Source organism: Phymastichus coffea, unplaced genomic scaffold (genome assembly GCF_024137745.1).
Source record: "Phymastichus coffea isolate CEN01 unplaced genomic scaffold, Cenicafe_Pcof_1.1 PCOF00040, whole genome shotgun sequence".
Lineage (NCBI taxonomy): Eukaryota > Metazoa > Arthropoda > Insecta > Hymenoptera > Eulophidae > Phymastichus > Phymastichus coffea.
Genome location: NW_026706851.1, coordinates 1,828,025 through 1,972,203, shown reverse-complemented (window position 1 = coordinate 1,972,203; position 144,179 = coordinate 1,828,025). Strand labels below are relative to the sequence as shown.

The following is a 144,179-nucleotide window of genomic DNA, read 5'->3' as shown; positions in this document are numbered from 1 at the left end:
ACTGTCGCAACGCACACCTATGGTAATTACAACTGTTGAAAGTAGCCACGCAACATCGCATTTTTTAACCCTTTTATATAATCTTCTTACCTTGAAGATTTTCCCGCGTTCATACGGTGTCCCTACTTATATGTAAATATTTATATATTTTTTCTCTCTCTCTCTCTCTCTCTCTGTCTCTCTCTCTCTCTCTCTCTCTCTCTCTCTCTCTCTCTCTCTCTCTCTCTCTCTAATAGGGTGGAGCGTTTTGAGTCGATGTCCGAAAATCGCTTTGGCATAGCAATAAAAGTTTAGTATTGCACATAACTTCTATGTACGTGAAATCTAGGTGCTCAATTCGAAGATCTATTGCCACAAACGAAAAAAACCTTTTTTTTTAACTTTTTCATGATATTTACATGATTTTTCCAGAAATTTGCATCCCCAACCTAGAATATCAATTTCTGATAGTCTCCCACGTATATCTTTATCAAGTTCTAGTATAATAAATCTTTTTTTATGCCCACCGAAGCCGAAGGAGTTGTTAAACGTGTTATTTAAATGCTTAAAAAGTCGTTTTTTTTAGCTAATTTTGACTGTTTTTTGTGTATTGTCAAAGAGTTCTCAAAATTTGAATTCTGAATCAATTTCATTCCACGAAGAAGATTTTGTTTCCTAATTACTAATAGAATCGTAAAAAAAACTCACCCTAAGGTTTCATACCGTTAAAAAAATTTGGCTGGCCCGCGAATGAAGAGCATTTTACAGTTTATCCGATTCATTCACCAACATGAAAAACAAGTCGACACACGCGATGCAACTAATATTATGTATATAGCTTTACATATATATATATTCATAAAAAATAACAAGTTTTAGCTACTTGACCCTCAAATTGAAAAGTTATTGTGCATACATTAGCGAATTGTCGAACATTTCAAGCTACAAAGTTACTTACGCTATATAATTTGAATCCGTAAATATCTATAGAGAATATAAGAAGTAGTTACCTAAATTATTTTTTAATACAGCACAATAAATCGGTTTTCAAATTCTGTTATCTATTATTATATATTTTCATTTATTACTTGGTTTTTTTTTTATAGTAGTTTTTATTGTCAGGAACTTTATACAGTATAGGGCCACTATGCTAGTACAGTAGCGCCAATTCGTGGCGTGAAAAAATGAATGTACAAAGGTAGAGTTACAAAAATGGTTGTTTAAAATTAGCTTAAAATTATGTACAATGATATATTAGATAGTTATTATTAAAATTAGGGAGCATTATATATTGATTTTAATTTCTATAATAAAATCAGATAGTATATGAATTACATCTGGTTCCATGCATGAGAGAAAAGAAACCATAGAAAAAGGTTCAACACTGACAATTTTACGTAATTTTTTTAACATTTTATTTCTTGCTTCAAGGAAGAGGTTGCATTGCCAAAAAATGTGTTCGATAGTATCTTGTTCTTCTCCGCATTTACATCACTCTTAACAATGTTAAATCTATATAAATAATAATTCAAACTCATATGTCCGCTTCTAATCCTATTAATTGTAGTAATTGTTTTTCTAGGTAAGTCAGGGAATTTAGAAAACCATGATTTGGAATCCTCTCTATAATAATACTTAAAATAAAATATACTTTTGGTATCGCTAAGTTTTAATAGGTCAATGTTAGATTCTGAGGTACAATCATATTTAAATTTGCCGTACAGATCGGAGTGAGGTAATTCGATATTCAACCAAGTGCCATCTTGGGCCGCTTGTCTAGCGCTTACATCTGCCTCTTCGTTTCCATGAATGCCTCTATGTAAGGGAATCCAAATTAATTTAATTTTTTTGTCTAGTTTCCTGCATTGAAGTAATTTAGATTTTAATTTAAGTACGAGTGGTGAAGTAACGCCTGTGTTGTGTGTATTTTTTAAAGCTTTCAAAATACTTTGGGAGTCGGAGAAAATTCGGAAGTTTTTATTTTCATTAGTAACAATGTTTTTAACGGAATAATTCAATGCTAAGGCCTCAGCGGTAAATATAGATGATAGATTTGGGATTTTGAATGAAAAATTAAAGGCGTCTTCATGAGACCAAGAAGCAAATCCAACTGAGCAACTGTCGTCTGTGGAAATTTTAGACCCATCGGTAAAAATATCAATTCGGTTTTGTTCTATAGGAAAAGTAGAATCAAACATTGAAGACGGATTTTCTGACTTTGAAATTTTGGAACCGGAGTCAAGGTCAACGTCCACTATTTCAAGAAAGCTATCGTATGGTTGGGTGAATTTGAAGAATAAGTTAGAATTGATAATTAAATCAGAGTAGAATTTTACATCCTCGTATATTTTAATTAATAGAGATTTATTGTAATTGAAATCAAGTTGGAAGTCTTCAGTTAGTTTAAGGATTCTCTCTGCGTTAATAATTGTACGATTATTGTTGATAGACAAGCATTTAATTAGATATTTATAACCCAGGAATTTAAATCTCGATGAGAGGTAGGGTAATTTTGATTCGGCTGTGACTATATTAAGAGGATTGCTCCGTTGGTAGCCAAGGGCAATTCTTAAGGCATAGTTTTGTAATTTTTGAAGTTTAACAAATGAAGATTCAGCACATGGAGATATCAAATAGCCACAATATTCAATTCTAGATCTTACCAGAGTCTGATACAATAGGGTTAATGTACATGGGTCAGCACCCCACCAAGTTCTTCGTAAGCAACTAATGATGCGTGTAGAAAAGATACTTTTTTTAGTTAAATAAGAAATATGTTTCTGCTAATTTAACCTTTGGTCTAAAATCATGCCAAGAAATTTGACTTCCGTTAACGGGCGTATCGATCCACCGTCTAGTTGTAGTTGGATATTTTTTAAATTTATGTTATTTTTGTTAAATATAACTAGTTCGCACTTATGAAGAGCCAGTTGAAGGCCTCTATTTTTAAGAAAGTCTAGGACAGATTTGAGATTAAGTTTTATTTTATTAATATCTAAAGTTACATTAGTGTAATGTTTAAAAAGAGCAATATCGTCGGCAAATTCAAGAATTCCAATATCTATATCTAAAATAGATTTAATTAACCTAGTATAAATGGTATATAAAACTGGGCTTAATACGCTACCTTGAGGTAAGCTTTTGTTTACATGGTAGTGTTTATCATCTCCCGAGTTAAAGGGTATAAGAGTGCGTTCGAAAATTAAATTTTTTATGAAAATAACGAATCTTTTAGGGAGGCCAATTGTAATGAGGTCGTTGATGAGGATGTCGGGAACGACATTGTTAAATGCCCCTTTAATGTCAAGGAATAGAGCCGCAAGGCTGTCTTTTTTATAAAAAGCTTCATGGACTTCGGTGACCAAAATTGACAAATTGTCAGCACATGATTTTCCCTTACGAAAACCATATTGAGATTCAGAATATAAGTTATTATTTTCTAGCCAGAAGGTTAAACGTGTGTTGATCATTCTTTCGAACGTCTTCAGGATACACGAGGCCATTGAAACAGGTCGAACTTCATCACTATTGTTTTTAGGTATAAAGGTGATTAAATATTGAGTCCATTCGTCTGGGAAAGTGCCTTGGCAATAGATGTCATTGTATAAGTCAAGTAATAATCTTTTATAAAATTCTGGGAGGTTTTTTAGGAGTTCATAGCTGATTGTATCCGAACCTGGAGCGGATTTAATATTGATTGAATTAAGGGCTGAATCCAACTCTTCAAAGGAGAAAAGTTGGTCCATGAAATGGTCAGTGTTGTCATTAAGGTATTTTGATTCGATAAATTCGGAAATATTATTAGCGGGGCAAAGATTAATGTCCTTTGGTACACATAATTCGACTAAGCATTCTGAGGCATTGAGAAGTGTTGAAAGATTTCCGTTTAAAGATATAGGTCTATCCATACCGTTTTTGAAAGCTTTGACTTTTTTCCATATATCGGAAATCTTAGTATTACGGTTAATTGATGAACAGAAATTTTGAAAAGAGTTTTTTTTTTCTTCTCTAAGAGTTTTAATGGTTAACGCTTCCAACTGTTTGTGTTTAATAAAAGAGTCTAGGTTACAACGGTATTGAATTGATCTAAAAGATGCATTTCTTCTTCTATCTATTCTATCACAGTTTTCATTCCACCAAATGGCGTTTCTCTTTTTCTTTTTATTATTTTTAAAATTTTTGCTATTCATATTTATCATTTTCTTTTTTCTTGTATCAGAATCATTTAAGGCAGTGTAAATAAATTCCCAAAGCGTTTTGTACCTTTCCGTAACCGGAGAGTTAATAAAAGGGATATTATTGAATATAGATTTCTCTTGGTTAAGTATTTTGAAGAAAGTTTTAAAATTGATTTTTTTAAGGTTAATGCGATAATCATTTCTTTGAGTTTCTTTAATGCTTAAATTCAAGGTAGTAACGATGGGGAAGTGGTCACTACCCCATGTATCTGGTAAAACCGACCAATTTGTTGAAAAGGCCAAATTAATTGAAACAAATGTTAAGTCTATATTAGAGTAGGAATGCCCTGAATCTGAAATTTTAATGTGAGTTGGTTTTTTGTCATTTAAGAGAAAAAAATCGTCAAAGTTGGTAAAGTCAAAAATAGTATTCCCACTTGAGCAGTATGAATCACTTCCCCATAATGGGTGATGTGAATTAAAGTCGCCTACTACAATAAAGTAGTTGTAATTATTTATTTCGTTCGTAAATAACAACCATTCATCTTTTTTAATGATATTGTTTCCCGAGGGGGATCTATAACTAGAGACAATCAGTAAATCGCCCAAATGACAGTTGACAACAATAGCGCCTGTTTCTAGGCTATTTGAGTTAAAGTTAAGAGCAACTTTTTGATATGTAATACCTTTTCTAATAAAAAAGATTATACCACCTCCTATATCTGTTATTCTATCAAAACGCAACGTGTTAAAATTATTAATAGTAAATTTTTTTTCCGGTTTCAACCAAGATTCACAAATTGTTATGATATCATAATCTGCTGCATATTTGTATAAAGCTAGCTTATTATTAATGCTTCTACTATTCCATTGTAGAATTTTAAAATTTTGAGAATCCATTATTAAGAATTAAAATTATTGAAACAATAGATATTAAAGATAGTTTTAGTAAATATCTATATAAAAGCAGATTTACTATTTTTTACGGTTAGTATACGACTTACGTGTAGAGTTACTTTGATTAGAAATAGACGATCTAGACGTTAATTTATTAATTGTAGATTGAAGTGACGAATTTGATGACTTCATCTTGGACGAGTTCTGTTGTAGCTTCTGCGGCTGTGGGGATGACGACGAAGGTGTCTTTGGTGATAGCGATGTGCACGGCGTTAGCTCTTTCTTATTTGACTCGGTAGATTCTGAAATGACATTGTAGAATGAATTGAATGAATTTGAAGTATTTGGAGAGTTTCTTCCACCAAAATGTTTTGAATTGGTTATTTGAGATGTAGTGTTATTACAAGAGTCTTGAAAATCAAGCGAGCAGATATGTGATTGAGTGTCTTCAATGTGCAACGTGTGATCTAATACTACTTCTGTTATATTTTTACTATTAACTGGACTTTGTTCTTTAACAATATTGTTGAGCGTATCTTGATGTCTGCTTCTAATATTTGGGTAATGCTCTTTGGATCTAGGAGGGATTTGAATAAGAGGTGTAATAATCTTGCTTGCTTCTGAAAATGAAATATTATCATGTGTCATTAGAACATTGATTCTTAAATATTTCTGATAGACAGGGCAGGTAGAATCTATGCTTTTGTGAGGCCCGCTACAATTGGAGCACGACGGAATGTCTTTGGGGCATCTGCCATTATCAGTGTCAGTTTCGTGTTCTTCAAGACCACACATTATACAGCGTTTCTTACCTTTGCAAGTATTTGCAACATGTCCGAATTTCAAACAGTTATAGCATTGTCTTAGTTTTTGTACGTAAGGCTCAACAGAAGCTTTTACGTAGTATAGAACTATATCTTTTGGCAAGATTTGACCAGAGAAGGTCACCACAATAGTTTGGGTTTTTATCCACTTATCATCAGAGCCACTGGCGTTTCTATTCCTCCTAGATTGTCTTTTCACTTCTGTAATACCGACTGGCGATACAATAGCTTCTTTGATATCTTCTTCCTGTAAATCAAGAGGCACATTTCTAATTACGCCTTTTCTAAATTTTCTATAGCCTGGTATAAATGTTTCCATATTGTGAGCTTCAAGAGATTTATCCGTGAGTATTTTATTAGCCTCTTCCCTTTTTGAAAAGAGGATTTCAACTTTAAATCTACCTCTGTTTTTAATGTCAATAATATTTTTATATTTTTTAAAAATAACGCTGCCAACTTTGAAAGCACTTAGACCTTCTTTGCTTTCGATTTTCCTCTTTATCCATACTCCAAAAGGGCCTTGATTGTCTGGTTTGAAGAATTCAGATGCTTTGTCTGATTTTGTAGTGATGTCATCTTGGTTAGCTGTATATGATCTCGTGGCGGGAATCTTATTCTTCATGGTTGGGTCGTCAGTGTAATCTGATCCTCCCCTGGACCTTTTTCTGTTCTTTGAGTCTTCAAATTCCATGGGTTCAGATAAATTTTTTCTATCTTCATTCATTTCTTAAAACTCAAGCCGCCCGAAGTCGGGGGCTGATAAATGAATTTCGCTCAGAAGAGGTTATGAAACGGCCGGGAGGACCCGGCGTTTATATCAAGTTGAAAAAAAAAGAGAAAAAACGTAGAAACTTAGGTTGTATGAGTTAATAAAATCAAACTACTTCTCAGGGAATACACAGCAATAACTTACGCCTATGCATTAGTTAAAAATGAAAGTTTAATGGGGTACTCGATCCACACCGCCACAAACTTTTTTTCATCCTTATTGCTTGGTTCAGTACTATGAATAGAGGCGCCATCTAATGTCTTACCTACAAGTCATGGAATGACGTTGACGTGATGCACGATTTATCTGTATTATTTCAGACGATTTCTGAATGTATAAAGAAAAAAACAATGTGACAAATACATGATTACACTTTTCGCGCTTCTTTATTAGGCACTCTGGTTATTACAAAAAGTGTATCCACAATTCCAGAAGCAGAGAACGGAACATGCATGTACATCACTTACGCCTAACCTATACGTCACACGCAGATGTGCTGCTTCAACATACTCAGTAGAAACAACTTGCAGACTTTATTTTTTAACTTTGTATTGTTGATACTAAATATATCGGTTGATGTATTTGTATATGTATGGAGAATTCCGTATTTTTAATCATTACTATAAGCATGCATTCGAAAAATAGAGAAAATTTTTTGAATAGTTTCCGTTCAGGGGCAACGAATTTACAAGAGAAAGATAAGCTTGAAAGCGTTAAAGGCTTTATTAAGATATACGAGTTACGATAAAAACATATAATCAAATTTCATTAACATTCCGCGACTGAAAATCATTTCGTAGCTGATAATTTAGTAGGTTTCAATACACGAAGTCTTTTAAATATTAAATACTCATAATTGCTTGTAAATTTTTGTTATCCGAACCAAATTATTATGTCTGCATCAAAATTTACTAGAACAGAATGTACCTGCCGTTTGTCGGGAAGATCCCAAGACCTTAATGATACTTTTTTGTCCACTCATAAGAATGCACTTCTCTACTACAACTTTGAACGATTACGTATAGGCAAAATATTGAAATCGAATAGAGAATCTAAATTTTCAGCAATTTCTGAAATAGTAGCAAAAAAAGTAACCAATTTGTAGAGTAAAGCTTCAATTTTTCAAGTAACTTACAAGCGAGTGTTAGTGTTAATCCAAGATATCCATGAAAAAAAAAGAAAAGCTGCAAATAAAAGAGACTTAGATAAACCGCAAGTTGATAGTTTTGTGTCTAGTTTAAATAAACTTTTTAATTTATCTTCATGTAAGTGCTTGAATTTTGGGCATTGTAATTGCTTGGAAGAGAAGTAAATTCCCGAAAATGTTTGTGAGCTCATCCTTGATCAATGAGATGATCGGAAAAAGCTAATTCCTTCTTAATTTTATAATATAAATGCAGGAGAAAATGAAAATGTGCAAACGTAAAATTCAAATCAGTCAAGCCAAAGTACTTTTAATGCAAACATTTTAAACAGTTTAGAAATAAACAAGTCAGTCGACCCATAATTCTACAAATTCGCCGGAATTTTCAATTTCTCAACCACGCAAAAAAAGTCATAGCATTCATTATCTGAAATAGTCATCGTAGGATAGAAATATGGATTCAGTGAAAAAGCATTGCAGCTTTTTCTTCAGCTACTTTAGATGATCACGGCTTAGTAGAGACGAATAACAATTCTTTGATAATTGATAAAAGTAAAATTCGACGAAGCGAAAAAAAGGTTAACGAAGAAACTAAGAATTTTTAAAATAAAACTGTTATTCGCGCATCATATTTTGATGGTAGAAAAGATAACACTATTTCACAAGTTAAACAAGGAGCTGAAATATTGTAGAATATCAGTCAAAGAAGAGCATATTTCTGTCTTGTCAGGACCAGAGTCATTTTGTGTTGGTCATGTAGTTCCACAAACATCAAGTGCACAGCATATTAGCAGCGGAATCTTAAATCTTGTTTCAGGAGGCTATCGAGAATCAATTTTAGTCAGATGTGATGGTACTGTTGTTAACACTGAATATAAAGGTAATATTTTTAGGAATATTGACAAAGAAATTGGAAGACCAGTTCAGTAGAACATTTGTCTTCTGCATTTCAACAAATTGCCTATTCAGGCACTTTTCCAACACATAAATAGACGAAGAGACGATCCAAATTCATTTACCGATATTATTGGAAAACTATTAAAGTTACATGAAACTTTGCCAGTTGTTATTTTAAAAAAATTGACTTTGCTTTATCCGTTGTCAACACCAATGTTTGGAGTACAGATCAGAAATATTTATTGAAAATTTCAAAAGCCATTCAAGCAGAGAAGTGTTCGAACGAGTTAAGCTTAGATCAATCAGGCTGCTTGAATTACGCACATTGGCTTACGTGTGCCAATCGCATATTACGTTTGTACATTTCTACAATCAATCCAAGCAATGAGCTCATAATTATAGTTACTTATTTATTGACAGTATCAATTTCATAGTGGTTTTTATTTAATAAGAAAACGAAAATCTATTGCACAAGAAATTTTATTTGTTTGAAACGATTCGTCTGACAAAATATCTTCCGCCAGAGTTTTTGAAAGTTGTAAATAGCGCTATTTTTAGAAACGCTTTTTTTGCCAAACCTGAAAATATTTTAGCATCAAGAAAATTATTCGATCGTTTTGATACCAAAAAACAATTTTCAACAAGATCAAATTAAATATTAGAATAAAATTTAAAATGTATTTCTAATTGTTTGAATAGATTTATTAAATATTGAATAGATTTGAATGTATATATCTGTATTTTTTTCATTGATAATCTACTTCACTATTTGATATATATTTTTCGTGTATTTCAATTAAAAAGTCGTTAATAATCTTGAAAAAAAAATTTTTAAATTTGTACTTCACGGCTAGTGAGTACTATAAGTCACGGCTAGTAAGCACAAGTAGCTTCTTTTAAAATAAATGTTCAAAACTACGCATTATCCCGATTGTCTATTATTTAAAATATTTTCGTACTACGGAATACTCAACATTAGGTTAATGCAAGTAATGAATACGCATAATAGCTTTTCAATGTGAGGGTCAAGTAGCTAAAACTTGTTATTTTTTATGAATACGAGGTGTGTTCAAAAAGTAAGGTGACTTTATATTTTTAAGAAAAAATATTTATTTATTTATCAATATTTATGTTGTCCCCTTCAAAGTAATCCCCCTCAGATACAATACACTTATGCCAACAGTTTTTCCAATCCTCAAAGCACTTCTCATAAGCACTTTTCGGTATAGCCTTGAGCTCTTCCAGCGATGCAGTCTTTATCTCTTCAATCGTTGCAAATCTCCGTCCTTTCATAGGTCTCTTTAGTTTTGGGAACAAGAAAAAGTCACACGGGGCCAAATCCGGTGAATATGGTGGCTGAGGCATGATTGTGGTGTTGTTTTTGGCCAAAAAATCTCTCACAAGCAAAGATGAGTAAGCAGGGGCATATCGTGATGCAAAAGCCATGAATTGTTTTTCCACAATTCTGGGCGTTTTCTTCGTATTGCTTCTCGCAAACGGCGCATAACTTCAAGATAATACTGTTTATTGACCGTACGTCCATATGGTAAGAACTCCTGATGCACCACACCATGGTAATCGAAGAAAACAGTGAGCAAAACTTTGACATTTGATCGAACTTGGCGTGCTTTTTTCGGTCTTGGCTCATCTGGGCTCTTCCATTGAGACGATTGGACTTTGGTTTCGATATCATAACCATTTACCCATGATTCGTCACCAGTTAAGACCCTTTTGAGTAAATCTGGGTCGTCGTTGACGTCATTCAATAGTTCTTGAGCGATACTCATGCGACGGTTCTTTTGGTCAAAATTTAGCAATTTCGGAACAAACTTCGCTGACACACGTCTCATGCCGTCAATTTGAGGGTCAAGTAGCTAAAACTTGTTATTTTTTATGAATATATATATATGTAAAGCTATATACATAATATTAGTTGCATCGCGTGTGTCGACTTGTTTTTCATGTTGGTGAATGAATCGGATAAACTGTAAAATGCTCTTCATTCGCGGGCCAGCCAAATTTTTTTAACGGTATGAAACCTTAGGGTGAGTTTTTTTACGATTCTATTAGTAATTAGGAAACAAAATCTTCTTCGTGGAATGAAATTGATTCAGAATTCAAATTTTGAGAACTCTTTGAAAATACACAAAAAACAGTCAAAATTAGCTAAAAAAACGACTTTTTAAGCATTTAAATAACACGTTTAACAACTCCTTCGGCTTCGGTGGGCATAAAAAAAGGTTTATTATACTAGAACTTGATAAAGATATACGTGGGAGACTATCAGAAATTGATATTCTAGGTTGGGGATGCAAATTTCTGGAAAAATCATGTAAATATCATGAAAAAGTTAAAAAAAAAAGGTTTTTTTCGTTTGTGGCAGTAGATCTTCGAATTGAGCACCTAGATTTCACGTACATAGAAGTTATGTGCAATACTAAACTTTTATTGCTATGCCAAAGCGATTTTCGGACATCGACTCAAAACGCTCCACCCTACGGTCTACCCCGCTCTTTCTGTTTGTCTCTGTCTCTCTCTTTTTTTCTCTTTGTCTACTCCTCTCTCTGGCTTTCTCTTTATCTCTCTCTTTCTCTTTCTCTGTATCTCGTGCACTCTAGATCTACGATAACTTCGATAACTCAGAATTTATTATCGTCTAAACGAGAAGGAATGAAAATACTTGTAGCTATCATCTATTGCAAGCGTGCGGTGTTGTCTTGTTATTCTTTTATTTCGATTGGTTGTCACTATATCTACTTTTACATGCTCTTAAAGTTTTTTCACTTATTTTCAGTTAAGGATGTACAATGGTCTGAAGTAGAAGAGTGTCTGTTTTTCGACTCCCGGATTATCTATTTTTGATTCCCGAATTGTGTGAGATATTTGATTTGTGCATCAAATTGTTAAATTGAAAAAATTCGTGACAGTTTCATAAAATTTATAATGACGATCTCAGTAAAATTACGAATAGCCTTAGAAAATTTCGTCTATTTTTAATAATATTTAAGATACGAAGTATAATTTTTAATATTTTGGTCATAATGTCTCAGCTTTACCGTACCGTACTGTAATTTTTATAGTGAAAATCTTTAGAATTGTTATAAAATATTTCTTTCGGTGTAGTTGTCACGAAAACATATGGGACTATGGCTTTATGTACTGCATATCTGTGATTGCGCTGTTACCATTTTCCATTTTTAATTCCAGGTTAACATTGAATTGCGATGGAATAACGGATATTTTCTTTCCAAATGCACGGTGACGTATAATAAACAATACATGAACAGATTCTTTGGAATATTTTCTATAAGATCGTATAAAATATGTGAAAATATCTCACTATTTTCTTACTTTTTTTTTTAATGAAAATTGTATAACATTCCTTTGCCATAAGAAAGCGTATTAAAAATAGCTAATTTCCATTATAAATATCTCATAAAAATGACAGTCAAAAATTGTTAAAAGATTTATGATGCTTTCTCATTCACTTATTTTTGTTTAAACTACTCAACCATCTTAAGGAAAAATTGAAATAATCGAACCAAATAAAAAAAAATTATAATATATTTTTAACGTGAAGTGGGTATAACGATCAATACATCTGGGTAATAGCAGCTCTTAAAAATTATTTAAATTAATACAAGAAGTTGATGAAAAAATTAATGAAATTTAGAGCGCTTGACAAATCGCCGGACAAGACAAACACCCTCCAATTAGATGAAAATAAATAAATTCTTTGTCATTGTTAGAGCAAAACAAGCATAAAACTAAATTAATAAGACGTAATTTTTGTTTTCTCAAATTTTTTTAAAGTCGTTTTTATATTTTCTTTAGATCATTATCTACAGGTCAATTTTCTCATATAATTGTAGACTATTTTAATTAATTAACGCTGAAAATCTCTTTTAATGTTATAAATAATGTGAAAAGAGAAATAATCACAACTTGAGATGACGGATGTGTTAAAAATAAGTAATTACTGTAACTTTATATTATTTTTACAGTATTTCAACTATTAGACCGAATATATAATACGCTTTCATACATAACAAAACTCTTAATTCAGACGTCAAAAGTAAACAATATCGTTTAGATTTGATGTTATCGTCGCGAGCACCGCGCATGTACTAAAATTCTTTTATCCAGATCTCCCTTATTTATTATTAAGCAAGGTATGATTTGCGTTGTTTTCGCAAATTATCATGTCTTTTTTGCTTGCTATGACGTGATCTAAAAGTAATGATATTCATAAGCGATTTTACATTTGAAAACTTAAGAATCTTGATATGGTCGCTTTAAATCAGCTTATTTTTTTTACCGTTTAAAAACTTAACAGAACTTTCAGAATGGATCAAAAATGCTATAACCGCTTAAAAATTCTATATTAATGCTAATGAACAATCAGTCTTAATAGATTTTTCAATCGCCTTTAATACCACAGCACCAATACACGAGATAACTATATACTTATGCCTTCGAAGAAAAAGCTCTGGGTCACCATTCACTTTCGCCTATTATCAGTTAAAAGAGTTAAAAGCTGCAAAGAGGCTGGACAATACATCGGCGAAACATGAAGTTGGTTTAAGTAAACTTTATGTTTTTCCTTTTTTTTTTTTAGTTGTCTCCAACATTTTAAAGTTCATTTTAAACAATCATAAAAAGTATATCTAAGAATAAAACAAAGTTATGTACTTCACTTCAAAAGTCTATGTGATCTTTACGGGAATGGGACTTTCATAGCGTTAAAATTCCTTGTCTATCGATTATTTGGTCAACGTTGATCTAGATGTCAAGACCAATTAGCAAAGTTAAAAATAATTAGGAAGAAGAAAATTCCGAATTTTCAAACTATTTCAGAAATGGTCAACTTTGCATAGCAGCTATTTCATGAGAAAAGCTTGAAACGCCGAGAAGAACTGAACTAATTTATTTGTAAGTTGCAATCTTATAAAAAATATTATGTCGTCAATGACTTATCGATTACTGTCAAATTTGATGCAAAAGGTTTTAATCTGTTCAATTTTTTATAAATTTTTGAACATGCTATTTAAACATTTGAATGCCTGTTTCTTAAAGTTGTCTAATTGTAAGAGCAGTATCTTAAGCTTCGACGCTATATAAGTTCCATTTTTATAGAATTTTCTTTTGTAAAAATATAAGCTACAACCCTGAGGTACTTATCGCTTTTTATCCGATAGTAGTTATGAGTATGTACGTTGTAAAAGCACGTATGTTCATGCAATTAAGTGCCGAATAAGTTCATCAACTCTAAAAACATTTACGTAGCGGATGAAATCAAATCCTCGAAAGACACGAACAAATCATGTCGAAAAAATGTCGCTCATACCGTCTTTGAAAAAGTTATTTGTTAACATAATAGTTTTTTTCTACTTTAATTATGCATCTCTAATATTTATAGATCTAGCCAAATCCGGGTGGTAAAGTTTCGGGTTGTACAAAATACGTGCGTTAGATTTCTCTCCAGTTTCATATCATTTTACCGATCAGCAATATCATTCCATATGTTACTTTTCGTAGGCTAAAATTAAACTGGTTGTCTCCTAAATCCATGTGCAACATTCTCCTTGTATACACGTTCTACAAAGCTAATCAGGAAAAAAAGACGAGCCCTAAGTTTTTTTGCATTATTATATTTAACTTGTTTCTCACGTACTAACATTTCGTATGTCTTCTGTTAATTTTTGTTTTCAAGTATGTATTTCAAATCTACCATGCGCTATTTTTCTGTTTTTTCTAATTTTGATGTGCTATTATGCTTTCTACTTTTGTCAACTCTTACTTCAGTATTTATAAAAGTGGTATCTGTGTTGTTATATGCTTATGCGGTGGTGTTCTTTAAAGGATCTAATAAACATCTTTATTAACAGAAAAATTAATTTTTTTAATCTTATTCTAGAGACTGTTTTATATTTCAAATAAAAGTATAAAGAAACTCAGCTTCAATTTGAGAAATTACGAGTTGTTAAGTCTCAATATTCTTAATCAATCAAATGTTTATCACTATTATTAAAATTCCAATTTTTTTCATTAATAACTAAATAAAAAATGTTAATATAAAGATTAAAAACCAGGAAAAATGTAATGAGTTCTAATAGATTTTTGTTCGTTCAAAAGGAGAATGACCATTTACGAAAATCGGAATACTATATGCATCGCCATTTTTTAATAAGATAAAAAAAATGTGAAAACTTTTAATGTTCAGTGATTGACATTGGTTACTCTTTTAAAAACAACTTACAAGAAATGAGTGAGTTGAGTTGATGGTGCATCTTTATCACTCTGTAAGTAAGATGAATAGTAGATTGGCGAGATGTCGAGTGTTTGACTACTGTCGGGAGCACGTGTCCATTATAGGTGTTTGCGTGAGTAGGAGTATACATGTAGCTATAACACATCGTAGTCTCGAAACAGCCTGATAAAACGAATGCAAATTAAAGCATTTTATTTGAATGATAATGTAACACTTGTTGATAAAAGCTTTTCTGGCTTACCTTCTAGCTTTATAAGCCTATTTGTGTTGACTATCCATGCTATTTCTTAGATCGCATTGATATTCGCACAATCATGAGACGTTAAGAAACCCCTCGGCTGTTTCTCATTTTAAACGTTTTCGTACTCAAATGTGGAAGCGATCATTCATATGGTAAGGAATGAATTTACTATTACTGTTTCCAGTTTAAGTCAGTTGTTTTTTTCGATGCTCTTACTTCAGCTTCAATGATTCGAGCGTCGTTTCGTACATGAACATGTAACTAATAGCGTAGCTCTTTTACCTCTACTAACTATAGGCTATCCTTGCAATTTTTCAGTCTGTAAAAACGATATATTCAAGGTCGTTCAGATAGGGAAGTATCTTAAGTGCAACTTTATAAGCTCTGATGAGATGGTTCAGAGCAACAAGTATGAGCGAAGTTTTCATAGTTCTTAGTATTATTGCTCTTATTTCTATTTGTTTTTATGTATGCCGAATGTAAGCTTCAGTCAATCTTCAGCTGATCTACCCTCCCCTACTACTTTTCTGTTTGCAAGCGCTGGGATGCTCATCACTGGTAGGGTGCTTTGTCGTATCTACCTATTTATCTACGGTATTATTCCTACTAGATTTTATTTAAACGGCAGTTCTTAAGTGGTTTTAGTTTAATTTACTAGTATTAATTATACCATTAGTTTTATTAAATTGGTTTTGAGTTTTAATTATTATTATGTTGTTTGTTTCTGATTCAAGATTGAGTGAGATAAATGTATAAGTTCTATCATTATTTGTGTCTGTTTTGCCCCTAAGTATGCTGCTTATATGCAGCATTTTATTTTATCTTCAACCTAATCTAATCATAAAAGCGTAAATTCCATGTTTTTTTAATGCAAGAAAATCTAAAATCTTAATCGCTAGCTTACTTGCTTTCTGCTTGTGCCTGTATGTTAATCGAGATATAGGTAATTCTAGGCTATTTCGATTGACTTGTAACCCTTAGATTACGGATTTTTTTTTAATTTGGCACAATTGTTGTACACATAAAACTGAGATTTTTCCCAAATTTTGGAGACGATACATTAATTATATCAAAAGTTATTAACAATTAAAGAAAAATGATAAAAAATTTTCAAACAGCTATATTTTAAAAACTAATAAAGATATCGAAGTCGGATTTTTTTCAAAATACTTATAATGCCTTAAAATTTCGAAATAATTACAACAATAAACAATAAAAATTTTTTTTCGAAAGTTATTAACTTTTTGTTTAAACAATTGCTAATATCTCAAAAAGTATATTTTTTTTTTGAAAAATTCTTGCTCCTACGTATTCCTGAGGATTTTTGCTATCGAAATCAATCATAAAATTCAAGGGCCCGACATATCGGAAAGCGTAGCCCTAATCAAAAGAAGACGCCTCGGCGTAAGGCTGCGGTAGCGCTCCAGCGGACTCACGGTCGAAAGGTACTTTAGCTTTAATCTAAAAAACTAATAAAGATACCGAATCGGAGTTTTCCCAAATTACTTATAATACCTTGAACTTTCGAAATAATTACAACAATAAACAATAAAAATTTTTTTCCGAAAGTTATTAACTTTTTGTTTAAACAATTGCTAATATCTCAAAAAGTATATTTTTTTTTTGAAAAATTCTTGCTCCTACGTATTCCTGAGGATTTTTGCTATCGAAATCAATCATAAAATTCAAGGGCCCGACATATCGGAAAGCGTAGCCCTAATCAAAAGAAGACGCCTCGGCGTAAGGCTGCGGTAGCGCTCCAGCGGACTCACGGTCGAAAGGTACTTTAGCTTTAATCTAAAAAACTAATAAAGATACCGAATCGGAGTTTTCCCAAATTACTTATAATACCTTGAACTTTCGAAATAATTACAACAATAAACAATAAAAATTTTTTTTCGAAAGTTATTAACTTTTTGTTTAAACAATTGCTAATATCTCAAAAAGTATATTTTTTTTTTGAAAAATTCTTGCTCCTACGTATTCCTGAGGATTTTTGCTATGGAAATCAATCATAAAATTCAAGGGCCCGACATATCGGAAAGCGTAGCCCTAATCAAAAGAAGACGCCTCAGCGTAAGACCACGAAGACGTCCTGCTGTCGTTGCGACGTACACTGAGGCATCTTCTTTTGATTAGGGCTACGCTTTCCGATATGTCGGGCCCTTGAATTTTATGATTGATTTCGATAGCAAAAATCCTCAGGAATACGTAGGAGCAAGAATTTTTCAAAAAAAAAATATACTTTTTGAGATATTAGCAATTGTTTAAACAAAAAGTTAATAACTTTCGAAAAAAAATTTTTATTGTTTATTGTTGTAATTATTTCGAAATTTTAAGGCATTATAAGTATTTTGAAAAAAATCCGACTTCGATATTTTTATTAGTTTTTAAAATATAGCTGTTTGAAAATTTTTTATCATTTTTCTTTAATTGTTAATAACTTTTGATATAATTAATGTATCGTCTCCAAAATTTGGGAAAAATCTCAGTTTTATGTGTACAACAATTGTGCCAAATTAAAAAAAAATCCGTAACCTAAGGGTTACAAGTCAATCGAAATAGCCTAGAATTACCCATATACCAAACCATCTATAATGTATATGTATGCACCGACCTGTCTTGAAATTATAGATTTCACTCTCTCCTCCCTCCAACCCCTGTCGCTCTCTTTCTTTTTCTCCTCGCACTATTTTTAACGGAACTACCATTCTCTATTCTATAACCGTTCTCAACCTCGGTGTCACTCTTTCGAATATTTTTAAATGGAACTTCGTATTCATGCGATCGTTGGCAATGTTTATGCGTCGCTGTATTTACTAAAATTTTATAAAAAATTATTCTTTCACATTTTTCTGTTATTTATTACATTATTTGAATATTTTACGTGCCAACTTGGAGTTTTTAATGATTACGAATAAATCATGTTCTTTAAAATACTCTACATACATCAATATTCATTGATGAATAAAAATAGAATTTGCAGCCATTTTTTCACGAAAACCGATGAACTTTTTTCAAGACGTATTATCCAAGAGATGAACTCGACCTACGATCCAATAAATATACTATTATATAACATTAAACTTATATACTCAAGAGTAGTGATCACGGCTCCAATTAGCGTGAGTAATATATTTAACATCGTGTGCTTTTGGTTGCCTCTATAAAAACACCCATGAATATTCTTTAAATTTAACAAGTTTAATATTCTGATAATTAATTTCCATTACTCGCATACGTCTTAATTTACAATATAAGAAAGATAAAAAAAGATTTTTGTCTATTTTATTCTATTAATTTTCTTCCTATTTCTACCAAGTTTAAATAAGACAATATTGATTTCAGTACACAGATGGTTATAAAATTAACGATCTCTACTAATAATTTCAAAAAATAACAATTTACGTCTACAAAATGATTTATTAATGGCATATTTCCATCCTTGCAGATTATTATTCATGTTAATTATTTATAAACTGAAATTACTGCTGAAATATAAATCATACCCACCTAGATATATAATAAAAATTTTTTTTTAAGTATAAGAGAGATAATCTATCCATCAAATTATATGTGTAATGCAAAGTTGGTATAAAAACCAACATGTCTATATAGTTATAACTCTAAAAAATTATTTTAACTAGTCTAATAGATTGATCAAAAATGTCGTAAAATTTTGAGTGCTCTAAAAATCGTCGGGCAAGACGGACACCCTACGGAAAAATGTTCCAAATGCCAATAAAAAAATTCTACTTCATTTCTAATGCGAAGTAAACATATAAATTATTAAATAGGATGTAATTATTACATTAAAACTTATTTGATCAAATAAAAAAAAGTTTTGTAAAATGAAATTCTGAAATTTTTTAAAAATTACTGAAAAAAATTGATATCTTGCGTTTGTATTTGTATACCATTTTGAACAATAAAGTTGAAAAACAAATTGTATTTTGAAATTGTACATAAAACTATTGGAGATTAAAGAAAAATTAACATTAAAAAAAATTGATTTTAGAGGGTGTTTGCCTTGCCCAGATCCATCTTGCACGGTATGTAGAAAAATCACTTTTTAACGCAACAAGTGTTCAAAAAATTAACGACTAAGTTAGACAATAGATTAGTTAACTATTAATTAATACAGTAGCTCTATACTATTTTCAAAATATTTCAAATATTAGACCGGGAAATCGATACATTTCCTTACATGTAGAAAGTCGTAAGCCAGCCGTCAATAACAAACAAAGGTGACTTACACTCGCTGTTATCGCTGTGAGTGCCGCGCTCAAACTGATTTCGTATACTTATATCATTAAGAATGTACTACTATATTTTCATAATATTCGCTACGACTCAGCTCTAGAAACATCGGGGTGTCCGTCTGGCTCGCGGTGTCTATCTTGTCTCTCCTACAAAAATTTAAAATTTCGCGCTCTTTTTTAGAGTCAACCAATCATAACGCTGAATGTCGACGACTCATCATTTTAAAAAAATAAGATTACCTTATAGTTTATCAAGTCCACAATTCATAGCAGTGTTTCAAACGCATTTCTCCTAGTTCCGTCTCATATCCAGCTCCTCGCAGTGCGACCTAGAATTGGTCTATCACTATAACTGGAATCAAACTGATAAACTCTCTCTCTCTCTCAGTAACTAATTTCGATCTCGATCGCTTTGATGAATTTAAATCGTGGTTGAAACTTATACTTCTTGCTTTTGAAACAAGTATAGAAGTCATGGGTGATTTTCAAATTATAACTGCGCTAAATGATCTCTTTTTTTCTATACTTTCTATCCATATATCTTAGTTTTTATTCATAAACAACCATATTTCAGTACCTGGTGATTATCTTAATATAACCTATTACACCCTACCCTCCTTTCACCCCATCCAACAACTAAATTGTAAAGCCATAACATGTAGAACTATCTATTGAATTTATTCAGCAAAATAAACTCAATCGATTAGCAAAGTATAAACTATTATAATATAATTATAAAGTATTTATTGAATAAACATGAAATAAAAGTTACATATAATTTGAATACAAAATAGCGGAGCTCAAGAGTAAAGGCTGTTACTCCTCTGAGCGCTTCGGCTGAACTAAACTACGTTCGCAGATGCAGCTAACGTATCCTCTCGCACAGGAAAATCGCCAAAAACATTTATTGCTCCATCTGGAGACCATCGGTCATCGACGTGGCGACGCGTCGCGGGCGCGCAGCGAGCAAAAGGTTTTATGGCTCTGCCTAGGCTTTCTCTTAAGCAAACGATCCTAAGGACAGATCTCGAAAATACTATTTGTGCCTTGTGCTCGCATATACATTTTTAACACTATCAAATGACTAGCCGCTCACATAAGCCTCAACGTACGAAAAGTTTAATAAAAATGACGATAAAAAGTGAGGAGTTTATATTTCTTGTATGAAAATTTACTCGAATGAAAATTATCGGAGTAAAGATACTTATTTTTCATTCAAGTTTCCATTTCTTCAACGAAATAAAAATTTTTTTTATTCGTTTATACAAATTTAACGTATATTAATATAAATAATCATCAAAATATTTCCGTTTATAATACAGTATTGTATATAATACTATGATGCTTCTTGTAATTTTGGTATTGTAATATTAACTGTACAGTTTAAAACTCAATGAAAATACGGCAATTTGAAAGAAATTCATGTTCTTCACTAAAAGTGCAAGTATAAAATTAAAGAAAACAATAAACTTTGTACTTAAAGTACTTAAATACTAATGGACGTAAAAAAGATCATTCTCAATAGTTGTTCCGCTTTAACGTAATTACGTATGATGGTGTATGTGTTGAATGTTCCGAGAGGGCGCTGCTCTGCCGTTGCCACTTTTTGACTTCCGGTCAATTTGGGTGAACTTTTTACTAGCGAGCGCTGCTATCCGGGATTAAACAAAGAAAATCCATGTGATATCTAATAAAGTAGTGAAGTTAAAGAGGTAGTTAATCCAAGCAGATTACTATTTGGGAGAAGTCGATCAGCGATCGACTTCAATAAGGCCCCTTTTGTGCAACAATGTCGTTAGGCTGAGCGTAAAGGACCAAATTAATTTAATCCATGTGAAAGGGGTCGATCAGCGATCGATTTCAACAAGGCCCCTTTTGTGCAACAACGTCGTTAGGCTAAGTATAAAAGGACCGAATTGATTTAATCCACGTGAAAGATCTGTGGATTACGTAGAGTGTATGTAGATGTATGATTGATGGCGCGATTTGTATCGCGTAGCAAGCGATGTGCGCGAGTAGCGTAATTCTTTCTCGGAAACATGTCCGCGACGGTCATACGCTTTCGCTGTCACTTGGCGTTTTTCTTTCTGTGCGGGCTTAGCTTCTTTCGTCTTTTTAACTTTTTTTCTCAATCGTCTAACCTACTGTACAATAACCTCACTTTGCTGATTTGTTTACTATCATTAATAAACTGGATTTTTTGTGCCATTATAGGCTTTTTCCTATAATCTGTGCATTTGTGTTATTTGAATTAACCTATACCTTTGAATAAAACTAATATACGAATATTACCAAGAGTATTCGTAAATAAAAATCATTAGTACAAAAAAATAGTAAAGAAATAAAACATTTCTTTTTCGGAAAAACAGTTAGATAATTAGATAATCTTAAAAGTACAAGAGGTTTTCTATCAAAACAAATGAAAAACGTTACAAATTTCATACGTTACACAGCTGTAGTGCTATCGATATAAATGTATCCGGTTGCGCAGAGGCTCTATACTGCAACTGCGCAATGTGCAGTTGCTACTGCGCAACCGGACTTACGCATCTTGATAAGACCGCTGGCAAACAAGATGAGCCTAAAAATTACCGTAAGCATATGACTAAAATGCTGCATTTTCAATTATATATACAAATCTTGTAGTTTTAAATCTTCTTATAATTCTTTATTCTAAAAGTTAATATAAAACAATAAAGAACTCTTATATGGATATACACAGAAGAAATAATAGACTTTATATTAAGTTGACGTCATATTATCTGATATTACGTTGTAAAAATATTGGCTGATGTCGGGCAAAATTTTTTCAAAGTGTGCATGTCTATAATACTAGAACATTTCATAAAAGACAATAAAAATTGCACTGCTTCAAAATAATAATCAAGCTTTTGGTTCTACTAGAAAAGATAAAAAGCTAGACAAGAATTGCCACAGTGTTGTCACGTGTCCTAAATCGGTGTATGATTCCTGAATTACATGTACATCAAAAATATGTACATAATATATTCTGTAATGGATTAGTACCTTTATTAGGATGTGAAAAAGCTCTTATTTGACCCTTACTTATTACGTTCAATTTTTTGGATCAAATAAGAGTTTACTTTTTGTCGTCATTTTTGTTGAACTTTTCAGTCGTTGAGGCTCTATATGTGTTGCTCAATTATAGTATTTTCTTTATTCTTCACGTCTGTTGTTATTACTCATAGTTTATTACTTGTTCAATTGTTAGTTATTTATGACATCTATTATTATTCCAAGTTTTAATTATATGTAATTGTTATGTATATTATAAATGCTATATACAGATAAATCTTAAGCGATGTAAAATAATGTACAACTACAGTATAAGGTTGTTGAATCTCTATCTTATTAAGCGGAGTCCTACCCCATGGTGAAATAAAGCAAACTCAAATCAACTCAACTATTTTCAGGCCAAACTATATTCGCCTTTTACGGTAATCTTCTTCTTTCTTTAATTTCTTCGTACAGTTGTGAGATATTCATTCATTGAAGGAACACTTAGACCACGTTGCGATGATGCGCCATCACACGAAAATCCTGACCTACAGGGCTCGCACGAAATCCTGTCCCGACAAGACGATGCGAACGGTAAAGCGGAGCGGCGGCCATATTAGATCGCGATCGATAGAAGAGTGATCGAGCGCCAGAGGAAATGGGGTAGGGCACGCGTGTGAGCGAGATAGGTACTACCAATACTCTTGTAGGAGAGATCGGTAGGACTAAGGAGCGCGCGCAAGAAAGAGATAGGTGATAACGACGCGAAACTGACCAACGCGCGCGACTTGACTGACCAATCACAAATAGGATAGGGGTATGCTAACGAATAGGGTAAAACCGACGCTATTTAACGGACCAATAATAAAATTACGCGGACTAAACAACCTAAATAGACGACGCTGATGATCGGGTAGACGACACTTGCAACCAATCAAAAATCCGCGACGAAAAGAGGAGAGGTAACGGACGAGGTGTGAAATGATGCCACGCGAGCCGCGGCCTGTTCTGCCGGAGCCTTCAACGGAGACGAACGTGATTGTGCACGAGTGCCAGGAACAAAGGAACGCTTCTTCAGAGTTGGATAGGCGTCGAAAAAAATTGTTTCTCTCTCTCTCTCTCGGAAGTCTGACCGACGGTGAATCCTTATGAAGTTTCCTTTCTTTTGTTGCGCGACCGGGAATGAGCCGTATAACTGCTCCAGCCCACGAGCTTCCCAACGCCGACCGAATTGATCCGCGGGAGTTTAGGAGTGCGTAAAACCTTTGTCGTTACATATCGCCTTATCTAGTCGACCGACTGGACCTTTCACGGAGATGACTGAAATCGTGTCGTGGTGCGCCGAAAACGTGGATAATTCGTGTTCCGTAAACGGCAGGATAGCCTCGTGAATCTAACTAGTAGAACGCGAGTAAATTGCACGAATAGTTAATAGAAGTGATTTAGGTCAATAGCAGATTAAATTTTGGGTTGCAAAGAATAGGCTTATGTAAACAGAGATAGAACCGACGGACAAAGTAATGACCGACCTTGGGCTGACCCAGGAAAACAGACCACGACATGCCGAATAAACAGTAATTTCCGTGATAATTCCGTGTTGTCATTGATTTGACCTGTGCCTCGAGACTCCGCATTCCCAGCTAGTGCGTCGATGCTTTGACGCCATTTTGTGTGCGCGTGAAATTGAATTTCATACTACTCATCTCTGCCCCTGAGATACCGCTCGGAGGACCTTTTGCTGAGAGGAGCCCTTGCCCCGACAATTTAGCTAGCCGTGCATCTCACATCTCTTTCGCTTCACACGTTGAATAAGCTTTCACGCTCCTTCTTTTACATTTATAGGTGTCCAGCGAGGCCAGTGCGAGGTAAAAGAGGCTTGATCCAGAACCTTCAGTGACCAGAGCCAGCCAACTCGCAGCGCTACTCGTCCTCCTAATGCGAGGACAGTATCTGGCGCCCAATATACTACAAGCTGCAACGATTGGCTGACTGCGCTGCTGGTGGCGGTTGGGGCCGGAACAAACTAAATTATTTTTCTATCTCCCTCTCCCCGTCACAATTGGCGCCCAACGTGGAGCCCACGCGATCAGAGAATTAGCAATCTGTGATAGTGAAGATTAGTGATTACCGACCGACCATGTGGCGCACCGCGACCGCGAATCCAGCGATATTTATGCGAAGCGATTAAATTTGAAAAAGCGAAATTGGCGAATAATTACAAAAAAGAAATTTTATTATATGTTACATACACATTTAATAATTTAACCATACTAATAATAATTATGTGCATAAATTTAAATATATATATATACATAATTGTGGACTGACTAGAGGGCTAAGTAGACCTGAATAAAGGTCGACAGCGGGAAGACCGGGGAAAGAACTTATTTCTCAGTTACTCCTTGTTCGGGGAAGAAAATCCCTGCTGTTTGGTTTGACCTGGAAAATTTTTCCTGATTAATAGACCTGGGAAAATCATATTGTGGGCTAGACCTTTTACCTTTCGTTGAGGGGGAGTGAAACCAGCTTGATAGCCAGCCTTGAGCTAACCATAAAAAAAAACTTGATCACGGGTAATCGTACGACCTCGCACACCATTGTCCCGGATAGCAAGACCCGATTGGACTCAGGTCTCATAGTGGATGAAAACCCAGATTATTAACTAGTCGAACTGGCTAGTAGAGACACGCTTAACTATCGGGAACCGAATGATCTTGCGATCGTAGAGCCCAGTGATAAGACTGAGTATTAGCCCAAGAGATGACAGTGCTTAGTGCTCTGACCGCTTAGCATAGGATGGCAACTAGCAGTGGCAAGGATACTCAGGCTGTAAGAGCTGACAGTTGTCTCTCTCCCCGGATCGGATAAAATGCCTTTAGATAATGTCCGAATGTGGGATATTTTGAAGAAATCCCTCATGGGATGTGAGATAGCTGTAACTATGCCAGATGACCATGGACGAGATACATGGAGAGATGCATCGCCTCAAACTTCCGATAATTTACTTGCCCGATGTTGGTCGCCTCGAATACCTATAATATAGGCTGCAGGAGGAGCGAATACAACCGGACTTGAAAATGAAAGGATCTCAGCATCTTAGTACGTTCCCGACCTATTGCTCCACATAATGGCGACCAGTGAAGACTAGCAGTGATGCCTAGAAACATCAATCAGAGTCCATGGCCGCGGAAGGACGAAGTCATCCTAAACTCAAGTCTACAAAGACTACGGAGGAGAGCGACCGAGACCGAGGCAATCAACCAAATACAAAGACACCTAGGGTCTACCAGCCCGCTAAACCACCCCGTCAAGTCAATCCACCCGACCTTGCTGACGCCAGCGCTTCGGAGGATGATGCCACTAACCTAACAAAAAGACTACGACGCTCGAAACGCATCCACCAGGCTACAGATAATACGGGAGTACCCAACAGCAGAAAGACCGACGCTGTCGTGGAACAGCCGGTTAAGAAGGACAAAGGTATTCGGAGGCCGCCGCCACCTGATACGACCCCCAAATCCGATACAGACCTAGGACCTTCAGAACGAACAGGAGCTATCCGCCGAACTACCCATCGTTACAACCACGATTCGCCGAAGCCTGAAATGCGCCGCGCCTATGAGAGTCATGACCAGTGCCTTAGGCGTGAATCAGGAAGGTATAGAGAAGCCCATAAGTATACGTACCATTCTTATCAGAATAAAGATTCACTCGGACAGTAGCTGTGAGCGGGACGACTCAGTACGCCGCCGTAAATCAACGAAAGCTCACTCAAGCCACCAACGCAGATACGATCGCGACCATCGGCGAGAGCCAGAGCACTACGCATCCAAGACGAGCGAATCCGAATACTCGAATGACCTCCGGAGCACCCCTGATCGACATCGCTCGCATCGGCATAAGCATAGGGATGAATATGACTTAGCTAGGCGAGACCTCAGGAACATAAGGATACTAGAAAGCCGGAAAATTAGGTATAATGGAACAGACGGACCGGAAGAGTTTATTAGTCAGATAAAAGAGGTCAAAGTCCGGACTGGGATAACTGGCGACGATCTGCTGCATATCCTCTGTATTTACTAAAGAAGTCGCCTCATGGTACCGTAATTTGACCAGGGAAGTACACTGCTGGAGAGACCTGAAGTGATCCCTGCGAGATGGATTTTCATTTTAATGGATTTTCGAATTTAAAGAAATTTATAAATATAAATATTTGAAAATGCAATATCTTGGCAAAAATAAAAGATATTTTAGCAAACTCAAGGGCATTTGAAAGGGGAATATTTGTATTTTGAAATGCTTTAAATAATTTTCTGGGAAAAAAGTTTACTTGCGATGCTACATAGCCTCAAATATGCCAAAAAGCGGCACTGTTTGCACTTTTAGGATAGAATATCTCAAAATCCTAACATGATGGAACAATTCTGAGGTCTGTTTTGGATTCAACGTACTGATTGTGATATAAAATCTTGTATACCTGTGTAATTATTATCATCTCTATTACAATTATTTATATAAGAATAATTTTTATGTCTAATTATCACAGAACCACAAAAACTTTTGCGGATTCTACTCGGGCTTCGGTGTATGTACTGTATGTTTTTCGAACCACTGATTGCGAATATTTTTTCAGAATTGCTTTTAGTATGGCAAGATTCCATTATTATTATTGTTTTACACAAAGTCATGGTTCAAAAGAGCAATTGATCTCCAACTATGAAGGAACAAATCATCATGATTATAGTTACATTTTCCAAAATAACGATAACATGATAAAATTATGAATATTTAAATTTCAATTGAATTATTACAAATTAAAATATTAATATTTACTTATAGTAAATTAACGCTAAAAGTCATATTTACAAATTTTATTTTGTTTATAGATTGTTGAAGAAATCTATCTCATTGATACCCTAGTATTTGAAGCAGATAGGCTAATCATATTAATGGCTTGCAGACAAGAATTTCTCGCACAGCGTGCGCAAAGTTCGATTTTGCGCACGCTTTTTCGTGCGCAAAGCCCTTTATTCCCGCACGCTTATCGTAATACGGAACTGCGAATGCGCAGACCCATTCCCGCACGGGGAAATACTTAACACACGCTAACTGCGTGGGGGAAATACTTTGCGCACGGAAAGAATGCGTCAATGCCTGCATAGTTTAACGTGGGAATACTGGAGAAGATACATTTTCCAGAGAAAAAATTTCTTTTGCGAACGAAACTGTATTTTTTATCGGCGCCACTTTTTAAATTCATTGTAAACTTGCGTATATTTTCTTCGTGACGCATCTGGTAATAAATTTAGCACTACATTTTGAGCAGCTTCTGCAATTTCTGCCGGCACTGATCCACTCATATCACTTACGGTACTCACGTCACTCTCCGAGCTAGACATTTTTGTTAAATAGAAAGGAACGACGAAAGGACAAATGCGAAAGGACGACTGCCAAATTTGTACTAGCAGAATGTTTTCCGTTAGACCTCAAGAACATAGTTTTTAAATTTTCATTTTTAAAAATGAGTTGCGTGGAGTGGGAAAGGACTTTGTTTTCTCCATTTTTTTCGCCTTCTACATTTTCAATGGGAAATAGAAATGTTTTGCGTGTTTTTTCCACATTTATTCCTTAATTATAAAACCTTCTTTTTCCACCCATCTCACAAATTCAAAGTATAATCGAACTTTTCGCATCTCGTACGAGAAAATAGTATACGATACGCGTGCGAAAAGTAGGCGATCATGCACGCGCGTTACCGACCTCGCTTTGCTCGATCAGCAACACTCGCGCGTGCGGGAATCGCCTACTTTGCGCACTTGTATCGTAATGTACTATTATTTTAGGTTCAAAGATGAAGATAAATCCTTTAAATGTAGGGAATTTATTATTAGCGTATTTCCAAACCTTATAAATACCAAATAGCGAAACGAATTATAAAGAAATGGAGTTGTTAGAAAAATTGTAACAAATATTAATCGATGCAATAAATAACTTTAATGAAGTTGATATAATTGTTAAAGAGATCTTGAATTTTCATGAAAAATATAAAGATGGTGATGTTAAAATAATTGAGAATGAAGTTTAACATCATTTTCTTGATCCTGTTGTTGTACCAACTAATTAATGTACCAAAATTACTGAAGAAATTAGTTTTAATTACAAACAGAAAGCCGTAGAATATTGAAGAAGCAGAAAGACGAAAAATTTTAATATTGAAATGGTATAAAAAAATTCAGAGAAGTATCATAGATCAGTCAGCTAAAATGTTAGGTGTTCAAGATTAATAAAGGTGGTATGTATAGAGAAAAAATTGTACGGATCTGTCAATGTACACTAGATAATTTCAAAACCGCTGTTGAAATTGTTAGCGAGCGTTGAAGTTTGTAAGTTTACTAATTCACTTTTGAAAATTTAAAGTTTTTAAAAATTGGTTATTATAGTTTAAAAAAGTACACAAAATAGTGAGTAGAAACATAAATAAATTTATTACTAGAAAAACATTGGAAAGTGGCTTAGATCTTCAAACGAAAGGTGATATGTTTGTAGATGATATAAAATCTTGTATATCATCAATTGAAATTGAAAATTTATATAATTTAGATTAAAGTGGGTTTCTATTAGAAATGCATTCTGGAAAAACATTAGCAGTTGAAGGAGAGAAACAAATTGAATGTCTGGTACAGTCATTTTAATCAACAACACATACTTACACTATACAACCACTTATATCAGCTACTGGACTCTCACCGCTATTTGTTGTTTTAAAACAATCAACTGGTTAAGTCGGCCCTGTTGTAGAGAAATATTAATTTAGACTAGAAACGTGTATATAGAAGCATCCAAATCTAGAAAAGTAATTAAAGATGAGTAATTTTTTATGTATTACAAATAAAAAATAAAGAGAATGAGTTGAATACTACATTTTTTGATTATAGATCTCTTTAAAATTTGGTTAGAACAAGTACTTTATCCACGTGTAGGACTTCAGTCTGTATTATTACTCGATTCCTGGAGCGGACACTGCAAAAAAGTTGTAGAGGAAACGATGCCAAAAAATTAAATTGTTAATGTAAAAAAAATTACTAATATAAACAACAGGAAAGATTCAACCACTTGATGCATATAGCTTTCGCATATAGAACTTCGTACATGATTTTTCAGATCAAGTGACTTTAATAGATTATGATTTTAATTTTAATTTAAGAAACAACATCATAAAAATGCAATCTAATGTTCATAATTAGTTCTCTTCATCGAGATATAAAAATATGTTTAAATAAAAACCAGATAAATTTGAAAATCCTGCTGAGTTTAATTTTAGAGAGTTTTGCATTATAAAATATGGAATAGAAAAATGTAACAATTTTGCTATTATACGATGTGACTGATGTAAAAAACCATTATGTTTTAAATATTTTTTTGAATATTATTAACACTTTGTGGAATAAGATATTGTAACTTAACTATGAAAAGAAAATAATAATATAAATCTTATCAGAAATAATTTTTAATCAGTTTCATTAAAAAATATTTATTAAATATCGAATAATATTCAATTCACTGTTAAATGTGGCCGTTTAATACGACTACTGGAAAAAATGTATAATGTGTTTAATTTTGGTATAAATTATATTCTGTTCCGAAGAAGTCTTAAGAGAAAAATTAACGTTTAATCACCAAATATAATCTACCACTTTAAGGGATGGTAAACAGTGCTTGGAAGTGTTTATTTAAAAAATCATCAAACAGGTTAACTCAAATAGTCCATATAGTAAATAGAAATGCTTTTAATAATTTTGTTGAGTTCATACGAGTACTTTGGTTTTCATGAAAATAGTGAATAAAATTCTAGTTTTAAAAAATATATAAAATAAGGGTTGCAACCCCCTGTGTCATAAATACGCCTAATATCTTAGACTTCTTACAGCAAATATTCTCCACTTAGGTGCTGAGATATAATAAGAAAACGATTTTAAAGGTAAGAGTTAGGGATAGCTTTCTACCCTTAAAAGTGAATATCTGCACAAAAAGAAAAAAAACATGCCTCTTATTTGATCAAGTACTACAACATAACAAAAAGTTATTGAAATCGGTGAGGTCGGGTTGGAGGGTTTCGTTGTTAGTGTTTATATGAGTTGCCAGCAAATTAATATAGGGCTTTGCAAATGAATCAACACTAAGGCAGAAGGCAAAGTCACATAAGGAAAACTCGGTGTCCAGTTCTGAACAGCGCAATTCGGCATTAGCCTCAGTTTTTTCTGATAAACTAACGTAAGATGCAAAAACCTTGAATGGTTTCGCGACGGTCTACATTTCAATTTTCGCTGCCGACTAGAAAATCGGAAAGGGATAATACTGCAAGAAGTCTTCAATCACGTAATAAAGGTAGAGAAACAGTTTCAGAGAGACAGGTAAAAAAAACATGGCACAAACGAGTCACGAAACCCGTTATCGACAAGCGATAGGCCACCTCAAGTAGGACAACCAACTGCAGCCCATCTACCAACGGAATAGCCAGCCCAACGACCACAAATTCAATCAACGTCTACATCGGCGGATTCCAGTACAAAGGAGGTCTAGAAATTCAAACTTACCTTCACCACCTAAATTAGAGAAAAAAAACCATACGATGCAGAAGCTAATTGCACGCACTGCAAAAGAAACGGACACCATGTAAATGACTGCCTAAGTCTCAAGTACAAATCATGGTGCGAAGAACAAGAAAAGAAACTAGCGGGAAACGTACAGGTAGCCCCGCAAACCTAGATCGCGCCAGGGCTTACCATGAATCAGCGCGTGGTGAATGAAATTCTTACAGCCATAGAAAAAAACAATCTGCCATGTAAATCTAGGATGTTCAGAGGTAATACCAGTTGTTGAACTTATATTGGACGATTTTTATACAAATAAGTCGACGCTATGTTGAACTCAAAAGCAGATTCAAATATAATAAAATTCTCTGCTTTATCCTGCGGTCACTATATAAACTTACAAAACGCACCTTTGATTCATGGAGTAACGGGTGGAAATCTCTGCTTTAGATACCTCGCTAGTCTGCCTGGCAAATTTTTAAACTGACTTTGTCGTTGTAACCGATGATTTTCCCATAGCTACAACCGCTTTTTTTAGAAGCCCATTTTTTTAAAAGTAATAGAGCATACGTTGATTTCGCGTTAGAAACAATGTTCATTTCCGCAAAAGAGTATCGCTTCCTAAATAAATTGATACATGAAATTCCAGCACATATAACTTTAGTCTTCAGACTGCCCATTGTAACTCCTTTTTCTTTTTACAGAGGCTACATACTTAAGTTAGAGTTCGGTGACACAAATATAAAAGCAGGAAATATACTAGTCAGCAACTTAGATAGTTTAGTGGATCTGTCAGTCACCAATAATAATTCGTTTCGAATCAAATTGCAATTTCTAAAACTCAATCTTTATCCAGAAGCAATGTATTACCAAATGAACGTAATATCAGGCTTCTTGAAAGATCCAGAAGGTCACAAAGCAGGTTATGATCACGAACACAAATCAGTTTCCTCTTTTCCAACACATATATTCACTGACAATATAAGCGACGCAGAAGACGTAGGTGAAAACAAGAACAGCTCAATAAAAACCTCTCATAAAATTAACTATTTTACGAGAATTTTAAACGAACTTATTGATCTTGCACTAAAACCTACCAAAAATTATAACGTAGACAGAAACAGATTTCCTATAAAGGAGGTACTACAGGCCGAAAACGCACAGAACAGATCTCATTTACTGGTTTAGAGTTACGTCAAAGAAAATGTCTCTATCACAGTAAATAATGTGATATAGAATTTTGACTGTTCAGTTCAAGAATATGTTGAAACCACGAAAGAAATATTAAATAGGAACAACGAAACAGAAATTAATCAGATCCATGTGCTTACTACATTTAAGTTTGACTTAAAAGGCAACGCATACAATATGTTTGATGAAACCTTCGGCTACCTAGTTACAGAAAGATTTTCATCAGCCTTCAGACTTTCGAAACCCCAAAATAATTCGAGTTCGGATCGCAGTCGAGTCGATCAGATTATGGATTTGATTAACTTCGATGAGTTACCCGACGATAAAATACAAAGATTTCGGATCTTAGTCGAAAAAACGCACAAAGCTTTTTATTTACCTATTAAAAACTTAACGTCCACCAGCGCGGCAAGACATAAAATAGCGATGCAGATGACGTCCCTGTACATATACGCCAATATCCGATTCCTCAAAAGATGCAAGAAATAATTGAAAATGAAATTGTTAAACTTTTAGTGTCAGGAATTATAAAACTGTCGGATAACGATTATAACGTCTCTCTAATTGTCGTACCTAAATAAGAAAACGAATGGAGAGTTGTAGTCGATTTCCGAGAATTAAACAAAAAAACGAAATCTAATCCTTACCCGAACCAGAACTTAATCAACAACCTAACACTATTGAATGGTTCTAACATATTCTCGATTCTTGACATGCAAAGTGAATTTCATCAAATCGAATTAAACCACCGTAACCGCCATAAAACGGCATTTTCCACTGCCTTTGTCCGCTTTTAATTCGTCAGAATGCCCTTTGGATTGAAAAATGCGTCCATAATACATTCTAACCCAAATATATTCCAACGCTTGATAAATAATGTACTAATAGATATCCAAAGAAAAATTGCATTTGCATATATCGACGATCTTAACACCTTTGTCAAAAACATTAATGAGCATGATCAGAAATTTCTTTTAGCAGCTGAAATATTCATAAAGGCAAACTTAAAATTCAACCCCAAAAAGTGCAGGCCCTATCGCGAGGAAGCAAACTATCTTGGGCATGTGCTGACCCCCGAAAGAATAAAACCGGATTCTAAGAAAACAGAAGCATTAAAGAAGTTTCCATTACCAAAAAATCCAACTGCTGTGAAATCGTTTCACGGATAAGCCGGATACTACCGTCAATTTATTCCAAATTTTTCCAAAATTGTAAAATCTTTAACAGATCTACTTAAGAAGAACGTCCTATTTACCTGGGGTGAGCACGAACAAAATTCCTTCAATTATCTAAAACATTGTTTGACGTCTGCACCAATCTTCATATACCAAAATTTTGAAGAACGATTTTCCGTAACCACTGACGCTTCAAAATACGCTATAGAAGGATTTCTGAATTAGAAACGGGAACATTTTAGTTATCAGTTTTTTTTGCCTCTAGAATACTCACCAAAGCTAAAATAAATTACAGCACAATAGAAAAAGAGTTACTCGCGATAGTATGTTGCATAGAGCAATTCAGATACTACATTTTTGCTTGGGAATTCACCGTAATCACAGACCACCAGTCACTATTTGGCCACGAAATCTCAAAAATCCAAACTCTCGTTTAAAAAGGTAGGAGTATAAGTTATCAGAATACGACTATTATCTATAGTCCTGATAAGGACAATAGCATCGCCGATTCATTATCTAGATATCTCAATCAGAAAACAGGATGAAATGGAATCAACAGCAATAAGAGCACAGTTACTAGCAAAGCGTCCGAAAAATGATAAACAAAGACGTGAATTAATATATGAAAAAGGCGAATTCATTGCCGTAAGGACGAATGATGATACGTTTTACTTATGCAAAGCCATGCAAGACATATATGAAGAATCACACCGAATCAAAATCCGATGGCTGACTCAGGACCAAAATGACAAGACGCTCTTCAATACAGACTATGATGATAAAATCGATTTTTACTGTATTTGACAGACGTGTATCAAACAGTTTCAGCAACGATGTACGACTTTCAAATCAAGAATGAAAGAAAATGGAACAAATCCTGACAGACTCCATTAACATAGAAATACACAAGAAATTTAACGATATTAATTCTGTACAAAATCTGACTGAAAACACTCAATCGGTAGATCAAGTGCCCACAAGAAACAGAACAGCAACGGACATAGTAGACCCCGCTATAAACCCTCCTATCGAGCCAGAACTATATCAAGACGACATACACTTGACCAACTATATGAATTTCTCCATAAACAAAGAAACACTCATTAACTCTCAGAATTTAACAAATACAGAAGACTATGATACTATGATAGGAAATGAGCTCCAGAATCAAACTAAATCTTCAACGAGTAATTCAAGCTCCAGAACAGAAAGCAGTCAAAGCCAAAATAAAACGGAAAATCGCTCTGAAGATGGATCTGATGATGACAATCTATCCGAAGTAGAATTTGAATTTGGCCGTCGTGAAATAAAGAGACCGAGACCAGCACCTAATATTATAGAAATCAGGGATAATTTCTTACTCGCGAAAGATAATCTTACTTACTTTATAACACTCAAAACTCTTTAACACTTGATAAGGCAAAAATCCATCAAAATAAAAAAAATATCTAATAGCACTGCCGGCAAAAGAAAACTTTAGAATCACAATAGATCCAGAAATTTTGAAAAGCGCGATAGAATCCCTTCTAGACATATGCCTTTCATTTAGTTTGACTTCCGTTAGAATATCGAAAACAAGCGGAATTCACAATACATACAGAGTAGAACGAGATCGTCGATCTTCTCAAAATTTATTTCAACTAAAATCTTGATCTGTAAAAATTTAATACAGCTACCAGACAGTGCCATCAGAGAAAAAATAATTATTGACATTTATGAGTCCCCGATAAATGGACACAAGGGTATCACAAAAACTTACAGACATATTCGGCAAGAATATTACTGGCCAAATATAAAAAAAACAAATACAAGAGCTTATTAATCTTTGCAAAACTTGCGAAATCAATAAGCTCCGCAGATAAAAAATAAAGCAACCAATGATTTTGACAGATATGCTCGGTACTTGCTCCGAAAAAGTAGCATTGGATGTGGTCAGACCGTTAGAAAAAACCAAAAAAAAATAGCGGATATATCTTAACAATTCAATATCTGTTAACAAAACACATTACGTTGGCACCGTTTTTTGAAAACGAACTCAAAAGCAATAGCAAATGCGTTTCTAAAAAAAATTTATTTTCATTCACTGTTGTCCGAGAATAATTCTAACAGACTATGGAACAAATTTTACTAGCTCATTAATAAAGAATATGGCAATGCTTTATCGCATAAAAACCTGTAACACAATAAGATACTGACCACAATTCAATGGAATTATCGAACATATGTACCATTCACTGACCGAATGGTTAATTAACTATACTAACAATATAAGAGAATAGGATACATGACGCGAATGCGCTACTTTCTTTTATAATACGAGCGTTCATAAAGGCACGAAACTAACACTGTTGATACGTATTGCGATTACATAGCTAAACTTAAAGAGCGGCTGAACAATGTACAAGAATTGGCTCGGATAAATTTAATAAATACTAAAATACTTTCCAAAATATTCTATGATAGAAGATGTAACCTTTGTACCTTTAAAGTAGGAGATTATGTTATGTTATTATTAGAACCAAAATCTGATAAACATGTGTCCTATATCAAGGCCCTTTTCAAGTTCTAGAAATAGAAAATGAAACTGATAATATCAAAATCGCTTATAAAAATAGCACCCGCTTAGTCCACCCAAATATATTGCGCTTAACTTGCTTAAGATGTAGCGAGATCAGCACTACAGTACCGAATAGTTCTTGTACATTGTCCAGCTATGAAGAAAATTCAAACACACTTTCCACTGAAAATTATAATAGTGAGAAGAGTTCTAATACAAATAATGGCACTACGATGATAAACGAAGAGACAAAGAGCGACTTGTAAATGTGAGCATTTTTATTAGTAACGTCTAGAAATAACATTATAAAGTTGGCATTCTATTAAAAAAAAAATTTTACGATAATACAAAGCATAAGCGAGACGAATCGAAAAAAAAACCTGAAGTGGAAATTTAATACGCCACATAATATAAAAAGTGTTTATTTTTCTCATCTTTTTCTTCTTTCTTTAGCGTTTCTTTTCCATCTAGATTTCAAACAGAATACGAGGAAACGATCGAAACTCCCTCTAATTAAAAAAGACAAAGGCGCCTGGTGCATTCATAAAAAAAATTGGGGCCTTTGGCTTTAAAACAAATTGAATTAATTCAATTTTAATTGATTCCCAATTCGAAAGGGAGAAAGATATGCTACTGTAGAAAAGCAATGACTCATAGGCATCTGTCTAAACTTGACCGAAATTGGCGCTCGGACTTTCGGGAAAGATGGAATTAGCGGTCATGTAGCGTGCAGACTAACGAGCGTAGTAACAGATGAGAACGAACACTTTCTATGTACTTTATATACATTATAAATTACTTTACTACTCTGCTACTGGTCTAGGAGCCAAAGAGAGTTTCGCGCTCGATGGTGATAACGGGCTGCACCCGAGGGCATTTTATGTATTTTGAAGTACTGAACATAATTTTCGACGGTGGTATTTTCAAAAACCAATAGATATAAGGTTATTGCCAATTTAATAATTTTAATGACATAATTAGTATAATAATCAATTCACCAAACGAGCATACATTCATCTGATAATGAATTCGTGAACTTTTACAGATCCTGAAATTGTTAAATAAAATTCAAGATATTTCAACTTTAGTTCAACGGTTTCATCGCCTGTCTGTCTTACTTTGAACCTTAATATCTTGAGTTTTACTCAATATTCATCAATTCGGAAAGAACTGGTATATTTGCTATCAGATAGTGCATATATGGCATATTTTTTAATTTCACTAATATGATTAATTATTTATGATAACTTAAATCTTTAATTTGTTTATTAGTAATTACCCATGTACTTCTGGATAAGCCATACACTTACAATATCTCAAATTCTACTCCTCATTTGTTAGATCTGAAAAATATATGCATTTCTTATAAGATGAGGAATGCATAACCGTTTTCAAAATATTAATGAATTGATTAACAAGCTGATTATGTCTACTGTTAAATTATTAATATCTATTCATCTGTTGATTTTTAACAAAGCCACCATCGGAATTCAGCTTTAGTACCTCAAAATACAGAAGATGTACTTTGTTGGAGCAAAAATCATCTACGAAAACCTCCTTGACTCCTGTTAATAGACTATGCTTTACAACACGCATGCTTTACTTATTGTTTTTGTTTATTATATGTTGTAAGGGAAGACGCTGGTCCCATTTGTTGTTTTAGCGTATTTCATCGTGTACATTCGATCCCCACCGATCTTTCCTGCTCTATATACATTCTCAAAAAGTCCTACTTTCAAAGCCCCGCGTGCATCTCTCTCTCTCTCTCTCTCTCTCTCTCTCTCTCTCTCTCTCTCTCTCTCTCTCTCTCTCTCTCTCTCTAGGTAGGCGACTTGGATCTGGGTCTCAATGCGGGCAAGACCAAGATAATTATTTATGAAAAAAGATATAAATGAGATATATGCTGTAGAATTGCCTGGTATCGAGGTGCAGAGTGGGATCTTTGTCCCATTCAATAAGGTCATAACCAGTCTTGGAGTTGTGTTAGACTCCAAGCCGTGGAGACAGCATGTGAATTGGATCTCAGGAACGGTCAGGAGTATCATCTTCATATGATGCTGTCAAGATATTAATAGACTTTTGTAAGTCCAAGGTATATAACAGATTTAGTGTTGGACCTAAACCACTCCCCTGCGGTACTCCTGGTTTCATTAACTGATGTTTTGATAGGTGTTTGCTTATTTTAACTTAATAGGCTCTATATTGTGTAGATAAGACTGTAACAATTCGTAGTGGAACTGAAGAAGAAATTTCTTGAGCTTTTGGAGTAGCCCTATATACCAAAACTTGTCGAAAGCCTGAGTAACATTCAGGAATATGCCAGTGTAGTATTGTTTATCTTCGATGGCTTTCCTCGCAACAGATACTATTCTATTTATTTACTCAATCGTGGAGTGATTATACCTGAAACCAAATTGATGATCAGGAATAAGTTTTCTCTTTAGTATTATTGGGTTTATTTTAATTAGAACTAGTTTTTCTAAGATTTTAGAAAGTGCTGATAAAAGGCTAATCGGTCTATGCGACGTTACCAGTTTTGGTTTTTTACCGGGTTTAGGTATTAAAATAATCTCTGCTACTTTCCACTGGGAAGGAAAATAGCAGAGTCGCAAGCATGCTTTAAAAACAATTGTTAGATATCTTATTGCAATTAAGGGTAACATTTTGATCATTTTTCCTGTGATATTATTAGAACCGGGAGCTTTTCTATTCTTAATATTAATAATAATTTGTAATACTTCCTTTATTTTAATTGATTTAATTGATGTAATGTCTTGGACGTTAGATTCTTCTGGTAAGATTTCTTCTTCGGTAATTATTCTTTAGTGAGACTTGAATACTGTACTGAGATGATTATTCAGCTTTTTCTTCGTTCGATCTTGCCTAGATACCATCAGGTTTTCTGATAGGCGGTATAAATGTAGTTGGTCTTTTAAGTCGTTTAGTAGCTTTCTATAATGAGTAATCTGTTGTTTCTGTAGAACTTAGTGATCTGAAATAATTCTACGTTTGTGTGTTTTTTTCTTCATATAATATTTTCTTTAAATCTTTAGATGCTTTATTTACTTTAGTTTTGTTTTGACTCGATCTAGTTATTTGATACATTTTTCTTAATAATCTCTTTTCTTTGCTTTTTTGGATTATTTTAGTGGACGTGATTTGCTGTATTTTATTTCTATTTATTGTAGTAGAGCATTTGTGTGAGCTGAGGGTGTGTGCGTGTGACACGCACACTCATGCTTGGATTTTTGTTTTCGAGGTGCTGTTTACGGGCTGAGCTGACGGCTGGAGCGATCGAGATGGCGCAGAAGAAGAGAGAGAGCGCTCTAGTTGCGAATTATCGAGGAAAATTTGGGAGAGTCTCTGCTAGGCTTTGGGCAAAGAAAGTCGCGCGCGCGGAATAAACTGAAGTCAACGGTTTTTCGAAGTTGGCCCCGCGACCTCGTCAACGTTCCTGTTTTCGGAGACACGCCCGGTGCGTGGACGAGTATTGGAGTGTGTGGCTGGGTCACGCCCAGCCGTGTCCCGAAGGATATCCAACACCGATGCGTGTGGGTAACCGGCGAGGTGCGCGGGTGCGCGCGTGACTAGTTTTCGACGTTGCTGCAGTACCGAGCAACAGAAGGACAGTGGAAGCAACAACAACAGCAATCAACGAGCGGAACAACAGAGTAAGGCAGTAAGATTGATAGAGCGCACGAGAGGACGAACAATAGGACAAAAAGTGACGACAATAAACACCATCGAGGCGGTCAGTGAGAAGGAGTGCGCCAGTGACGTCAGACTGCAGAGCGTTCTAGCCGTCAGAGAGACTAAAGGTCGAGGTCGATGCCGCGTTTCCTCTTGTTTCTCTCTCTTGCATGTTTGGGCGCCAGCTAATGCGTGTTAGCGCGGCAGACCTGCTAGCTACCCCGTTGATGAATTAACAGCGGAAAGTGTTTTGTCAGGCATTTGTTGTAATATTTAGTTTTAGACAGGGAATCGGCAGGTTGACCAGCCACCGATTCACCTTCGCGTTCGCGTTTGTTATTGTGCCGCTTGTCGCACATAGGCGTGAGATCGCCGTCTTGTAGTCGATTGTTGACGATTAAAGGATTAGTGTGTTAATCCGCTGTTGTGTTTATTCGCCGCTTTCTCACTCCTCATCCCAACTTTAAATCTGTGCGTTTAACGTGGTTGTGCTCAACGCGTTATTCAGTCATGGGAACTTCTTTTGCATCCCGAATCCCCAAATAAATAATTTGTGCGGACGGCCGCGAGCTACCCAGACGGGAACGGTCGCAGATTCTCCGTTACATTACTAAATCCTTGGTAGTGTAGAGTAATTAGTGTAAGTGAATGATCTGATGATAAATCTAAGCATGATGACACTTAAAAATAATTTTTGTTTATACCTTTTACTATAGCAAAGTCAATGAAATCTCTCTCTGCTCTGCTGCTGGAAGCTTGTTAATATCTGTAAGCCAGTATACGAGGTCTGTTCAAAAAGTATCGCGAATTTCGAATTTCCGCGGGCTACGTAAATTTGATTTTTGATTTTTTTGTAGCATTATGTTGGTATTCATACTCCTTACTTATGCTGATAAGGTCGGCCATTTTGAATGTTTAGTTAATTTTTGACAGCTGTTTTACTTGGATGTGTTTTAGCTCATCTTTGATTTTTGTTTATTCTAAAAAATGGATCAAAGAATCTGTATCAAATTATGTGTGAAAAACAAAATAAAGTGCGCGGACGCATTCCGAATGTTGACTGTGGGATATGGAGAAGCTACCTTGGACCAAAGCAACGTTTATCGGTGGTACAAAATGTTCTTATAGGGCCAAAAAGATGTGAACGACGAACAACGTGCCGGACGCCCGAGCACGTTAACAATAGACGAAAGCATTGATAAAGTGGAAAAAAATAGTATTGGTAATCGTCGAATCTCAGTTAGAGAAGTTTCTGAGGATCTAAACATATCGATTGGGTCATGCCATTCAAATTTAACCAATGATTTGGGCATGAGTCGGGTCGCCGTGAAATTCGTGCCAAAACTGCTCAATTTCAACCAAAAACAGCATCGCGTTAATATTGCTCAGGAGATGTTGGACTCGGTCCGTGATGACCCAAATATGCTCCAGAGGACCATAACTGGTGATGAATCATGGGTTTATGGTTATGATGTGGAAATCAAAGCTCATTCATCCCAATGAAAGTTGCCGCATGAACCAAGACCGAAAAAAGCGCGCCAAGTTCGGTCGAACGTGAAGGTTTTGCTCATAGTTTTCTTCGATTACAGGGGCGTGGTATATAATGAGTTCTTGCCACAGGGTAGTATGGTCAATAAGGAATATTACTTACAAGTTATGCGTAATTTGCGCGAAGCAATTCGCCAGAAACGTCCGGATTTGTAAAAGAACAAAAACTGGCTTTTGCACCATGATAACGCCCCTGCTCATACATCGCTGCTTGTGCGCGAATATTTGTCCAAAAACAATACATTAATGGTGCCGCAGCCATCGTATTCCCCAGACCTGGTCCTCTGATTTTTTCCTATTACCAAAACTGAAGAGGCCCATGAAAGGACGACGGTCGAAAGGTCGACACCACGATTGAGGAAATAAAGATGGCATCGAAGGTCCATCGAAGATGCCATCTGATTGGTCGAGAAAACTCAGCCCTACCTTCTGACTGACAGAGATTTTATTGACTTAGCGGCTAATGCCCAAATTTGTGTAGAAGGGAACGTCGCGTCTTTTCCACATTTTCGGGAAAACCTAGTTAGTGCACACAGTATTTTACAAAGTGTTGATCACAGTGAAGCTAAAATGAATAATTCGTTTTCATCCGATGGTTCTTCAGTTGAAGACGAAATTTACTGATCGGAGCGGCCAATAAATCTAATAATCTAAATTAAAATTTACATAAGTATATTTATTTATATTTACTATTGTTTACATATATTTTAATTGATATTTATTTTGTACATTTATTCGCATAGTGAGTAATATTTAATATTTAATAATTTTATTTAATAAATAAATATCAATTAAAATATATGTAAACAATAGTAAATATAAATAAATATACTTATGTAAATTTTAATTTAGATTATTAGATTTATTGGCCGCCCCGATCAGTAAAACCTCTGTTTTAGAAAAATCGGGCGGCCGTTCAGACAAACACCTTAGCAAAACCGGCCAAAAAAATGAGAGAGCGACAGAAAAATGGAAATAAGTGGGGTGCATGCCAAACGCCTATCACTCTAGTAAGATAGAGGTAAATAATGAAAATAGCCGACAGGGTGCGCTGACGCAGGTCGCAAAAGATTAGAGTTAGAGAGTTGACGTTGACAGGTTAGGTATAGAGTGACGCCAGTGAGACGATCAAGCGTGCGCATCGCAAACATAATTAATATGAAAAAGTATGCGTACTTTCGGCCAGGGATCAAGAAAAATAGTATACGACACTTTGTCCGAAAGTTATATTAACTGGCCTGGTTGTGATGACGGCCGAGGCGAAGCCGATCCATGTATCGGGCCATGTATCGGGCCATGTATCGTAATGTACTATTTTTAAATGCTTCGAGAATTGGAAAAAACGTTGGCACAAGTGCACTATATCCGAGGGGAATTACTTTGAAGGAGATAAAATATATATTCATGAATAAATAAATAATTTTTGAAAACTTACAAAATTCGCGATACTTTTTGAACAGACCTCGTATTGATTCTCCAGTGAATATCGGAATGTATTTATTATTTTGTAGTATTTCATAGAGTACTCTGCCTCTATATTAGAGTTGATGATCTTGATCTCCACCACGGATGGTTCGCGTTATAATCGCCTTCTACTATAAAGCGATTTCCAAGTGTATTGAAAAAGTCAGTCCAGTTTTCTTATGTAATTGTTTTGTTTGGAGGACAGTAAAAATCTTATGTTATTATCGGTCCATCTTTATCCTTGATTTCACTAGTGTAAATATGGATGTAGTGGTTTATTTTTGTTTCGTTTATAATCGCAGTACCTCCGTGTTCTATTAAGCGGGTGATTGATTTTATGTACAGTATAGTTTGGTATATTAAGATAGTTTTCACTTGTAAAGTGTGTTTCTGATATCAACATGATGTCTATATTTTCATAGATTAAAAATGCTTTTAATTCAATGTACTTCGGCATATGACTGCGTTCCAGATAGCAAGTTTTAGACTACTCATTATTCCATTTTATTTACTAGTTCAGTTAAAAGATTTAACATATTTTCCATTCTTTATATCAGCTGCTCCATCATATGTTCGAGTTTATTATTTGTGTTTACTTCGTTAGTACGTCTACTTAGCTCTGATTGAACAACTGTTTATTTTAATATTTCTATCTCACTCTGATCGTTTTGTTTTGATATTACCTATGCATATTTGATGTTTATTCTAACTCTATTGACGTTGACATTTCAATTTGAATTTGGATTTTGATAACTTTGAATACTGTTTGGATTTAATATTTTTTCTCGTAGTTTAGGACATAGGTTTTGCTGTATTACCTACAAACTAGGCATCCTTTATAAATTTCGGTGTGATTTCCTTTGCAATTTGCACATGTTACGACTTTTATTTTCTGTTTAATTGAAAATTCTTTAATTTAGTGTTGTTTAGCACATTTCACACACACAGCACTTTTATAACAATAATTTTTTATATGCCCGTATTCTTGGCAGTTTTGACATTGATGAATTTCTCTTTTAATGTTCGATGGCTCAAATATGATTACCGTGTTTAATAGTCTGTTTTCTTTATAAATTATCTGGCTTTTATAATCATGTTCAACTTCAACTGTGAAAAGTGACAATGGTAGTTTTGTAATGCGATGCATTTTGTTATAAATACTTATTCCTTTATATCCATGTTCTTCTATGGCTGTTTTTAATTCGTCATCAACTGACGGGTGAATACTTCTTAATATAACTTTTAAACCTTTTTTTTTCTTTACGCTGATAAATGTAAAATTGCATATTTCTTTCTTTCAGCAGTAATAATTGGCAAATATTTTTCGGAAGTTGTTGGTTGAATTTTAATTTTGTTTAGCCCTATCACTTTTAAGGTGTAATTTTCTTTGGCTATTGTGTTCAATAGATTTTCTAACGGTTTAAGACTCTCTACATTATTAACAAAGATCAGAGGGGTTTGCTTTTCAACTTATTTGCTTCGTCGTTTTCTTCTACGCTATGATGTTCTTTATTCTCTCGAAGTATTTCGTACCTATTGCTTGTATTACTCAGCCAGTAATCTGATAATTGCGCTTGTCATTGTTGATATATTGGGTTTGATTTTCTGGGCTGTTTTTTTTTGTCGTTCGCAGCTTACGATTTTTCAGTTTCGTTTGTCTTATTTTTTGTTATATCCTGACTAAGTAACCATTTCGGTCGTTGTTTTATTTTTTTGGAGTTTATTAAATTCAATTTTAAATTTAACTGTCACTTAACTGATTAAGTAATACTTTAGCTTTTTGGGTAGAGCGCAGTTTTGGCACGTTTGCACACCTCAGTGATCAAACGTTAACTAATAAATTGTATAATAACCATATTATTACTCTCAATGATATTAAATCTTGCGAAATTATAGAACATAGAAATAAAAGAGTGACACCTAAATACTATAATAAAAATTAGTTCCACTTTATTTATTTTTGACAACGTTTCGTTGGTTTGTTTTCCAGCCTCATCAGGTCTAATGAAACTGAAAAAATTTTTAAGATTACGTTATCAATTGCTATGAGGCGACAAAAAAAATTTATTATAAATTTTGTTAAATAAAATAAATAATATAGTCAAGTTACTATTCATAATATAATACATAGCAATTCGAAACGCAATACAAAATAAAAGTGAAAATTTATATGTCACAAGACAAACCAGCAAAACATTATCAAAAATGAATTGAGTGGAGATAAACCTAGCAAAGAAATAATACAGGAAATAAAAATGTTCTATGAATATGTATAACGCCTATCTATCATTTATGCAAAACTGAACTACTCGTATTTTAATTCATAAATAGAGAAACCGTAAGTACGTCTTGAGATCGTCAATACTATAAAAGGTTGTACGATACTCGTGACTCAAGAATCCCATTATTGCACGGCGTGATATTAGCATTCGAGCGCAAGCGAACTACCTAATGGGCTAATTAAGTCGCTTATATTGTAATATACCAGTTTAGCACTGTGTGACCTGAATCCGCCCTTAAGTTACGCTTGCGTATGACTCAAATTTATTTTACACAGTATTTATTACGTCACAGTCACTTCAATAACACAAAAATAGCGGATAAATCACTATAATATATTTTTATAAATCCTCTTGTAAAGAAAAGGTAGGTCTGAGAATGAAGACAGTTTATTTATGGTCTAATTAGCGGAATGATGGTCACATGGCAAATATTTCTTTATGAATGGAAATGAAACAACCTCAAAACAAATATATTTCGTCTTGGCCTTGCTAAAAGAGAACCTGCAAAGTGAAACCAGTTTATTCGTGATCTGATTGGCTGAAAGATAGTCACGTGAACAGCTGTTATGTGATAGTATATATATACCGGGTGTTCCAGACCATCCGTACAGCCATTTTAAAATCGAAAATTCGTGTTTTTGTGAAAAATGTTTCAGATGGAAGTTGTTTACGACAAAAGGGGCCATCTATCTATATAATTAGTTTTGACCTTGAACATCGTTTTCAAGGTCATTTGAAGGTCGAATTGTTTTTTTTAAATGGGAACCCCTATTTTTGACACCGGATTCGGAAAGAGCGGGAAATTTTACGTCCAAAACGGTATTTTAAAATTTTTTTTCATGGCCTTGAGAAGGTCGAATTAAGGTCAAATGCTTGAAAAACTGCTTGAAAACGATGTTCAAGGTCAAAACTAATTATACAGATAGATGGCCTCCTTTGTCGTAAACAACTTTCATCTGAAACATTTTTCACAAAATACGAATTTTCGATTTTAAAATGGCTGTACGGATGGTCTGGAACACCCGGTATATATACAGGGTGAACCATTTTAATCAAGGTGGCCAATTATTTCGTTCCGGAAGCATGATAGCAAAAAATAATTCGGATAAAAGATTTAGGGTTTGGAGGGAGACAGCCGATGGTGACCTCCAACTTGACCTTAAACTTCAGTTTCAAAGTTATTGGAAGGTCAAATTTGTTTTTTTTAAATGGAAATCCCTATTTCTTATCCCGGATTGATAGAGAGGGAAGTCTTACGTTCAAATCGTATATATGGGACCAAATGCTCCCCACCACAGCCACAAAGTCATTTCGAGGTCAATCTTACTTTTTAAATGGGACCTCTCATTTTTCGTCGTAGGTTTGAATTCATGATTTTGGGGGTGGAGTAAGAAGGGGGGGGGTGTCATTCGGAACCCATATATACAGGGTGTCCCATTTTAATTTACCACCCCCTAATACAGGTTAATAATTTGCTCTGAGAAAAAAATGTTTCAAATAAAATTTGTTGGGTTCGAAGGGGGGCATCTTTTGGCTATTTCAGCTGCGACCTTGAACATCACCTTCAAGGTCATTTGAAAGTCAAGACCAAATTTTCATATGAAATGTGCATATTTTATGGCGGATTCGGATTCTACTAAAAAAGAGAAACACTTTTTGTCTGAATCAATTTTTGATCATCAATAGGTAGATAGCTCTCCCTTTAACTGAAAAGAGAATTTGTTCTAGAAATAAGATGTTTTAGATGAATGTTACTAGCTTCAAACAAAGACAGAGGTATCCTTTGGATCACTTAAGGCAAGACCTTCACGTCCAACCACTTAAGGCAAGACCCCTTCGTTCAGCTAGTCACAGAAATTTCAATGTCTCAAGTGCTCTATCAATTGCCCATTTTGTTGAATGCACATTTGTATTCTCTGCTGAAAACTTCTTTGGACATCTATTAATGTTTGTGGGGTTAACGCCTGGAATGCTGCAACAATTCTCTCCATCATATTTTGTGCCGTCGTCGGGGCTTCCGCGTAAACTCTCTGCTTCACGGCCCCCCACAGAAAGAAGTCCAATGGGATCAAATCTGGCGATCGCGCAGGGAATTCACAGATTGGACTACCAATTCCAATCCAACTATTTGGGTATGTCGCGTTCAGAAATCTCCTGACAAGTAGTCGACGATGAGCGGGAGCACCATCTTGCTGGAATCACATGTCTCACCTTATTTCTAGCGGAATGTTTTCTAGAAGAGGTGGAATTTGGTTCTCGAGAATATCTAAATAAAGTTCGCCGTTTAAATTACGGTCATAAAAAATTGGACCCACAACGTATTCCCCAACTATGCCCACCCAAACATTAATTGACCACCGTCTTTGTGTACGGGGATCTCGCTGCCAATGTTGATTTTCTTCTGCATAATAATGCGCGTTATAAAGATTAACTCCTCCCATATTGTCGAACTTTGCCTCGTCTGTAAAGAGAGTCCGATCAAAGAAAAATGGATCTATGCACATTCGTGTTTCCGCCCATTGACAGAATCTAAGTCGCCTGGCAGGATCACCAGGCTCAATGGCATGTGTAAGGTGCAAGTGATATGGATGAAATCTAAAATGACGCAATACACGGGAAACTGTTGATCTGAGTACTCCATGCATTTGCTGAATTTGTCGCGTCGAAATATGAGGATCCTCAGCAATTACAGCACGAACCCCAAGCGCAATATGCTCTCTTGGGCCCGTCCGTCGCCTCTTCCTTCTTAAGTTACCTCCTTGAGCTCTTATCGTTTGAAGTTTAATATTCCTCCTAGTAGGATGACGAGCGTCCGGATACCTTTCAGCGTACAGCCTCGCTGCAGCCTTGTAATCGTGACATTCTCCCAGAATCTTGATCATGTTGACTATCTCTACTGGCGTGTAGTCAGCCATTATCTGTTGTAGGTAGATTTTTTAGGGAATATTTAATCTTAAATTAATAATTTAATTTTTATTTAATCTGAAATTCAGAAAGTCAATGAAAACCCAATGATGAGAAGCTTTGAGGAGCTGTAAGAATTTACAAGCCTTACCAATAGAACGATAACGAAGCTAAAAAATGTCTTTTAGCGAGAAATAAAGCATTTACGAGAAAAATATTCTAATTCTAATATTCTAATTCCTCGGATAAAATGTAATGGTTACCTGTAAATAAACATTTGACCTTCAAAAAATCTTGATGACCTTCAACTGACATTGATGGCTCTTAAGCAAGTTCGTGGTGAAGGTCACTACAGTATGTCCCTCATTGAATCTAGTAACATTCATCAAAATCATTCTTAACTGTGGGAAAAATTCTAACCTCAGTTTGAGGTAGAGATATCTAGTGATTTTTTCTACTTTTTTAAAGCCGTTTACAACAAAAATTTGGGATTTTTTCAAAAAATGATTCATACAAAAAGTGTTTTTCTTTTTTAGTAGAATCCGAATCCGCCATAAAATATGCACATTTCATATGAAAATTTGGTCTTGACTTTCAAATGACCTTGAAGGTCATGTTCAAGGTCGCAGCTGAAATAGCCAAAAGATGCCCCCCTTCGAACCCAACAAATTTTATTTGAAACATTTTTTTCTCAGAGCAAATTATTAACCTGTATTAGGGGGTGGTAAATTAAAATGGGACACCCTGTATATATCCCATCATCTAAACGTACAATTTCAGGTAAAATTCAAACCCACGACGAAAAATGAGGTGTCCCATTTAAAAAGTAAGAATGACCTCGAAATGACTTTGGGGGTGGGGTGGGTATCATTTGGACCCCATATATATCACATTATTTGAACGTAAAGATATCTCCTCTATCCGAATCCGAGAGATAAAAAATAGGGGTTTCTATTTAAAAAAACAAAGTTGGCCTTCAAATAACCTTGAAACTCAAGCTGAAGGTCAAGTTATAGGTCACCATCGACTGTCCCCTCCAAACCCTAAAACTTTTGTTCGAACTATTTTTCGCTATCATGCTTCCGGAACGAAATAATTGGCCACCTCAATTAAAAGGTTTCACCCTGTATACAGGGTGTCCCATTTTAAAGGAACCACCTCGAAATTTTCGACGGTTGGCGTTGTACAAAAAAAATGTTCAGACTACAGTTGTTTGGGACAATGGGGGCAACCTTTCTGTGAAATCTGATTTGACCTTGAGATTTATTTTCAAGGTCATTTGGAGGTCAAATTCATTTTTTGAATAGGAACCCATATTTTTGATCCCGGATTCGGAAAGAGCGGAAAATTCTACGTTTAGATAATGTATTATATGTGGGGTGCGGTTGACCCTCCCCCTCGCTTAAGGTCATGTAGGGATCAAATTTATGATTTTCTTCATCTATGCACAGGGATGATCGGGCAAGAGTAAGGTTAATTGTAATAACCCAATAACTCGATAACCCAAATAACCCAATAATCCAATAACCCGATAACCCCAATAATTCAATAACCCCAATATCCCAAAAAAATTGTAGAGTCAAATAACAGTGACCTTGAGCTTAAACTTCAGGTTGATTTTCAAAGTCGACTTCATGTATTCAAAGCCTAATATTAAGCCTGTATTAACCTCACCCTTGCCCCGGTGGGATAGGAGGATGAACCGCTCCCCCAACATAATACTTTATCTAAACGTAGAATTTCCCGCTCTTTTCGAATCCGGGATAAAAAATGGGGGTCCTTATTTAAAATATCTCTTAGTTATTAGGTTATTTGGGTTATCGAGTTATTGGGTATTGGAGTTATTGGGTTATTACAATTAACCTTACCCTTGCCCGATCATCCCTGTGCATAGATGAAGAAAATCATAAATTTGATCCCTACATAACCTTAGGCGGGGGGGGGGGGGGTTAACCGCACCCCACACATAATACATTATCTAAACGTAGAATTTTCCGCTTTTTCCGAATCCGGGATCAAAAATATAAGTTCCTATTCAAAAAATGACTTTGACCTTCAAATGACCTTGAAAATAAATCTGAAGGTCAAATCGGATTTCACAGAAAGGTTGCCCCCATTGTCCCAAACAACTGTTATCTGAACAATTTTTTTGTACAACGCCAACCGTCGAAAATTTCGGGGTGGTTCCTTGAAAATGGGACACCCTGTATACAGGTGTTTCATTTTAATCCGACCATGCGCATAACCTAGTAAAAACATATGTCATCAAAAAATGACCTCTGCAAAAGTTGTAGGGGACTGAGTGGGCTACCAAATGCTATCATCAACTTTGAACCTTAATTCGATTTTCAAGATCATCTGGAGATCAAAGTGCTTTTTTTAGATTAATGGATAGTTAATGGATGCCTTATAGGCCCGTACTTTTTCGATGGAAATACAAATATGCATAATTTCTTACAGTTTCTGAGAGACCATCTTCCAGTACTTCTCGAAGAAGTAGATTTGTACACAAGATTAAGAATGTGGATTCAATTAGATGGAGCTCCTGCACACTACGCTCGAATAATTAGATAATATCTCAATCAATAGTATCGTGACAGGTGGATTGGACGCACCGAGCGTGGAGATTTTGGTGTTCGATGGTCACTAAGATCTCCAAATTTAACATCATCTGATTTTTATTTGTGGAGATATTTAAAAGATATTTGTTTATGAACACGAACCAACAACAAGAGAAGACATGATGCAAAGAATTTGAACCGCTTGTGAAAACATCCCAAGGGCCGTATTACTCAGACAGTAGAACAATTTCAGCAGCGAATACAATTATGTATTCAAGAAAATGGTGGTATCTTTGAAAACCTACGTTGAATTCTGAAGAAAAGTGAGTGGGAAGGGGACTTTTTCTAATCAAGCACCCCAAAGGGAACATAATCCTATTACGTTTACGTCGTTGTTTCTGGGTGATGCTAATGGCAGGATAAAAATTTGACCTACAAATGACCTTGAATATCGATAATAGGGTCCAGAACGTTGTCATATTCAAATTGTATAATTTTCCATTTTCGGATCCTTGATAAAAAAAATTTTCTGTTACAACAACTAATTATTCAAGCGTAGTATCTAGAAGCTCCATTTAATTGAATCCACATTCTTAATCTTGTGTACAAATCTACTTCTTCGAGAAGTACTAGAAGATGGTCTCTCAGAAACTATAAAAAATTATGCATATTTGTATTTTCATCGAAAAAGTACGGGCCTAAAAGGTCCATTAACAATTCCACACCATACGTTAAGACTCCATCAATTTTGATTATCTATCTGCTTGTGTCAATGCGGATTAACATCAAACCAATAATGACAATTATGTCGATTAAGCTGAAAAAATTACGTATCGAAAAAAGTTTGAATCATTGGCAATCATTTGTCGTGCCCATTGGCTAAACTGTAGACGTAATCTTATATCAGCAAGTGTGATGGCTTGAGTCAAAGTGATATGATATGGATGATAACGATGATTTCTCAGTATTCTCCAAACAGTAACCACTGATATATCAATTTGCCTTTGAATGTCACGGGTACTGATATTACGATTTAAATGAACCATTGCCAGAACTACTATTACACGAATATCTTCTTCATTGTAATTACGACATTCTCTAACCCGTGCTGGTTGCCCTTGTTGAGCTCTATGATAAAGCTCACGAATCGTTGTATGACTCGGATGTCTCTTGTCGGGACATCGATTTCGATAAAGAGCAGCATCTTGTCGGTAATTACGTCTACATTCACCAAAAACCAATAGAATATCAAACCTTTCAGCCTCTGAGTAATCAGCCATAGTGAAAATTTTGATTATAACAAAGTAAACAACAAAACGAGATAATTTTTCTGTAACTATTAAATTTAAGAAGAAAACAATGTTAAACAAAATAAATTTAATTAGTTCAACTATACAATAAGTAGTGCTATATTAAATATAATCTGTATATAACAATAAGCAGGGGTCAAAGTCAATATGAAAAATTATTTTTAACTGAAAAAATTATCCACTTTAATAATAAATTGGGGACAAATTCATAATGAAGAATCAGAGAATTAATTAATTTAATTAATAAATTGTACAGAGACATCGGTATGACAAAAATACAGTTTTTTGAGCATTTGACCTTTAATTGGCCTTCTCAGGTGGCAAATACAAACTTGAAATATCATTTTGGATGTAATTTTTCCCGCTCTACACGATTCCGGTGTCAAAAATAAGGGTTCCCACTAAAAAAAGCACTTTGATCTTCAGATGATCTTGAAAATCGAATATGAATGATGAATCTCTGGTACCCTTATTTTTATATTTTCTAGCATACCAGAGATTCATAATTCATTTATGAAATATCATCTGAATGTAGAATTTTTTGCAGAATTTGAATCTTCAGTCAAAGATACGGGTTTCAATTGCAAAAGCAACATTGATCTTGAAATGACCTGTTAGGGAGGGGTGGGGCGTTATTGAGGAGATTATTCGTACCCCACACATGTAGTTTTTGGCAACTCTGAACGTAGATTTTGGCAAGGAACCAAAATCCGTGATAAAAAATAGGGGTTTCCATTGAACAAACAACATTGACCTGGAAATTGGGGGTTGGGAGGCCCCGGGACCCCACATATATTACATAATCTGAATGTAAAATTTCACGAGGAATCCAAATCCGAGGTCAAAAATAGAGGTTCCTATTCAAAAACAACATTGAACTCGAAATGACCTTGACGGGTCGCATTCAAGGTCAAATCCAAGTTCATCAACACATGGCCCCCTCGATCCTGAACAACTTTCATATGAATCATTTTTTAGCTTTCCGGGCTTGTTGCCAAGATATACAGCTGTGAAAGTTAAAATGGGACTGGACTAATATACAAATATTATTAAAAATAAACATTTCTCAATGATCACTCACTTATACTAAAATAGGTAAAAAATACGATATTGTTCAAGAAGAGCTGTTAAATCCCAAATTTAAAGTATAAGAAATTTACAACACCGTGACAACAGATTAACTGGAAGAAAATTACTTTATAAAATTGAATATACATGATTTCTGTTGTTATAACAACAACAATAAAGAAACGATATTAATTTAAGAGACTGAAATTATCAATAATCTTTTAAAAATACTTTAAGGAATTACAGGCAAATCTCAAGCACATAATGGAAAGACAGTGACCAAGATGTCTAAGAAGATATAAATGGAGAGCAATAATAATGATTTTATACTTCTAGATGAAAAAGAACGGAAAAATTTAGAAAATATATTAATAAGCTTGTTTTTATAAATAAATTTATTCTACTCCGCATTAATATTACAAGCCTGAATGAAAACATTAATAATAATAAAGAAATTGGTATTACAAAATTAATACATAAACCACTTTAATTATTTGCTGTCATAGAGGTTAACATAAAATATGTAAATTAGTCAATTACAATATACAGTACAATCATGATGATAAAAACAAAACCGATGGCGTAGTCTTATTTATTCATAAGGATACTAATTATAAGGTCAAAATTGAGAAAATCAACATTTTGAAGGTAGCAACTTATGATATAATTTTAGGCTCAAATAGAATTAAATATATAGGAGTATAGAATAGTATGTCAAAAAGAAAACGTTTTTCAAAATATTTAAAAAAATATTCTTTGACTAAGAATCATTTGATAGTAGGCAACTTTCAAATTGATCTATTGGCATAAGACAATGATACAAAGAACCTACTAATAAACATCACGGAATATAAATCATCGGAAGAAAATTCCAGGTCTTTGGCCTCCTTACTCATCTAACACTTATAACAAATCACTTAATCAGAATTGTTTATCCCCAAAGTCATTTACGAAAAAATTTATTCAACAATTTCAATGGGAAATTCAGTTCAGGTGCAGCAGGTGACAGATTGTAGGTTACGTGACAAGCGCTGCGAGCTTCTCGATCGGGGTTGGTGAACAAGTCACAAAAAAAAATCGTAACCATTTCAAAGTCAAGCCACTAAAAACGTACTTCCTAGAGCCAAATTGACCCAGATAGTGCGTATTTTCTATGAAAATTTCTATGAAAATCTATCAAAATTTTCTCAATTCAAAAATCCTTCAATTTTTTGCTCAGAAATTCAATCCTTAAAAAAGTGAGCGGCCCCTCAGGGAATGCTTTCATTTTTTTTATTGATTTAAGTATTATTTATGCATGCGTGTGTACACGTATTCTTATCTGTCACATAATATTGTTAATTATAATATTTTTGTTTCAGGGAAATATAATCCTTACTCCAAAAAGGAAGATAAAATTATTAAATTTATGCAATAATAAATACTATAAAGTTTTTTTAAGTAAAATATGAATTGCAAATAAATAATCTTCGTTTGTTGAAATTTAATTAAAATGACTATCAATCCAGTGATTATATTAGCATTACTATCCGTAACGTTCAATCCTTGCAACGATAAAGTTAAAGAATCAGAGGCTAATACAGAGAAATTAGCGTTATAGGGTTTTAGAAAATATAATACAGGATAGCGTCAATTATAACGTGCATACAGAAGAATATACTTTACGCTTTGAAGAAAACTATAGTGATACACTTCCATAAGATGTTGATGAAACAGACGAATTATATAATGATTGTGCAGAAGTTCCAACTTGTTTACGGAATGAAGAAGGCGTAGATATTGAATACAAAAAACAAGCAGTGAACTATTGTCAAAGTGGAAAAAGAAAGCCATTACTATCCTTGACAAATGTATAGTCGAAGTATAGAAAAGTTACGTCTGAACGTATTTGCGAGAGTGGAGATTGCAAGTTGAAGCAGGAGGAGATAGAAAAACTAAACTATATGCAATAACAACTTATGTACTTGAAAAAGTTAAAAAAGCCATTGAAGGAAAGATGATTTTGCATGATATTGATATAAAAAGATGGGCTCTTGTAAAGAAAGCAGAAGTCAAAATTCCATAGTTTAAAAGCTTTACATAGATGGATACAACTATTCAAAAAAACATCACATTATGTCACGTTAAATAATAAAATTTATTACTACTTCATCTATACAAAAGGTAAAATATCAAGAACAAAACAAAGAAAATTTTGTTAACGAAGTTAACAATCTTATATGAGTTCATGATGCTCAAAACGTTTATAATTTCGACCAGAGTAGGTTTAATTTAAAAATACATAGTGGCTGCACGCTTTGTTATAAAGGGGTGAAGAAAGTTAAAAACATTGTTCACTCGGTACATTCATCAACACATAGTTATACCATACAGCCAACTACATCAGCAGAGGAAAAGCTCATGTCTCCTTTATACATAGTTTTAAAAGAGAATAAAGGAGAATTTGGACCTAGAGTAGTACAAACTTTATTTAAACTACGAAATATATACCTAGAAGCATCTGCCTCTGGAAAATTATCCAAGGAACTATTTCAAAATTGGATTGAAAATGTATTTTTAGTTCACAGTAACAATGTACCTATATTGTTATTAGATTTATAGAACGAACAATATGAAAAAACCGTTAACGAAGCTATACCAAATGACAGTAGTGTCATATTGAAAACAATACTAGAAGGCACAACTGGTCAGATACAGCCGCTTGATGTATATTGATTTAGATTATGGAAGAACTTTATAAGAAAATTATCTAACGTAATACTTCTTATGAATTACGATGTCAACTTACATGAAAGAAATAATACAATCAAGATTCAGTCGTTAACACATAACCAATTTACTTCACCAAGATTCCAAAATGTTTTAAAATACACATGGTACAAAAGTAGATACCTAACCGAAAAATCTGCAAGAATAGAAACTCCAGTAGATTTTAGTTTACATTTCAAAGAGGAACCAATTTACAGTTTACTTATGTAGAGATTGCAATCGTGCGGTGTGGATGGTATGAAAAGCTGTTATGCTTTCAACATTTTTTTCATAGATTACCATTATTGTGAAATATATATTTAATAAAATTAGCAAAAAAAAATTTTTAATTACCAATATTAATTTTGATAAAGATATCAATCGCTATTAAATATACTGCAATTAGAAAACTTTCTTATTTACTTCACTTATAATATGACTATAGACTCAAATAAGCAATTCAATATTATATTTTAGAAAGACTGTTGTATTAAATTTTTTTAAATTACTGTTTTTTATTAATATCTAAAAAGGTGAACAATAATTTGTTATAATGTATCTAACAGGCCATTATCCAATAAATTTGACCGATAAAAATATTTTTACGTCAAAAACAAAAGTTAAAAAAATTAAGTTCTGCAACACCTTACCTCCAGAATTGAAAATGTGCCTAAATACTCATCTTTTCATAAGAAATAAACAGGCGTTAATTTTATCAAGAAACTCCGATGCAATCTCGAAATAACAAAAAAATTAGTTTTCGAGAGTGTGTATTAAGGGTGGTTCTCATCCCCTGGACATATTTGGGTCCATAAACTATTCCTGAATACTTACTATTTTATAAGAAATAAACATGTGTTGATTTTATCAAGAAATTCCGATCCATTTTCGAAATATTAAAAAAATTAGTTTTTGGGGGTATTAAGGGTGGTTCTCACCCCCTGAATATATTTGGATCACTAATTTCTGCTTGAATACTCATTTTTTATAAGAAAAAAACAGGCATAGATTTTATCCTAAAGAATCCGATCAAATCTCGAGATATTAAAAAAATCTGTTTCGTGGATGAGTTTTAAGGGTGATTTCCCCTAGACATACTTACACATGAACGTTCGGGCTCCTAAACATTACCCAAATACTTGTCTTTTTAGAAGAAATAAGTAGGCGTTGAATTTCGTAAAAAATGTTGATTCAACCTTGAGACATTGAATAAAAACGGGTTTAGGGGGTGAACTTTAAGGGTGGTTTTCATATTTTAAATAGGAATTCTCGCAGATTAAAAAAATACGTGTCAAATATTTTTCAAAACTCTACTCTTTTACCAAGTTTTAAAAAAATCGAAGGGGGAGGGCAAGTATTTCTCCTTTGTCAGCAATATCGTGAGAACGTGGAAGCACTGCAGAGACCATAGAGGAGTCTACATATATCATATTGCTTTCGAGTTTTTAAATAGTTTTATGGATAGATCGACTGAAGTTAATGTTATTGTAATATATGTTATTTAATTATTTTGGAAGAAATTATCATAAAATTATGATAGAACGTCACGTACAGGTAAGTACAGCATAAAATACAGGTAACGTGCAGATAAAAAAAATTGGTGTCAAATATTTTTCAAAACTCTACCCCTCTGTCAAGTTTCAGAAAAATCGGAAGGGGAGGGCAAGTATCTCTCCCTTGTCAATGGCGTTTGCTCTTATTAGTTTGAAGTTTCGTCTTTAACGTTAACTAATAAACATTGGAATCTTGATTTTAAAAATAAAGTTTGAGACTTTGATCATTTCAGAAGAGGCGCTCAAGCAATTATGATAGACTTCATTTACAAGTAAGTTCGTTTAATTATACAATTGTATTATGTGCCTCTTTCTCATCATCAAAAATGCTGTTAACTGCATTGACGGAATACTTCCTTGAAGAGTGAAAAGGATTTTTTCATTTGTTTTTTATTTGTTAATTATAAAATTTGAACAGTTGGTACACTTTTTAACTGAAAAACACTAAATATTGAAAAAAAACCTTATAAAGTTTCTAACAAATGTTTGGCAAAAAAATTAGATTCTCTTCTTATCTTTGCGAAGTCACAAGAGGATTAAAAACATTTCAAGTGTCTTGCGCGAGCTAAGTTGCCATAATGATTGATACTTTTTGGAATGCAAAAATCCGAAAATTCAAGAAAAAATTCCGTATCTATAAATACTTTAAAAAAGTAGCTCGATAAAATTTGAAAAAAGGATTCATGAAAATTTCTTGTACAGAGTTGCTATGACGTTGGTACATTTTTTAACTGAAAAATATGAATTTTTTGAAAAATTGCGATTCCACTTTAACAGTTTTACAAAATTATCTACTCAATCAATGTCCAGAATTTTTATTTCTTCTTTTTTCTCATACAAGAATATAAGGGAAATAGATTGAAACAATTTAAACAAACACAACTACAATTACGGTCTATAAACAGTATAACATAGAATCACGAAAATTTTAGTAAAAATTTGATGTTGAAAAAAGCTATAACAAAATCTTTACTTAATTAATCTACGTAAAACTTATTTTACACCATACCCACCACAATTTCCAATATTTTAAAATAAAAATGGGGATTGTTCCTCTACTAGAGTCCCAACAGCGATTGGTTGTCTACATTCATACAAAAATTTTATATTTGTGATCAACATCATGCTTAATACAAATGTCTGTCATAAAAACAAATATGAAAATTTTCACGAAAATTAAGTTTTTTTTAATACTAAATTGTTTTTCAACGTCCTACTGATTTTTCTATAATTTACAACATATCAATCAATATTGATATTAGTTAGGTTAGATTGGGGAGGGGAGGGGTCCTTGCTGGAGGGTAGGTTTTTTTCACTGTATGAGAACAAGAATAGTTAAAAATATCTGGCACTCATGGGGTCAATATATACCACTAAAAACTTCGTTTAAATTTTGTAATTTGCTCGTGATTTTTCAAAAATACATAGCTACAATCTTTGTGAAGTTGATAAAAGATAAAATCACGCTTTTATATTTCGATGATATTTTTATCATTTAAAAAAATGCAAGTGATTGAGAGTTAGAGTTGGTACTAAAAACAGTAAGGAAATATAGATACAAATACGACCTCAAGTTTAACTGAAAAAAGGGCAACTTGTTGCAGAGTACGGTTGGGTTTCTCCGCTACATTGTGGAAAATGTTAAATTTTATCGTCACCGGCAAAATTTAAATAGCTGATAAATTACCTAGTATAGAAAACTGTGAAACAATTTTACAATTTTCTTGGTCTTTCAGGATAATTTATACATGGGTTCGCTCAGATTATGAAGCTGCTGAACAATTTAAACGAAACAGAAAAGAGAAACTTATTTTCGAAGAGACGCAAAAAAATCTTTTGTCATTGAAGAATACGCTGGTAAATGAAACGATACTACAGCTATACGATACGAAACAATGGACCGAGCCACACATAGATGCGTCGAAGTTAGACTATGCGACCGTGCTTATGTAGGAGTGTCCGATCAACAGGAGCATGCATCAATTTTTTTTCAATTATTTGTTTAATCTCGCATCAACGATTAGATTATTAGCGATAGTAAAATATAATATACAAATTTTACATGAATGTAGATACAGAGTTGTACATTTGAGAACTTATACAGTATAATTGTTGATATTATTACATACATGAGTTTCTTATTATTGGTTGCACAGTAAGATAACTTATATAAATTTGGAATGTAATAGTGATTAATTATGTAATATTAATGTAGTAAGTGATTAATTATGTTATTAATGTAATAGTGAACAATTTTTCTATGAGCTTAGTGGTTTGTAGGAATTAAAATATTTTTGTGATATTTTGATTGTTTTTAAAGCCTTTTTAGTATATGTATAGGTAAGTTGAGTGGGTTTCTTATGTTTGCGTAGTATGGACACTCGAATGAAAGGTGTAGCATAGATTTGTTGATATTAAAATATTTGTTTGAGTTTAAAGAAGATTTATCGAGCAAGTATTAATGTGTGAGTTTATTGTGTTCGGTTCGTAAACGAATTATTGCTATTTGTTCTTTACGGGTGAAAAATTTGATTTAAAATTTTTACTGAGGCTTGAAAACGTTCTTTTTCTTTGAGAGATGCGCTATGTTGCTATTACTGTTATTACTATAATTGTATGTAAAATTTTATGATAATAAATCTGAAAGTTTTTCATATCTAATTGTATTATTATTTTACATGTTAGAATGATTAATTTTTCGATAACTTTACTGTGAAATACTTTAAAGTCCTCCTCATTTACTTCTGATACTGCTACTGCTGCATTCTGCTTATTCTACTTCTTCCTCCATCCTCTCAATATTCAGTTGAAACTCGTCCGAGTTACTGTGTGTATAATTGTTTGTCTTAAAGGTTTTTAATCGATCAATTTTATTCTCTATTAACTTGGTATATAAGTCTAATTTGTAATAGTAGCAGGACAATAAGTGGAAAAAATGCAAAGTTTTGTGGTAGACAAGAATAAATAGTTTGATGATTTCGAAAGATATCATAATTATGAGTTAAAAAGGAAAAAATATTGAGGTAGAACGAACTACATTACAGTTTTAAACAAACGCGTGAAGTGAAAGACAAAGTAAAATCATGAGATAGCCAAAAGAATTCTTGATGAAAATAGAGAATATACAGAATAAAAGAATAAATTGAAAAAAAAGTGAACAGTAGGCAGGCTCAAAACATTAAAAATAAAAAAAGAAAATCAATTGGTCATTATGTAATAAAACGTTTAACTGATGCATCATCTGTATGGCTTGGCTGTCTGACGTTGATTGAGAAGCATCAAGAATACTATATCAGTAGAAGCAGTGGCAGCCGTCTTTTAAATAACAGTGCAAGGATGCGTGAATGAAAAGGTGAGATATATAAGAGGAAGGAGTGATGGGCAAAGAGAGAAGAGGGGAGAGGCAGCTAAAGCAGCTTATATTCGCAGCGGGGCACGGCCTTCAATGAGTTCCAAAACGCTCTGATTGCGCCAAACATCGAGCGCACAAGACACATAGAGAGAAAAGTGGCAGTGTTAGCGTTCTCCACAATAAAATACCGGTAAGCTGTTAAGCCTTCAATGAAAACATTGCTGGTAAATCCGTAAAAGTTAAAGATTACATCAATAGCTCGAGTCAAGCGTAATAAGGAGCCTTTACAGGATTATTCTGCATTTCTCTCTCTCTCTCTCTCTCTCTCTCTCTCTCTCTCTCTCTCTCTCTTTCTCACTCGCTCACTTTTATTTCCATTCTCGGGTAGCTAACCAATAATTTTACACATAATTATTGTTCGCTTTTACTCCTTCCTTTTGTATCGCGCGCCAATCACTCAAGCTAACTAGGAGGAACATTTTATGTCTGCCTCGAATGAATTCAAAGACCTTCTCAGCTGCTGCCTCCTCATGTGGATTCGACGCTTTCGTAGCATCAGTTACTTTCATTCTTAGCTATTTTTTTAACCTCGCCTGATGAACTTTTCTCAATGTACCATGTCTAGCATTGTATATTTTCATATCCTCGGACAGTTGCACCCTTACCTTATATGATATCTCTACGGCACTCGTTATTCTTACGAATGGAAATAAATAAACTATTGCTTCCATAATTTCTCAAAATTAATAATCGAGTCACAGAGAATGATATGATGAAAGTAATTATCTCGGCAATCAATATTAAGACAAGATGGTCATTGCGGTTATTTAACACGAGCATCGGCTCTACTTCCCTCGACACAGCTTTCAATTATCACTGTTTAACCTACACACCTGTCTATTTTCTTCTTAGTTACTCGACATTATGAACTTTTCTTTCGGTGTTAAACATACTGCGTATCTATCCGTAAATATCTAGATGTCCAAATCTTCCCTTCCAATTTTGTATTCATTAAACAGCAAAGTGAGACTCATTTTCAAATAAGATCAATTTATTCCCATTCATAATAAAGTCTTTGACTGACTTACTGACAGTGACATTCTTGACTAGTATATTAATCTCGATGATACGAGTAGAATGTTGCAAAATTTATAATACATATACTCTGAAGCATAAAAACGTGCAAATGAAAAGGTCGTTACTATAGACAAAAAACAATATTCAACAATAGCTGTTTGAGATGAAAAAATGAATTCAACTAACCTGATGCTAGTCGCTGAGAGCGAGGTCTAGGGAAATACATATAAGTCTTTATGTGCCTGACAGGCAGTTTTTTTTCGTAAACATCGTTCCCATATATGACAGAAAAAGATACGCTGTCTTCAAACGTTTAATAATATTACAAATGTAAATCAAATGATGCAAGTTTGAACTTGACATAAGTGGAATTTCTGTTGAAGTCGCAATTTGCGCATGAAGAGTATGGGACATGAACTAGCAGGCATTCAAGGATAAGTTTGTACACAATGACCGGGTCACGAGAGGTCGTTGGTTAAATACGAGTTCCCGTGGCCAAACTACAGATATATAGCAGTAGGAAGTCGAGTAAACGGGCAGTAAGCAACTAAACCAAGATTTTTTTTTCGCACATATAAAGATAGATAAAATAGTAGAACAAATGTAGAGTTGTATAAATATGTATGAGCAATATACATGAAGCTGATGTACAGCATTGGTATTAGATATTAGAAAGACTATGGTTTCGCATGGAGAATATACGCGATGAAGCACCTCTGGTTATTGTAGAATAAGCTAACATGCAGTGCGTTCCAATGTAATGGAGTCATCTGCCTCGTTTGCCTCGTTCTCTTGGGTTCTCTCATTTTAGCTGCTATCCATCCATCTTTTTGCAATCCGACTGTTCGCAGGACAGGCGAAGGGTAAGAAGACTTCAAATACCGCATGTTATCTGTGAAAAACGTGCTTCTATACTGTATATGACCGATCTATTCAAACAGGTTAAAGAACTTTTCATCGCATTTATATATACGTACCTGTGCCAAATATTCGTTGAGAATATCGACTATTCTTACCGGAATTTTCCGAATTCCCTTGATACTTGTTCCTTTTAAAAATAGCTTACGTAGCAGCGATCATCTGTCAAGAGCCTAGGTGTATTGACTTACACACATTGATTTAATAACCGGACTATGAATATAAAATGTATTTTTAGAAGTTCTAGAATTGCGAAACTTTTTTCATCGTATGATTTCCAGACAAGTTTTGTTTTCTTGAAGAAGCATCGTTTGGGCGATTTTCAAATATTTTGTCCCTTTCGCTCAATTTTATTATTTTTTAGAATTTGTTCTTCAATTTTTTCCGCTGTTATATCCAAACTATATGAAAATAATGTCTAAGTACCATATCTTAATTAATGAGAAGGCCACAGAGTCACTTTTTCTTGCTGATATCTTTTTTCTATTTTTCTGTATTTTTCTGTAGCACCGGACATATTTATGATTATTTTTTTATCTTGCTTAAATTTTGCATATATATTCATTATCTAACACTATATATATGACATTTTACTTGCGTTAATGCTAGAGTTACAATTAAAAAATTATTCGAGTTTCCAAAATTATTATAGCGATCTTTTTTCCTATTTTTTTGTACGTAGTATTTGGTAGTAAATTTTATTGTACATAAAACAATTTTTACCAGAAACTAAGAATAGACAAAGTTTGGAAATAGAATTTCTTTTTAAAGGTACCGAAATTTTTAAATTAAAGAGTAACAAAATCCATGATCCTCTTTATTGTAGTTATTTCCTTGTTTCTCGTTCACGAGATTTATTTCTTATCAATTTTATAAATTCGGTATAATACATCATTACGCTCGAGAATCGTTTTGCCATACATCTATTTATACCCTGGATTTAAAGTAAGCTTATGCTACAATTTACAGTCATATCAAACTATATTACACGCGAATTAAAAAAACACAACGCCACCTAGTTGTAAGATGACTGACCTTGAGCGGACCAGGTGATGTTTGCCACGATGAATACTAGTGTGAACGAAAATCATTTTTAAATGAATCATTTTTTTCTTCAGATCAGTGTTCCAGATTAAGTATTGGATTTTTTGAAATAGTCGGTATGACCATTTTTATGAGAACTTCTACAAATGTTTTACAAAATACTTTTTGGATAAATTTACCTCGTAGTTTTTAAAATATCATGTACGGCAATATCTCGTAATCCTATTTGTTTAAATGTAAACGTTTTCAATATGCAAATGTGACGTCACCCATAAGAAATACATTTTCCCTGAATTTAAACGTTTAGAAGTGTTTAAAATTGATGACAATGTGTTTCTTATGACTGACGTCACATTAAACGTTTTAATTTAAACATTTAGGTTTATCGTGATAGTGAAAATTAAAAAATAAAACGTCCACATGTCGTTCGTACAATGAAAAAAGTTTGTGATTTTGTATAAAACTATTTTAATTTATTATGAAATACTGTAAAAAACCATAGTTGAGGATCAATTAGATAAGTCAACACCTAATTCATATTGTAATCTTTCCGTTGATAGGTTTTGAGTATACACGAAACATTTTTTTACTTTCACCAATGTAAATTTAGCAAAAGTAAAATTCTTTTATTTTCATTTTTTTAAGTCTGAAAATATTAATTAAAGACCTAAGAAAATCCCCTTAAGTGTAACATTTTATTTTTCCCAAAAGTTTGTTTTGATACGCTATTTTAAACGTCCTGACATTCTAAAGGGCTTATTTTCTTCTTTTATATCAGTACTCCACATTAATTGAAGGATTTTTATCAGTACTTTTTCAAATTTATCCAAAGAGAATTCTGACAAAAATTTATAAAAACTTTCTTAACATTGGTAAAAATAACTGTTTCCAAAAATCATTCACTTAATCTGGGTTATTGATATAATGGAAGAAAATAGGCTGTTCAAAAATTATTTGAGTTCAGCTGACCGTTCAGAAATACATGACAAACCACAATTTAAAAAAAAAAAGTTATTAAGTTATTGTTTACGGTTTGGTTGAAAATACTTTCTAGGGCCCTAATTGAGATTTTAGGACTTACGAAGAAAAAAATTAAAGTACTCGTATTTTTCGAATACTTCAAAATAAAAAAGTTGATGATGACAACTTTATTAAAACGATTTTTATACTATGATAAAGAAAACTTATAATTTTTATTGTTTAATACTAGCTCGACCTCTTAATCTCATTTAACTATTTTTTTCGGAATTGTGTCTAAACTAGAGAACGTAATAAATACTAGCAAAAAATGGCGCGGTTTCAGTATATGATTTTTAGATGCAAAATTAAATAACTTTACATTAAATAATAAAAGCACAATCGCTAGTAATTTAAATAGCAAGGTGATATGCTTAACATTTAAAAAACTTTATATTAATTTCTTATTACTTTCATCCGTAGTCTCCCGCCAGTATCAAGTAAGTATGATCATTAAAAATAAATTTATATAAAAATATAACTCTTATTACAGTTTGTTATAACAACGGAACATTATTTACTGTTACACAATAAATTCGAGCAAACTATTATTTTACACAATGTAAAATAATTTTAAACATGTATTTAAATATTTAAATACAATTTTGATACTAAACGTAAAATTAATTTTAGTAGTTAATTATTCCTAGTTATTAAAAATGTATTATAACATATTTTTCATCTAAATATTATTATAAATTATTCAAATAGTTCATGGATTACATATAATATATATGTTCATAAATTAAAAAAACTATAGTTGACAGGTCGGGCAAGTATAAAAGTTGTCAAAAATTTTAACGTATAAATAACGTCTTATCTATATTATTTAAATTTTCCCTGTGGTGCAATGTTGGAATTATAAAGCAGGATATTCCTCATACCATTGCTTTATAATTTCAACATAACGTCTTGTCAGTCAAATTGACGGAAATTATGTTTATATTACTTAATATAAAGTCATTCAAGTTTGCACCTCAAAATAATCTATAATATCTATAACACTTTTACTAGATTTCATTCCTATCACAAGTTTAGAAATAATTCAAAAAATAATCAGATTAAGATATGTAGTAGATTTAAAAATATATTACAAATATATTACTTATATTACTTATATCACTTATATTCATTGCTAATTACTGAAAATCAAATAATTTTATTTAACTTTTAAAAATAACTCCTCAAAACAAATTTAGGATCTCAACGATGAATAAATTTATAAATTTAACATCTCAAAAAAAATTCAAAAATTTAAAAATAATATTACAAATTGAAAAATCTAAAAAAACCATGGTATTTTACCGCCAAGTTACCGTCTCATGATTCTGGCTTCCACTAAGTCCAGCATCAATGAGACATCAATAAAATATATCCAATTCAAAATCAATCTCTTAGATTGAGTAGACAAAATGTCATTGCACATGAGAATATACCTGTGTGGAGATTATTTTGTATTTGGGTCAACCTATCGTAAGGTGAGCAAGTTATGATGCTTTGAAATGAACTTTTAACGGGCACATGAGGTAATGATTAATAGATTATAATTTGAAAGTTATGCATTATGAATTCAAGTCATATAGATTACAAAGCATATCACGTTTTTGTTCGAAAACGTAAATTAGAGGCTTGTGATCAGTGAAAATGGTGAAGTGATGACCTTCGAGAAAATGACGAAAATGTTGGACTGATTCGTAGATAGCAAGGAGTTCCCGATAATACGCCGGTAACTCTGCTTGTTTAGCGGTCAATTTTTTTGAAAAAAATGCGAGGGGTTGCCAAAAACCGTTAACAAATTGATGAAGACCTCCGCCAATAGCAAAACCCGAAACGTCAGTAAATAAAGCAAGAGGTACGTCAATTCGAGGATGGACTAAAAGAGTGGCCGAAGAAAGACAATCTTTACAAGCTTGAAAATCTTTTTCAAGTTTTTGAGTCCACGGTACTTTTTGTTTGCCTTTGAGAATGGGGTTACTAATGGTATCGTGGAGAGGAGCTTCAAACTCTGATGCGTGAGGAATAAATCGTCGATAGAAGTCCATCATCCCGAGAAAACGTCGTAAGTCCTGCGCAGTTTCCGGCAAAGAAAAATTTTGAATTGCCGTGATGCACTCTTCAGGAGCTTGAATACCATCAGAAGATACAATATATCCGAGAAAACTGAGTTTTGGCACACCAAAGATGAATTCTACGCAAAAAATTACTACGGTAATAACCTTCAGTTGGGCAATAACAAAACCATGCAGATCTGTATAATTGGAAGAATTATCTTTCTCCTGTATAACAATTATATAGCAGTTAACATTATTTAAAGATTGAATTCAAATAAATTGTGTGTGTGTGTGTATGTGTGTATCGATCTATCTACTGGTAGAATAATGACATCATCAGTAGAATAATAAGACGTGAATGTTTAACAGCACGAAGATTACATTAACGAGTAAGAAATAAACCATAGTATCATGAACTGAAAAGGTTCGCACGAATTACCCGGTGTAGTCATAAAAACCACGTCGATAGATATTGCTGTTATATGTAGAGATACGTTGAATACTTGCATAAAATAGGGGTGTTTTCCGTCACAATGAACGATACAGAGTTTAGAACTTAGGAGTACTAGCCTCTATACTTTTCACTTGCTTAAAGGAAATAAACCTCCGGAAGAATCTTCCTCTCATTGACCGTTATACATGTTAGACATTGCGGGTAAACTGTTTGAACAAGTGATATACACCACATTGAAGGTAGTCATAAGGAAGGCGGGGGATCTATCCAGAAACCAGTTTGGCTTCCGGAAAATATGATCGACGATTGATGCTATAAGTCGACTCGTAGCTTTAGCCGAGGTTGCTATCAGAGGCAGTCGAAGCACCAAAAGAATATGTACAATAGTCGCCCTGCAAATATAAATATCTACAACTCGGATAAATAGGTCAACAGAATACTGTCGTTAGAGAGAATAAAGATATCCTTGTACCTCAAGAATGTGGTCTTAAGCTTGCTGTCAGACCGCATCCTCGTATATAATACGAAAGAAGGCATACAATTATAGTATGGTGTACTAAAGGACTCGGTACTGTTGTGGTATTAAATACATATGTAAAAATTTATTTGTATAATGAAGACATAACGTAAATATTATGCCAAACTTAGATTAAAGGGCAAGCGTACACATCGCATTTGAATGTCGGTAGAGCATAGACGAAACGGCAAACAACTAAGAGCTTATGAACAAAATCGTGGCAATAACAAATGATATTGATTATAATTAATAATTGTCAATTTTATTAGATATATTTATCGTTTACGTGATCACGCTTACAAAATTTATGTAATGTAATACTTCGAAACAATAAATTTCGAATAAATAAATTAAACAGTAATTGTAATTATTACGCTTTTGTCAAAGGTTATCTGGGTTTCACTGAACTCTTTAAATATTTCAATTGTTCTAATTAGTAAAAGTGCGTCTTACATGCCTTCCGTATATCCGTGCAATTATCCGCCATTCGCAGGCCAACCCTCCAAATTTAAAGTGAAGTATATAAGTTCCTCCTAATTTTCCCTTAAAATCTGTGGCGGACTCCTAAATTCAAGGTTGCTGTCAGTAATTGATAATTATGAGATATCCGCGTACGTGTGTGTATGCGAGAAGCAGCCAGTAGATCTCTCTATCAATTTTGCTTGAGAATAATCTTGCTATAGCCGACGCACACACCACGTCCTTGTCAAAACCAGTGAGTCTCAATTACCTCTAGCTAGCGCTAGGCTGTCGTCGCTTTTAAAACCTCGCGGAGCGGATTAAGGGGCGTTCATAAGCAATTTTTGGGAGGAAATTTGGCGTGCAAGATGACCATCAACATGCGAGAGACCGCTTAATACCGGTCAAATGAGACACAAAATCTCATTGTTACACATTATTACGGAATGTGGTATATGATGACCAGCTACTGCAACTACGTTCAAACGGAGTCTCAATGCAGACAACGATGCATTAGTCATGGTATTTAAAACTATCGATGAAATGAACCATCTCACTTAGCAAGCAACTAATATAGTCGCAAAATGTCTCAATGATCATGAATTGAGCCTCGTAGCAGAATAAATCGAAGTTGTGATAATCTCCTACACTAAGCAAAAACTTCATGTTAATTTTAGAATCGTAGATGAAGAAATATGGATGGGTGATAACATAAAATACCTAGAAGTTTATATGCCTAAAATTGCCATCGATGATATTCCCACTCATATTATAGTCTTTAATATAGCATTACTTACTGACAGTGACATTCTTGATTAGTATATTAATCTCAATGATACGAGTAGAATGTTGCAAAATTTATAATACATATACTCTAAAGCGTAAAAACGTGCAAATGAAAAGGTGGTTACTCTAGAAAAAAAAAAGCAATATTCAACGAATCCTGTTTGAGGTGAAAAAAATGTACAGCAGAACCATAAATTACCATCGATGCAAGGCTCTTATTCAAAGAACATCTTCTGAATATGAAAACAAAAATAGCTGCGATAGCTCAGGCACTGGCAGGTATTATGCTAAATATTGAAGGACCTAAACAACTATGAAAAATGCTACTAACATCTGTACTAACTACTAACATTAATCTCTATTAACACTAATCTCATTTAAAGCCATGATGCAGATTGTTATCTATGGAACCTCCTGTTATTAAATATACAACACGACCGCACTAAGAGTAGTATACACTTACTGAACAGTATCAGATATTGTCTTGTCGATAATAGCAGGATAAACATCCATCGATCTGCTAACGATCAAAAGGACGTGGAAAAGCAATAGGAGATGATTAACAATAGAAAACCAGAGGCCGAACAGTGATAGATGGTTTAGAAGGATCATAGAAGAATGATAGAAGAAATTAAACTTAGACAAGAAGGGCCGTTGGAACCATTGAAATACGATGAAATGAGTGAGTAGAAGATACAGCTTCGTTTCCTTTTAGCTGACTATAGTACTCATCGGTCATGGATACTTCCGCAGTTACTTTATTAGAATAGAGGTGTATTAGCGTGCCAATTGTCCGGCATGTCCGGGTATTGAAGAAGACATGAACTATGTTCTTTTCCACTGTCCTCATTTCAAGGACGAATGCAAATGAGTCTTATTCAAATGAGACCAGAGGTCTTATGATCCCGAGAGACATGTGAAGATGTATGCTTGCCTCTCAAAATGTATGTATACGATGAATGCTTTTTCTAAGAACATCATTGAAAGGTTAAATACCATCAGAAGAGCTGAAATAGGAAGAAGAAATGACCGTGACGGACTTCAGACTTAGAAAAGCTTTTTGAGGTATAATACCCCTATGAAGTAATACGTTGTGGTAGGAACAAAATAGTAAACTTGAGTGGAAGGGATTATAGGGAATGCAAGCGACACATCCCTACTGGCATCGGTTGGCGGGGTTAACTGGCACAGTTTTTCCCTTTTCTTCGGAAAAGACACACACGCACCCACACAAGCTGATAGAAACTCATTGAGATGATAAACCGAAACCCTTGGTGTTTGCTCTCAAAGGTTGTAATGAGCACACTAAGCAAAGCACCAGGACCAACTAAGTTTAATAAGAGTCGCGAAAGTGTTATTTTCATCAGGGAAACCGCAAACTAATTTCTCAAATGAAACAAACAGGATAGCAGGATAACTCTTTACCTTCGAGGAGCTGAAGCCTACAGCGAGCAAACTGAGTACTAAGAAAAGCCTAAAATTGAATGGCATTGGTATACTTAACGAGGTTTTTCGAATTATGACGCAAAAGAACCCAACCCCTAGATGCTATTGCATATTTTCAATAAATTCCTGACAAAAGGAACCTTTCCGACTAGGTGGAAGAGATAGAAGCTGGTACTGATATCCAAGTGTAAAGCAAATATCGCGGCCAGTCCTCATCATATAAATCGTTAGGAATGAAAGGCTCAAGAGGGAAACTGTTGAAAAGATTACTTCTTAACAGAACAGAAAGAATAATTTTTCATTCACTCTAAGTTTATTTACCATTTGTCTAACATATAGACACAATAAGTTAATTTTATTACTGTATGGTATAGTATGTGAATTCCGAAAGAATACTTTAGTGAGTATTCTATCTCTATTTTAAAGTGTGCATGCATCAAATAGATTGGGATTTATTTATACATTCATTAAGGTATTTTTATTTGTAAGGTGTTTTTATAGATGATTTAAATGTAGTTGATCTTTTAAGTCTTCTAATAGCTTTCTATAGTAATTCGTTGCTTCTCTTAAACTTAGTGCTCTAAGATTAACAGAGCATCTATTAATAGCTTTAGTTAGGAGTAAGTGGAATATTTTAATACTACTTTCTATATTTGTAATCGATTTAAGAGGAACATTACATGATATGCGTTCCTCAATGTTCCAGTCAACTTTTCTGTAGTGATTTACAGTTTTGAATACCTTTTAGGATTAAAATGATTGACTTTGTAATCAATTACGATTGTAAAGTTAATCAGATTTGGTAGCGTGTTTATATCTATTGTGTGTTTTTTTTCTTCGTATAACATTTTCTTTAAATCTTTAGATGCTTTATTTACTTTAGTTTTGTCTTAACTCGGTCTAGTTATTGGATACTTTATTCTTAATAATCTCTGTTCTTTGATATTTTAGGTTATTTTAGTGGACGTAATTTGCTGTATTTTATTTCTATTTATTGTCGTAGAACATTTGTTAATAGTTTCACTTAGAATTACGTTGAGTTGAGTTGATGCTGCTTTCTACATTATTAGCTGTTTTAAGAGGAACGTTGCACGTTATGCGTTCTTCTATGTAAAGAGCATATTTTTTCTAGTTGACTTTTATATTATTGTTTACTTTAATACTTGGTGGTGTCGAGTAATTAGTACTGGTAAATGATCTGATAATAAATTCTTAGCATAATAACACTTAACATTAATTTTTGTTTATACCTTTTACTATAGCAAAGTTAATCAAATCTGGAAGCTTGTTTATATATGTAGGCCAGAATGTTGGTTCTCCCATGGATATCAGAATGTCGTTATTTTTTTGTAGTATTTCATAGAGTACTCTGCCACTGTATGTTGGAGTTGCTGATCTTGATCCCCGCCACAGATTTTTCGCATAATAATCGCCTCTTACTATAAAGCGATTTCCTAGTGTTTGGAAGAAGTTTGTCCAATTTTTTTTGTTATTGTTTCGTTCGGAGAGCAGTAAATAGCTGTTACTGTTATTGGAATGCTATTATCGTTTACGATTGCACTAGTTGCTTGTAAATAAATTTCTTGTAAATAAATAAATTGGGTGGACATAGTGATATATTTTCATTATGTTTATGATCACAGTACCTACGTATGCTTTATTAAATGAGTGATTTTTTTTGTGTACAGTATAGTTTGGTATATTGAGATAGTTTTTGCTTGTAAAGTGTTTTTTTGATATTAACATGATGTTGATATTTTCATTGATTAAAAATGTTCTTAATTCAAAGTGTTTTTGCATGACCCCGTTCGCTTTCCGAATAAGAAGTTTCAACCTATTCATTATACCACTTAATTTACTAGTACTGTTGATAGGTTGAGAATAATGTTCATGCTTTGTATTAGCTGCTTCATCATATGTTCAAGTTTATTTGTATTTACGTCGCTACTGTGTTTACTTGGCTCTGCTTGTCTATTTTGTTTGTTTTGATTTTTCTGTCTCACTCTGTTTTGACATTAGTTGGGCATATGTTTTTTTTTGTCTATCTCTGTTTGTATTTATATTTACATTAGGTTCAACTTGATTACTGTTTCAACTGAGAATTCTTTTTCTCTTAATCTGAGAACACTGAGAGTTAGGTTGGGATGTTTCTTTTAACATTCAGTTATTCAAATGTAATTACATTATTTAATAATCTGTTAATTTTGTATGTCTTGGCATGTGTAATCGTGTTCTAGTTCTACAGTAAATAATGATAGTGGTATCTTTGCTACATAATGAACAATATTATAGATTTTTATGACCTTGTGTCCGTGTTCCTCAATGACGATTTTCAACTCAACAATATCAATTGGATGCATACTTCTCAATATTACTTTGAATTTCTGATCTTCTTTTCGCAGGAACGTATAAAATTGAGTTGTTTTTTTCTTTCAATACACTAACTACCAGTAAATATTTTTCGGTTGTACTTTTATTTTATTTTGCTCCAGTACTTTAAATGTATAACCGTATTTCGCTATTGCATTGAGCAGATTAGTTAATGGTAGAATATTTTCTACATTATAAAAAAATATTGGAGGAGATTTATTTTTTAATATATTCACTTTATTATTCACTGTATGTACTTTCTCATTTTGATTATCCTGAAGAAACGCATACCTGTTGGTGGATTGACTTACACAGTAATTTGATAATTGGGCTTGTCGTTTCTTATTTTTGTATCTGGTTATTTGGGCTAGTTCGCTGTTTTTTACAGCTTAAAATTTTACACTTTTTGGTGTTTTGTGTAGGAGTAGATATTATGTCTCCTTGAGTGATCATTTTGCTTTTCAAGTACAGTGCAAAGTAAATATGTTTGCTCTTCTCGAGGATCAAATAGTGAATGTTACAAAAGTGATTGAAAGAGAAAGTAACGAAGGGATTTCTTTAAACCAATTTGATTTCTGTAAAGACACGTCCATATGCAATACCTTAAAGAAAATACAAGAAAGAGTCCTACAAACTTTCTACGAGTTGCTTGATCAAGGATCATATTGTGCCGTGATAGCACTAAATGTTAAGAATGCGTTTAGCTCTGCTAGCAGAGAACAAATTTAATACTTTTGCCAGCAACAGTGGATAAGCACAATACTGCAGTACAAAGCAAGACTAATTTGGACATAAGTGCATGGCGTGCACTTTCAAGAAACGTCACTAATGTACTTACATGGGTATGCCCATACGGCTACCAAGTTTTGTACGATAAACATACGCTATCATATCAAAAATTAAGGAATAGGTACTACGGCAATATGGCGAAATGGAATACCAACTGACTTAAGAACTTAGCGACTACAGCTGTTTCGGAGTATAACTAGTCAAGAAAGGACATTAGCCTAATAACAATTACCATTTTTGCAGCGGAAAGAAGAATGACGTAGAGCAGATGTTGTTTGAGTTTAATAGAAGCAGGCTCACAACAGAGTAAGATTTGTTGAGCTATCGAAAGATAACTTCTTAGCAACCATGCTGACATCGAAGAAAAAATAGGACCTTATAGTTTCCTCGATTAGAAAGACAATTAAAAGCAAAGAAGTAAATGAGAAGAAGTTAAAGAAATCAAAAGATCGACAAGTTAAGAAATACAACATCCGAAGGAGTGGACAAGCGGAGTTTCTGATATCGTCATCCAATAATCGTAATGCTGAAAGATTTACAACTGCAAATAAAGCCCAGTAGCAATCAATGCTATAGAGGCTCTGACAAGGCTTAGTAGAGAAAAAAGTCAGAACAAGAAAACTCCTTAATGTCCTAGAACAGAGAATGATTGCCATGGAAAACATGGTATCTAAGAATATAAATACCAACAACCAAATTAAAAACGATCATAAAGCTGCCAAACTGTCCATGAGGAGGCTAACTATGACTAAACAGTACAACCAACAATCTAAAACGGCTTTTCAAACTGAGTTGGAAAAGATACTAAAACAAATCGCAAATAGAAGCGGAAAAAGGAGGGTACCCAGCCCTCCTATACAGTTAAAGTCAGAAAAGTGAGTAGCGCTGAGGACCTAAAAGCCATCAGTCGACCACAAGACTCATGTATTACAACTACATGAAAAACATGTACTCGTATTACACGTTTTGAAAATAATATTGGGGTCAATTTTGCTAAAATATTATTTTATTTGTTGAGAATATTCAGGGATACCAATAATTATTTCCAAAGATATGACATATATTTTCGATGTATCGTTTCACATATAATACGATGGTTTTATTGGATTTGTATTTTGATATTCATTCTATAGGACTGATTCCAAATAGATACAACCAGCAAACAAATTTCGCTAGCTTCAATCTTTTAACAACTTTGATATCATGATTTCCATCAAATTTAATGACATTTTCTTTCTTTTGAAAAACGCTTTTTAAGTCGTGTGACACCATGTTAAAATTACATCGTAAAGCCGTTATTTCGTAAATGAAAATTAACCTTTCCTTTAAAGTATTTAACTTTTTAGTTTTTTTTTTAATATGCAGAATCTCATCAGTGTTATTACAATCCATCAAAAAGGGAATGTTTCTGTACTTTTTATCTACCGAAATTGAATTTGTCATCCTCCGGAATTCCCTTTTTGATAGATTGTAATAAAAAACAACGACTTTCTGTCATATCGATTTCTCACCCCTTATCAACCCTTGCAACCTTCCCCTACTACCCTAATCATGTCGTGTTGTATATCTATATGTAATGGTATCTCAAATTACATTTCAGGTGTATATCTCATAAAAAATCATGTTAGTTTGAGCAAAATCAAATGAATTTGGCTTCGAGGCCATCGTGTCACGTTTTGGGCGCGATTTTCTTGTTTTTTGAGATTCAACCCCTGATAGCGAATTTTTTGAGGGTTACAGGAGAAATCTAATTAAAAAACCGTGTAGATCAGTCAATTTGACCCCTAAAGTGACTATTGTAATGTAGCAGAAACAAAAACTTTCGTTCTGGCAAATGCGTGTCACGTTTTAGTCGCTTGGACGTTAATGGGTTAAACTATTCCGTATAATATTTTTGGTACCTAGTTTTAAATTCACTCGAAAAGGCTACTCTTTTCATACATGAGTGCGTCTAATTCACATAAAAAACACGGATATTTAGTATTACTGCTTTGTTATCTTAATATAATGGATATAATTCTCAGATCGCCACACAACAACCAGTTATGTGGCGATCATATTGTGTGTTCATCATATTATGGCATCAAGTTGTGTGCTTATCATATTGCAATTTAATTAATATAAATTTAAGATTTGTACAATCTTCTTTCAAAATAGTAAAATGTGCTAGCCGGATGGGAGCATACACGTTACCATTGTCTGGTAATACTGCCTTCAAACTTCTTGTTGAAGATGTATTATATGTAGCACTCTCCATTCATTAAGTAAAATTAATTCCAATTTTGAGAGCCAACCCGTTGTAAAAATAAATCAAACACTCATATTAGGTTACACACGTATGTTTCGTTGGCAGATATCCAACCTCATCAGATCTCAATTTATCAATCACAATCCAATTAACAAAAATTAAAGTATCAAACTTATCTTCTAACTTTCTCTCACAAAATTGGAATTGGGTTGGCTCTCAAAATTGGAATTAATTTTACTTCTTGTTGAAGAATCAAGAAAGAGTTGACATTCATTAGCATCGTAACTAATTCCGAACCGCTTAATTAAAGCTTAAACGTTATTGCAATATATTAAATTGTTATTTTGACAAAAGAATTCTCTAAAGGGCTTCTTTCGCATACGACAAAATATTACTTTCGTTTTGGACGATAAACAATTTTTTTTTCTTTCAATCATGATGTCATTAACTCTGCACTTTCATTTGAAAGTCCCAAATCTCTGATCAAATCATTCAATTCGCACTGATTAAAAATATTTTCCGTTAGTCCATACAGTTTAGATTCTTCATTTCTAAATGCGTTGGAATCTTCAAACTGTCTCATATATTAATTTAGTATGATCATGTGCCATGACGGTGAAAGTAATGGATAGAACATCAAGATACTCTATAAAGACTTTGTTCTTTTTACTGTAACCGACTGTTTTCACGAAACAAAAATAACAATCAGTTCTCTGATCAAGAGGTTCTCTCTAAAGCATTGAACTAATAATCTATCTTGCATGTAATGCTTTATTAACTGAGGAAGAAAGGTAATTACGACAATTGCTACATATGATTTTTAGGGTCAATGTGTTTTTGAAAGTGTAAAATGAAACATAAAAGAATTTTTCATAATTTTTCTCCATAGCAGTTGTACAAAGTCTTTTTCGATACTCCGTGCGCAAAGTTCGTCTTTCGAAAATCGCATTTTCCACACGTCGTATCAAAAAATACGGTGCGGCACATGTTCGGGAAAGAGTTTCTCGTCTCGTGTACCTTTCCTCCCTCGCTTTGCTAGAGTGTAAATGCCATACGAGACAAGACTCTACTTTCCCACACTTGTATCGTAATGTACTATTTTGTTGTGGTAGCACATATTATCTGCAAACAATATAAAAAGTATTCCTTCCTTTACAGACTGACGTTTTCATAGTCTTAACAAAAATGATCAAAAAAATAAAAAAAAAACAAAATCATTTGATAAATATTTGATAACTTGAAGTTAAATGTAAAAAATTATAGTTTAAAAAATACTTATCAAAGTCAGTTTTGCGCATGTTTAAATATAAAGGCTAATTTTATTGCATCAAATTTATACAAGCTTTCAATTAAGCTCTGAATAGATTGAATGCTTGTAAGTTCAGTACTTAGGATAAACTTCAAAATATGGAAACTTAGGTTGTAGAATTTTAAGATTTAGGAGTTTATGGATTTGATTTGTCGGTTTAGAGAGATACTGTTCCTTCAATGCTATTGAAAAAACAACATAAACCACTTCACGATAACAGATATATTTTAAATTACTAACTCATTTTTATTTTTTATTTAAAAACCGGTGACCGCGATAACGTTTTTAGCGTAAATAACGGTAATGATTTTCAAATAACCTTAAACCTAAGGTAATAAAGTAAACGGAGGTTAGATTTAATTTTAGTGCATCAAAATACATCGGGATATGCTTGTTGCTATTTGTTACTTGAAAGTTCTGTATGATCTTCAAATGAATAACAATAGATTTAGTTTCAGCTCGTCAAAATGTATAGTAGAACACTTTTTTGTTTTAACTATATAGTAAATTTGACCTTAAGATGACCTAACGAGTTCATCTATAAAATTATATATATATATATACCCTGCCGGTCACGGGCCCGCCGCTGCAAAATTAGTCAAATCTTTAAAGTTCAATGTCTCTGATAAAATTAACATACAAGTCGCCTGGAGGCGCGTTTAAAAGGTCTTTCCAAGAGCTTTCAAATTGTATGACTCATAGATGTCATCAATTGTTTTTTTAATTTTTTGCAAATAATAATTCAACATTGAAAATTCAGAAAATGTTTTGCTAACTTTGAAAATTTGCCAAATCTGGAAAATATCTTACAAACATTTGAATTAGAGCATTTGTTAGCTTTTATCAAGCTCTATTTGAATCACTGGTCATAAAATTATTTTCGTTAAAACCAACGCGCGCACGGGCATTTTTTCCGGAAAGTAACAGTTTATTTAAACATTTTTTATCTCCGTAAATACAAAAATTTAAACAAATGTATAGGAGAAAAAAAGGTTGTTTTTGTAAGTGGAATACTGTACTATTTTTTTTTAAATATTTTCGAAAAAAAATTTTTGTCAATATTAAAAAATTTCTTTTTTACAGCTGGTACGCTAAAAAGATGGAAAACTACATCAAAATTTTTTTTTCACTTATTCAATATTATTCCATAATAAATATCATGAATTTTGCAAAAAATGAATTTTCTCTTTTTTTCGACCTTAGAAAAATTTTTCTCTTTTTTTTGAAAATTACATTTACAAGTTTATCTGCAGTTTATTGAGGAGATAGAGCATACGGAAATGCTTATCCCGGTGGGTTAGGTGGTCACGGAGTGCAGCTCTGAATGCAGCCAGTATTCACAGTGAAATGTGCTTACACGCCATTTCTATAGACGTATGCAGCATCCGGCTTCAATCATGCAGAAGATCTTATTGTATATAGAAATTGAGGAGGCAACAAATACCGCCTGCTCGCATCTTGCGGATTAGTTGGTGTGGCTAGTAAGACAGCTTCAGCGTTAACGTTTGCGTCGCCCTCATCACGGAAACGGGAACGAAATCCAGTTTGAGAATCGAGTTCTAGTAGTTCGTTTTCTAATATAAATACTCCCAGCAGCGATGTAGACTGTAAAACATCTTACATATGATGGACATCCTCCTAAAGATCTTCTAGTTTCTTGCTACCTGGTCATTCCTTTCATGCCTTAACCGCCAAGGAAGTAGGTGGAAACTCTAAAAAATTAGCCCCTATTATTCAGCTTATCATGAACAAGCTGTAATAATCAGTAACAGCAATACGAATGATCTAATGACAATCAAATCTGATCATATGATTATCACAGCAGAACTACGATAATTCAATATACATACCATTGCACTCAGTAGGAAACTGCGCGAAATTACGAAAGCACACGACAAAGTCCAAGTTTGCCGAGACGTAAATTAAGAAAAAATTGTCAACGAGCAGTATAAAGTTTAAACTGAACCGATAATGATCAACCTGAAAAAGGCAGGTGAATGAATCAAGTAAAGAGGAGTCAAGGAGCGAGCCAATATCAGCATCAACTGCTCACCTCGCCGGCTTCGCAAGGCTTTCATTAAAGTGTACAGGTATATACCTATAGCTAATGTACGTTGCGCACGTCCCATAGAATGCAGCGTCAGTTGATCGCGAGCGCGAGGGAGCACCGTGAATTACCCCGTATATGATTATATTAATCAGAGCAGCGTTTGGCTTCCTTAAAATTGCCCGAAGACTCAATCGTTCACTTAAAGCCTAATTGGAGCCTTTTTGATGCTCGACTTTGCTGGTCGCCTTGTTCTACGCAGTTGAAGAGATAGATCCTAGATGAATACCTTAAACGCAGTCTAGATATGAACACAAGCTCTGCATATGCATGAGAAGCGTCGCACCATCCAACTCGATTTCCTTCTGAACATATCCTTAGGTCACACGAATGCGACCAGATAGCCCTCTGTACGCAAACTCTACTTTTCAAAATTTTCGAGTCTTTTTCTTCGAGTTGCAAGACAGCTCGGCTCGCCTTACACGCAAAATGTTTTTCACTTCTCACGTTCCTTCGTTTCAGCTAAAATTATACATAGGTTTCCTACATTTTTCCCCTTTGCCATTCAGCTTGGAATAGTTCGTAACTTACACGCCATCAGTGTCGCCAGAGTACGCCACCACGGCTAAGTAAACGCGAGCAAAGACGTTAAGTAGTATCGATATATGTAAAGAAAATAAAAAAATAAACACAACAGCGAGGTATGTACATATATCGAGAGAGGATCAGTGTCGATCTATAGCGAGGTACAAATTTCACCATTTGTAGTCATAAACTTGGCAGAGTCGCTTGTAAGTTGTCCTTGTGGTAAGCATGAATAATCGGCTTGTTAGCCGTTGCGGTTGACAACTGTGCTCATAGCTGTACAGCATATAGCTGTGGCACGAGAGAGCAAGAGCGGAAGAAAACACGGAGGGAGGAGAAAAGGAAAAATTGCCGAACACTACACGATACGGCATCGACATTGCGTATAGGGAACGAGTTAAGTGAAGGACCGGTCGATCAGGAACAGCGGACGCCTCGCGCTGTACAGCATGCACGCCCCGGGAAATATGAGCGAAGCGTGCATTTATCACCTCTTTTTTGCTTTTTTGCGAGCTTCTTCAAGTGTTGATAAGTTTGCCTCGTTAATCCTACCTACCATTTATACAGTCCACGGGTAGGCTGTCCATCATCAACGATTCCTTTCGTCGATACCAATTAATTCTCGCCATTTACTTTGCCCAATTTGACTGCTCATCCGCCGAAATATACATTAATTGCTAAATTCTTCGACTGTTAGCGAATATATAATGTCCTTACGCACTCGCGAAATTTCACAGTGACGTCGAATAATAAAACAACCGATTACAGACATCACAATTGTATCTCTCAAGTTATTACGCATAATTATATATTATAATATAATAATATAGTCTCTATTACACAAGCTTCAGGATCTTGAATTTCACAAAACTATTCTTGTAAGGATCAGGCTGTACCTGCCTGAGAGAACAGTTTCTCACATTCAGATCTAATTCGCCATAGCTCTCTGCAAAATTTTGGTCTTCCTCAACGTTCAGTCTTAAGATATACAAGACACAATAGATAACAACAGATCTACAAGCACACTCTTTAACGACGACTTGCAGATATATACTCAGATGAATAGAGAGTGATTGCATATTAGCGTATCGATCTTATCGACGACCTCGCGTCTTGTCGCTGAATAAGCAGCCGCTGCTGGTCTTTGACTCAGTATTGGTTAAACAAAAGCAATGTTCGTTAATCCAACAACATTTTTGTCCGAGATTAAGTCAGACGAAGTGAGGCTCGAGGATGGCAACTTCATCGAGTTTTCTGAAACCATTATCACTCTCGGTGTTGTGATTAACACTGCAGTTTATCTTGGAAATAACATATTGATACCATTACGAAAAAGTATTACGTCCTTTTCCTCCTACTAGCGAGTCACTACGTATATTGGCATTGCTAAAGTGCTGGCTTTCCTATACTTGGATTATTTTTCTCTATCGCTTACCTTGACGTATTTATTCAATGATAGATGTTCCAAACACAAATTCATGCAGAAGACTATATCTATTATATCTATGCGCTATATCTATTATAGTTTAATTTATGAGGGGTTTAACGTATCTCCTTATCGAGTTAAATTGGGCTCGATCTAATATACCCATTATCTTGCATCTTACTAGTCTAAGCTTTTTTTCCTACGTATTGGTGCAAGCACTCGAAGAAGGGTGATAAAAAAGGATTAACCATTCCTTTTACTCGCACTATGTGGGCATGAGATCTTTGCAAGATCAGAAGTTCAGATTTTGAAACTCCTTTCCGTCGTCTATTCGAGACTTACCAATTTTAGCGCAGTTTAAAACTGTACTATATAACACCTGGTTCTACTCGATAAACTTTTCTTGAAATTAAATAATATTCCTAGGTTATGAAATAAACAACTCTTTTATGCGAGTAGTTTTCACTAATACTAGATATGTGTATTTATATTTACTTAACTTGATAATTCTCAGCCAAATTTAGAAAATCTTAAACCAGCCATCTTAGTATAATAGTCATGATATGAATAAAAAAAGTATCGGTGTTTTCTCTTTTTCTATTTTCAATCGTTGATAAAAAGTTATTTATACTTATTACAGTTGTTGATTTTACAAGAAAAATAAATGCTGGTGTAAATCATTATAAATAATTTTAATCTGTAGTAACGATTCCGAAGCAGTAATTTTAATTATAGTAGTTATATCAACAACGAAATGACGTCTAATGAATAAACATCAAAGAGGTTTACTTCCTTATGTTTCTCTTAGGACCGACTACTGCAATGAGTTTTTTTAATTTTAATATGTTTGGTAATTCTTTAAAATAACTTTTTTATAAACAATTGGAAATGATAGAAAAAAATTTATACCATGGATAGCATAGTTAATTTATAGCTATCTAGCCCAAATTTGCCTCGAGTATTAATGAGTTATTAAGGGTATTTTCACGGTTCAGTTTTTTGACAAGAATCTGTAGTTTTAGTGTAGCAGTTAAAGCATTACATTTGCAATCTTTCCGGAGAAGTTGTAATAATTAGTAAAACTACTTCACAATAATTGTGTATCCCATAACCAATTGTGATAATTAATTAATTTCTATACGTAGTAAATTAAGAAATTCAAACCGACTCAATTGGTAGTTTCGTGATGTTTATTTTAGGCTTATTATTTACTACTTCAATTCATTTCAAACGAAACGTCGTCTACTACAATATAATAATTGGAATATTTTAACATTAAACTAATGTTAGTTTGAAATAATTTACTTGTCTGTAAAAGTTATTTTAAAATGTCAGAATTTTCTATATTTTACGTTCAAACGCTATCCTTGACTAACATAAGTGCGATAAATCTACTTGACCGTATTAAATTTATTTCATGATTTACCCTAGTTTACTGTAAGTTGACTGTAAAGATTTTAATAAAATAACAAAATTTTGCAGCCAATGAAATAAACAAATATTTCTGTAAAGGTATATTATAAAATATGTATGTAATAGTGAGATTTTAATGTTTACTCGCCTCCAAATTTTTTTCTTTCGTAAAAGGTGTGTATAAAGAAAAGGGGTTCCAGTAACTATACAAGTATCATAGATACAAATATGTTCGATTTATTTAAAAATTCTAATGGAAATATAATAATATATTATAACGCAACGACCATAAAAATTTATGTAATACATATAATGTTTTTCATTAATTGTAAAAATACCTTTCTATTAAACTATAAAATTTAGACTGAATTTTCTATAATAATAAAATATATTATGAATAATTTATTAATATTATTATGTTCTTAAAATATGATAAATTTATCTTTTTATAACTTTTTGCTTGTAGTATGAAAAACAGACGATATTTTTATTAGCAATTATTTATAATAAATTAATTGATCCGAAGAGATTTACCACAAAGTTTCTAACGCAAAAATCTAATATATATAGTGTATCCTATAGAATATTTCATACTTACTGGCCTATTTCATACTTACTGGTCTGCAACTCGTCGCAACTCTTTATTAAAAATATTATGCTTTTGAACAGTTTTTAACAAATCTAACCATATTTACATTTTACCATAAACTAGACTTTCTATTTATATGATTAACTAGACATATGATCAGTTCTTGAATTTTAAAGCTTTGAAATTATCACGAAGCTATATAGGCTATTTAAAATAAAAATCAGCTCGCTTAACCTTGAATTATTAACAAAAAATATACCATTCCCTGGTGAATACATAATACATTGATAATTCTATATATTAATATAGAGATATTCAGTTTCAAACACTTGGAATATATATTTTTACATTACATACGAGGTCTAAAGAAAACTTCAAAGTTATTGTTTAGAGTTTAAAAATTAAAAAATATGAAACTAAAATTAAGCTTATTTTTTCTAAAAAAAACCATCGTCCTTGGGTAGACCAGAATGGGATTTATATTCTAGCCATATAAGCTTTCTATATAAAAATTATTATTAAAAAATGTATATTTTATTTTAGACAAAGTTTAATTTTCATACCTTTAAATCAATCATTTTTCAAGTTCTGACAAAATTGAGAACAACAAAGTGAAAAGAAATTTGGCTTTTCTTCAATTGGTCATCTCAGCATTCGCTTTCCCAATGCTTGTGAAAGATTAAAGCCATTATGCTTTTAATAAATAAAAACCACAAGAATCTACTTATTTTTTATAATAGGGAATTAAAACTATTTGATATTTATCTCATCGCGTTGGTTAGTAAATTATTTATGAAGCTGCGGTTACGTAGGGTGTTTCTCCTCCATTGTTGTAAGCATTGCAGTCACATGCTCATTGAAAAATCTCATTCAACACTTAAAACAGTGAAATTTTAGAAAAATAAAAAATCTTTTGATATTTTCATAAAAATTTTAATATTTTTCTAATAGCAGTATTTGATGAAAATTTGTCGAGTAATATGTTACATTATAATATATTACAATATATACTAAAAAATTTCTTTAAGAAAAAGATCGTTATAGTCGATTACTCATCTGGCATTGATCCCGGACATCTTATGTAGATGATTTTATTAATTAAAGTTGAAATGCCAACTTTTTTAATGTACAAATGAAATCTGCGTTTCATTTTTTCGTGATAATAAAACTACCCTCAAAAATTCCTTGTAACAGTTAAAGGTTTTGCTATTTTTTGTTGTTGCTATTTTATAAAGAAAAGGAAATCTGCTTTGCTACTTTCAGAAAAAATACATCAAGTAAATGTCGAAATTTTTATTCTAAAATAATTCATTTAAAATAAAAATCGTTTTAAACGTACTATTTGTTAAACATAAAATCATTAAGTGAAAAAAGGTCTAATTAAAGTCATAGTCAATACTGCTACTTTTCATTACATACTACTTGGCTTATCTTTATATTATCGACTATTTATATAGCGGTGTAAATTTACACGTTTTAAAACTTTTACATTTATCAAAAAATATTATTCTATGATTTGTTTATACGTAACTCCGACAGATTTTTAAATAAATTGGCTTCTTTGATTATGATGAATTCCACTAGGATAGTTTATTCAATTGTTTAAGTCTTTATGCCTTATCTCCCTCCACCACAACTTCCTTTTATTACTGCTTTACTATACTAATTCAGCTTGATTTATGTTCTGACTTATATTACTTTCTCAGCACGATACGTTCTACAAAGTTCTATATTTATTTATAAATTACGAGTTGTTCATCGTTATTTACAGCATTTTACAAAATATGTAAAAACAATAATAAAAAGTCCTCCGATGGATCTAATATAAATATTAGAATGATAATTGTCACAACCATTATTGATTTAAATATGCTTACATCTTGAAAAGGATTGACATTAAAATTATTCATTTAACAAGAAGATATAATCTAGGTACCACAAAAGCCTGGATTTATAATAACATAATGTTACCAATCCTTTTATTCGCAAATATATAATAGAAATGCTAGTGATAAAAATTCAGATGATTTCAGGAATGATGATTTACTTTACCAGGGATCACGCGATAAAATTAATCTAAATTGTAATGGCTTGATTTTGAAAATAATAATTCATTAGCTAAAATATTTTTTTTTATTACTCTAAGACTATTTACAATATGTCTCGCGTATAGAGACAATAAGCAAATTTTGTTGCTATTAGACATATCTATCTAATAAACAGCAGTATACTCCAGTAAATATACTGTCTTTGTTTTATAATATGATTCAAATAATTACGTTAATTTATTTGCGCATTCATTAATTTAAGTTGTTTTAGTTTGGTGTTAGTAATGGATGTCTTGAGAAGTATATTGACAAGTTTATTTGGGTGAATTTGAAGTCTGGAATTATATTTTGCGTAGAATTTTTTAATTTCTTCTTTGACTGTAGGTATCTGTAAATCATTTTGGATAATTTCATTCGATACGAACAATAGGGCCCGTACTATATTACATAGGACTTTCAATTGAAATCTTTCCAGAATTTCGATATTCGAGTTAGAAGCAGCACCCCATAGTTGAATGCTATATGTCCAGACTGGTTTAAGTATAGCTTTATACAGCAAGAGTTTGTTTTCAATTGGCTACTCCAATTTAGTTCCGATGAGCCAGTACATTTTCCTCCATTTTAGACCCAACTGTTTACGTTTAATGAATATATGTTCTTTCGATGTAAGCCTTCGGTCTCGGCGAATACCTAGATATTTTACTTGATTACTTTGCGGAATATATTTGTCATTTAATCTAATAGGACAGGTATGTTTTCAAAGTGTGAATGTCGTATGTATCGATTTGCTTTCATTTACTATTATTCGCCAGGAGTTAAACCAATTTTGAAGGTGATTTTTTATGTAGTTTTGTAATGTTTTGCTATTGATGTCTTTGGGTGTACTGTTAAAATTGCTATATCATCTGCATATGTTGCTGTCAAAATATTAATAGATTTTGGTAAATCCGAGATATATAATAGATATAGTGTTGGACCTAGAATACTGCCCTGCGGTACTCCTGCTTTTATTAATTAACCTTTAGATACGTTTTTATTTATTTTAACTTGATAGGCTCTATTGTGTAGATAAGACTGTAACAATTCGTAGTGGGACTGAGGAAGAAATTTCTTGAGCTTTTGGAGTAGCCCTTGTCGAAAGCCTGAGTAACATCCAGGAATATACCAGTGTAGTATTGTTTATCTTCAATTGCTTTCCTCGCAATAGATACTATTCTATTTACTTGCTGAATCGTGGAATGGTTACACCTGAAACCGAATTGATGATCAAGGATAAGTTTTCTATTTAGTATATTATTGGGTTAATTCTAGCTAGAATTAGTTTTTCAAAGATTTTAGAAAGTGCTGATAAAAGGCTAATCGGCCTTTACGACGTTACAAGTTCTGGTTCTTTACCGGGTTTAGGTATTAAAACAATCTCTGCTACTTTTCACTGGGAAGGAAAACAGCAGAGTCGCAAGCATGCATTAAAACCAATTATTAGATATCTTATCGCAATTGAGGGTAACATTTTGATCATTTTTCCTGTAATATTATTAAAACCGGGAGCTTTTCTATTCTTAATATTAATAATAATTTGTAATACTTCCTTTATTTTAATTAATTTAATTGGTGTACTGTCTTGGACGTTAAAGTCTTCTAGTAATTTCTTCTTCGGTAATTATTCTTTAGTGAAACTTGAATTCTGCACTGAGATGATTTTTCAGCTTTTTCTTCGTCCGATCTTGCTAATTTACCATCAGGTTTTCTAATAGGCGGTATAAATGTAATTGGTCTTTTAAATAGTTTAGTAGTTTTTTATAAATAATCTGTTGCTTCTGTAGAACTCAGTGATCTGAGATAATTCTACATTTGTGTTTTTTTTCTTCATATAACATTTTTTTTAGATTTTTGGTTGCTTTATTTACTTAAGTTTTGTCTTGACTCGATCTAGTTATTTGATACCTTTTTCTTAATAATCTCTTTTCTGTGATTTTTTGGGCTATTTTAGTGGATGTGATTTGCAGTGTTTTATTTCTATTTATTGTAATAGTTGTTTGTTACTAGTTTCAGTTAGAATTACGTTGAGTGAGTTGGTGCTGCTTTCTATATTATTAGCTGTTTCAAGAGGAACGTTGCACATTATATTCTATGTAAAGAGCATATTTTTCCACTCGACTTTTATGTTATTGTTTATTTTATTAAATACTTGGTGGTGTGGAGTAATTAGTACCGGTGAATGATCTGATAATAAATTTAATCATGATGGCACTTAAAAATATTTTTGTTTATATCTTTTACTAAAGCAAAGTCAATGAAATCTGCTCTCTCTCTCTCTCTCTCTCTCTCTCTCTCTCTCTCTCTCTCTCTCTCTCTCTCTCTCTCTCTTGACTGTCACTTCACTAATTGGCCAATACTCTAACTTTTCGGCTAAGGTGTGCAGTGTTGGCACATCTGCCCACCTTAGTGGTCAAACGCTGAATGCTTAAATATTAAAATTACAGAAGAATTGGTGAAGCTATACGAGAAAGAAAAAAAAAGAACGTCAAAAGAGCGTGAGTTATACACAATATCTAGCAAAAAAAGGATTATATATTTACTAGTCGATACTTGTTTAATTTATTTGTTTTTACCCTTACTTTAAATAATGTGTAAAATTATTATCATTAAAATACTTGCAACTTTTTATCATGCTTTGAATGTTTTTTCTTGACTATTAACTTAGCTCATAAGTTACTTGAATGGAATCAGTCAAGAAATAAGAAAAGTAAATTGAATATAGCGTGTAACAGCAGTAGAGAAATGCGCAGACAAAAAGAATCGTGATTGAACCGACGGCAGACAGTGTCTTGTTGTAGACTTGGCCGCACGGAGAAAAATTGGAGATGCATGAAAAATAAAATATAAAATAAGGGAGAGTTGAAAAAAATTCGTCGCTGCAATCTATAGTGCTTACAGACTAGAACTGTTATATAGTTTGCAGGGGTGGAAAGGGGGCAGAAATTAGGTGTCCTGGGACGAACATAACTCGGGATTTGAAGTTCAGTGGTTGTGCCCCGCTTTAGCTGTGAAACGACTTTATGGTAGAGCAGAGGCTTGCGCCGTAGATTGCATAAAGGGCTGAGAGCAAAGAGCTAGCAAATAACAGCGAATGAAGGCGAAACTTTTACAACCCAAATAATGATTAGCTGAATTAAACAAATGAAGCTTGATTTTCAGAAGAAAGCCATCGAGCGCAGTACCCTGCTAAAAATATTCTGGTCAAGTCGAACAATTTGAATGATCTTGAAGATTGGTATAAATATAGACAGTTTAAATTAAGATAATCCTTTGAAAATTTGAATATACGTGTGAAATTTTTAAAATAAATACATGTGCGATATTATCATATTAAAAACTGTTACATTCAGTGTTATTCAGTCACGCAGTAAATCCTGATTTACACAGTAATTCAATTGATTGAAATGATTTTTTTCACATATTAGATTAAGATAATGTAACTCAGTTCACTCTTAATGGTTGCGTTTACATAGTTATGTTTTTAACAGGCACACACACATATACACACCCACCCACACACGCGCGCACACACACACACACACACACACATACGCACACACACATCTTTATATTTATATATCTTCTGATTGAGCACCTCTTTCGTAATGTACAAATGGTGTAGTAAGCGCGTGTACGTTTATGTGCAGTGGAGGTTGGGTGCCGGTGTATGCCCGGTAGCCAATTCCCTTCTTTCTCTCTCGCCCGACGACTCGCCGGCTCCATTCATCGCCGCGTACTACGTGACCGGTTTACCAACTTACCTCGAGCACTTCCAGTACCAGCGACAGCAGTACTGCGCGTTCACGCACACCAACTGACCAGTTATTCGTGTTGGTGGGTACACCGACGAAACCACCCCTCGAGTCGACTTGTATCGAGCGGTCGTTTCCCTGTTACTGCTACTGCTGCTGCTGCTACTGTTGCTGCTGTTGTTGCTCATACTCTCAACGAAAAGTCTCATCGACATCGACCGTGCCAACGCTTGCTTTCCTGTCTTCTTTCACTCTTCAATCTCAGCTAGATACTTGCGCACACGTAGCGTACTCACGAAGGCTTTGAAACTAGCGGGTCAGGGATCAGTCGTGCAGGTGTTCAGACTTTACAATCGCAACAAAACTCGGTCAGATTGGTGTCAAATAAAACGGCGATAGGATACGATACTCTCCGTAATTATTCTGACTTGTACTTTTACAGTGTGCAATAATTCGATTGAGCTCGCTTTGTCCATCTCGCTAATGTGTGTGTGTGTGTGTGTGTGTGTGTGTGTGTGTGTGTGTGTGTGTGTGTGTGTGTGTGTGTGTGTGTGTGTGCGCACCCGCCTGCAATGATGGTACAGGTCAATTTATGGGCGAGCGAAGGATGGCGCCGTATAGGTTGACAGAGGGCGAAACAGTCCGACCAGCCAGCAGAAAGGGCAAGGTTGCATTGTCACCGTCGCCAAGCCTTTTTTACATCTACATACAATGAGGCAAAGAGTGAGCGAACGAGCTCCACATGTCTGTGAAACATCCTTAGAAATAGCTGGTCTGCTTGACGCTTACCTCGCCCGGCCCATTGTCCAAATTATAGAAAGCGAAAAAGCGAGAGCTGCGCGCAGAAGGTGTGCACGATTCGTATGATGGGCGCGAACTCTTATGCGAGTGAGCAAGTGTGCGTGTGCGTGTATGAGTGAGTAAGCGAACCGAAGACGCCAATCGGCTTAATTTATATGCGTTGACATTGTCGCGTACAGCATACCTTTTCGTTCAAGGGCAGCCGAGTTTTGTATCACAAGTAGATCGAGCTTAAACTTTGTCGACACCTCGATCACGCGCTTCGTTTACTTTGCGAGCATTTAAATCTCCGTCTATTATTACTCGCACCTCAGTGCATCGACGAGACTACGGAGCAGTAGCAGTACCGTGGCCCTCATGCGACTGCAAATTTTCAAATGCAGCAGGCAAACTGACGGACTTGGCTTTGATCAGAACAAATTCATACGAGTGATGTTACCTGTAAGTCATGCTTTATTTTTGGTTCAATGCAGGCACCAGTCGTGGTATACGTGTACATTCTACCTCTAACCGTTTGATTATACCTTTCCTTCTTTCGGTGCTTCGATATCGACTAGGAACTTTGTTTCTCTTTTAAAGAACCAATACGTAGATTCGACTTGAATTTGAAAATGAACTTATTGCAATAATTGGACGATATGAAAACATAAAATAAGTGAGTACAACCAACAATGGAACTATTAAAAAGTGCGACAAATTGAGCGTATGCAGCGACAAAAAAACCGAGTTTTTCGTTCAGATATTAAATAGCGCGAGGAATTTAAATTTGACGAGACGAATTGCAATAAAGATTTTCATCGTGATTAAGCTGCGTGCACGCTCGCTGCCCGAGGCGGCGAATTCTCTCGACGCGGTGGCAGTGCAACCTGGTTCCCTCACCAGAAAGCCTCTATTATCCACCCCCCCCCCCCCTCCCTCTCACTCGCTCTCTTTTTCTCTCGTCAAGAATTCGGACCTCACTCTCACCAAAGCTCTTAGTTGGTGTAATGTATCCTTAGTGTGCTCAAAAACTGATGGTGTACTCAAGCGTCTCTGTTATCAATAGAGCGAATATCTTGTCAAACAATATCAAAAAGTAAAGAGCTACTACATTAATTTTTGCACACTTCAATTTGCTTTGTTACTATAATTTTCCTACCTATCTGTACAGCAAATTATAAGTTATACTAAATAACGCTGTTATGATTGTCTTTCATTTTAAAATGGGTACAAAAACTTGAGCCATTCTATAAAAAACTAAACTAATTATTAATAAATTTACGGCAAAGGTACTGTTATACGCACAAAATCCTCACTGACCATAAACTTGATTATCTTTTACCTCTGTTTCTAAAAGTAAGTCCTAACATGAGGCATTCATTTTGACTTACCTACCCCTACTCGTAGCACTAAAACTTATGAAGCAGCGAAGCTGTGGGATACTATCCGCCGTAGCATCAGGTTAAATCCATCAGATTAGATATTTTTAAAACAACGCTTTTTAAATACTTTCTTGATCATAATTTCGAATTAAATATGGATGATAGCTTAACGATTAATAAGTACTTACAAGGAGGGGGTCATCGTAAAAATTACCGTACAGTAATCGTGGGACATATACTTATATGCCAATCGTGTGTTTATATTATTTTTAATCATTTATCTATGTATTTCATTGATTTATTGCTGCTATATGGTCCAACAGACAATCCCCAAAAACTAAAAATATTGCAAATCAAAGCACAGCTCTTATAAGGCAGCTAGCCTCGTTTTCATACTCCTGATTTGGTGACTGGAGCCTTGTTACGCATATAAATATTAGCTCCACTGTTATCTTACAGCTATCTAGTATAGCCAAGAACTGATTCGTAATTGAACTATTCATAATTAACGCTTAATCATAATTAATCAAAAGGCAATCTTCTATTAAGACTACTTCTATGAATTTTTTAATTGATTTATTGAAATTCACTTGACGGCTATTGGTCATGCATCAATAGTATATCACGTTAATAGAAAATAACAGTATTAATAAATCTACAGCTCGTGTCAATTGACGTAAACGCGAACTATAAGCTTGTCATTTTTTCTCCCATGGTGTGGATAGAATTTGTTGTGTCAGGACTTTCAGAAAGCTGAAACTTGCTTTCGCGCTAGTGAATGGAAACTTATACTTTTCGCTTTAGCCGGCAGGCAAGAAAACAAATTTAAGCGAGTGCCGTCACGGGTAGACTAAATGTAAGTTTGTTCATCTATACAGAGACTTCGGATCGTCGAGAAATAAAGAAGTAGCGAACTGGTAGAGCGGCGTGAATTCTTAAAAAAAGATCTGGCAAAAACTAAGCGATCCCTCGATCGCGCAAAATCGTCCCAATCGTACGCTGCTCTGATTGGGAAAAAATAAAGCATTGCTAGACTATAGACGTAGGGTTCATATATACTCACGCACAATGCGTAACTATAAGCTCAGACAGTCTCGGGGGAGTTCCGCGACACTTTGCATAAATCGCCAGGCACCGCCCCTACTTGTAGAAAGGGCTTTATTTGCAGGCTCGATGTCGCGTACATGTTTTTCCTGGACGATATTGCTTGATGCACCGACGACCAGGGTACATTTGGAAAATATAAGAAAAAGCTTGAGTCACAGTTTGTCAATGCGCGATTTATTTACGTTTGTCTACGGCTTTATTCAAGTCTCACAATGGAAACTGGGCGAGCGAAAAGCAACTAATCAGGAACAAGTGCTTAAGATACTGAGATCTAACATTGGCGTACGAGATAATTGCGTGCATAGTAAACTGAACGCAGAGCATAAAAATCGGCAGCAGCGTTTTACATTAACAAAGATTCACTAATAAGTTGCTGAAGAAGATATATTCAGGCGGCAAGTTTAAGTGTAGCTCAATTGCGCGCTCGCTGCTCGGCTTTATAATGAGCACAATATGCTGGCAGCTTGCACGAGCTCTTTCGCCAGTGTGGTACTGCCTGAGCCGCGAGAAACCATTCGGCTCTAGTATTGTTTTATAGCCGTTGCGATAACTTTGACGCGCTCGTGAGGGGCGGGGGGGGGGGGGGGGAGCCCACCCATAATGAGAAACGAAACAATAGCTGAGGGTGCTGTTAATGCTTATGCTTTTGGCCTATCTACAGCTTATATTCGTGAAATTGTAGTACGCACTGGAAATTGTAGAATTGTGTCGGTCAGAAAATGGTCGTGCTTGTAAAGGGCCAATTTATAATTGGCTTGTTCTCTCGCTTTTTTTCTCTATCGTGCATCTAGCAATGCAGAATTCATGTATCGTTGCGATGCTTCCTATGCCTTTAATAAGAACCCGCACGGACGCTTATTACGCGAGTGCTAATTCATTCATAAACTTTCGATTGCTAATTACATATGCAGCTTCCATTTTCTGAACGGCTGCTGTTTAGCGTTATTTATCGAAGCTTACAACTACAGGACCGAAAGTCAGCTACATAGATTAGGATCGATTGAAAGGAAATTTGGTGGAGCCGCAGAGATAAAGGCATTTAAAAGTTATTGTTCACTGTATATAGGTCAAAGTCTACTTTCTTTATTTCTACCTTTTTTTTGCAAAGAAGATAACGCTTGGCTTCTCTACAAGGCCATCTCGTTGATACCTATAAGAATATATATACATATATATATATATATAAATATATATATATATATATATATATATATATAGTCATGTGAAAAAGGCGAAAGTCGACAGCGTGTACAGTTAGACGATAACTTGCGTTGGAAAATTTGAACAGAGGAAAGGAAGATGAAGGCATAGCACAAAACGAATCAGAAAATTTGACCTACTTAGCCTGTCGCAGATTTCAGGTGTAACTTTGTGTTGGAAGGGAAGTTGAATTGCCCTGACGCCGTTGCTGTTACAGACTATATTCACCTATAAGACACGAACCACACACGCGCATGTACGCACTCTCCATTCGAACTTACGCAACACCGACTCACAACTATAACTTGAGATTAACCTTGCTTAGCTGCCTCTCTCTCTCTCTCTCTCTCTCTCTCTCTCTCTCTCTCTCGCTCTCGCTCTCTACCCCGTTCTTACAAAGACACACTCGTACACAACCATCCAAAAACTCTGTTTCGGAACCTTTGGCCAACGAATGAGGATATTTGACGGAATTAATTTATGTTCAGTTTAGTAACCGAATACCTGATACTAAGCGTGCTAGCCTCTCAATCCTCAACAGTATACACAATAAAGGACCACTTCAATGTCGCACACACCTCTATCTTTACTCTGTTCTAAGGCATGCCGTCAGATCAACTACATTAATAAATTACAGGCCGATGCTCTTACTTTTTTTCTCAGCTACGTTATAACATCAACATCTCTTCTTGACTATTTTATCAACTTTGCATAGATTTTGCTTTTATGGTATTTTAACTCCGGAGAGGCATTAAATCCTTAAGTAAGGATAACTTCGTTTGGCGCCTCTCTCTCTCTCTCTCTCTCTCTCTCTCTCTAGATGACTGACTGAATCAGGTTTTGAATCTTTGTGTGCGTGCCTCTCCCGAACGATGTAGCCGTAAAGTAGGTAACCTTCATCTTTTTCAGGTTTTATTTCATCTGGAACTCGTTGTTTTTCTCATATTCTTTCGAGCAAAATGTCAGCTATAAATTCTTACAAACCAGTGCATCGATTCCATAATATGCAAGCTTTCTTCGTGTTGTTTTTAACACCAACATAGCTAAATTAACTTTGATAAGGACTGAATGAACACTAAATGCCTAAAATATTATATTATATATAACCCTTAATAATAATATCGGATGTTTTATTCGAGTTGCTTGATGCCTTACTCTTATCTTCACACTCAAATATATTCAATTTGTCGCGTATACTCAGATTACATAATTGAAACTTTAATCGACACAGTCAGAAAAGTGAAATGGTAATTAATGCTGCAGCAATGCTGCATTTTCATCGCAAGAGCGAGAGAGTGGAGAGGGGGAGAGGGAGAGCATTGATGAGTGAAGTGAAATAAGCTAACGATAGACTATATGGGATACTTATACGTAAGCTAACATTTGTAAAGTTAAATTTGCTGAGAACTGAATGTGAATGTGGCGTGGATGACGTTGAGGGCCGTGTAGTAGCTGGGGCTATTGGTCAGTTTTGGGATGCCGCAAGAAGCTATTATCTGCTCGTGTCCCTTTATCGGTGCGTAGCATCTCCGCGAGGCAAACCACGACGATCCCTCAAGCGAACTCCACGCCTACATACTCTTCCTTGAATACCCTTTCTATTTCCAATTGGACCGATAGTCATCTCTTCTTTCTTGTGTGATGTGGCTTTGCATTTCCGCTGAAAAACAATTGAAAAATCAGCGGAAAATTAAATTACTTTTCGAAGGGGCTGCAGATTACAGTGTAATGATCAAGATGATGATACCAATAACAACGAGGCTAATAATCATGTGGTGCTTCTCAAGGTGCACTATTGTCTTTATAGTTTCCGCATGTGATATACTGACACCAATAGTAAAATTAAAAATCAGGACACTATTTTTCATTCAAAAAAGTTTTAGTTTAATTGATGCAATATTTCAAGAAAGTTATTTAGGAAATAAGATATTTTCATTATCGTTTACTCGGACAACTTTTTGACATAGATTTTATCTCAGATTGAATATTATATGCATTCTACGCACATTACAATGTATAATACACGGTTATAATACACTGGAGTAACCCAGTGCATATAACTGCATATTATGTGTTGCGGCCGTGGTTGAGGATATATAACGTATTTTTCTTTAAAAGAAATATCTTACGTTTTATAAGAGTATGTGACGTTTAAACGAGTATGTGACGTCGAATATTAATGACGAATGGCGATACTACATACGTATATACATACATACATATAATTAATACATACGTTTTTCATTCAATATAACTATCTACTAATCAAGGAAATATGCAGATAGTCATGATTTACATTACATATATTTACAGGGTGAGTCATTTAATTAATCCAGCTAAATATTTGGAAAAGTTGGAGTTTTATCAAAAATTGGTTCAGACAAAAGTTGTTCAGGACAATAGGAGTTATCTTCGTATCATATTAGTTTTGACCTTGTGATTTATTTTCAAGGGCATTTGAGGTCAAAGAGATTTTTTTAATAGGAACCCTTTCTTTTGACACCGAATTTGAAAAAAACGGGAAAATTTACGTCCTAAATGATATTTATACATTTTTAGGATGTCCTTTAAAAAGTCATATCAAGGTTAAATATTGAAAATTCGGGAGTAAGTAAATGTTTAAGTGAGCTTGCGGGCCAATAAAGTTGAGACTCTTGACATTGCGGTCAACTTTTAAGGTTATTGAAAGGTTAAAGACATTTTTTTATATGATAATCTTGATTTTTAACCCCAGATTCTGAAAAAGTGGGATTTTGAATAAGTACCCATATAAACTTAATAAAAGTAATATATCAAAAATTTGCTCCTAAGGTGTTTTTTTTTAATTCTTACCTTTTTTGCAAATTTCCTATTTTGCAAATTTTGTAAGACTATTAATTCTAGAGTTCTCTTCATAATTATCAGAATTTTCTTACTTTTCATTATGAATTTCATTTAATATAAAATAAAAATTCAAACTTAATAAAATAGTCTTACATTCAATTACAATTTTCATCAGGGTTAATTATCAGCTTAATCATATTGTTGATGTGATACTGGTTTTAGGAAAATACTAAAAAAATTATCGGATAGCAGCATGCTGCTACACTGAATGTATTTCTTTAAGAAAACACTCCAATCACAACACTATACATTAGTTGACTGAACGAGCTCATCGTGGGCATCTTCATCGTCAAGGCAGACACCACGAATTCGACGAAAATGATCCACGTATTCTGACCATCCTAGCATTCTAACAGTCGTTTATCTTAATCTGAACATGAACAGCAGACAAATTCAAAGGGAAATCAGTAGACCACAAACAACGGTTATAAATATTCTGAAAGCTCATATAAATATCATCCCTACCATATAACCTTAGTTGAAGCATTACGGCCGAATCATGTTCAATTATCTATTAAATTTTGCCAGTGGGCTCTAGGAAAGATAAAAAATGACCTGACATTTTTTAGATTTGTTATATTTTCAGATGAGGCTAAAATTTACAGTGATGGTCAATTGAATAGACATAATTGCTACTATTGATCAAATGAAAATCCTTACTGATACAAAACTATTAATCATCATAACCGATGTTGGTACGGCATAGTTAACGATTACGTAATTGGATCTTATTTCTTTGAAAGAAATATAGACCAAGGTAACTATTTGAAACTATGAAGAAATTGCCAGGACTTTTAGATGAAGTCGATTTATGAACACAACAAAGAATTTAGCACTATGATGCACATCCTCACTTTGCACGAATAGTAAGAACGTTTCTGAATGAAAACTATAGTGAGAGGTGGATTGATCGAGGAGGTCTAATTAACTGGCCTCTGAACTCACCAGACATGACATTCTCTGATTTTTACGTATAGGGCTACGTGAAAAATGTTGTTTTTGTACAGCAACCAACAACTAGAAAAGAGACATGATGGGACGTATTCGTCGAGCTTATGTAGCAATTCCACGAGAGATCTTGCTACAGACAGTGTAAAATTTTCAAAGGTGCTTACATTTCTACAATTATAGGTTTGCAGGCTGATAGAGGAAATTTGGAGCATTTAATTTAAAATGATAAAAGTGAAAGGCAAGGAGACTTATATTAAATAAACATCTCAAAAATAATAGAGCTTACTACGTTCACATCGTTGTTTTCAGATAATGTAAAAAATAAAATTTAGTATGATAGTGAGGTTATTAAAAAATTTACTGTAAATTCTTAAAAAACTTTCAAAATTAACCTCAATGTTTTAAAATTAAAGGAAAACCCTATTTAAGCAGATTTTTGATATTTTACCTTTATTAACCTTAAAAGTATTATTTTTGACGTAAAATATCCTACTGTTTAAGAATACAGGGTTAAAAGTTAGGATTATCTTTTTTTTTAAGTTTCTTTGACCCTTCAATAACCTTAAAAATTGACTTCAATGTCAAGAGTCTCAACGTTATTGGCTCATAAGCTCACTTAAACATTTATTTACCCCCAATACTTATAAGCTTGAAGAAAATGGGATTTGAACGAATTTTCAATATGAATTGTGGATTTAACCTTTTAAATGTCATCCTAAAAAAAATATATAAATATCATTTCGGACTTAAAATTTCCCGCTCTATTAGAATCCGGGGTCAAAAGAAGATATTCCCATTAAAAAAAATCACTTTGACCTTCAAATGGTCTTGAAAATAAATCACAAGGTCAAAACTTATATGATACAAAGATGACCCCCATTGTCCTAAACAACTTTTGTCTAAACCAATTTTTTCTAGAACTTCAGCTTTCCCACATATTTGGGTGGATCGATTGAAATGTCTCATATACTAAATTTCCATGCCTACTTATAGCTGCCAGAGTTTACCTTTCGTGAAAGGTGTGTTGAAGGAGGATTAATTATATTCTTATTTGGTTTGTAAAAATGGTCTGAATATTAAAAATGTCAGTACGTATAATAAAATATCAGTTATAGCCAAATGCCGGGAATGTAAATAAACGTTCAACCTAAAACTACGCGTCTAAATATGTGGACTCGATCAACTGTTCATATCAAAGATATATCCATTTGTAATTATCGATATAACTTAAAACTTTATCAGAGATAAACATCGATGATTTGTTGGATGTTCAATTCTAAACACTCGTGTCTGTAACGGTCCTATCTATGAGCTGTTTATTAAATGACTGCAACTAGTCTAACGTATTTATCTGTTAGTCAAAACAATACATTAAGCGGCGCTACCTCACTGTTTACGCGACTGTATACAAATAAAAGTCGAGTCAAAACAAATAGCGTGATGTCACAAATAATAGACATAGATATAATGAACCATAATATTGAGAAAAATATGTTAATTATAGATAATTTGAATATAACAAAGTATCAACTATATAGATTTTAACATACAGATTCACAATATCTCATTTAATTATAAATTTATAATGAATATCGATATGTAAAGTTAATTTATTTATTAACATATGAAATATTAGAAAAATATAAATAATTTATATGTAAAATGAATAAGCATAGAACATGAGTAAGAATTGGTTTCATTAATAACAGCTAAATAACAACTGTTATTAATAAATAAACAAATAATAATTTATTTAAACAATAAGCTATATATAGAACGAAAATATTAAGTTAATACTTGATAATGACAATTTTATGATTTAGAAATCTTAGATAATTAATCTAATAATCGCATATTAAGATTAGAAGAAAACCGTTACAAATATGAAAAATTAGTCATAATTCAAATGTTATTAATTAATTTAAATAATTAATTTTGGAAAATACTTCCAAAATTAATCAACTTTAAGGTTATATGAAATTTTAACAATTTTCTATTGTAAATAATGTAATATCACGTTAATTAACTTTATTAGTTAATAACTTTTGACGACACTATTGGCGATAATTGTATATTGTATAAAATTAACAAATAACTAATTCTGTAAAATTTACACGTGTTAAAAACTTAATATTAATGGCTATTTACTTGTAAATTAAGAAAAACCATTTCTCAAAATTCGCGAATGTCTCTCGAATTTTCGATGAAATCTCTCCTGCAATAATAAGCGGGAAAATCTGTGTATAAATAGGCCCACCTTTGCACAGGCTAGATTCATTCACTTCTAGCCTTGCAAAGTGAGCGCATGAGTTTGAATAAACTTGGATTAACACCTAAGTTCTTTCTCTCATTGTGATTTACTAAGCAAGACTAACCTTTCCTTATAATTTGAGCTCGACTTATAGAACATCTCGCACTATAAGAAACTTGGGCCGAATTATATCCTATCCAAGAAAGACTTTAGCTCTGCTTATGGGACAACTCGCACCATAAGAAACTAGGGCATTGTCTGACTTTCCTCAATATTTTGCAATTACTTATATATATTTGATTTACTTAATGATTATATTTGTTTCATTTATTTATTATCTTGAAATTAGAGTAAAATCATCGGAAACAAATTCTTACTCATTAGCTACATTACAAGAGTTCGAATTATTTTTATTTATAAGTGATACGAACATCACATGTCTATGGATTTCATTTTGTATAATCGGTTAATGAAATCTACCCCTGTCTCCAGTCTAACCAATCAGTTTTGTAGTTGCAAGCAAGTAAGAATTGTAAATTAAAAATTTTTATTGTAGTTTATTAGTATTGGCAATTTTGTCATGTTGTCCGATCAAGTTCGAAATTGTCATTTGATAATTAATAATCAAACGAACTTACCTGTAAGTGAAGTTCGATTGTAATTATATGCGTTATCTCGTCCGAAGAGATCAAATGGTAGTAACGTCAGTTGCCGTTCGAGTCAGCAATTTTTAGAGCTTCTTTTTTTTTTTAACCGTAGCTCATTTGTTGACTCATAACCCTCATTAAGTTTAGAGCTGAAAATCGCTATATATGTGTGAAACAATTTTTAATTAAAAATTTTTCGAGTGGGAGGGTTTGATCTCTTCGGACGAGATAACGCATATAATTACAATCGAACTTCACTTACAGGTAAGTTCGTTTGATTATTAATTATAATTTGTTATCTCGTCCTCGAGATCAAATGGTAGTTGTTTAGAGAACAGATACAGTAAGCGATTTTATTTATTTATTTTTTTATTCAATAATGCTTGATGCAAATGTTGAATTTATAATTGGGCGATTGTAATGTTTAGCGAATACATTGGAATTTTGCGACCATCCGGCGGTTCTACGAATTGTTTCAATGTTTAAACCTTTTCGAAATGCCATTGATGTTGCAGCATGCCTAGTGCTGTGCGCAGTAAAATATGATGTGTCTATTTTACGTTTACATAATACGTCCTTAATCCAACGACTAATGGTTTCAGAAGTTACAACGTTATAAGGTTTTTTGTACGATATAAACAGAAATTCGTTATTGTTTCGTAAGTTAGGCGTCTTATTAATCTAATATTTCAAAATAGTTAAAGCACATAATTTTTCTTTTTCACGAAATTTAGGTATTTCTAGAGTAGGTTGTACTACATTTTTTCCTGAAGTTTTTATACGATCGCTGATAAATATTAGTGCTTTATCATTTACGGCAAATACAATATTTTTCAATCTAATTTTAGATAGAGTTTGTACTCGTTGCGCAGTAATTAATGCAAAAATAGTAACTCATTTTTTCGTTAACGATTCTAAATTGAGACTTTCAAGAGGATGTAAACTTTCTAAGTATTCCAAAACAGAGGTAGTATCCCATACAAATTCGTATTTTGGGTTTTGAAGTTTTTCGTTTGAAGCTCCTTTGCAAAACCTCTTAACATCAGGATCATTGCCGATTTCCGTAGAGGATATAATCGATATTGCCGAACGATATGAATTCAGTGTTCCGTATGAGTTAATATCATTGAATATGAGAGACAAAAATTCCAATATATCTTTTTTGCTTGCATTGAATAAGTCTATCGATTTTTCTTGACAATGTTTCCACCACAATTTCAAAGGTTTGTTATACTGTGCTAGTGTTGTCGGAGCTAATGATGATGTTATAACGTTGATCGTAGATTCGGAGTATCCTTTTACTTCGTATGCACTCCTGATAAGACTCCGTCAACCAGGGAAAGTTGTTTCCACAGCGGGTGGTTCTCCCTAAAAGGTGAGCTTAGTAAGTTTATTTGTGGATCAAAAACTATCATTTCTGATATTAATAGTTCCTTAAATAATGGAAACCATGGTTGTGATGGCCAATAAGGAACTACCATGACACCTTTAGCTTTATCGATACATATTTTTCGCAGTGATTTTAAAATCATTGCGAATGGTGGAAATGCATAAAAGAAAGTATTTGTCCAAGTTATAGTAAAAGCATCGATAGCTTGAGCTTTTGGATCTGGGTACCAAGAATAAAACTTTTTACATTTATTATTGATATTTGTTGCAAACAAGTCTACATCACAGATGCCACATGTGTCGATAATTCGGTTAAATGCAAACTGAGCGAGTTCCCATTCTGTATCTACAGATAAGTATCGAGATTCACGATCAGCTTCAATATTTTGTGCTGATTTGATATATGATGCAAATAGCCAAATATTTCTTGCTTCACACCATTGCCATATTTCTTTACTCAGTGAAGATAGTTTTGGGAATTGTATACTGCCTATTTTATTAATATAGCTTATTGCGGTTTTATTATCAACGCGCAATAATATCTCACACGAATGATAATTTTTTGCGAAACATTGCAAACTGTGATAAATAGCTTTTAATTCCAAAAAATTGATATGCTCCTTTCTATCACTGCTATTCCACCAATCATGTGTATTAGCAGATGAACAAAAGGCGCCCCAACCCGTTAATGATGCGTCAGTAAATATTTCTAGTGCGTAATTATGTTTCCGAATAGGATTTACTTCGTGAGATACTTTTCCTTCCCACCAAGTCAAATCGTCGAAAACGTTTCTTGTTAGTGTGAGTTTATCATCATAATCGCCTCCATTTTGTTGTAATGCTAAGTATTTGCACGTTTCGAAATTTTTTGAATACAGAGGAGCATATTTGATTGCGGGGCAGGCAGCTTCTAAGGTACCGACGAATGAGCGCAATCTCGAATTTTAATAGTTTGTTTGCTTTGATAATACTTTATAAGTTTCAAAATGTTACATCTTTTTTCTTCTGTTAAATGCACGCAAAAGTTTTTTGAATCGTATACGAAACCTAAATATTTACAATTATATGAAGGTGTAAGTTGACATTTGTCATCATTGAGAAGGAAACCTAGGTTTCTAAGAACATCTTTAGCTATATTGACTTGTTTCATGCACGCTTCTTTTGATTTTCCTAGAAGTAGAATGTCATCTAGGTAAAATACATTTCTGAAGCCTTGAGATCTCAAATATTCAGCGATGGGCTTTGATAATTTGGTGAACACATAAGGTGCAGTACATAGTCCGAAGGGTAAGCAACAAAATTCATATAGTTTTCCTAGGAAGGAAAATCTTAAATACTTTCTGTATTTTTTGTGAATGGGTATTAGAAAAAAGGCATCTTTTAAATCAATCGTAGCTAGATAGTCGTTTTCTGACAATAAGTTTACAACGGTTTTTCGATCTTCCATTTTAAAATGTTCTTTAACTACGTGCTCATTTAATTTTTTAAGGTTAAAGATAAATCTTTTTACGCCGTTAGGTTTATCCCTTAAGAAATATGACGAAAGAAATTGATCTTTACAAGGAAGACATTCAGATATCGCGCCTTTTTCTAATAAATCTGTAATAGCTTGTTTATAGGCGGATATTTCTTTGTTTGAAAAATTTGGTTCACGAGGGGCAGTATTTTGTTTTATTTTTCGAATGAACGGTATTTTATAACCTTTGACGTAATTAAGAATAACTTCATCTGAAGTTATTTTTGTCCAGTTGTTATAGAAGTATTTCAACCGTCCAACAGGTTTACTTACATTCATTGATAGCGTTGAGGTCGCTGATTGTTTCGAGAAGAGCGTGGCTTCGATTCCGTCCCCTGAGGTGTCGACGATTTCGCATCTTTCCTGGAGACGGTCTTCGAGTTTAAATTACTCGATTCACTACGGTTTTGGTTTTGAGACTTTTGATTGGCACCCTTATTATTCTCCGTATTTCCGGAAGTCTTTTTCCCTCTATTAGCGATCTCTTTGCCTGTCTTTTCCATAGAAGCAGCGCTTTTGTGTTTTTCTGCAAAATCTTTGCTAAATAGCAAATTATCAATCTTGCATTCGCCAGCGACAGCTTTGGCGGTGTAATTCAAGCTAGGGAGAATGAAATAGCGTCTCGTTAAAGAAATATGATGGTGACAGTCAGCAAATATTCGTCCAGCATCGCTCAATCTAGTAATCAGTTTTAGAGTTTCGGCGTCATCACTCTTTTTGTTAAGGAGAGCCGTTAAAACTGAGCCAACTGCACACATTCCAGCTCCAAGCTGCCGTTGTATCAATTCTTGAAGACAATCTTTTTTAATCGAATACTTCGATATGATTGGTTTAACCTCAAGGTTCAGCGCAGGAGCTTTCAGCATGGTACAATTAGCTGGAGCCGGATATTTATTGAGCATATCGAGCTTCGTCTTTCGGTCAAAACCGGACTCCATTACATGATTCCATCGTGATGGAATTTCCACGTGGAAATCGGGGCTCACAGTGTCTTCATTCGGTGCTTCTCCGAGCAAGCTCGCAAAATCTACTTGTCCAGATTTCTCGGCTTCGTCAGCGACTAGGCCATGTCCATCGCGATATTGATCAGCTCCAAGAGGAACTTGATCTAAAGAATAATGTTACCTTTATATGTAGGCGAATAACCAGTGAACAATCACGTAATATGATGTGACGTACCTCGCAGGGCACGCTCGCCATCATCTTTATGCGGTTTATAAGGTGGTGTGATATCGCGTGAGTGAGAACGTGCTCTCGGCATAGAAGCCTGCGATGTATGTGAGTCAGAGGTGTACTCATCACCACTGCTGAAATCACGACGCTTACGGCAGCTCCGGTCGTAGCTTTGCGAACGTGATTTTGTGTAGCTGCGTCGACTGTGTCGATAACGGTCCCTCGACGACGATCGCGATCGATGGCGACGAGATCGATGTCCGCGCGAGTACGATCGTGAGCGCCGACGGTTACCCCTTCTGCGAAGTTTTCGGGTCAACTCCTCCACTCTCTGCTTCAAGTCAGCACGGTGACGATGACGATGATGATGTCGTGATCGCAACCCAGATCGTGATCGGGATCTACTTGACATTGCAAATAACTACGTTATTGGTAACACAATATTTAGTTAACCTTAACCAAATATATGTGTGCTGATAAAAATTGCTGACTCGAACGGCAACTGACGTTACTACCATTTGATCTCGAGGATGAGATAACAAAATATAATTATAATAAAAATTGTTAAATTATAATTTTTATTTATTTGCAATAATAAAATTGATTTTCAAATAGTCTCTATGCTCTAGATATTAGCAGCAGCCTATTCATAGGTAAGTTTTCATTTTACGTAAAGTGTGATGGGTGAGGAGAAAGAAGAAGTCTAAATATACACAATTCAAGTAAAAGCGGACTATGACATTATTGTGTTTTTTACATAACATAACTAAATAAATTACAAAAATTACAATAATACTGAAAAGTGTAAGCATAATTGAAAAGATACAAATGTGAGGAAAATGTTGCGGCATTACTTTTACTCGTACGCCCCACTTCTCTCTCTCCCTCTCTCTCTCTCTCTCTCTCACTCTCTCTCTCTCTCTTTCTTTCTCTCTCTCTCTTTCTTTCTCTCTTTTTCTCTCTCTTGGCCAGTCTTCAAGCTCTTGTCAGTGACACGCGAAATATATGAGTCTCTTAACTACTGCCGTTGATTCATAAAGAATGTGGTTGTCTATTTGATCCAGTGCAAAGTCAGAGCTCATCCAGATCTTATCGGAACTTGACATCCAGACTTTTCCTTTACTATACCCTCACCCATAGACTCCTCTCAGCCCTAAGTACCAGTTTGCTAAACATCCTTTCCGATTAAACTCTCCAGTCAAGCGTGCCTGAAATTGCGACCCTAGTCATAGACAGAAACACCGCATGACTTCACCATCTCATAACATTCAGCGTATACAGCAGGACGGATAACTACCATAAAAACTCTGCTTTCCTCGCTCTCTTTCTTCCTCCTCGGCAACCGCTGACTCCACCGTATTTGCAACTACAGCAACAACTGACACAGGAACAACTATACTTTCAGTAACAACCATTCGCGCCATCACCGCTACTCCTCTCATCTCAAATATACCCCAAGCACCTATCACAGCCTTGCTCGTAACCTACATACTCTCAGCAGCAGTTTCAACAGTTTCGACAGCTGTATCAGCAACCATATCACCAGTTACACCACAAGCAGTATCAACAGCTATTCCCATCGCTTCACCAGCAACCATATCAGTCGACTCAGCAGCGCTATCAACAGCTTTGTCAACCTCCGTCTCAGCAGCAATTACATCACCATATATCACCAATCCCTACGCGAAACCAACAGTTCCAGCTGCTCCACCTTGTTCAGCCAACCTTCTCAACTAACCGTAACCCCTCGACTCATCTCCCGAGTGATAACAGCTTAAATGCTTTGCCCTCACAAGCAGATTAGGTTAAAAATAGAGACCTTGGAAATCGAACTCAACATTCATCAACTAAAACCTATGGTCTGAACCTCAGAGCATGACACTCTGCACATAGCCTTCTTTGTAGTCCCTCTGATAATTTTATTTTCTGGGCCACTCCGCCAACACCTGAACAACAATAAGAACTTCGTTGTCTTAGAAGCTTGGGTCTCGGACTATCATTACGACATAGTTGTAGTTACTGAGGTCTTCTTGAAGTACAACATATAGGACTCTCATGTTAAAATCAACAATTACAATTTTTTCAAACATGATCATTTGGGCTAGGGCGGTGATGGCATTAGCTTTCATGTTCGCAAAATCCTCAATGTTAAGATCCTAGTCACATTTGAACTTATTTTCAAACTCACCTGAATTCATCATCGCCGAAGTTACTTAAGACCATTTTAAGCTGCCCTTTGCTGTTGTGTATCGCAGACTTGCCGACTTGGATCCGCTGCTTCTCTTCAACTGCCTGTCCTCCTTTCTCCTATCGTATAATGAAGTTATTATAGCCAGAAACTTCAGCGCTAACTTGTCTCCATCTATTCTTACTGACGCTAATATTCTCAGAGATCTAATTCCTGAAAGTGGTCTTACTTGAACTTATCTGTCATTAATACCACTCATGAATACCACTCAATCTCACACTACCCTGGATATTTTCAGTACTCGATTTGATATCATTATGCACTTTTTAAGGCCGTCTGTTCAGCTTTCTACGCACTAGTGTTCGTGCGCAAACATTCTACTTACTTAAACTTACTTACACAAGCCCTGGATATCTGCGCATATCAGAGCTCACATGCGCGCTCGTCGCACTACCTACAAACGTGCCGCAATATCTCATCCCTGATATCGAGAGATAAAAAATTCCACCGTCGCAGTATATCTAACGAGCTAGATACCAACAACGCTTACTCGCTGGTAATGATCTAAAAAGAAATAGTTTAAGCTACTCAAAATCGGTATCACTAAAAGTCCTTTGCCGTCTCCATTCCTCTTCTTACTGGCTCATGCTCTCAATATTCATTATGCAAACATAGTGAGTAATCCCCCTTCACTACCTAAACTAAACCTTCAAAATCTACTTGATGCTCCACCCGCTTGATCTTTTAATTTCCCGTTTCTCGCCTTGTATTCCGTAATTGTAAAGAACGTGAAAGACGTCCTACTCAATACGAAATCCAAGAGTTTTGAATCTGATGGTGTATCCTTAAAAATACTCTTCCTCACCTCCAACTCTATGCTATCGTATCTTACAGCCATCTTCAAGCCTCCTGGAAACGAGCACTACTCCACCCTCTATCGAAAATCAGCATACTACAGCATATTTCCGATATACGGCCAATCGCCGAGTTTTGCGAGTCCTCGGCTGTTGAAGCGATTGGTCCATCGTTAACTTTTTCGCCATAGATACTCGATCTGGGGCAAGCTGACTTCTGTAAAAGCCACTCCACTGAGACTGCACTCTTTGGTCTGCTCGACGACTTTCGTTTTATCATAGAGAAGCAACAGCTTACCATCCTGGTACTGATCGACTTCTTGAAGGCATGCAATACTATACCTCACGGCGTTCTGATAAGCAAACTAAGAAACTTTAATCTGGCTGACTTTACGCTCAAATAATTCTCCAACTACTCGACTAATAGATTTCAGGCCGTTGTGAGCAACGCTGATTCCATTTCTCAATAGTTGAGAGTTACAGCTGATGTTTCGCAAGGCATCGTAGTTGGTTTTTTTTCCTTATATATCAATGATTTACCATATGTGCTCAACTTTGCCAGATATCTTATCTTTGCTGATGTCACTCAAGTCTATGTTGACTGTTCACCGCAAGGCAACTCAAGTGGCATCAGCTGTACATAACAGCACGCACAGATCGTTGCAGATTGGACTCGCTCGAATAGACTGACCCTCAATCTCGTTAAGACCAAAGTAATTATCCTAGGAAGCGAACTTTATATTTTTAGACTGAACATTTCCGACCTTTCCAGGATAACAGCCAATGGTGTCCAAATCTTATACTCCTCCACCGTAAAAAGTCTGGATGTCATTTTATTGTCAATGCTCCAATGGTAGGATCATATAGTTAATATGATTCGTAAAATTCACTACTCCTTGCTCCCCTTAAGATTCTATCAAAAATCGCTCTCTTCTAGTCTAAGAAAGAACCTTGTGCAGTCACTTATCCTGCCCTACTTCAACTGCGCCTTGACTTGTCTTCATCGATCTAGATAAAACCTGATTGGCGTAACTCCAGATGGTCCAAAATGCTTGCTTACGCTTCGTAATTGATCACGTCCTGTTTATTCCTAACAGCAACTTTACCTCGCACATATCGTTTTAATGGCTGAAATTAGGCTGGCTTACTCTCAACTTCGTCAGGCATCTTTCACTGGCTTGCCTTCTATATAAGATTATCTGCTCTCGAACTCCATCATACCTCTCTAGTCACATATCTCAGCTCTCTAGGGATGTTGTAGAATGCAGGTCATCAAGAAATCCTCCTATGACCCTACATTTCCTTGCTTCTCATGCGGAGACCTGGAAGCGCTCCTTCGTTGTTCGTGGCATGGGCCTCCTAAACCAGCTCAGCATCACCAAGTTCAAACTGGACAGACATGCAGAATTCAAAACCTGGCTTTTCTCTCTTCTGTTCTTGCTTGAGACTTTCCAGCTTGAATCTAAAATAATCACCGAGCGTCTCAATAATGGAGTAATCATCCAGCATTACGCTCTTATCTACCGCCCTTTCAATGTTGCTCTTTTTACATACGATTTCCGATATCTGAACATTCCTGAACGTTATCTGCGCTTTCCTTTCATCAACTGTGAAAACAACGTTTACTATGTGTACGTCAAGTCGAAATTATAGTCGAGATCCAAATCCCCGCTTTAATTTTACCGCTCCTCAATTTGCGCGCCTCCTGCGTCATTCACTCAGTTCACTCAGTTATCTATTTAGCATTACACCTATTTCTATCGGCTCCTTCCTTTTTGTCACTAAGCTGTATTCATTATAATTCTGCGCTCATTATCTTGTCCTGTTTTATACCCTGCGTTCTTTCTCTTCGAATTGTTAATATTGTATACTCTTGCCGTATTTATGTTGACGTATTTAAATTATTTTTAATATTTATTATTATTTACTATTGTTTATTATTATTTTATTATTATTATTGCTCTGTTAATTGCTCTCAAATCATACAGAGTTCTACCCTAAGGATTTAATAAAGATCAATTTACAATCTCTCTTTAACTAGGTCCATGACATAGTTTTACCATACGCACTTTTCTGCTACCATAATTGCCAAAAGCATTTGGACAGTTGAACTTCTTGGGAGAATTATGCTTGGTAGTAAAACTATTCCGTGTAGGTGACGATATAAATAACCTTAGTCCTAGTACCACTCTTTGATTATGATTTTCAGTTACACGTCGTGCATCAGTATAAAAATGCTTGATATGTTTGCGGACGCCATTATCCTAGCGATAAATTGATTTAGGCGTAGTAATAGAGTACTTGAGATCAGTACTGTGCAATGAACTGAAAGCACCAAGTATCATCGATAGCAGAGTTTTCGCAAGTGAATGAATATTAACTACTTACTTAAAGTGTCAGATTGTAATGTTGGTTGACCATTGCCAACATTAGACTCATAATTAACACTATCCAAGTGTCACTACCAAATCGGATGAAACTTACCACACGGATAAAGCATTCAAAAATATTAGATACGTGTTTTTTTATATCAGCCCAAACGCATTTTAAGGGATGGAATCCACCCTTACCAACCCCTACCATAGGCTAATACACATAAGTCTTGGAACAACGAGTTTAATCACCCGTTTTCCACAAAATAATAGAATTTAATACAAGTAAACAGCGGAACCACCTACCATATAACCATTCAAGTCCATTTAAACAGCTACCTCTAACCTTTCACCCCCCCCCCCCCCCCCAAGATAATCCCTATGAAATCCCGAACAACCCAACCCACATAACCCTGAAAACAGCGAGTTTAATTATTTGATTTTATGTGATTATAATTCGAATTTGATTTGATGTTGTAAATGTTTCAGTATGCTAGCTTAGCTTAAGCCTCCTAGCCTCTTATAAGCGGGAGTACTACATTATCGTGAATCCGCCTCTCATGTTCATGCGCCCGACGTGATCGAAAGGTACATTACTATCCGACCATTATATATTTATTTATGAATTAATTTAGAAATAATTCATAATTATTTCTTGCATTAAAGTGGAAATTAAAATATATACTATTTTTCGGATTCTTTACAAATTCATTCATGAATTAATTGTTTTATTTTTACATTATTTTTAAATTAATTCTTTGTATTAGTTCAAGAGTTATTTCACAGAATTAACTACTTTATAATTATTGCACAGAATTAATGCTGTGTAGGCACTATTGACGCGATTTTAAGTACGAAGCTTAAAATCGCGGGAAATTCTTAAAAATTGGGGGAAACGAAAGTGTTTTGTGTCTAGACCTTTGGACTGGGCAATAAGAAAAGATTTTTACTGATAACAATAAAGGAACTAAAAAAGTAAAAGTGTACACTATTTCTACTGGAGCCATTGGATTTTCCCAACCACTAGATGTGTATAGATTTAGACCTTGGAATAACTTTTTAAAACATTTTTCTGATCTTATTATGTTACATAGTTATGAAATGAATTTAAACTTAAGAAACAACATTCTAAAAACTCAATCACTCATTCACAACCAATTCTTATTATTACGATTGATAAATATATTTAAATATGCATGGTGGAAGAGTGGTTACATTACAGAAAAGCCTGATAAAGTTCGAACGGCTGTAGAGTACTGTTTTATAAATGTTTATGCTTACTGCAAATAAATGTGACATTATGGCAATAATCAAATGTGTCTGGTGTACTATGCCTCTGTGTATATAACACTTTTGAACTATTCATGATAATAATTTTCCACATTACTATTAAAAGTACGTGAAATGAATATTTCAATACACAACTACCAATCTTTAGTTTCAACGAAAACACATTGAAAACAAAATCTTCAACAACAAAAAAGTGAAGTGCTTGTCTAATATAACATAATAATCAAGTACCCCAAACGTGATGGGCGAGGGGGCTCACGATAATCAAGTACCCTGTCTTATAAGAGACTAGGTTTCAATTAAGCTAGCATACTGAAATATTTACAATATCAAATCAACTTCGAATTATAATTACATAAAATCAAATAATTAAACTAGCTGTTTTCAGGGTTATACGGGTTGGACTGTTCGGGGTTTCATAGGGATTATCTTGGGGGGAGGGGGTAGTGGTAGCTGTTTAGATGGACTTGAATGGTTATATGATAGGTGGTTCACCTATCTACTTGTATTAAATTCTATTATTTTATGGAAAACGGGCGATTAAACTCGCTATTCCAAGGCTTATGTGTATTAACCTATGGTAGGGGTTGGTAGGTGTGGTTTTCATCTCTTAAAATACGTTTAGGCCGATATAAAACAACATGTGTCTAATATTTTGGAATATTTTATCCGTGTGATAAGTTTCATCCGACTTGGCGAGTGACACTTAGGTAGTGTTACTTGCCTCGAGGTAGACTTTCACTCGTACGTTTTTATATTTGCAGACCATGCCTATTTCCAAAGCCTAGTTGTTCTGTAGAAGCTTGGTCTCATTCTAATACGAACCCTTGTACTCATTGATGATATATGCATGCCACGAACGAGTAGATCACACGTATCTTCTACATGAAGTCATAAAGGAAGCCATGTTTGAAGACCACAATCAAAGCTTCATTGTGAAAGAGACTTTGCATCTCGTTGGCGAAGCTAATGAGGTCAGATGATAGTGACTAACTGTTTATCGTCTTTAGAAATAAGGCGAGTCGAGAATATCAATTGCAATGGTGAGTCGGTACGTTAATCGCTGTGGTGAGAAAAGTTCAGTACGACTTGCTAAAAAGACAACCCGATCACTGTTTATTAGCCACACGCACAGATAATGGCTGAAAAAACGAGACGAAGCGATTGTTGGCTTCTGAGAACTCCGACACTGAGATCTTAGAGGGGATGACGAACAAAACTGTTGACCACCGAAAGCGGAACTGATACGACAATCAAGTTGGTGTTATGGCCGAGTGTGCTGTTTTCAGCAAATCTACTCGCGAAAAGTAGTGAAAGACGATTAGATTCAATGCAGAAGACAGAGTGGTCAATCGTTAAAAATGTTAGATCGCATTCAAAGCAGTGATCCGACATTTATTGTCCAAGTAAAATACGATATTTGGTTGGTCAGAAGCGCAGAAACATTGTGTGCAAAACCAACAGATCAATCGATAGAAGTGTAGACGCGTTATAAACAGCTGGATCAAGGCTTAACTTGATCGACAAAAAAACGGGAATAGCTCAGTTGTGAACATTTACTTACTAGTAATCGAAAACAACAATCGCAAATCACCACTCATCAATATCCGAGTTGACAAGAAATTTTAATCGGATATCTTGCCTCTTATATGAAAACGATGATGCTTAAAGGCATGCTACGCTAAAGAAGATGTTTAAATTATATTGCTCCGTGAAACTGCAGAAATCAATGCATAATAATAATGCAGAAATAACAATACAAGATTACATGCAATAGGCTATTGAATGTGCCAGAGTCGAATAAATATACAACGCAAGAAACACAGAGATAACAAACCGCACATTGACACAGCAAAGACGTTTATTGTACGTTGAGCAAAGCAAGCGTATAACCTTGAGAAACATCTTACAAACTAGACATAACCATGCAAAGTATCAAATCTCACTTTCTCAGTTACTACCGTCGATCGAAAAACAATTAATATCTCACTTTCGAAGGATACGTATATCTCAGTGAGAAAGAATCTGATTAAAATGAGACTTACGTAGCGTTGAAGATCTTGCGGATCTAGACCAATTAGCAAAATTGTAGCAACTATTAGAAGGAAAATACCACGCATTTTCGATCAATTCCAGATACGGACAACTTCGTACATCTCCTACTTTTTTAGAAAAACTTGAAACGCCCAGAAAAAAATTCAGCTTATTTATAATTCAAAGTCTTCTTAAAGCCACTACCATAAAATTTTAAATAATCTATTGACTTATTTGAAATTGATAATCTTCGAAAAAAAATAAAAAAAATGAAAAGCTTTTCAACTTTTTAATTTTTTACACATATCTGAAGATATTACACAAGGTGGCTCTACCAAATTTTATCTTACAACATAATCAAACTAAAATTTTGATATACTAGAATTTGAACAGTGCGCTTTGCACGTATTAACTTACATTTTTATTATCCAATTATCAAACTAATAAAATTAAACATGATTAATAACACGAGATCTGCAAAATAAGGGGTTGTGATTGTTCTTAGCCAACTGAGAGTCGTTTCCGAAGTAAATTTTTGCGGATAATCTAAATCCGATGTCAGAATTTGTCTATCACGTCAGATTTTTTAGATATCCTAACCTAAAGAGACGAATAAGACCGTTTTTTGCTGTATTTAAGGTTCCGTAACATTTTTTCCAAAAACGGGAAGAACTATCTAAAAGGTCTATTTTACTCTTTAAAATCTATTTTTAAGATTTGAGATTCTTGCTTTTAATTAATTTCTCGTTAATTGAATTCAAATATTTTCACGCATGCTACATCATATGCGTATTCGGAAAATTAGCTGTTTTGAGACTTCTAAAATACTTGACTTCAATCAACGATATCTCGCTGAAAAAAAAAAGATATCTCAAATCTTAAAAATGGATTTTGAAGAGTAAAATAGATCTTTCAGATGGTTCTTTCCGCTTTTGAATAAAAAATTTTTCGCAGTGTTACAGAACCTCAAATATAGCAAAAAACGTTTATTTTCACGTCTTAGGTTAGGGATATATAAAAAAACCTGACGTGATAGACAAATATTAACTTCAGATTCAAATTCTACGCAAAAAAATTATTTTAGAAATGATCCTAAATTGGTCAGGAACAAAATCATGTAGATCTTCTTAATTATTGATTGATTATTTAATTGATGTTATAAAATATTTTCTCAATGAAAGAAATTTTACCTTTGTAATATAATTAACAGAAAAAATTTTATAATCATGAATATAGATCTTTATAAACATAATTTTAACACTTATATTTTCTCTTCTATGATCACCAAAATAAACTGTGAGTGGATTCCATCATCGAATCTAAGACATGGCAACATAAGGCTATTTGCGTTTAAAAATATTTCTTCGTAGATCTATAACAATTTTGTGAAAAGTTTGACCTTGCACTTCATTTATTATTATCGCAAAGGCTAATTAAACCGGAAACTGTCTTTGCTTGAAAGTGAGAGGAAACACGTCTTCATAATATCATATTATATGAAAAAGATGTATCAACTTCACTTTTTAAAAGCGAACAACGCCTCTGGTTTTCTGACAATTTTCAGGGGGGTCTTTCTAACAATAATCAGAATGGAGGCAACAGCATTTTCCTCACAACTTAATAGAAAAGTTAATTGTTTAAATAAAATATAATTTATGTACATGAAAATACTTTGAATTAAAAATATTAAAATGGTTTCATATATTTATATTTGGTCGAAAACAGAAATTAGCATAATTTTGATGAAAACTTTTTAAATTAGATTAGGTTAGATTAGATTAGATTCAAATAGAAACATGCGCACCGTATGAGCCAATCAGACGATAATTATTTCGGCTTCACAACATTTGATCATGGCTTTTTTAAAAAGAGAAAGAGTATTTTGCATGAGCTTTCAGATTTTATTAGAATAAATGAAGGTTATCTACTTAAATAAAAAATAAATAAATTGTCAAAATTGAGTATTTATACATGAGTGACATAGAAGTATAGGATTGAGTATTCCCATTGTCTTTTATAGATTTATTAATACGGGACAGATTCTTTCAAAAAACCATAATGTTGTTCTATACAACCACTAACAAGATATCTGAAAAGAAAACTACCGATAATCGAATTAATAAAAATGATATTAAAGAAAAACATGACAAATTATCGCATTTTAGAGACGAAATCGTGAAAATAACAATGTGAAAAAATTTTTCTTCCTTATTTTTCCACAATTAAACAATGCCGTATTGGTTTGTTTGGTCATAAAATTTTAATATATGGCGGTTCGAGTGCAACACGATACCAACTGTAGATTAATGCTGTTCAAAAGCTAAAATAAAATAGAATTGTCGAGCAAAACAATATAAACGCAATGTTCAACTTTAAGACACTGACATTTAAGCATTAAGTAATTTATTAAAACTGAAAAGGTTTTTAAATCTCTTTTACGGAATCCGAAAGTAAGTGGACAAGCCTTTGACGAGATCATTATTTTTCGAAGATTGCTATTTAAAAATAAATTAATTCCTTTTTTTAATTCCATTATGATTGCTTCAGAAAGACTTTAAATAATAAACTGAATTTTTTTCCAGCATTTCAAGCTTTTCTGATGAAATAGTAGCTGTGTGAAGTTACCCGTGCCTAAAAAAGCTCGAAACTTTCCGGTTTTCCCTCCCAATTACCGCCATAACTCTAATAAATTAGTGTAGATGAAGCGTTACTGAATCAATTGATGCACAAGATTTAAGCTTTAATGCCATGTAAGTGCAATTAAAGTTTGTTCTCTTTCGAGATATTCACGTCACTTCAAACTTACAATAAACGCAAGTTTTGTTTTGATAAATAAATATTTTTAAATGTCTTTAGATTCTTCCGAGTAATTATTTTATTTGATATTAATAGCATAATGCTGAAAAAATCAGTAACATTACTGACAATGTATCTCGACAAGCTTGTAATATTTTCTAAAGTGATAATAGCCAAATTACATAAAAATCCTAACAGCTATGCCATTTCTATACGACATTTTTCCGCGAAGACATGCGTTTTGGAAGTTAGATGATTATCGAATCGGTAGTAATACTTCAACGAAAGAAAATTACATTATTTTGATATTGACTTGATCGTTGTCAAGATTTTCGAATAATTGGCTATTGTCTATTGCCGTTTCAAGAAATTATACAAGGTAGTCGAGGTACCAAGCGACCAAGCATATTGCTACTGATGTGTTTCAGTATTATGCTAATAGTAAGCAACAGCTTATAGAAATTTATAAATGACCTTGGACTCCCAATCAATGTTCACCCTGATAGTCGTCATATTATTACCGTTGTCACGCCCCGTGGTAAAAAAAAATATTGCAGATAGAACATTACTGATTTGGCGGCTGAGATAGCACGTTCTCACGCTTTTAATCAATGAGTAATCAATGAGAAAGACCTTTCTTAAATAGCCCGCCAGTATGGAGCTTGATTGCTAGAAGGCGTCAATTCAACTTTGAAGTAAAGGCCCATATATTTAGTATAGCAATTGTATAAACGGCGGATCACAAGTTATAAACAATCGGATGAATCGACAAACTGTTGTACATGAAATGTCGACTATCCAGGTAGCGATATATCTGTAGACGCGTAAAGTATAAAATGTAACAATATAAAATAACATAGGACTCTGGCGAATCATAAATTATAACAAGCAAAGAAATTCATGACAAATAAATACGATATTGTAGGCGATAACATAATGGAAATGGAAATGAGGAGGCGCAGACAAGAATTGCAAGAGCACAGTTGGTAGTTCGCATTCGCTTAGGCAGTGGGTTAGATCATGCGGGCCGTAAGGTGTGCATAGAGTGAGACCAATAATAGTGAGACCAGAAGTTACGAGCGACGGGCGCATCACGCAAGTACATGGATACATTGGATACGCACCTCGTGTAAACTGTCCAATAAGTAAATCCTGGACAAGCGCACCGCTTGTAACCCTTTGCTCCTTATACTTTGTATACCTGCGCAGAGCACAACGCAGCCGAAGCGAGAGGAGAGAGAGAGAGTGCGAGAGAGCGAGGCCGCTGAGCATATAAAGTGCGTGTAGCTTGAAAAAGAGTGAGAGAAAAAAAGTGAGAGCCGACCTTCGACGCAATGAAGAATATCAGATCCGCGAGAGAGAGACAAGAGCAAAAAGAAAAAGGCAGAGCCACGCGTGGACTCGTAGCTTTTGATGTACTAATCGAGTGTTCGATCTGCAGTGGATTCGAGTTTTCGCAAGCTTCATTGAATGATCTTCGAAGCGCAGGCGCCCACGCAGCATCTCGCACACGAGTAGCGATTCGGCAAGGAGGACAACGGTCGGAAGCTGCCACACAAAGCTCGAGAGCAGTGGACACAATGTTCGCTTGTGTACCGCGGTAGATTATCGCCGTGACTCTGGCCAGTATCCGAGAGTCGAGCCGAGTCGCCATGGCACATTACACGTAGACTCGCAACTCTAGGCGGCTATTTTTAGAGGTCGAGTCATGTCAACCGGTCTCCCATAAAGACTTGCGCACATTCGCTTACTCTCTCGCTGCCTGCCTCTCGGGCACTTACTGTGCAGACCGACACGTGAGCGCAACTGGACTTCCTAGCTTACAGAAATTAGCTTTGCCCGTCAGCTTGGCAGTCCTGTGAACGTTCATTTTCAGCTGAACGCTGGTCCAACGCTGCGGCAGGTCGTGCCTCGTCGGCCAACTCTATTCGAGCCTCGATTCTCGCTCCTACATACAACTAGAAACTAACAACTACAAAGTTTCTATTTCTTTTTGAGAATCTAGCCAGCAATGTCCTCTACAACGTCGTTCCACGATCCACGCAAGTTGCCTTAATCGGGTTAATAAATGTTAATCTCTTTATAAATAACAGAGTGTCAGAAGATCTGGGAGTGATCAGTAAAACTTTCAAACGGCACACCGTGAACGTGACTCGAAAAGCTTCCGGTTTATCCAGCCAATGAGCGCACTTGGCAACTCGTGGCACTTTCGGCGTTTTACCGACAGCTAAATTACAATTACAATTCCAATATTTTTCGCGCGGTATAAGACCGACACTTCGAAATAATGTCTTGCTCGTGAAAACTAAAAAGAGTCAATGAAGTACCAGCGAAGATCGTGAGCTTCGACGTGCGTGCAACAAGGAAGAAAGAGCATCGCTACTAGCAGAGCTGAAGGGAGGATCATCGGGACAGATTAGAGTCAAAGTGAGTTCTGCTTGGCGACATGCATGCTCGTGAGATGGAGTTGGTTGGCAAGCTGCAAGAGCAGAGCGCGCCTGCTAGGCTACGCAAGCGAGCAATTTGATGGGGAGTTGTGCCGCGCGCCGAGGCGCTGACCCTGAGAAACACGTTCCTCCTCCGCCGCTCTCTCGACCCCTCCCGCCCCTCTCGCTCTCCTTGTCTGTCTAGCTGTCAAGAGCGTAAATCCAGGCGTTGACGACTACCAACAGCACACGTCGCCGCGGAGACTAGCGAGTGTAGGTGCGCGTACGCGAGCGCGCGCCAAGCATGAAAAATATGCGGCGTAGATAAAACCGCACGCAGTAGCAATGGTAGCGAGATCTTTTAGAGCTAGAGACATTTATTGACGCAATATTTGCCGCGTTCTCGCGCTCCGCGCGCTCCACGCGCTCCACGCGCTCCACGCGCTCCACGCGCTCCACGCGCTCCACGCGCTCGCAGTCACACTTGCGTCCATTTATTTAATTTGTTAAGTGTTAATTCGAGCTAATTTCAACAGCAAACTTTAAGCGAGCGTGCGAGATCGCCAGCTGACAAGTCACTCTATACTGTATAACAAGTAAATGTGCGCATACGCCCAGGCAAGTAAACACAGCAGCACATGCCGACTGAACGTGGACGTCCTGACAACCGCGGCTATACGAGGCGCTATCCGCTCTCGCTCTGCTCACGTTGACCAATTGTAGATTCTCGGCTGCATATTTACGCCGAGCACAGCTGTTGTCCAGTGGCGCGGGACAGCTATCGTAGATGCGAGCCAATCGATTGCAACAATCCTCGGCGCTTTAGCAGGCCGACTGGCGTATAGTTGTACGCTGCCCGCGCGACCTACCTTGCTAGACCTTCCACTGCGGCACTTCCTTTCGGCAGTCACTTCTTATCGAAGCCTTTCGATAAGGATGTATTTTCTGCCTTTTGTCTGCCAAATCATTATTTCCTTACCTCAAAACGCACATTCAGTGTCCAACTACCTTTCTTCCAGCACCTAATGTTTATCTCAACAGTCTTTCTCCTCTCAACGCAATGCTCGACATTATCCGACTGCTTATCAATATCTATAACCAGCACATATTTATTGCATATCTTCAAATAAACGCTCTCACCTGAGCCAAATGTTATTTTTGGCCAAATTTTCAATCAATTCCATTTGAAACATCTTCAATGTTCGTCGTGAATGTTCACCAATAGAGTTTTTTCAGCACGATATCACAATAGATAACTAACCCCCGGATTTGTATTAACATTGATCGAATCAAATAGAAATTGTTCTCCATATAGGATAAAAAGACTGGAAGAGAGAGAGAGAGAGAGAGATAGACAGACAGAGATTTGAGCTGAATGTAAAAGATAAGTTCAAACCTATCTATAGGCTTCAGGTACAGTTGCGTGCAAGCGTTCGGCCAAAGATTATTTTATGTTTTAATAATGTATAAAGAAAACAAAGTGGAAATACAAATATACTTTCGTATAGCACTTTTATTATATTATCAAACCATCTGATTCAAACATTTATTTTAACTATTAACAAAATTTTAATCCGAAAATAATAATTTTTCCTCTTTCACAACTATCCGGCCAACTACGAATTTGATACTAATATATAGAAAAAATGTAGTAACATAACAAAAATACAACTGAAAATTATGTTAAATGTAACATAATTATTAGTATTTCGTATAAGCCATGCCCTTAGAAACTATCACAGCAGTATATCGGTGAGGCATCGAATAAATAAGTTTCATAATTTTATCATGAGAGACATTTTTCCACTTGAACTTTTTCCCAAAAAGCAGCTTTATTAGTATAATTTTAAGCCCCTAATCTTAATTTCAATTCTTGCAATAAATGTTCTATAGGATTCAATTTCGAAGACTGTCTTGGTCACTTAAAAACTCGAATTTTTTTCTTAATAAAGATTTGCTGAAGAAGCTGTGATCGATATATTAGATCATTATCCTGCTGGAATATCCATCCTCTTGACATGAACTGACGAGCAAAAGGTAGCTTTTGATGCAATATAATATCCCTGTATATGACAAAGTCCATAGTGGCTTCTATTTGAAATATTGGACCTATGTCTTTCCAAGAAAATGCACCCCGTAGCACAATGCTACTTCCATCATGTTTCACAGTCGGTATTTGATGTTGGAAATCATATCTACTACTTTCTGGTCGGCGTACATGCCTTCTAACATCATTTCCACACAAATTAATTTTAATTTCATCCGAAAACAGTACCTTCTTCCAGTTCTCAACAATCCAGCTTTGATTTACTTTTACAAATTCTAATTCGGCCTTCTTATTTTTCTTACTGGTAATTGGTTTTTTTACAAGAACGCGTCCGAAAAATCCCACTTCTTTCAGTGTAAGTGCAACAGTAGTTTGACTTATATCTCCTAAATTTTCTTTTTCACATCTACAACAGCCTTTTTTTTTAATTACTTTACCAATACAATTGGTGATTTTTCTTGGTCTTCCAGGACATTGTTTATCTTGTAGAGTATGAATATTCTTTAATTTATTTATTATACCGTTCACTTTCCGAATATCTAAAGACGTGCCCTTCGGCATGCTTACTGATTGATACTAATTACAGAGTGTAACAGAAACACAATCCCAATGCATACATACCTTTGCTACCGATAACGTTAACAATGCGGAACGAATTGTATCTACTCAGTATTTTAGTTATAAAATTATCTTTGCACGTAACTGTATTATGTGCATGTTTTAATTGTTTGTCTTAATTTCTGATCAAAGCCTCGAAACATTTGTACAATCGTATGAACTCATAAAACAGTATACTGCCTAGCAATTAATTCGCGATCCACGAAGTTCAAAATCCAAATTATTTTCGATGATCAAACATCGATGACACCAAACAAGGCTAAGTCAAGAGCTTATTTTTATATTGGCAAGTTATGCCCCCGCGACTTGCCAAAAAATATATTCATTTGATGCTATCGATGCTCAATAATCATCGAAAATAATATGAAATTTGAAGTTTGCGGGTAACGAATTAATATTCTGGCAATGTACATTTCAATACTAGTAAGAGAATAATACATTTTTTTAATGATTACGTGCAATTTTACATAATATTACGTATATACCTTTAAAATATTACATAAATTTAGGATTATTTCCAGTTTAACAAAAGTTTAGACATGAAATGACTGTTTCATCCTTATTTGCGCCGTATGCACACAATTGCTTTGCGTATAGAAGTTTACGTAATCAAACTGACGTTATCCTAAATAGACATAAAGATAGCTTTCAAAGGAATAGTTTCATGCTGAAGTGTTTGGCAAAGCTTGGTTTCTTTTGATTTGATGAAAGATCGATCGTTATCGAAATCTTTTTCTTGGTAACATCTTGGTGCAGTGACGTCAAAACTGGGTAAGAAAGGGCGCCGTGGCGAGTACACAGAATATTGGTATGTGGTATGCTCATTTGTGAAGATGAAGATGTGCTTGCAGAGAAGGAGAACTAGGAGAGAGAAAGAGTTCAAGACCGCGAGCAGCTGATAATATTCATCTCGGAGATCTGGAACTCTTTTACCTAGGAATACATGTGAAGTATTAGGTCCATCGCTTGCTTCCTCCGGGCTTATTTGTTTATAAATCGGTGCAAATAACTCGACAAAGGTTAAATTACCTAAAAAAATCGAGATACGAAAATGGAGACGCGCGTGATAGCTGCCGTACGGGCAAGACCTTGTATAGTGAGAACATTTATTTCCGGATCCTTGGTAAATACCATCGAAGAATTGGCGTCGTGCTGATTCTGCATATAGCACGCATATAAGGGATATATATTTGTTGACTCCACTCCTACATTTTTTTTCTTCATCTTCCTCGTGTATCTTCTCCTTCTCCAATTTGTTCTTCAGCCTTACCTATATTTCTTGCTGTTAATTTATCGGTCTCTCTAGGCTTAGATAGTATACGTGTGCCTAGGTGTATCTGCGTGTAGAGAACCCGTTCGATTTTATATTTCGAGCCGAATATTTTTGGCCTATACTGCCGTGCAGTAGACACGCACACGCTCGCTTGATACGCCGGTTTCGGGCTTAATTTATGGCAATTACCAGCCAACGACCTTCCTTCTTAATGATATTCGAATCGTAGATTTTGTTGAGAAACTCGAAGAAAGTATTACACGTGTAGATTTTAAGAATAGCTCATTTCACGATCTTCCAAAGGAATTTGCAAAATAAATAAATAAATAAATCAGTGCTGTGTCTTGCGATTGACTTTTAATATTTAGCGTTCAATTTTTTAATGAGCAGAACGAAAAAACAGTCACTTAAGACTTTCGCTGAGCTGCATATTTAAGTAACTTTCATTGTTTTTTCTTTTTCTTTTTTTGTTTCGAAATATGTCTAGAAATTTCGCAAGCGCTGAAAAATTCGTCTCATACATCACTCGTCAGATATCATAATTTGCCTATATGCATGCAATGCACTTATGAATCAGAAAGATTTTTACTTTATCTTTTCTTTTAAATACAGTCATACAAGCAAGTATCGTTAGCTGTAGAACTGGTATTTAAATAAAAGTGCTCATATATTATATAGCTGAAAAATTCAGAAAAGATATCAAAAAATTCATGATAATTAATCAGAAATGAAAGTAGACTTTAACAGTAGAACGATGGATTGTCTATGCTACTAACCTACTTGTTCACTATATATATAAATAATAATGAAAATGAGATGAGCACTTTTTTATTTTATCAGATATGTAAATCATCAACTCATTTGAAAAACGATATTTAAAAAACTATTTTAAAAAACTACTGCGATCAATTGTTCTAATAACGATAATTGTTATATAGTACGTCTTATTGTTCACCCAAGTATTCGACATAATACCTATAACGATAAGAACGTGATATATTTTATGGAAAAAATCATTTTATACATAAGAGTATTTTCGACTCAATATAAATACAAAATAATTTGTTTGAAATAAAAGTAGTCCCTTATTATAAGGAACTTCTTGTTACAAGGGAATACTTCTGTAACAGAAAGATTTTACTTAAAATTACAGTCTTCTTGGAACAAAAAGCCAATATTTTCCGTATGCTATTATAATGTTAATTTAAATTTTAGAGGTTGTTTATCTTGATAATCGTAAAATAAACCATTTATTTTTGTTTCAAGGACGGAAGAATTTTACTGATTATTTTTATGTATATTATCTACATTCAAACAACAATTCTCTTATACGAAGAAGAATTTATATTTGAGTGAATCCTTTTAACATAGACAAATTTCACCTGTAGAAAGAATATTGCCCTCTTATAAAAAGAGGAATCTCTCGTGTTCAAAGGAAAGCATTCTGCACATATATTAAACGGGAAATCCTCTTCCTTCAAAACAATTAGTCTTTGTACAAAAAGTTTTCTTAGTGTACATTGATCATTACTTCAAATTATTACTAAACATAACACGCAAATTATTAAACAGAGTTTGCAAGTTAATTTATATATTGTCAACATTAAAAAATCCTCTTAAGTAAAGAGGAATCTTGTAGATATAAGAGGATTTTCCACTCAGTATAACTGCAAAATAATTTTCTTTTAAAATCTTTTATTATGAAGGACATATTTTGATTATTAGAAAAAACTTTTTGTTACAACAAGAATATAAAGGACTAAAGAAAATGTATAGTGCACTCGTATGATCAGTCCTCGGCTATTGAAGGACTGAGCCAAAATGATGACGAGGAGTTTTTAAGTAAAACGCGAATATATCTTTTTAGAACCATCTTTAAGTCAGATTACATAAAACATGATAATAAGAAAATGATTAAGTGCTTATTGATTATTTGCGTGAGGGTATGACGTAACAAAACTGTGAAAAATTGTGTAAGACGTAGTTGTATGTGTATTAACAGCAAAGTAAAAGAAAGTAAAACTTACGTGTATAAATTATCGGACCTATTATCCATGAAAATGGTCAGGTAAAAACGTTACACTAGGAAAAATGAAACAGAAATAGCAGAATATTTACTAAGTTTATAATTTTTGTTGGTAACAAATCATTCCCGTTTCATTATTTGCATTAAAAAAAATAATATGTTAGTTTGAATACAAAATATGTTGGTCGATATATTCAAATAATTTGTTCAGAGTTTAATAAAATTGACTATGTGTCAGTTCAAAGCATGATCCACTGGTGTACGATCAATGGGGTTTTTATCAATATTATAGAAGTAAAAATGAGCAAGGCCTTTTATCAAACAAATGTCAAAGAAAAAACATGCATTTATTGTTATTATTTATTTTAGTTATTGTTCGCTCGTAGACAATTTCATCGAAAGACAGATCTTTCATGGCGAGTGTTAAACGTGTTAGAAATAATAAAAAAATACAGAGAGCTCATCGACTCAATCGGTATAGTGACTGAAGGTGTACGAAAGAGAGCATCTGTTGGGAGAGCAGACAGAGAGATGGGCCTGGGCGCGAGTGTCAGCAGAAAAAGAAGATAAAGAAGCGTGTAAAGAAAAAGGTCAATGAAGGAGGGAGAGAGAGAGAGAGAGAGAGAGAACGGTTGAGAGAAAAAAATCTGAGCGTGTGTGCATCGGTTGCTTCTTTGCTTAACAATAGAAGCGCTCTCGCTCTCTCTCTCTCGCTCTCTCTCTCTCTCTCGCTCTCTCTCTCTCGCTCTCTCTCTCTCTCTCTCTCTCTCTCTCTCTCTCTCTCTCTCTCTCGCTCGCCCCGTCCGTATTTTCTGTAGTGAACAGTGAACGTCAAAGAGTGTACGCGCATGCACGTATGTATCTCCGCATGAGAATCCCATGGAAAAGATAGACGAACGGCTCGTTATGTATGCACGATTGTCTCGTAACAGCAAAGAAAGAAAGAGGGATTGATCTCGGGTCACGGGAGGGATGCAGGAAGTGAGAAGACCGAAGAACCAACTCGGCAATCAAGAAAAAGGGCTGCTGTGGGGAGGAGTCGCGCGTCCCTAACAGCCTAGTCCCGAAAGGCTTGTCAACAGCTCCTACTTTGCATAGCATTTTTGTCGTGCTCACAGCTTACGTAATATTTATACATCCAGTCGGAAGTTTGTCAGCCATCTTTCTTCTACCGGTTTTTTTTTCAATCAGCGTTCACTTGCTAATTATAAATCAACCAACACGCTTTTTTGCACTCGCCTCGTCAGATTCACCTGTTTCTCTCTTGACGCAAGGTTCTCTGGTTAAGGTACCTGCACTTTACTACCACTCAATATTAGCATTAAAAAATAAGGCTTTGTAACTCAAGACGCATCTTATCTTACATTGGAATCTTTCAAATATTTATTCACTATTTCAAACAGTTTTCAGAAAAACTTTAAACCATTTATTTGTAGAAAAGCTGGAGCTGTGCATTGGCCGATTGTGGCAAGATTGATAATGAAAAATAAATTATATAAAAGTGGACAAACTTCTATTAAATTGATTGCAAATGCACGGTATGAGAGAAGCCAAGCAGTAGGGAGCTCGTTTGAGAAGCAAGCAAGCAAAAGCAAAAGCAAGAGGCAAAGGGTGTGATCTTCGTTGCGCAAGGCCGACAGTAGCAGCTAGAGCAGCATCACTCGGGTCGCACGCATATCCGCGACTGCGGTGACGGGAGAGGGGTGGAGGGAAGGAGAGTTTCGGAGATAGCTACGGGCCGTGGGGGTCACAATGCTTTGCATAGACTTTCCCATAGGGATGATACTGGTCGGGAATAGCGAGAGACATACCTGGACTTTTAAACGGACCGGAGAAAAAGGGATAACGTATGGAGATATATGCAAAATCGTTCTCGCGCTCTCTTACCTGTGGATAGATGGTAAGGGGTTGCACCAGCAGCAGCATCCTCAACCCATTGTACCAGGTCTCAAAGGGTTGCTTGGGTCACCCTTGAAAGGACAGCAATTTAAATATATGCAAGCGGCGGTGCTTCTCGATAGAGCATGACGAAAGTACTATGTATGTGTGCGTGTGTATGTGCGCGCGTGCACGTATATATATATATATATATATATATATATAGAGAGAGAGAGAGAGAGAGAGAGAGAGAGAGAGAGAGAGGGAGAGAGAGATCTGTAGTCTCGCGCTCATATTCAAATGACGGGCCTGGGGGCGCCCATTACCTGCCCTCTTCCTATTCAAACAGAGCACGCACCAGCAAGCAACCCCCTCCCAAGCAGATAATCGAAGATTTATAACAAAACAGCCACCAGCGGACTCGACTGTGGGAAAGTTACTTCGAACTACTTGCACGCAGCACACCTAGATATATCCAACGCTACATCTAATAACCTAACCTCAAGGGGGTCTCCTCTCCTCCCCTCCCTCCACTCTAATCTTCTTCCTTCCGAATGATTCGTACCGATCATTATTTATATGCATATGTATTGGTTGCTTACCATCTAGCCTTTAAATATTCTCGGCGACCGTTAAATTCTTACATATAGCACATGCGTAACGGGTTTTTTTTCCGTAGCTACCACCTGCACCAACACGCGATAGAACGTCCATTTTTCAGATATTGAAATATATGCACAGCACTCTATTGCGCAGTTATAACGCGCATGAAACTCTTGCCAATCTGTTGAAACTGATTGATGCGAGAACTGATCTTTATTATGTTAATCTTTCTTTCTGAAGCCAATTTTCATTGACGTTTCGATTTCGGTTAGGAGAACCTTTAACATTTCACTTCTAAATTTCAATACCTTTGAATTTTTTGAAAAATATTCGCTTTAATTAACGGCAAGCTGGTATGAAATTTCGAAATCATTCAAATGAGATTGTCGCACGCGAGTAAGGTGATTTAATTATGACTTTACCGCCCGATTTATGATGGTGGCTATAGTATGTTAAGTGGTCTTATGATGAGTTATGTGTTCAAGTTTCTTAAACCTGCAATGAGCTTATAAACTGGACTTTCCAAATATCTGTTCAGTATGTAATTCATCGCCAATTTATAAAATACTGTTAACGCTTCATCACCTTGCTATAGTTGTGAACGAGACAGTTTCTTTCAGTTAGTTTACGAATTAATCACTAAATAATATGATCTTTGTAAAAAAAAAAATCAATAGCAATTTGCCGACATAAAACGAGCAGGCCATAAGTATAAGTGTTAAGCTCCATCAAATAATAACAGAAGAGTCAATGATCTCCCTTTGAATAAATTTGTCCTTTTGCATACATAATAAAATTGGGCACGTAAAAAAGGTAGGACGATAGGAATCAGTTGCGACGAGTAAAAAAGAAAAGGAGAATCATTGAGCCTGTTGATGAAAGTAAGAGTTATAATCGAGGCTTGATGCAAATGAATCTCGCAAGCCTTTTCACACTTACACATTACATTGACGTAAGTAGCACTGTAATAACGAATGTACAAAATTTGATTGGTCACCAAGGTAGATCTTATTAGAGTTGAAAAAAGGCGCGCGTGCGAGAGAAAATGAATGAGAGAGCGCGGGGTCTTTGAAACGAAGAAAGTAAGTAGAGAGAATAAGGGGGGGGGGGGGGGAAGAACAGCATAATAGTTAGCGCCAGTGGCACGCGACCGCACGCTAATGCTTATCCTTTGATGATAATTAGATGCTCCACTGCGAGCTACGAGTCAAGCCTACAAACTCGGAATAGTATATGCGCTCAGGCTACGCCGCAGCCGAGGGATCCAACCCAGGCAAGGAAGAAAACTTTAAGGTCAGTTCTGTCACGCGCAGTATCGAACATTAATGCATTTATGCACCGTCAAGTGGCTGATGGTCCACACCGGGGGACAGCCAGACTATATATGCAAATGTGCAACGCTCAAACTACCGGTCTACTATACCGAGCTTTACCAAAACAAGCCAGAAGGATTGCGCACGCACCTCGCAACGCAACTGCCATTCTCCATTCTACCATATCTCTCGTTTTTTTTTACTTATTTTTAGGAAGCTTTTAAGTAAAAAAAGACCTTTCTCTACTGATTTTTATTATTCTTTTTTCAAACCTTTCCTTTACCTGCTCTTTTTTTCTTCAAAAACTCTCTCCTTTTTTTGTTTCTCTTCTTTCTCGCGAGACTGTACTTGTTCTCGCACTTCCTCCTTTGGGCAACTCTCTTCAAACAGATAAATAATTCATTGAGTCTGTGTGCTTTATGACGATTATGTTAATTTGACTAGAATTCAACCTGTTACTGCTCGCTAATTGTTAAAAGGGTCCAACCACTTGTCATCGTAAGCAAACCTAAACAACATTGTCAGTAGGCAAAGCAAAGTAAGATACAAACAAATGTACTTATAGGGCGCAGCTGTGGGCACCAAACTCTCGTTTGATTAATTACCGCAATTGTACCAGGTCGATAGTAAGCGAAAAACTCATAAAAATCGAGACTTACAAAAGACACTGAGAAATATGTAATATTCTATATGGTATCGGAGATAATAAGATAGACTGTGAGTTTGATTCTACCCGAAAATACTCCATTATCAACCGCGATATACAGTATTGAATTGTGCGAGCGCGCACGTGTGTGTATGTGCGTGCGTGTGCATGCATGTGTATGTGAATGCACTTTGCATAGTTAAACAATGGAAACACGTTTACATAAATGATGAATCTATAGCTGAGTGCAGTTGCTCGCAAGAACACTTTTTACGAACTTGTCCACTTATCTTCTAAATAAACGTTATGGACATAATTTTTCCTCTGTTTGTACGTACAAGCTTGATTGATTGCACTGAAATATGCATTAGAAATGTCACTGTATATGCGATAAGTATAATCTGCGAGATAAAAGGCAAACAAAGCATGGCCTAGCTCGTTGTATTATACGTGGCCTGGTACCTGCACAGATACATGCAACATATAATGAATTTAAAAGTAGAACTTCACTTTAGCATAGCATATTACTTCTTTATATAATGAAAGGTATATATGCACTATCTATAGTAATAAATATATTGCGCACCGTCGCCGTCTTATAATATCGATATTTCCATTTTTTGGATTACTTAGATTCATGAAGGTTATTGGATTATATTGGTAAAGTAATTGGACGCGCAGAAATATTTATTAAAATCATTTACTTAACAACCCAACAGGGTTTCATTTTATAATGCAATTCACATTTGTACCGCCAATTAATATGTTCTGAAAAATTATTATGAATTATTATGAACGCAATCGTTATTACGTATACAGGATAGTAAGAGATCCATTATCACATGGCTTTTTTAAAATCGCTATATAAGTAATTTTTCTTTATATATAATTCTCTCTGTCACCAATATTTTAAGTATTGTAAATATATAGTTACGCTATTGGTCTGTATAATTGTTACGCTGTTATCGGTCGCATGTGGCGTGCTTCTGCTCATTACATAAGATATTGATAATTTGGCCAATGTGTCCGTGTCGCTCAATCTTTACAAACAAATGAAGCCATTGAAGCCATCAAAAGATTGAATTCAAAATATGTCAATTTGCAATTAATAAAATTCGATTGCTATAGAAAGTTATTTTACTTACTATTTTTGTCAGAGTAGACCATCTCTATAATCTTTAAATATTCGTGATGAAAATTTATGAATTTGCGAATGTAAGAGAAATCCCCTTATAATTGGTTATTTTGTCCGCTATCACGCAAATGTCAGAAGAGCATAGTGAAATAATACGTCTATCTGTGGTTCACACAATGAAAAATCTACCTCAAGTTTTGGTCAAACTATTATAATTTATTTTCTTTTTTAAATGAAATCAAACAATTTTCAAATATGATATTGTTCATACTTGAAAGAATCAGATCCGGTAGGTATTAGCATAATATTAACAGAAATTAAAAATATTATTTCGCATTCTGTTGAAAATTTGTGGTAAATGAAAATTCGCGAAGTTTTAGTCTTTAAGTATATGTCAAATTTATAAATAATTGTGCTTGAAGAAAAGTCCTATACTGTTTTAAAGTAAATGAAAAAAATTTAATAATAAGAAAAGACTTAAAATATAATTCATAATCTATCTCTCTCTCTCTCTCTCTCTCTCTCTCTCTCTCTCTCTCTCTCTCTCTCTCTCTCTCTCTCTCTCTCTCTCTCTCTCTCTCTCTCTCTCTACCTTCCTAATTTTACTATTATAAAAAGTTTTTACCACGATTATACCTAAATATCAAGAGGTATACTTACCTAATTAAACTTTGTCTAAGAAGATAAGACAGTCAGATATCATCAAAATTTCTAGAATCATTAATTTCCTATTATAAAAAATATTTTTGATCATTAAATATACCAAAATCTAAAGAAAACATATTCCTGAGCCATAATCGCACTTGCCCCGCCTAAGGCTCGTAAGTGACTATTCTGAGCACTATTCAAAAACATTACAAATTTTATGAATTTCAAGAAGGCAACAGTATGTTGAAATTCGTAAGACTTGGAAAACCTATTGAAAGATGACGATAGGATAATGAATACCGTGCAATGAAGCTTTTGTGTCACATGTAATAGTATTCTGTAAAGTATGTTACTCAGTTACAATGCGTTAGGTGTGTGTGCGCGCGCGCGCGCGTAAATCGCTTCTCGAAACGTGCAGTCACAATAGCATTTTCCTCGTTTGGTTAGATTCGTTTGGTTAACTTTGCGAAGTTTTATCTTGCGATACTTAATTGCGACGAGTGATGTTTGCGCAGGTGTAGTATATTTTCCACATTGATAGAAAGTAGATGTAGTATTGAATCGAAAACAGCGTTATTTACTTATGTTCTTTTTCGAGAATAATTACGGACAGATGTGTTATGTCATTTGCAGCGGTCATTGTACACTCGTTAACCAGTAATAAGTGTAAAACCATCACGTAGATCGTTATTATTTATATTATTAATATATTCATGGAGCTGCTTGTCTCCACTGAGGTGGATAGTGCGAATGATAGCTGTTTAGAATGGGAAGAAAACGGATGCTGCATGCTTTAGACGAGGATGGACTTTTTGAGCATTTGTACTCGCGTGGTTACGCTTGCACTGACAAAAAAACTGTAGGTCATCGCACCGTACAATATACTCGACGAGTTGCACTTCCGACGTGTCATCTCCTTTCATCTGGTTGGTCGCGTCAATAGCTGATACTCGATTCCCTCATCGACCCATCCGATCATTTCCAAATGCAGCCACACACAGGTGGCGGACTACCCTTACGTAATCCTGAAGGTCCTTTCTTTCGTGTTTTTTGTTGGCTTGGGTACGCTAGTATACACATGAGCAGTGCTGGTGGCGGTTTTTTTTTCTCTCGCGACTCAGCAGCTCAACACGACAGGTAGGGCAGGTAGTCGTGGTCTCATAGATGCACTTCATCTCAACCCTATTGCCAAGCGCGTACGCCCATAACTGTGCGCGCTCGCCTCCTTTCCTGCAGCCGTGCCAGAGCGACAAAAAAAGGGGAAGAAAGAGGAGAGGCGAGTTAATGCGTTTCATTTATAATGCAATATACATATTAGAACCTGCCCTGCTCGGTGCTGCATCGACGCGGGTCCCGGAACTGTTTAGGGAAATTTTTTTATTGTTATTCAAACGAGGGTCCAAGCGGAACAAATAAAATGTTGCTCTTTGTCGCCTCGATCGTACGTACATTGCCAGACTCATACGCATATCGATCGTTCGTCTTTCCGATCAATGCCGCTGGAAAACCCTTCCATTACCACGACAGCATTGCAACGGCTTTTTTTGTCCGATTGTTTTGTCAGCTCCAAGGCCAGGAGCAAGAGAGAGAGAGAGAGAGAGAGAGAGAGAGAGAGAGAGAGAGAGAGAGAGAGAGAGAGAGAGAGAGAGAGAGAGAGAGAGTACGGCTACGGCAAAGCCCATGGAAAGGGCGACAACTAGAGGATTGCGTAAAGCGTGTTACGTCGGCAAATTTGCATAAATTTGGGCTCCAATCGGCCCAATCCCCCTTTCCCGCCAAGAATTGGGAGTTGCGAGGCGCGAAGCTACGTTATGTTTCTTACATCAACCGTCTGTTAGCAGGCTTAGTGTCAAAAAATTGACATTATAGACAGCATTGAAGAGCACAATCGGAAAGTAGTCTCGAACACATCTTTCTGGCAGTTGGTGGAAAGTTGCAAAGGCAAAATTGTGGCATAAGCGATAATGATGAGCGATCAGGCTTGTATCGGGCGAATGTGTATAAGTGGCAGAAGTCCGTGTTACTGACAGTAAAGCGGATCCGCACAAGCAGTAGCTTCTGGCGGTGTCTGTGGCCTGTGGGCCTGAGCAAACAAATGAAATCCCCCAAAGTCGCAGCCGCGTGTAATATGAGTGTTTGCGGTGAGCATCACCCCCGCAGCAGTAGAAGTAGGCAGAAGCAGCAATGATGGCAATGTGCACCGACCTGTTATATACGTCTGCCTGCGTGTGTTTAGAGCTCATGCGCCAACTGCCGACTCTCTCTCTCTCTCTCTCTCTATCTCTATCTCTATCTCGCGCGCGCGCGCGCGTTCTCGTATACTTTTTCTTTCTCTTTAGCTATATTTGACTTTGAGAAGTAAATCGAAATGATTGAACAAACCGCTAATTCCCTCATTTGCGCCTCAGTATCAGCCCTACGCCTATTTAATTTTCCCGTTCCCTCGTTTGAATTGTGTGACTTCGACAATTCGCTCGTATAAACTTTTTTCATTTCGACTTTACATACATTTTAATGAATCACGTGCTCCACATGTTAGGTAGCTGTCCACAGTGTGCGAAACCTTGATCATTACTACAGGTGTATAGCCTAGTCAGCGGCATTAAATCACTTCTCACGCAGCACTGGCTTGCCATGATTCTGATTTCTGGTAAAGTGGAGTCCGCGCTGGCTGTCGGAATAACTTGGAATGATCATCCACAGCGCACATTACAAGCGAACGGAATGCACAATTATAATGCTCTGTCAAAAAGTCATGGAAATTTTCTTTGACTGGTTATCCTGTCTACAGGTATTTATGTACAAGGGGAAAACTAGTAAAGAAACTCGATTATTTTTTCATTTTCTTATTGCTATTGTTATTTTTTAGAAGAAGCATTATTTTTCTGAAAGATATTTTCTGAAAAATATGATAGATTTACCGATAAAAATGAGCAAAAACGAAAGCATCAATTAGCAGTTGCAGGAATAACCGGTATACATATGTGTAATCCGTTCAACGCTCCAAGCATTCGTTATTTGTTTGTCGAGCGCTACAGCTGGATTGCTTTCGACTCTCTTTCTTTCTCTCTGTGCCAAAAGTTTTGACTATTTCAGCTATTTCTTCTCGCGCGACGGCATGTTGTCGCTTTTTTCGTCCTTTTCACTCGGTCTTTTATCTTCTTCTTTTATTTTTTTTCATCTTGACAAAAATCTATCCTTGGTCGAGGAGATCTTCTAGAATTGTAAGCAGCTTTTTTCTATGACATTTCTCATCAGTCATTTTCGCATTAAGACGATGTAATACCGAAGGTGGCTGCTGCAACGCATACTCTGTGCAAAGTAGATCAAATAGAAGTTGTATTTGTTTTACAGCACTGTGTACTCCCTCCTGGCACAGACTATTCACGATGAATTAATAATTTGGTATAGCAAAAGTCAAATGACAGTCGTAGTGGTCAAAGAGGGAGAAGTAAGAAGCGATTGGCGAACAAAAGCCAAATGGTAAAAGCCGAAAGCTGGCGCGTGAGCACGCGTCGGCTACGTCGCACGACAGAGGCCTTGACTCGGGCGCAGCGCTCAGCCGCATATCAAATAGCGGATTTTCAAGTGACTCTCTGTTGTTCCGATTTTATACCTGCGTGCTCTCGCAGCGCACCGTCATAATACGTAACTATGTACGTGCTTCCCTTTTCATTTTTTTTTTTTGCCTCCGAGTCGAGTCAATGGGCTTGAAGCTAAGAACTGGCCAGAACGGGCACAGAAGCATTTCCGTTTGCGAGTCCGATATCATTTCATGTTTGTCTGCGTGCTCTAGAATGTCCAAGCCTATATAGCGCCAGGAGACAATAACAGAAAAAAAGGATATCGATACAGAGAGAAAGAGAGAGAGAGAGAGGACGAGCGAGCAAGCGAGAGCGGGAACGAAAGAGAAATAAATCCATAGTCTGTGGAGGCGAACGAAAGGAGAGAGAGAGAGAGAGAGAGAGAGAGAGAGAGAGAGAGAGAGAGAGAGAGAGAGAGAGTGAGTGAGAGAAGGGGGGCTCGTTTGGTCGCCGTTGTACGGGCTGACGATTATAAAGAACGGTAAAAAAGGAAAGAGAAGAATAGAGTGTAGCCATCGTCGTTGACTACGTTTAAAAAACCAGTTGTGCGAGTTCAGCCGACAACGACCATGCTCTCTCTCTCTCTCGCTCTCCCTCCTGCTCTCTACGTTTCTTAGGGATAGCGGTCTGGATGAACAAGACAGAGAGAGTGAGAGAGAGAGAGAGAGAGCGCGTGGGCCGCACGGGCCCTCAGGACGACGCTTTTGGCTCCTTTCATCTACCTCTTTGACTTTTTTTTCTTCCAACTTCTCCATCTTTAACTCTACGTATACGACGACTGCTTCTCTTTCCTGGCCTTTCAATAAAACCACCTGATATAGTTTTACTTCTTGGCATTCCCTTGTGTAATCATTCTCACGTGCGCGTTGTTTTCCAGTTACGAAATTAATAGCTATAAAAAAGCTGCCTAATTTTAAATGCATTATAAGTTTTGTTTCGGTTTTGCTTTGCCGGTTACCTGAACTGTTAGCATATGAACTCAGTTAGCATTGCGTGACGTGATTGCTCCGACTGATCTGATACAATTTTTATTTATGTCATCGATATATAAGATGAGTGTGTAAAATAAAAATAGTTTATACATATTTATTATTGTAATTATCTGCTAAATTTTGAACAAGTATTACTTTATGTATAGTAGGAATATTGTCAAGTAACGAATAAATATTTAATAATATCATAAATACTTTATTGATGATTTTTTACCACACCGATTAAAGGAACTATAGGATATTGCTTGTTTTTTTTAAATTCTGCCTTGTTGAATATTTTTACTTATACAAGTCATATAGGGACTTATACACATACAAGTCTCTATATGTATTAACAGCAGATGGTATATTATACGCTAAGGATGTTTCTTTTATAATAAACTTGCCATTATGAAAGTGTAAAATTGTATAATATGTATAAGCATTGGCAATGGATAGACTTAGTCTTGAGCAGTGTGCAGATCTCGGATTATCAACAAATGTTGATCGATCATCCGGATAAGAGCCTAAGTTGTTAAAGTTATGCAAATAAAAATTATTTTCAACATACTTCTCTTTGCTTCGGTTTTGATTATTTATGATTTGTTGATTGTTTACCCCTTTTTATATCTTTCAGCTTGACGAATAAATTTGCTTAATTTAACGAGGACATTCATCATTACTATGTTTTATAAGTGAGACTTTGATAAAATTTGATCAATAAACTGCAAAAATTTTTGATTTACAGTGTAAGGATTGTATGAAGAGGAAATAGAGAGAGAGAGAGAGAGAGAGGGAGAGAGAGAGAGAAGCGTAAGGGTAGTGAGTGTAAGGAAAACAAAGAAGATGGTGTTGAATTGTGAATTGCCGACTGATAACAAAAATGTCTATGTGTTTCTTTTAGTGTAACGGAATTGTGTGGTTGTGATGGTTTGAACTGGCGGTTGAAATCAATCTAGTTTGCGCAACTAAGCTTATATATATCGAGGGGAAGAATATAAGAGGTATATAGATTGGACAAAGTTGAAAAGCAATCATTCATTATGTCTATTAGTTTTCCCATAATGACCTGACTAAGAAACGTAGCTGAACGATATCTAGACTACCGGTCATGAGTTTTGCAATCCAAGCTACATCTCGATCGAGAACAATAAGTTGGTAGTGCAGCGGCCGGTTTTCGAATGTCTGCATGTACCGTGCGATCTTCATAAACGCGCACGCCGAGAGATTACGCGGCTCGAGAGGAGAGAAAAGAGTTATGGCGGCGGCAAGGTTGATGGATGTTGGGGGCAGTTGCAAAGTGGAGAGTAGTCGAGGTCAAAGCTATCTGGCGGTAATCTGAGCTAGCCTTTGCAACGCTATCTGCTTCTCGCACGCCAAGGGCGAGGTCGCGGTGGCGGCGCGAACAGGGAATTAAGGCTTCAAAGAAGGACTGGGTCAAGCAGCACGCGAGCACTTGCCGCAGTTGCAATGGAGGAGAGCCCTTGCGTACGCTCCTCGACTATTACAGTATGTGCCGCCGCACATCCAACGCGCTGGCTTTTCTATAGCTACCTACACGTGGCATGCCTGCATGGCTGTTCGCTTGCTGATGGCGTTGCGTTCGCTCTCGCAGCGCTCTGTCTCTCGCTGTGGCATGCTCGCGCCGAGTCCTTGACCCACTCTCTCTCGTAGTGTATAGACTGCTATGAAAATGCGAAACTAGGGAGCGACATCTGATCTTGCGAAAAGCATTTGCAGATAGCAATAGATGATCAGTTGAACAGCTTGAGAGCGCTGCTCGAGGGCGGATGGATGTGCTATATTAACGTCCGCAAGCCCAAAGGCTAACAAACTGTAATACACAGCCGTAAGCAGTAACGATCGTGAGACTCGCGTGGAACGCTACGACTACTAGTGCTAGAAGCTCCAACATCGAAATAGATAGATAGAGCTATGTTGGAATCTGGATGGTTAGGTAGCTAAGTAATCTTTAGTCTACCACACGGAGCTGCAGGGCGCGCACGTAGTCTTTCGTGATTGCCAACGCCGCGTGTAGCCAGTCGACTGCGAACCACTTTCTACACTCATCTGCGTATGTGCTCCAGGCCCTCACGATTCGGCTGCGGCAATAGCGTACAGCAGCCTTCGCTCCGTTTTCCCCGCGATTGACTCTCCGCCCGTTGCTCCCATTTCTCCCAACGCTCCAGCTCGACTTTTGGAAAAGGTCAGACAGGTTTCCGCTATCCGTTAGTCGAAGGCAAGAAGCTAGCTTGCGAGCCTAGCCGACTTTAGATTTCGAGACGATTAGCCTGCCTCTTTCTGATGAGCTTGTGCCGCGAGAATCAGACCGGTTGGTTTGCCAACGATGCCTGGTAAATTTCACGATTGCATCTAATTTTATCTTTGATTCTGGCATATAAACTTATCATTACAAACAACAGTTGCACTGGTCGCGGAAGGCTTTCTCATCGGAATGATTAATTGGGAGGCAAATTTTAAGTCTCGAGTAATGACAGAAATTGGGAAAAGTATTGCACAAAGATTTGTCGCCTTGTGAAGACATACACATATACGCGCACGCTCATATGCAAGAGAGAGAGAGAGAGAGAGAGAGAGAGAGAGAGAAGTATCGTGTCAAACAAAAACACTTGCCTGACGTCATTGGTTGCGCGAGGGTACAGTGAGCGAGCTAGCGTAAGCTTTCAGATTCGCGTAACGTCGACAGCGGCCGCGACGGCAAAAAGAACTCTGCAAAACAAGCTACTATACTTTACGGAGAATCTGTGTCTTTTGCGCTATCTCCGCCTCTGCTCGACGCGAGAGTTGAAAGACGTACACCCACCGCGTAAAGAAGGTCGGGCTATAGCGCTGCGCGGACAGCAAGAGAGAAAGAGAAAAAAAGGCACGAAAAAAAGAGGAAAATTCTTCAACCAGTTTCTTGGCGCTCGCTCGCTTGCTCACTGATCTCATAGTGCTCAATGTCGTGGCGGATAAGTTGCGGCACATTTTTCAGTAAAATCTGCCAGTGATCTGCCTCGCTGCTCTTCAAGCCACAAAACTAACAGCTCTTCGCGACGAATCCGAAGGTATTTCTTGGCTCGCACTATAGAGAACCGATGCGAATACACGGTCTTCATTCTTCGAAAACAGAAAACAGGCGCCGAAAGGAGTCGCAACCACATGTAGATATGACGTCTCGTAGCAAAGCGCCGATTGCGCACGTAAGCAAGTTAAGTAAAAAATAGAAATACAACTCGGCCACAGGCGCACAAGACCAAGATAACGTGTTACAAGCGTGCGACACACATACTCATATAGCATGTAAGAGTCTGCGCCATTCAGTAATGTCTCATAAGTTCTTACTGCAGAAAATGACATCTTCATAGGGAATGCTTTGCTCTGTTTCCAGTATGTAATGGCTCGTAGCTACTCAAGTGTGACAGACCTACGCGTCTGTGCCTCATTGCCCAACCTTGCACACGTGACAGTCGAGAGAAAAGAAAGGATGAAACGCGAATGGGAGGAAAAAGGACCTGCAGCGCTAGATGTAGCTTTCTTTCGTTCATTCTTTTACAAAATACAAAGTATCATGAGGCGGAGCACGACATTAAAGTTTCATCTCTGCGCTGATTATCGCTATATCATCGAGTTGATCAATGAACAATAACGAAGAAACAGTACGAAAATATGTATACCTATCGGAAACTAAAGAATGTGACGCCTGGCTAATGTTATCTGCATAGAGGCCAAGTGAGAATCCAAAGGTTCGAAAGAGAAGAATGCGGTGTGCGTTGAAATATCTGGCGAGAGCTCTTAGCCTACCTACGTATAGTACTCTTACTTCTCGTTTCTCTCTTTCTCCGATCGGAGCAGCCCGTCAGCGAGTGTCTACAGATTCCACATAGGTGTGGACTTCAACATCACCTGTCCCCTTCCCCCTGCCCATCTCCCCTCTATCTCTATCTCTATCTTTCTCTTGCTCTCCTTTTCGTCGCACAACACAGCCACTCTTCTTCAAGTTCTTATCCGCGGGACTCACTACCTACGTACAGGCAGAGACGTTACGTCGCGCTTCGCACAAATACCTCCTGTTGCGACGCAGCTATATAGGGGTAAAAACATTGACTGCAGATTATCTGTCGGTGCGTTTTTGGTTGGGCCGCGATTAGAGATGGCCCACTGATTAACGGTCTCTCTTTCGCCCCCCCCCTCCCCCTTTCTCTTTCTCTCTTGGCCGTCCGGACATTCCTGTCGTGCCTCAACCGCTGCCGCTGTTCTGCTGTGCACTCTTGTTTTTCCATTGTACAATCGGACCTTTTAATTGATCAGCGCGCGGAAGCGTGCAAGTTAAATTTATAGTTTAATTAGCACCTTGCTGTCTTGCACGCCATGATACTGAATCGAGCCTTTATCTTTACCGTGTGCGCCAAACAATTATATGATTGAGCCTCAACATTATTGCTCTTTCTACGCTGAAATTTATACAGTCTTCTGTTCTAGCGCTCAATCGATCAACGTGTTGGTAGTAGACCCGGCGCATTATCCAGATAGCTGGGCCAAGTGTTATTGTCTAAAGCCAAAAAAAGGAGCGAGGGAGAGAGGGACTTATGTGTATGGGAAGGGGGGGGGGGAATAAGGCGAAAAAGAACAACAGTTGAGAGCCGGAGGCATTTTATATACGCGAAACTGGCTTTTTCAAGTTAAAATTCGTGTCTGCAGCGCGGCTTGCGGCGAAAGGATCGCGAGTCAAGCGGCTCTCTTGAGTCGCTTGACGAAATTATAACGTTAGCCCGTGTGTCACGGAGCGACAGAGCAATGCGTGCAGCCGGACGACGCGCGAGATCAGCATCAGGCGAGTCTATATATCAGGCAGCCGTGACTGGCGCAGAACAACAGAACAAGAGAGGCACCAAGAGCGGAGGGAGAGGAGAGAGAGAGAGAGAGAACGAGGTGCCGTGGCGGCTTGCGACTAAAAACTGCCAAGATTCCTCGCTTCACCTGCGGTTTTACGGTTTACTAAGCACGGGTATACTTAAACGTTCTTCGCATCTAAGCACTTGCATCAATGTATCGCCACGTTTGTAACTGATTATACTCGTCCATTTTGATTGACTCGCCCATTTTATTTTTATTCGAACGATTTTTTCTATTGTATTTTTAGTGACGGTTTCTTCTCAAACTAGGTCAATTATCAGACGGAAATAAGTATAATGTGAATGGTCGTATTAAGGTCTAAAATGTGTATACGTGCGGATCTTCTTTTTCTTTTTTTCACTGATTCACGGTTTGATCGTGTTATCGAGATAAGCCTCGATTACGTTTGATTACATTTAAAATTGAATCCGGTTTGAGAATAAACCCTCAGTCTAGAAACACTATTGCACATTAAATTCGATTCTTCGATGATTGCGTATTTGTGGTCAATACTTGAACAAACTAATCAATCGATCATTACAGCCGCGTTATTTACATAATGTAGGCGTCGAGTGGAATTTGCAAAATTGACTATATGTGCTGATGTGAAATGCAGCATGATTGGCAGCTGCGCGTATATACGTAGATAAGCGAATGACCCACGGGTGGGTACAATCTCCTTGCAGGCAGAATCGCTTTGGCATTGATTGCAAGCTTGCCAAAGTAAATGACGTCTTCGAATAAGCATGACCGATCGGGCAATGAAGAGTACGTAATCGAGGGGCAGTTTTGGAGCCTTCAATGCTGTCGCAAGCTCAAACGCAATAGTTATGCGGATTTCGGTTACGCGTCTAATAAAAAAAGCCACACACATAGAGAATTAGAACAAGAATAATCTTTATTATTGCCTTATGCTCGAAGTCCGTCTCACATCAGAGAGAATATACGGTCGCTGTAAGATCAATGTATATACACGGCTCATATATAACAATCTGTTACAAAAAAACACGAGACGATGAGCAAATAGATGCGCAAAATATCACGAAAATAAGCAAGCAAACTAATCGTAATCAAAGGTAGTTTAGGATATAAAGAGAGAGATAGAGAGAGAATCAGAAGTTATTCGTCGTTCTCTCCTCGCACGTTCTGCATAAAAAGAAACAGAATCGCGGCGGCGGGACGCATTGTTCTACGAAGCAATCGCGAGAAGTAGGGCGAATAAAACGAAAGAGTGGCGCTGCATTCTGCACAACGTCAACCTGCTACTATTTACAGCAGCCTAGCTCCGCTGACCAGATTCCTCTGATGGCACACTTCTAAAACCAACCCTTCGTTCTGCTCTCTCTCTCTCTCTCTCTCTCAAATTCGCGAAACGTATATTACCAGCAAACTACGGTTCTCGTTGACTATTTGTTCATAGTTGCGATAAAATAGCCACTCTGGCTATCATGATGCTGGTTGAGGTAGCGTTGGCAACGAACAGCCCTCATCGCCGACACTACCTTGGCCTTTGTATCAGCACCCACCTTACTTTGCCTTTGCCACTTTTCTCCCTCTAGCTCTCGCTCTTAAATATCTTTTGTGCATCTTCCCACTCCGGTTTATTGTTGCGTCCATTCGGCTGCTGGCCATTTATATGGAGCCTATTTAATTTACTTCCAGCACATGAAAAACAATGAGCAAGAGTCTCTTGTGTTGACTGCAGCAGGCCTCTCGACAGTCGAATGAAGCCGATAAATTATGAACTCGACCAAGAGAGGAAGATTAATTAAGCACATTTGTCAAGAAGCAACCTAGACAAATACATAATCTCTCTCCTCGAGTCTTTTTCGACATAGCTATTACGGTGATTATAAGTTTCGATACCCTCGGCCCCTTGTGATTTAACGGCTGCAAGTGCGAGCGCCTCAAATTGTGTCGGGCAGCACAATAATACCCATGATCGACCACTAATGAGCGATGCGCGCACGTAGGTATAGTTATACCGTTGGGACGACTCCGGAACAGATTGATTGGCGCGTCAAATACGACTGCTGAAGATTGAAAACTGGACGCTCACTCGACAGCCAGCGGGTATTTCGATCTTGATGTCTGCTGTGAGCAAGATTCCAAAAGCAAGATCGACACGTGGATTCCGGTAGGAGCTAGAAAGACAAATGGAATGCTCAATTCGGTAGGACGATAAACTCTCAATAAAACGTCAAGTAAGCGTACGGAGCACAAAGCATACTCCATATCCATTTCAAGGGGCCTCGCGATCGAACGGCTGCGTGACCGAAAATACCCGACCCATCGATCAAAGTAGATGACGACGCCACAATAGAAACTGCAGCAATGAGAGCAACTGGCTGCTTGCCGCTTGAATGGCTTTGTTAATTAATAGAGGCTCGCGCGAGCACAGCTTAACGCCTTTGCGCGCTCCCGGAGCCATGCGATCATGACACTGCAACAACGCGACGACGATAAAGTGGAAAAAAGCGCCTGACAGAAGTGCACGCGTACAGAAGCATATAGGTGTAGCGCAGACTCGAGTGCGCAAGTGCAAGAGCGCGCGCGTTACAGTGCCTTGGTCGAGAGCGAGAAAGAAAATGAATGAATGAATGAGAGATGGAGGAGGGAGGGAGGGAGGGAGGGAGGGAGGGAGGGAGGGCGGGAGGGAGGGAGGTAGGGAGGTGTAGAGAGAGAGAGAGAGAGAGAGAGAGAGAGAGCCGCTGGGTATATATATGGTATGTCGAACGCTGCCAGCCAACCGAGATTCAAAGGATCGTGTGTTGTAAGATTTTCTTCCTCAAGGTTCTGAGACGGCTTGCGTTCTCGCTCTCTGAACGTGTAGAGGCGTCTCGTAGGCGTCAAGCGTTCAACGCATTCCAGCTTAGAGGTTATGCATTGCGAAAGCACGCAACGCCAGCCAGCAGCAGCGAACGTCGCAGCTCACGCGCTTGCACTTCTCGTTAATCGCGCTTCGCGCGTCCTTGATTCAAGTTCAGTCGTTGCAATCCCGTTTATGCATCATCCTACAGATCTCTTTTCATCTCTTCTACGTGTAACTGTCATTGACGCGCCCCAAGTTTCCTCAAACCAGCGCAACCTCGATTCGCGAATTGACTACCTTTCGACTTACCCTGTTAGCCCACTGCCTATTCCATTTTGTTAGTTCACGTAATCGCGCACATTGGCGTTTTTTCATTAATAATAGTCGCAGCGACGCGCTGTGAACACGCGGCGACACCTCGGCTATTGGGACGAGTTTGGTCAGCACTCTCGCGTGCGGAATACATACTCGCGATAGCTCTCGCAGCTTGTTATAAGTCTGCATGGGCGAGCGCGCGACACTACTCACTAGCCGACCAAACGCCTTTGTCCATTACGTAACGCTTGTTCGCACGACGAAGGCAAGCAGGATCGTGCGCTTCAGCGTACGTTTGCGTATATCTGCCCGAGCGATAGCAATATTTTTATTCTCCTCTCACCACTCCCATCCTTTTTCTTTTTTGCTTTTGTTTTTTTCCTCGGACCTCGCTTTCTATATGACGAAAACCTTTGTGTTTGTTCGGAATATACTTCCAAATGGCGAAGAGCACAAGTGCCACTTTTCGAGAATGAAACTGCAGATAAGTCGCTTGCTGTCTCTTTCTTTGCGTGCACGCTTCCTGTTGGTGCTGCTGCTCTGACTGGTCCCGCTTGTGCACACTTTATCTAGTTGCCACTGGAAATTTCCTCCTACGTGTACGTAGCCGGGCGAGTTTTTTCAACTAGGTTTACTTTTACCTATCGAAAAGTTAATGCGACTTTGTCGTAGCCATCAACATTATCAACCAATTTTATGGCAACTGTAATGTCCTCGGACAAATTTTATTTCTAGTTTTTCCTTTTAATCACAGTCTCTGAATTACACCTCGCATGTTTATATGCCACTTTTTCAGCTACATATATTATTATTATACATTTGTTTTATTAAATCGATGCTTAGTTTTGTATCCATACGATTACAATTTTTCTCTCTCCTTTTCGTTTCGTTGAACTAATTTTTACGCTTTTTTCTTATTAACAATCAAGAAATAAATAACTGATTAAAATCCCAACCAAGTGTCTCAATGATTTTTTCCCGAAACTATCAAGTAATACATTAAATTTAAGTTTTTGAACAAATCTTTTTTTATAAAAATGTATGAACTTGATTTCCGTTGAATTAAAAAATAAATCTGGCGAAATTATAAAACAAAGAAATACGAGAGTGACACCTAATACTATAAACAAAAACTATCTCAAATATTTTGAGTTTTGAGATGGTTTGAGATACTTTGAGATAGTTTTTGTTTGTAGTATTGGGTGTCACTCTCGTCTTTATTTGCTTTATAATTTCGCAAGTTTTAATATGATTTAGAGTAATAATATGGTTAATTATCTGATTAAAAAATACATTGAATTTACATATAAAATAATA

The 144,179-nt window shown here is 35.4% G+C and overlaps 1 protein-coding gene across 1 annotated transcript; it reads right to left on the bottom strand.

Moving 5' to 3' along the window:
- Positions 1 to 5,132: 5,132 nt before the first annotated feature.
- LOC131664095 (uncharacterized) lies at positions 5,133 to 6,602 on the bottom strand. The gene has a single exon (XM_058934962.1). It carries the CDS (start codon positions 6,600 to 6,602, stop codon positions 5,133 to 5,135), a length of 1,470 nt encoding a protein of 489 aa, XP_058790945.1.
- Between the last annotated feature and the right edge of the window lie 137,577 nt (positions 6,603 to 144,179).

Bases quoted from the DNA above. Each gene is read 5' to 3' on its own strand.
- LOC131664095 (XM_058934962.1), bottom strand. From the start codon at position 6,602: ATGAATGAAGATAGAAAAAATTTATCTGAACCCATGGAATTTGAAGAC.